At 44.4% G+C, this 144,179-nt stretch overlaps 2 protein-coding genes across 2 annotated transcripts; one reads left to right on the plus strand and one right to left on the minus strand.

The window, feature by feature from the left end:
- Positions 1-17,050: 17,050 nt before the first annotated feature.
- On the minus strand, positions 17,051-38,643 carry EEF1AKMT2 (EEF1A lysine methyltransferase 2). Its single transcript, XM_044659233.1, has 6 exons — positions 38,153-38,643; positions 29,397-29,462; positions 24,681-24,795; positions 22,504-22,611; positions 19,585-19,801; positions 17,051-17,535 (listed from the first exon to the last, which is right to left on the minus strand). Exons 1-6 carry the CDS (start codon positions 38,230-38,232, stop codon positions 17,441-17,443), a joined length of 681 nt encoding a protein of 226 aa, XP_044515168.1. The 5' UTR covers positions 38,233-38,643; the 3' UTR covers positions 17,051-17,440.
- A 217-nt stretch (positions 38,644-38,860) lies between these two features.
- ABRAXAS2 (abraxas 2, BRISC complex subunit) lies at positions 38,861-81,066 on the plus strand. Its single transcript, XM_044659234.1, has 9 exons — positions 38,861-38,953; positions 42,010-42,100; positions 51,882-51,918; positions 55,514-55,580; positions 65,448-65,638; positions 71,118-71,237; positions 71,802-71,886; positions 73,591-73,705; positions 79,507-81,066. The coding sequence occupies exons 1-9, from the start codon at positions 38,882-38,884 to the stop codon at positions 79,959-79,961; spliced, it is 1,233 nt and encodes a 410-aa protein (XP_044515169.1). The 5' UTR covers positions 38,861-38,881; the 3' UTR covers positions 79,962-81,066.
- The last annotated feature ends 63,113 nt before the right edge of the window (positions 81,067-144,179 follow it).

The following is a 144,179-nucleotide window of genomic DNA, read 5'->3' on the forward strand; positions in this document are numbered from 1 at the left end:
GGGGCAGCTAGGTGGGCTCAGTGGATAGAAAGCCAGATCTAGAGACAGAAGGTCTTGGGTTCAAATGTGGCTTCAGACACTTCCTAGCTGTGTGACCCTGGGTAAGTCACTGAACACCTAGTCCGTACCACTCTTCTGCCTTGGAACTAACACACAGTATTGACTCTAGGATGGAAGGCAAGGTTTTTTTTTTTTTTTTTTTTTTTTAATTTTATCTTAAACCCTTAACTTCTGTGTATTGACTTAGAGGTGGAAGAGTGGTAACAGTAGGCAATGGGGGTCAAGTGACCTGCCCAGGGTCACACAGCTGGGAAGTGTCTGAGGCCGGATTTGAACCTAGGACCTCCTGTCTCTAGGCCTGGCTCTCAATCCACTGAGCTACCCAGCTGCCCCCAAGGCAAGGGTTTTAAAAAAAAAAAAAAGAATATTAAAATTGCCTGCTTCTGAATGAAGCTCACATGGTCGCTGCACATCACATTCAATCTGAAAACCATAAAAAAGAATTCTTTCACACTAATGATCTCCCAGACTGGAGACTTGAAGATTTTTCTGAAATTTGTTTTTTTTTTGTTGTTGTTGTTGTTTTTTATGGATTCCAGATCAGATGTTTGCGAAATCCAGTTAAAAATAAAATCAGATTTCTTTGGCCTGGGCTGCCTTCCTTCCGTTTACGTCTGTATCCCTCAAAAATGTATTTTAGATTTGTTTCCACAGAGGCTCGGCGAGCCCCTGCTTTCTGCCTTCAGTGTCCTTAGAGAAGCGGCTCTCGTGTTCCATAGATCTCGAGGAAAATGAGAAACCTAATGATGGGCGTGACTTTCCACCGATGTGAATCTAAAACTATTTCACAATGAAGTCTCTGTCCTGACAGACGGACATTCCTGGAGAGTCCTCAGGAAGGTGATGGCGTGGGAAGGAGGGAGGCCCGGCTTTTCTCAAGGCTCCTTGTCAGTTTGGTTTGGTTTGGTTTAGCCTTTTCTCTACAAGATGTTTAACCCAAAGGGAAAACTGCTTGAATGCACCTGCTGGGGGAAGCAGCTGGTCCAAGCCTGGGCGCTTACCAGTTTTCCACAGATTGGCCATCACTGATCAAAGCCTGCTCTGTCTACACATCCCCTCCCACTGCAGTTTAACATTCTCTGAAAGAGAAAAGTCCATGGAGGAGTGAATCGATACAATGAGAACCCAGCCTGCTGCCTGAAATATTAGGGCCAACACATCGAGGCCCCATGCCTGGGCTGCTGCGGGAAGTGGACCCTCTCTAGGACATACGTGGACTCGGAACCTGGATGTCTGAGGCTCAGACACGTTTGCCACAGATTAAGTCTTCCTTTGGGGTGATCCGGGAGGAAAGAGTGAGGAAGAGCAGGAAAAGGCAGAGAGGGGGATGGAGAGACAGCAGGGAAGGGTAGCTACATGGCTGGGTCGCTGTGGGACCCTAGACAAGTCACTTCACTGCTCAGCACCCCAGGAAACAAAGATTAGGAGGGGCAATGCGGCTGTGGATTCCCTGGGGCCCAGGGAGTTTCTTCACCACAAGTTCCCTATATCAAAAGAGTAACCCGTGGAAAATATCGGCAGCAAATTTCTCTTATGAAAGTCTTATATCCAACCCAAATCAGTTTGCTTATTCAGTGCCAGACCTATCAAAATACCAAAAAAAACATTTTTACAGAATTAAAAAAATTGTAACAAAGTTCATTTGGAAGAACAAAAGACCAAGAATATCAAGGAAAATAATGAAAAAAAAACGTGAAGGAAAGTGGCTTAGCAGTACCAGATATTAAACTATAATAAAGCAGCGGCCATCAAAACAAGATGGTACTGGCTAAGAGACAGAAGGGAGGATCAGTGGAATAGACTTGGGGTAAGTGACGTCAACAAGACAGTCTATGATAAACCCAAAGAGCCCAACTTTTGGGACAAAAATCCACTATTTGACAAAAACTGCTGGGAAATTTGGAAAACAATATGGAGAGATTAGGTTTAGATCAACATCTCACACCCTACACCAAGATAAACTCAGAATGGGTGAATGACCTGAATATAAAGAGGGAAACTATAAGTAAATTAGGTGAACACAGAATAGTGTACTTGTCAGATCTCTGGGAAAGGAAAGATTTTTAAGAACAACCTAGCAGATTGGCTGATATAACAGCAAAGAAAAGTAGTAAATGTTGGAGGGGACGTGGCAAAATTGGGACGCTGATGCATTGCTGGTAGAGTTGTAAATTGATCCAACCATTCTGGAAGGCAATTTGGGCCTATGCCCAACGGGCTTTGAAGGCTGTCTGCCCTTTGATTTCAGTTTATATCCCAAAGAGATAATAAGAAAAAAAGACTTGTACAAAAATATCCATAGCCGAGCTCTTTGTGGTGGCAACAGATTGGAAAATGAGGGGGGGCCCTTGATTGGAGAATGGCTGAACAAGTTGTGGTATCTGTCGGTGATGGAATATTTTTGTGCTAAAAGGAATAATAAACTGGAAGAATTCTATGTGAGCTGAAACGACCTCCAGGAATGGATGCAGAGCGAGAGGAGTAAAACCGGGAGAACATTGTACACAGAGATGGATACATTGTAGCATAACTGAATGACTTTGCTACTAGCAAGAATGCAGTGACCCAGGTCAATCCAGAGGAATTTATGAGAAAGATCTTCCCCATCCTGAGAAAGAACCGTGGGAGCAGAAATGCTTGATCACATGGTTTGATGAGGATATGACTGGGGATGTAGACTCTACACGATCACCCTAGGGCAAATATCAATAATATGGAAATAGATCTTGATCAATGACAAACGTAAAACTAGGCAATTTTGATTAAGTGAATTGTCTAGGGTCATACACCTAGGAAGTGTCTAAGTCCAGATTTGAACCCAGATCTTCCCAACTCCATACCTGGTACTCTATCTACTGTGCAACTTAGTTGTCCCTTCTAGCTGTTCTTGAAAGCATTTTAGAGCTATGCCAAAAAAGTCACTAAACTGTGTCTACCCTTGGACCCACAGACTCCACTAATATTGATAAAAGAAATAAGGAGACTGGCAATATGTAAAAATGTGATTTAAGGCAACTCCTTTTGTTGTCGTAAAGAACTAAAAGCAAAAGGGATGGCTGAACAAATTATGGCACATGAGTTATTAGAATATTATTTCATCATGGGAAATTATGAAAGGGAGAGAATTAGTAAAAGCTCGAATGAACTGAGGCAAAACCAGGACAGCAATTTTTACAGGACCTGCACAGCTCAGAAAGATTGAAGAGTTCTGATCAATGCAGTGAGCAACCATGATTCCAGAGGACTGATAATGAAGCTGGGGGAGGGGAGGGACAAACACACGGCAAGACATTGGCTAGGTCTGGCTTGGCCATGCTTATTTGTTACAAGGATTGTGATAGTGCTATTTTATTTGGAGAAGAAAAAGGGAGAGAGGGAGAAAGGAAGGAAAGGAGGGAAGAAAAGAAGGAAGGGGGAGGGAGGGAGGAAGGAAAGGAAGGATTGTATTCCTTTTTTTTTTTTTTTTAAACTCTCACCTTTGGAAGGTCTTAGAATCAATACCGTGTATGGGTTCCAACTTGCCCAGGGTCACACAACTAGGAAGTGTCTGAAGCCAAATTTGAACCCAGGACCTCCCATCTCTAGGCCTGACTCTCAATCCACTGAGCCACCTCACTGCCCCCTATTAACCTATTTTTAAAATAATTTGTCATGAAGACAGGCATGATATTGATTGGTTGCTTTTCTGAGATGTAAACTCTTTGGCTTGTTTCCACAATACCTGGAATGCCATAGGTACTTAAAAAATGTTTACTGATTGATCCAGTTAACCTAAAAGGAAGCCAAGCCAGCCTTTTCATCACTTCATTAACTGACCCGTAGTCCCTTTTCTGAGGAATTCCCTGGAATGTCCCAACAGAAAAAAACCAAGTAGCACAGTGGATAGAGCACCAGGCCTGGAGACTGGAGGTCCTGGGTTCAAATCTGGCCATCTATGCTTCCTAGCTGTGTGATCCTGGGCAAGTCACTTAACCCTGATTGTCTCGCCCTCACTGCTCTTCTTAGTATCAATACTTAGATGGTAAGATCCTTTAAAACACTGGTTCCCAAACTTTTTTGGCCTCCCGGCCCCTTTCCAGAAAAAAATATTACTTGGCCCCCTGGAAATTAATTTTTTAAAATTTTAATACAATTAATAGGAAAGATAAATGCACCTGTGGCCATCACCGCTTCCCTGTATCGCCATAGCATCCACCAGGGGGCGGTGGCGCCCACTTTGGGAATCACTGCTTTAAAAGGTAAGGTTTAAAAAGACATCAGGAATTAGACAGTGTTGAACCAGAATCCTATCACCCTGCCCTCTCCAATGGAGCCTTGCTTCAGCTGCAGAGTTCCCTCTCTCCCCACTAGCTCACTGTTCTTACAAACATCATCAAATCTCCCCTTGTCCTGTTCCTGAAGCCTTGAGCTCCGAATCCTCCTCTTTCCTCCTTTTCACTGCCCCATTCTTAAAAAGTCGCCATTTGATGCCACCTTTGATAATCACTGTCCTCACCAACCCCTGCCCACTCCCTTGCTCTCCACCATTTTGCTGAAACTTTTCTCCTCTTTCCAAAGACACTAGTGACCTAATTTTCAAATCCCAGTGGCCTCTTTTCAGGTCTCCATCAGCTCCGAGTGGTACTTCCTTCCCCTGGTGACCTGACACCACCCTTGGATGGGTTTCTTTCAGGCTTCTTGACCACTCACAGAATCACCGATTTTCAGTTAGAGGGGAACTGAGAAGCCGCCTAGCCAACCCCCAAACAGAAAGGCTGTCCAGTCTTTGCTCGAGGACCTCCAAAAGAGGGGAAGCCAATGTTTCCTGAGATAACCCAGACCCCTGAAGGCCAGCTCCCTTTTTGTAGATTCTACCCATTATCCTGGTTTTGCCCTTTGGGCCCAAGCAGAGTAGCCCTTCAGATACTTGGAGAGAGCCCTCCTGGCCTCCCTAAATCTTCTCTTCCCCAGTTCCTTCCCCCCAAACCACAAACAACATGAACTCAAAGGCCTTCTCCAAGCTAGCCGCCATCTTGTGGACATTCTCTAGCTTACCAATGTCCTTCCTCAACTGTGGCAGCCAGGACTAAATGGGCTGCCCAACTGGGTGTGTTGCCCCGGGTAGAGAGCACTAGGACTACACACTAATGCAGCTGCCACTGACCGAGGGCGAGGCCATTCTGAAGGGAGTCTAAGAGTCCAGGGGTTTTGTGGCTGCTGACTCAGAGTGAGCTTGCAGTCCACTAAAACCCCCAGATTGTTTTCAGGAGGACTGTCTGCCTAGCCACGCCTTCCCCACTTGTACATGGGAAGGTCTCCTTGCGAACCTACCTATAACTATAACTATAACTATAACTATAACTCTACATATAACTATTTAGGTATAAGATACCCATTGAATGGCATCTTATCTGATTCAGTCCAATGTTCCAAGCAGTCAAGATCTCACGGGAGCCTGACTGTCATCCAGTGTGCTATCCTCTGAGCTTTGTGTCCTCTGCAAAGTGAGTGAGCATGCTATTTGTGCCTTTGTCCAAGTCACTGATAAAAAGAGTAAGCAGCAAAGGCAAGCCGAGATCCCTGGGGCCCCGCTCTTGAGACCTTCCAAGCTAACACAGAACCATCAATGCTACTCTTTGGGTCCGTTTCCAGATCCACATTTGTCCAACTTTTCCACAAAAACAACAAAAAGAGACCTCATAAAACACTTGGGGGAAACCTAAGAAAATAACCTCAGCCGCCTCCCCCAATGTCTCCCCGCAGCTGCCCTGTCAAAAAAGGAACTAAAGCTGGGACAGCCTGGCCCATTTTCCCGATAATTGTTTCCTTGTCTAACAGCTTGACTAACTAGCCCCCTCTTTCTTCCTTTTCTGTTTTACCAACCATTCCTTATTCATCGGATTCTGCCAAAAGGGAAGTCAAGGTCACTTCCCTTTCCAGCCCCAAACTCCATTTTCTTCCCTCCCTGAAAGATCACAAAGCCATCTGTCTGTGCTTGCTCCTTCAGTGCCTTGTCTCCTCTTCCTGCCCACTGATGGTGGGTGACTCAGAGGCCATCATAGCCCCCAGTTCCTTCTGGGCCCAAGGGCTCAAACTCATCAGGAACTAATAGGAGCCGCCTTCCTGTTTACTTCTCCCAGGGATAACCGCTCCTGGGTCCTATTTGTATTGTCCTTTTCCATCTAAAGAGAGCTGAATAAGTCTAGAACAGCTGGACCTCCATTGTTATTAGCCTGTCTACTTTGTGCAGGGGCCCTGGTCCCTTTTGGGGGTTCAAAGACCTTCAAACTGGGCTCACCAGTATCCACAGGAAGCTCAAGTCCCCCTTCTGGATTGGTTCTCTGTTAGGCCTTCCTCATCTAGCTTCTGGACAGGTCTTTTAAAAATATGTTGATCAGGGGCAGCTGGGTAGCTCAGTGGATGGAGAGTCAGGCCTAGAGACGGGAGGTCCTAGGTTCAAATCCAGCCTCAGACACTTCCCAGCTGTGTGACCCTGGGCAAGTCACTTGACCCCCATTGCCCACCCTTACCACTCTTCCACCAAGGAGCCAATACACAGAAGTTAAGGGATGTTATAGGTGAATTTGGCAAAGGTGTTATATTATAGGGGATTTGGAAGGGATGTTGTCAGGGACTTGTTAGGTAGGTAATATGGGTTGGAGGTAGGATGTAATAGTGAGATGCAGGACATAATATGAGGCTGAAGTCAGGGAGTATAACACTGAGGTAACAACGATTTCCAGGGAGAGGAGGAATTAATCTAAACAGGCAATCAGCAGCAACATACAGACTAGGACTTAGACTAAAGACAAACTGAAGGGAAATAGACTGAGTGAAATTAACTACAGGCTTTAGTTAATTTCACAGGAAGGGACTTGTTTTGCAGTTACACCTTCCTTCAAGATGGATCCCCGGCTTCCCTTCAAGCCCAGAGTATGTTGGTTCTATTCCTCTTCTTCCCTTTTCTTACTAATTAACTGACAAAGTAACTAACAGGCCTGTTGAAACACAAAAGGGGTTTATTGTCTTCTCAGGTTAAATTGTCAGGTAAAAGGGATTAAAGGAAGCCCTAAGAGTTGCTTAAAGAAACCTCAGGTGGGGGAAGGGAAGCAGGGATGGAGTTTGAGTAAGGTCCTGCCCTGACTCAGCTCTCAAGGTGATCTTGAAATCAGAAGGAATTCTGATGACGGCTACCTAACCTCTCTAGATAAAGTACTGCAAGAGTAGAGCTGAACTCTCACAGATTTGAAACTACTCTCAGATTTAATCTCCTTATTCACTCCTCACAGACATTTAGGTAAGGGAAAGGAAGGTAGGGAAATGAGGTAGAGTATGGAGATTCAAAGGGTTTATCTAAATTAACAAATCTCAAAAAACACTCCAAAACTAGGCTAAGTTTCCAATCTCGAGAAAGAGAATAAGCAGCTCAGCTGGCCCTGGCTCTCTCCACGAGGTCCCAGGTCCAACTCAAACTTTCTTCCAAGATTCTAAACTCCTAACTGACATCAGAACTCAGCCAAAGCCTGCAAAACTGCTCTGACCCCCTCTCTCTGTACTACAGGGTTTAAAAAAAAAAAGGAAACAAAGTTAAGGCCCACCTCTTATTTTTCTCATACTCATGTGGTCATAGGAGCAGATGATCAAAAAATGATTCCCAAGTTATTAAACCAACAGGAAAACAGAGTATTGTCTCAGTGTAAAGTCTAGTCTGCTGGGTTCAGAATTATTAAGGTAATTACATCTAGATTAAACACTCATTACCACAAGATCATAGCAAATGGTGGTCCTCCTCCGAATAACACCGGTTAGCAGTGATTGGCAGCTTCAAAGTCATTATCTTTGCTGAATTTGGCTTTTTATGGAACACAGGAGCAGCTCGAAGAGGCCTCCGTGCACCCAGCCCTTCAGTTTACAGTGGGAAAACAGTTTTTTCTTTGTGTGCCCTGGCGGCACGCAGCGCAGCACTTAGCAAAGGGCACATTTTCTTTTTTTAAATGATAATTCTTACTCCACCTTCTGGCTTTCCTGGTTTCCTTCAAGTCCCAGCTGAAATCCTGCCTTCTATAAAAAGCCTATTCTTTGTTAAAAATAGTTCACTATGTTCATCAATGCTTTCCCCCTTTTTAATCATGGAAAGCAGAAGTATCTGAGAGCTTTAAATCAGCATTGTTCTCCAAGCACATACTTTGAGGGCTTTCTTTTGTGCCTTACCTACTGTGGGTTGCTATTCTTCAACTTTTTTTAATTACACACAGGAACAATTTTTTTTTTTAACCTTTACCTTCCATCTTGGAGTCAATACTGTGTATTGGCTCCTAGATGGAAGAGTGGTTAAGGGTAGGCAATGGGAGTCAAGTGACTTGCCCAGGGTCACACAGCTGGGAAGTGTCTGAGGCCAGATTTGAACCCAGGATCTCCCGTCTCTAGGCCTGACTCTCCATCCACTGAGCTACCCAGCTGCCCCCAAGTTTCTTTTTTTTGAATTTTTTTAAACCCTTAACTTCTGTGTATTGGCTCCTAGGTGGAAGAGTGGTAAGGGTAGGCAATGGGGGTCAAGTGACTTGCCCAGGGTCACACAGCTGGGAAGTGTCTGAGGCCAGATTTGAACCTAGGACCTTCCCATCTCTAGGCCTGACTCAATCCACTGAGCTACCCAGTTGCCCCCCAGGAACAATTTTTGACAACTGTATGCTGACATTTTGCGACAGGAAGCCTTTTCTGATGCCCCACGCTCCCCTCGGCCCCCTAACACTACCTTGGACTGATCCTGGAACTGTCTTGTTTGTACAGTGTTGGCACATTGGCCCCTTACACAAGTAAGCAGCTTGAGAACAGGGATTGCCTTTCTTTTCTCTTTGTATCTCCCGAGTTTCTCCCAGTACCGAGCACATAGTATGCCCTTCACGTTTACTAATTAAATAAATGCTCATTGATTCATCGATCGATCCCCAGAGCAGAAATGTACTTTGTCTAAGAGAGGCGGGGATTAAAGCAGAGCCCAGGCTCGTGTGCAGATTCTGCCACGAATTAGCTGGGTACCGTTGGCCAAATCACTTCACATCATAAGTGAAAGAATATAAGAACGAAAAAAGGCATTTCTTAAGCATCTACTACATACAAAGCAATAGTCCAGACCCTGGCGGTACAAACAGATCAGTGAGGCAGTACTTACGCTCTAGGAGCTCACATACTCTTGGGATTGATGCCACATGGGGACGGTTTCAGCTGCAGGTCCCACGGGAATGTCCTCTGACCCTTAGCAAAGCAGATGGCCCAGGCCCTTCTTTTATGTCATCTCCACTGATAAAAATCTTATTGGCTTTTCACGCTGAACCATTTGATAGGCCAAGGACTCTGCCGGGGAGCCCTTTCTTTGCTGGAGCCCCTCCAGGAGTGGTCCCCAGGCTTGATGGCTTTTCCTGAGGCTCTGGAGTTCAATCGTGGCCTTCCTCCAGCACTAGGGTCTTTGGGGAGATCATGGTCAAGGTGGCAGTGGTTTCCCCTCTCCCCTTGGGGTGCCCTGCTGCCTCAGCTAGGCTGGTTGGCTTGCCTGGTGGATATACCCATTGTCTGGTATGTACCTAAAATGAGTGGCTCGTTCTTTGCCAGATCTAATTCGATGATTCTCTCTGGCCTCCGTGCCTCCCAAAGAGGCCCTAAATCTTGGAATTCCCAACCTTCAGTTCTTCTACTCTGGCCAGCCATCCGGCTGCCTCTGAGCTTAACTAAAGGCTGGAAAGCATTTCCTACATCTCCTGGAACAGGCCGCTTCTCTCCACTTAGGCCCTATTTACCTCTCACCTGGACCTTCCACCAGGCCTGAGAGTACTTTTCAGTCTGTTGCTCAACTCCTCTCGCTTTCATCGCGAGCCACAGTGTGCTCAGCTCTCACTTCAGCAACGTGAAATTCTTGACCCTTCATAAATGGATGGACTTGGGCAAAGTTTCATTTTTTCTGCAATGAAAAATTAGTAACATTTTTGCTTCTATTTTGAAAACAAAGTATGTCAAAGAGAAAATAAAATATGGAATTTGAACTTCTCTCGGGGCTTTCCCACCTTGAAATACTGTGATTGGCGTTTCCAGTGGCACAGGGCAAAGTGGGCGCAGCAGCCACCAGCCCTCACCCAGCCACTTTTTAGCTAAGATTACAGTCTACAAACTGAAAAGGTGCTTAAAGATCCCCTCCCCCATTTTACAGATGAGGACATCGAGGCCCAGAAAGAAGCGTCACAAAGAGGGTTACAGAGCAGGATTCGACTCCATAATCTGCCTACAAACACGTCTGAACCTTCCTTTCCAAATCTCTGCCTCTCCCCAGTGAGTGAAAGGTAACAAGAATTACCCATGTTGGCCCACGTTGTTATCATTCGGTTTCCTCATTACCAAATAGGAGGCGTCTTGCTGGCCTTGACGTCGGCCATCCTTTCACTAAGTAAAAAAATTCTGGCTAAGCCTCATTCATTAAAAATCTGGGGGGGGGGGGGGGAGGTTCTACTCAGTCTGCAGGTGGGGAACAGGCCTGTGATTCCATCAGTCTCAGTGAGGAACTTCTGGAGCTCCCCCGGATGGCTCAGGGGCCTTCTCTTGGCCTTCAGGACTTGCCCAGGGCCCCGAGAGCTATTCATGTGGCAACTGTCCAGGGTCACCCAACAGTAGGTATGAGGGGGGGTCCCTGAAGCTGGTCAGCTTTCTATCCCTGTGGGTGCTGCTTCTCCTATAGGAGTTCCTACCGTCATTTCAAAGTTTTCCTGCTCTGAGGCCCGGGCCCAGGGCCTCAGTGTGGGGTGTTGGTGACCCCCGGCCCATGGAGCACCAGTTCTGGTAGGTCCTGGCTGGTGGTGTTGTTCAGCCATGTCCAGCTCTCTTTGGGGTTGTCTTGGCAGACATCCTGGAGTAGTTTGCTATTTCCTTCTCCAGTTCATTTTCCAGAGGAGGAAACTGAGGCAAACAGGGGGAAGTGATGTGCCCAGGGTCCCACAGCAAATGTCTAAGTTTAGAATTGAACTTGGGTCTTCCTGACTCTGGTCCTGGCACTTTATCCACTGCACCCCCAAGGATGGAAAGCTTGTAGATGGCATAAGTCCGGAGATTCATCCCACAAAGCCGACCAACATTTCATTCATTTTTTTACTCTAGTTACATCAGCATCAGATGGGACGACTGAGCTGGAGAGCCCAAAGTCCTAGTAGCAGCACTCAGCATCTCTCCCCCTCCCCCCGACTCCCCAACAAGTCTTTCCATCCCCCTCTATCAAACCATCCTGTCTGTGAAGTCACATTCACACACAGCATGAAAAGCAACAAAGCCCTTTTGCCATAACCTGTTAAGTGAATCAACCAACATTTCTCAAGCCTACTATGTGCCAGGTCTATGAGCACTACCCCCATTTTACCTGTTGGGGAAACTGAGGCCAAGGCACTTGCCCTTCGTTGCCCAGCTCGAGTGCCCAAGGCAGTATTTGCACCCACGTCCCCTCTCTGCAGGGTCAGCACTCCTCCCCGGCTCTGAGCTACGTGCAGGTTCTAAGATTCAGAACTCACAGAAGTCTTACAACTCATCGGGCCCAACAGCATTATTTTAGAGGAAGAAAACCAAAACCCAGAGATGCTGATGGATGGGCCCCCTGGGGGTCAGGAGGGAATCAGGATCGGCACCCTCCCCCGCCCCCACCCCATTATTCACCTGGGAGCTCTTTGAACTTCCAAATCAGCAGGAAGCCAATTCTAGGAGGTAACTGTCTAAGGAGCCGAGAAAACAACCTCTTTATTATAGTCTCAGTGAGGCCTTTTTCTTGCATTCATAAAGATGCGAGAGGCGCTGGGCTGTTGGGCTCCCTGATGAGAAAACTCCCTCCAACACGGAAGGTGCCACCCTGGCTGCAACTTAGGAGTGAAGTGACTTTCTCAGGGTCCCACAGCCCATGGGTGCCAGGGAAGGCTTGAACTCAGGTCTTCCTGTTTTCCTATGTCCCATGCTACAACGGCCTCTTAAACACAATTTAAAAATAATTTCGGGGGCAGCTGGGTGGCTCAGTGGATAGAGAGCCAGGTCTAGGGACGGGAGATCCTGGGTTCCAATCTGGCCTCAGACATTTCCTACCTAGGCAAGTCACTTCACCACCATTGCCTAACCCAGTGATTCCCAAAGTGGGTGCCACCGCCCCCTGGTGGGTGCTACAGCGATCTAGGGAGCGGTGATGGCCACAGGTGCATTTATCTTTCCTATTAATTGCTATTAAAATTTAAAAAAATAATTTCCCAGGGGCTAAGGAATATTTTTTCTGGAAAGGGGACGGGAGGCCAAAAACGTTTGGGAACCCCTGGCCTCGCCCTTATCACTCTTCTGCCTTGGAACTAATATATAGTATCAATTCTAAGACACAAGGTAAGGGTTTCTTTAAATAATAAGAACTGACTAAGATGCTTATCACAACTGGTGGTAAAAAAAAACATTTTAAGAAACCCGATCTGTAGATCAGAAGCGTTTACTCCAACTTCCTCGAGTTGGCTGATCTCTAAAGAGAGATCTGTGCCTCGTCCCAAGCTACCGTTTGCAAGTGCCTAAAAGCATCGGAGGCCCCTTCCGTGCGCGGCTCCCAAGTCCTTCGAACAATGGTATCTTTCAGCATTCCCGCCTTTGAAGTTTCCCTCCTACCCCATCGCCATCTCTTCAAGTGGGGCTTCCTCCTGGCTGTCCTGGCCGCAGGGACACGAAGCCGCATGTACACACGCCGACACTCGCAGGTTCCCGCAGCGCAGCAATTTGAATGATCCGGCCTAATGTATTCCGGAGTCTGTGAGGCCCCGGTGGGTCCCGCTCCCTTCTTTTCTGGCCACGGGATCTCATCTTGACATCTAAGCTGGAATTGAATGATCTTTCAAGAACACGGCAGGGATTTTGCGAAGGTCCTCGGCGGAGTGTTCATTAGGCTTCTCATCCGCAGGTTTTCAGAGTTCTTTTGTGCGCCCGTTTTATTCAGCACTGACGAGCCTGTGGGCCTGCCTGCCTATTTGTCTCCTTGATGTGGAGTTTCATTTCTATGCCTGTAACAGAGGAATCCATCCATTGAAGAAGGAATTTCAAGCTATTCTTCCACCTTCCTAACAAATTGCATGGTGTATATGAAGAATAAATTAGCATTCATTTTCTTCGGTTAACTATTAATAAAACGTGCTCATGAGCTCCCTCTTCAATTAGGGCCACCTCAGCTTCCTCCCTCCGCAAATGAAATACTAAGGATTTCCTCATTTTTTCCCACTATGCAATTGTCCTGGAACCTTCCCTGCTCCTCACCTCCCACACACTAAAGCCCTAGGTCATGGGCACCATTCTTCTGGTGAAGTGTACTAGACAGGACTCCTTTCAGACCCCAACAACATCCCTCCTTAATTAGCCAGAGGGGTTGCTATTGTGGAACACAAGGCACTTGCTCTCCCTCTCCCTCTCCCTCTCTTCTCTCTCTGTCTCTGTCTCTTGTCTCTCTCTCTCTCTCTCTCTCTGTCTCTCTCCCTCTCTTCTCTCTCTGTCTCTGTCTCTGGTCTCTCTCTCTCCCTCTCTTCTCTCTCTGTCTCTCTCCCTCTCTTCTCTCTCTGTCTCTCTCCCTCTCTTCTCTCTCTTCTCTCTCTGTCTCTTGTCTCTCTCTCTCCCTCTCTTCTGTCTCTCTCTGTCTCTCTCCCTCTCTTCTCTCTCTGTCTCTGTCTCTCCCTCTCTTCTCTCTGTCTCTCTCCCTCTCTTCTCTGTCTCTCCCTCTCTTCTCTCTCTGTCTCTCTCTTCCTCTCTTCTCTCTCTCTTCCTCTCTTCTCTCTCTGTCTCTCTCCCTCTCTTCTCTCTCTGTCTCTGTCTCTCTCTCCCTCTCTTCTCTGTCTCTCTCTCTTCCTCTCTTCTCTCTCTCTTCCTCTCTTCTCTCTCTGTCTCTCTCTCTTCCTCTCTTCTCTCTCTGTCTCTCTCTCTTCCTCTCTTCCCTCTCCATCTCTGTCTCTCTTCTCTCTTACACATACACACAGAGCCAGAGGCAAGAAATCAAACCCAGGTTGGTCTTCTCATGGCGAGCCAGCGGTGGCCTGAAGACCGGCAGATTTTCCCCAGCTTTTGCATCTACTTTCATGGTGGGTCATTAAAGACATACGGATGGAAAGAAAGACAGACAGACAGCTGGATAGACAGCCACTAAAGTTCTTTAAGAGCACAGAAAACAAAGTTTCTATTCACTTGGGATGAAGTGGGCTCTTCACTTTGCATACCAATTGGAGGAAAGCAATTCGGATGCCAAAGAAAACATAATTATTGATATTGGTCCTTCGAAATTGGCAGTTTCTAGGGGGCTCTCTTTGCATGTGAATTTCCTTCAGTAGAGATTTGCATTATTATTCATTTTTTTAATCTAGGAATTCAACACGGTATATACAGAGAATGGTTTGTTTTTGTATTGAACTCCATATGATGCTAAGAGAGAAATAAATAGAAGATGCCATATCGCAGATGACAAAGAAAAGCGAATTCAAGTCTACAACAATGGGGGGAAATCATTCAAGAACAGTTTGTCTTTATTTAAAAATGGCTTCGGTGAAGCTGCCAAGGTCAGCGCCAGGTTGGGTTCTCAGCTGCTCAAATGCCCGTCTCTCAGAGCCGCGCTGGCGGGTGCACCTGGCTTAAAACAAAATGTTCTGACAAATTTCTGTTTGTTAATTGGTGGAGCTCAACCATTCAGGCCTCTGATCCCTTTGGACTTCTATATGCCCTTCCCGAACACAGAAGCGGCCTGTTAGGCAGCAAAAACCCCCTAATGAAAAGCAACAATTCTATCAAGTCCCAAGGAAGGGCCTCGTTTGCATTTCAAACAAGCTCCCCCCAAATGAGAGCCTCTTTTGATGAAATAAAATTACAATTCCAACTCCTTCTCCATAGAAAACTGCATTCACGCCACGAAAATTGCTGCCGCCCAGGAATACTCGGTCATTCCTTCCACGCAGTTACACACCCAGCTAGTTCATCTAATGACGTCCTTCATAACGAGGCGTCTTTCACAAAGCCTGCCATCTCGGAAGCCACGGGACGTTGACTGGCCGCGTTTTCAATGGCTTTTGGTGCAATTGGAAAGTATTAATTTCTGGATCGAATGTATAGCTTCCCTGTGCTCAGACCTGAACCCCTGGGGGTCTGCTTTGCAGCCGGATTCATCTGGTAGGAAGAGATGGGACCGCCTTTTCCTGGCTCTTTGTCTCATGCCACCAAGCGCGCCCAAGGGACACCGCGCCCACCGGGGGCAGCAGGAAGCCACGTCACCAGCACACACCGCGGACCAAAGGAGATACTTGAGTGCCAGGGCTTCGGACTGGTGTCTGACGACCCAATATAGGCGAGCGCCTGTAAAGAGCAAGATGGCCCGTTTCGCTGTCCCTCTGCGTCGGAAAGCAAGGGAAGCTCAGTGACGGACTCTCAGGAAAGATGCGAGTACATCGCTTCAGGCCCCAAACCGCCTATTTGTAGTTTGCCTTCCTGACCCTCGGCTCTGTCCCATGCAAAAGACCCTCAGACTTCCCCATCAAACCTTCCTCCCTCTAGAGCCTCATTTCCACAGTGTCATTCAAGTTTCTCAAACTTAATTTCTCTAAAATGAAATTCATTCTGTCCCCCCAAACCCAGCCTCCCTCCTCCTAACAGTCCCATTTGTCAAGGGCACCGTGATTTCTCCACTCTCCCAGGTTTGAAAACTCAGTCTAGTCCTTCATTCCTCTCTCCCTCCACCTCCCAAATCCCATTGCGTGTCAAGTTTTGCCAAGCCCACCTTCGCCATTTCCTTTGCATCTCTTCCCTTCTCTCCTCTCCCATGGCCACCTCTCTAATTCGGGCCCTCATCGCTTTTCACCTAACCCACCAGGCCCCTCCTGCTTCCAGATTCTCCTCTCCCCCATCCATCCTCCTGAAGCTATCCCTAGGCTCCCTTCCCTTTCCAAAATAATCCTCAAGCACAGATCTGACCTAGTCACTCCCTTGCTCAAGAAGACTCCCTGGCTGCCTCTTACCTCCAGGACACAAGGTCCTTCTTTGGCACTGCCAACCCTTCAGTCTGCTTTTGGCCCGCCTTGCCAAACTAATTCACATTCCTGCCCTTCACGCAAGGTGATTCCTCCCGAATGGGGTGGCCCTACCTGCCGTTCTCCAGACACTATTCTATCGCCCTCGGCCATGGCTTTGCCTAGGACGTGCCCTCATCCCTGGAGAGACTCCCTCTTCGTTCCAGCCTCTGATTCTCACTAGCTTCCTTCAAGGCTCATCAGCTCAAACGGCATCTACTCAGGACCCTCCCAGTCCAACCCCCAAGTTGTTAGGCTTCTCCATCCCTGCAATGGGCCAGAAGTAGCCCATGCCAAGGGGCATGGAGGGTCACAGTATACCTCTCTGAAGAGGTCAAAGACCCTCGTGGAGGGCCCCGAGTGTCCTCTACATTCCCTCTCTGCTGCCCACGAAGGAGAATGATGGCAGAGCAGGGGAAGATGAAGCCTTAAAGCCAGAAAATCCTGAGCTCACGTTCTGCTATTTCTAACACAGTCCAGCTCCCTAATCCAGCTATTGCTTCACCTCTCAGGGAATCCTCTGAGCAATTCTAGGCAACTCTCCAAGCCCCCAAGTATACCTTGAAAACTCTTGAGAACTGTATGATTTAGATAGCACACACTAATTAAGGTGGTTTATTGCAAGAAAAAAAAACAGAGATCCCAAATTAAAAATAAATGGCAGGGGCAGTTAGGTGGCGCTGTGCGTTTTGAGAGCAAAGCCCTGAATTAAGAGGTCCTGGGTTCAAATCTGACCTCAGACACTTCCTAGCTGGGTGACCCTGGATAAGCCACTTAACCCCCATGGCCTAACCCTTACTGCACTTTTGCCTTGGAACCGATACATAGTTTGGATTCTAATCCAGAAGGTGAGGGTTTTGGGGAAAAAAAAATTAAATTCAATGGCATTCCTCATTAGCTGTCATTCCAAAACAGCCCAATAAACAAAAACGACAACTTTTTAAAAATTCTGACTCTGGAATTTTGGGCAAGTCTCAGTAAAAAGCAACATTCAAAGAATTACGCCGAGATACAAAAGTAACACTATCGAATTCCTTTACTGCTTCACATTTTAAATGGTTCAGCAATTACAGATTTTTTTGTAATCAAAGAAGAAAATATTTACATTTCAAATAGAAAATATATTCAAAAGAATTCTGTCCAACTCTCCAAGCCAGCCCCCGTGAGGTCCGGGATTCCTCCTGCCCCAGATAAATGTTGGGCATGTGCAGCCCTCTGCCCTGCCGGGAACTCGGGAACGACTTGCTCACAGATTTCTCTCTACCAGAATGAAGCTGACGTTCAGGCTTTTCGAAAGGAAAACAGAATCTGTCCACGGAAAGACGTCACTTTTTTTGGAAAACCAACGCCGTGACGCTGTTTCCAGACCTCCCTCCAAAGGTAAATGTGGGTGTTGGCAGTTCTTCCACAATCTCGAAGCCTGCAGGACAGAATGAAAATGCTTCCATTAGGGATGGCTTTGAGGGGTGACTCCACGCCTGTGAGGGAGTCAGAGCCAAGGGGCCAAGGAGGAAGGGCAGAGAGCGAGCCTCTGGGCCGTCCCGCCGGAGCGCTCACGTTTACCCACCTTCAGTTCTTGGCATTCTCATTCTAAGGCGATTCCCCTAAGAAAAGAGGCGTCACTCAGCAGAAGAGGGGGGACGGGCCCAAACGGGAGGACGAGGTGAAGGAAAGGCTGGACACGGGCTGGTTACACGGCCAACTCTAAGGCCCACAACGGGTTTTGCACTCCTCCTTAGTCGCTTCCTGGAACCGGAAGGCATATACCGGCCAGGGCAAGCCAACAACCAACCTTTCATCACGCTCTCCACTATCCACAAATCACACAAGACTTTGCAATTTGTTTGTTTTTGTTTTTTTTTTAATTCAGATCTTCTGTCTTAGAATCTACAAGTATTAGTTTCAAAGAAGAAGAGCAGTCAGGGCTAGGCATTAAGTGACTTGCCCAGGGTCTTACTGCTGGGAAATTTCATCTGAGGCCATTTTTGAACCCAGGACCTCTGGTCTCCAGGCCTAACTCCCTATCCATTGAGCCACTGAGCTGGCCCTGACATTATAGTCTTTCCAACTCTATGACCCAATGGCCAAAAGATTATTCAATGTGGAGAAAGGCAAGCTCTGTTCCTTTTTGTGGACTATCCCACCACCAGGCCACGGCTTCTTTTTGTCTCCTAGAAGGGCCACCTTCCACGCTGTTAGCCATCCCTGAGACACGCAGTTCAAACTCATGAATGTAGTGAAAGACTCCATGTGGAGGCTGCACCCTCGAGGGACAGGGGAGAGGCAAACACACCCAGAAAAGCAAGACAATCAGGGAAAACTCCTTTCAGTAGCTTTGTGTAAGAGTTATAAACAAGAGAGAAACCACAGGCTCCCTCAGGCAGGAGGAACAAAAGCTGTTCTACATAAAAGTGAGCTTGTGACAAGGACCCGGAGCCTGCTGGGCTCGCTTCCTCTTTCAGCATCCTCCAGGGAACTCCAAAGTGTGTGTGTGTGTGTGTGTGTGTGTGTGTGTGTGCAGACACAGACAGACACAGAGAGCCGCACACAGCTGCCCGCAGGCCTGCTAACAGCTTCTGGAAGTCTCCTTTTCATTTCAGACTCCCGCTCTAACGCAGTGGATCCTGCTTCTCCAAGGCAGAGCCCCAGGGCTCAAGGGCAGACTCAACAGTGGATCTCCCGGTTCGGGCCCCGAGTTCATGAGCCAGAAAGAGAAGGAGGAAGCAGCATAGAAAACGGATCAAAACGAGCCATTTCGGGAAGGCCCTCGCCCCTTGGGAGCAAGAAAGGTTTGCTGAAGAGGGAGGAAGGCCTGGGGAGCGTTCATGAATGGAGGGGAGGAAGAGCAAGGGGGTCAGCCAGACGGGGGACACACCAGGAAAGGGAAGAGCCCGGGAGTCCCCTCAGCAGAGTCCAGGTGAAAGCTGATGGAGGCCTGAACTAAAGGGTTGGCCGTGTGAGGACAGAAAGGAGGACGCAGGGAAGAGAGAGACGCCAGTTAGCCCATCAACCGAGAATACAAACAATCCTTGTGCTAGCTAATGTCTATGGGGCAGCGGCCATGTGCCGGGCACTGGGCTTGCAAGTGGACCCCCCAATCGTCCCGTGGCCCGGAGGCTGTGATTATCCCACGTCACAGAGGGCTGGAGGCTCCTCCTCGCGAGCAGGGACTGTCCTTCGCTCGGCCTTTCTTCTATCCGCGCTTATGACGGTGCCCGGCAGGTTCTTAAGAGATGACGGACGCCACGACTCGGACTTACTCAGAACTCTACAGCCCTCCCGGCTCCAGACTAAATGCTGTCTCTGGACGAAGCCCTGGTCACCTTAACGAACAGATCCTGAGCACGAACCAGCACTGACCGCGCCGCACACCAAGAGCCACGTGGCAGCCCATTAGCACAGCAGCGGAACACTCCCAAGGCAGAAAGCCTAGCAAGACCCCATTTAGAACTGAATATGGGCCATTTACCTCCCCTGAACTCCTCCAGCAGCTCCTTCTTGGTCCAGTTACAGGAAGTGATGAGAAAGAAGCCGCGATCCTGCAGGGCCCTGCACAGAGACTTCACGTACTGCTGCTTCTTCTCAGATGCCCCGTCAGGACTCAGGCTGATGGCATCAAAGGTTCCTTTGTCAATGCAAATACGAAATCCAGAGAGCTCGCTGGAAGGGTTCAGAAAGTCTTCCACCTAAATTAAAAATAAACACTGAAGTCACGATCATTTACACGGATCTTTCCTTGGACGCAGAGGAATCAGCTCCACAGAATAACCGGTTTATCGTCATTCTATCTTACTTCTAGAAAACACTCTGTACCAAAGCGAGACTTCTTTGGAACACTCAAGTTTGGATTAGCGGCCGCTCGCCGGACCACTAAAGAAGATTCATATTGTTTCCACGGCGCTTCAAACCTCCATCAATTTGAGGAGATTCGGCCAGAAAAACCAAAGCCAGGCGTCCTGCCTAAGAGTAAAGAGAAGCACGTGGGTCCAGTCGTGAGCTACTAAAAACAAGTTGGGTGGAAATGAGAACTTGAGGCCTGACTTTCCAAAATGAAAAATAACAAGATTAGACCCCAAATCAGAGACTAAAACGAAAATCCCCAAAGCTTCTGGCTCACGAAACAGCAGATACAATGAACCAAAAGCAACCACTTAGAGGGATACTTCCTGGCTACAATGTTTAAAGAGGTAAAAAATTAAATATAAACTGGAAGTAATGAAAACATATTTATTGCTTGGACAATATATGTACAATCCAGACTGAATTGCTTGTCAACTCCAGGAAAGGGGAGGGAAGAAGGCAGGGAGACAACATGAATCATATAACTTTGGAAAACTTCTGTGGAAATGTGTTATTAAAATAAAGAAAAAAAAAAGAAAACACATTTAGAAACACTCAGCTTTTCAGAATGCAAATTAGGAAACCCATTTCTCCTTCATGTTCTGACATAATCATTTGCTTTTAGTCAGAGGATCTAAACCTCAACTTAGGATCCAAAGAAATGGGCTCAAATTCAGCTCTCCTTATCAATGCCTCATTTGTAAAATGGGAGGCACAACGGGATGCTAAAGGTTCCTTCTAGTTCTCAGCATCCCAAGATCGTAATATTGGTCTGGATGCTAAAAATAATTGTCTAATGTCCAATTTTCTAAAGTGCTTTAAAAGGTGGCGCTCTCGCTTTAGGACAGGGAGACGTCTTCATTTTGAAGTGCAACCCTTTAAAATCCCTCCTTTCTGTTATCTACATAAAATGCGTAAAGTCATTTTGCCTGGATAACTATTCAGACCATCTACGTTTGGCTGCAGAATGTGTTACTACTAATACATTTGGAAATCACATATTTGGAGCAGCTGGGCGAATGGAGACGGGAGGTCCTGGGTTCAAATGCGGCCTTAGACACTTACTCGCTGTGTGACCCTGGGCAAGTCATTTAATCCTCACTGCCTCAAATCAATACACAGTACTGATTCTAAGATGGAAGGTGAGGGTTTCAAAAAAAAGAAGAGAAACAAAAGAATGACATCAAAAAACTGCAACCAAAGTGGGTACACATCATCAGAGCAATAACTGAATGTACTTTGTGTACAAAGAAGAGAATCTTACTGTGCAGCAAAAAATGATGACTAAAGAATTTGGAAAAACAAGGAAAAGATGTCCGTGAACTGATACAAAGCGAAATCGTAGAACCAAGAAAACAACACATAAAACCACAACAATACAAAAACCAAACCAAACACTAAGGGGAGAGCTAACTCAGGTGAATCGTAGTAACCAATCTCAGGCCCAGAAAATAAATAATGAAACACACCCCACCCCCACCCCGACATGGACGCGGGACAAGATGCTGCATCTGCTCTGTGCTGGCTGGTTTTGCCTGTTTGGTTACATGGGTGCAGTCAGTGATTTCAGGGAAGGAAATGAGTCTAACAGGAAATGACAGATGTAACAACAAAAGGCTTTTTTGAGAAATGTGTCCAGTGCCTTGACAAAATCACAGACCGAGCAAGAAAAAGAAATGACTAATAAATGGCAGCAAAGATACTCAGCTTCCCCAGCCCAGAGGCAGAAAAATCGAGCCCATGGCCTCGGGAGTCTGTGAATTTTATTCTGTAGGTTTCTGACTTTCTCCTCTATCAGTCTTGTGCCAGAACTAAGTATAATTTAGTTTTTCCAAAAGGACACCTTCCTCTAACCCATGCCCTTACTATTTATTCTGTGTACATTCATTTCAAATCACATCATTTGTATCTGAGTCTAAAACTCCCACATATGCAGGGTGTAAGAGGTGTGCGGGGAAGGGGAAGACTCGCACCTCTGGTGGGAGGGCTTGCTGTGCCCTTCTCAGGGCTGTGCACCCACCTTCAGGGTCCTCCTGGCACCAAGCTCTCACCTGTGGCTCCAAGAAGCTGTGGCATGCACAGCACCCCCCAGCATAACAAACTTCAAACCCATCAGTGAGTCAGGGTTGTCTACCCATGGCACAGGAAGACTTGGGCAGATGGAGGAGAACAAGTTATTCCAACGGCCATGAAGGCAGATGAAGTGGGCGCTGTGGAGCATTTAGAGCTCGGTCAGATATGGAAGACGCCAAGGCCGTCCACTGCATCCTGGGCCTTCACCAGTCGTCCTGACTTTTGTCTTGCCACTGGACTTGGATGACTCTGGAAGAGAGAGTGAGGCTGAGAACTTTGTGCATCTCTGCCTCACTTCAATCCAATTCATGTGCAAGTCAGGACATCAGCCCACGCGGCCACTGGTCCTCTGTGAAGATGAAGGACGACCCCCCCCCCCAAATATGCACGAAAGGAAAGCGGTAAACTGACTCGTGTGAAAAGAGGCGCTGAGGAATATAAAAATGCTTTTTTTTACCTTTAATAATTAGATTACCTGTAACTTAATGTTAGAGAAACCTTCCTTTTCTATGATTCTTCCAGAAAGCTGTATTGCCAAAGGACAGTAATCAATTCCAGTAATATCAGAGTATCCCAATTTTGCCTAGAGAAAAAAAAAATAACAATTTTATTCTCTATGACAGATAGGATTCAGGCTATGTATTCAAACATTCCTTTAGGGATTGAAAAAAATTACAGCCAACAAGTGACATATAACCTATTGAAAATAACAGTATTTAAATATTTGCAAAGGAATGGGAAGAGCCCCAAAACTGAAATCCAAATACCATGCCAATTTATGCCATTTTACAGTATTTGGTTTCTTCTCCAAAAGAAATCCTATTTTCTCAAGCACTCTAAAATGGAGAAAAGGTGTTTCCTCAGAAAATGAGCCGCTCGTTGTAAATTCTGATACTGATGTTCATCTATCCACAATCAAAAACGTATTCCAAAATTAACTAATGGAATAATCTGGACAAATTTGGAGGAAGCTTCACATGTAACTGTTCTCAGCACTTCTTGGTCTTCAAAGGACTTTCACACAGAACAACAAGTGGTGGCCAAGTGGGACAAATGTTATTAGCCCCTTTGTACAGATGAGGAAACTGAGGCCACTGCTGAATGGCTGGGAGGTTGCTTAGGCACTCCAGGACTGGAGAGGAAATGGCAGAATGGACAGCAAAGCTGTCAGCATGGCAGGGCCAGATCTGGGCAGTCCAAGCTCAGGCACAAATCCAATTATCGCTTGGGGTCCTCTCCAGATCTGCCTCCTCCGTGATCCTTAGACAGTGCGTCGAGGTCAGGTATTCTTAACCTTCTGGGTGTCCAGGACATCTCTGGCAGCCACGCTTCTTCTTACATCCTTTCTCACAATGATTTTTTAAATGTATAAAAGACAGAGTCTGACAAAGAAAACTAATTTCATTGTGATATTATCAAAACATTTTTTTACATTAAGAATCCCTGGAAAAGAGGATCCGTGATGAGCAGAGAAATGATGAACTCTGAGGGCAAAGAGAAGTCGAATTTTTTAACTTTATCTTTCTTGTCCTGTCCTCACCCTACCGCACCCCCACTTTTTTTTGCAATGCAGCTAATGTGGAAATGTGTTTTGCATAACTTCACATGTATAACTGATTTACTGCTTACTTTCTCAATAGGTGGAGGAGAGAATGGAGGGAGAGAATACAGAATTCAAAAATGTTTAAAGAATGTTAAAAATAAACAAAATTTTAAAACGTAAAAATTAAATCAATAAATAGTTCGACTATTTTTAAAAAGTTCTTTACCTTCTATCTTAGAAGCAATGCTGTGTATTGGTTCCAAGGCAGAAAAGTGGTAAGGGCTAGGCAATGGGGAGCCACCTGCCCAGGGTCACACAGCTAGGAAGTATCTGAGGTAAAATTTGAACCCGAGACCTCATCTTTAGGCCTGGCTGTCAATTTACTGAGCTGCCCCAACTTTATATTTCTTGATTTCCAAATGTCTCATCTGATTCAAATATCAAATCTAAACCATGAGACTGGCCTGAGTCAGGTCCAGCCCAACATATAAGTGCAGGGACCGAGTCCTCCACTTTTTTGAGGGTGTCTAGCATGAGGTATTAAGAACACAATAGAAACTCAATAAATATCTGCTAATAGGAATAGACCTGAGGATAAAGAATGGGGGTTGAGAATGGCCACGATCTATTTGACCACAATCCCTTAAAGCAGTTTTGCTCTCAGGGAAGGCCCACCCATCATCCTCAGGGCACTGCCAGGATTACAGCCTTGCCAGCTGTTTGGGCTCCTTTAAGGAGGCAAGGCTCACATGGTAGGACTTGTGACTCAAGGTAAGTGTTTTCCTCACTCCTCAGACCCCAGCAGCCTCCTCAAAGGGCCCTTAGTTGTCAGGATAGATGGAGTAGCAGCTCCTTATTTTAAACTTTTCCTCCACCTCACCATTTTATCCCTCCTCCTTTCAGGCCAGCCCCTGGGTGACCTCAGGCCGGCCTGAATTGCCACTGGACCCAGTTTAAACCTGTATTTTGTCAACACTGATGAGATTAGGCAACAATAAAGTTTTCTCAAAACAAGATGTTATTGCTTTAGACACAGATGGTTAATGCTCCAGTTTTTTTAAAGAGCATTCAAAAGTCTGACTCTTACAAAGACACTAAAAAGTACCAACCAACTCAACCAGAAAGACCCCATTTCCGGTCCCAATGTCAAGCACCGAAGCATCCAGTGGGATATTGCATTTCTCCATCCACCTGATTAATCGGGTCATACTTTCTTCTCCAAACCTGTTAGGAAAAACAGAATTTGAGGCATAAAAAAATCAAGAGGGCCCGGGACAATGGCAACCACAAAAATCTACCCAATTGGCTAAAAACACACACTTGCAATGATGACTTCTTTTCATTCAACCCCAAAATGTGGAAGAAATAAGTTTTCTAGGCTGGCGTAATTGTTAGAACTCCAACCTCTTCCCTTTCTTTGTGACGCAGGAGCAAGCACTCAGAAAGAGACTCTACAAGGAGTGTTTTCTAGGTCACTGATATTAGTACAATTTGAGAGCTGCTTCCCATTGAAGAATAAATAACCACCAGATGGCAATAATTTAAAATCACTCAAGACCAAGTCAAACCTGAGATTTCAGAGCTTTTCAGTCAAATCACAGTCTATTATTCTTTCCGAATCCCCGAGGATGTCCGAAGCTTATTATTACTGTAAGTAATAATTAAAAGAATTCGAGAAGCACAAAGCTGGAAAAGACTCTGGGGACCATCTGGCCTAAGCCAAACCTAAAACCACCGTAAAGACAAACAACTCTGAAAGTCTTAGGAGCTCTGATCCACACGAGGACCCACTGCAATTTTAGAGGCAATATCATGAAACATGCCACCTCCCTCCCGAGACAGAGCTTAAAGACTGGACTCAAGAGGCAGTCAAGGGAGGATTTGCCTGACACATATGTTCATGGATGTGTGTGTGTGTGTGTGTAACAAAAGTTTTTTCTTCTGGAAAAAGAGGTAAGAAGAAGAGAGAGCAGATTTGTGTTGACTATGTAAATAAAAAAGTAGGGGAAGCTCAGGGGCCAGGGATAGATATCAAATGAGAGTATGTTTGCAAGTTCAATTTATAAACTTTAAAGTTCTATGTGTTAACTCTTATGATCCCGCTACCACATGTGCCTCGTTGGATCTGGTTAGTTACCATTGAAGGAACACAACAAGCTGTGTTATTTGGAATTTTGGGGGTTCTATTGAGAGGTATTTGGGGCTCTTTTGAGCCTTAAGATATTTAGACATATGACAAACTTCCTGTGGACGTTTAGGGGACTTTGAAACTACATTTTCCATGATTCAATGGGTTTCTGGTTTTGACATGAACAAATGTAAAAACATAGCTTAAATTGGGAGGTCGGGCTTGAGAGCTCACTCTTTTTGGTTTCCTGCGTCTTTGGTTCCTTGTGGCTCTTGGTTTACATAGGAGAGGTGAGAGAAGGAATGGTGGGCGATTTGAATTAGATCCTAGCAAGCGTTTGGCCATTTTTTATTTTACCAACATTGCCATAATTAAAATATTACTTCTCCTTTTAATATCAGCCTATATTTTTTACAATCATTACAAAGCTAATTGCAATAATGTTGAGATGGGAAAAGACAAGCTCACAAATGAGGTCTTCTAGCCTCTGCCTAAAGAGCTCCATTGAGTAGAACCCTTTATCTCCTGAGGCACCCACCCCATTCCTATCAGGACTGATTCCCTTTCATCAAGTCTGTACCTACCTTCTCTAGCATTTCTACATTTTTCTCCACTCTCTGGGAACAAGAGGAGTAATCCTAATCCTTCCAATACTTCAAGAACCATCATGTACATACTAAGTATTCCCTTCTTCAGGGAAAACAGCTCCAGTTCCTTCAAACAATTCCCTCCATGGCATGATCTGAAGGCCCTTCATCATGCGAGTCCCGCACCTGTGGGAATACTCCAAATCGTTCACACTGCATAGAATGAACTCTTTGAAAGTAGAAGTCCCACTCGTGTATTTGTATGCCAAGGTCCCAGTTAGCACAATGCCAGGCACATAGAAGGCACTAAATGTGTATGATTAAGCTTTGAGATGTGGGGCCCAGATTAAGCCCAACCTGAACCTAAGCTTTCACATATGGCCCAAACTGCTCAGTGGTCCTATCTATCAGTTGCCCAGTCCTGGTCTAAATCTTGCTGCCAAATTTTTCTGATGATAAATGTTTCTTACCCCATATGGCACTTGAGAAGCTATTTATTGAACCAAGAGCAAGATTTGACATTCATTCCCAGTGAACTTCAATGTATTCTATTCGACTCTGTATTCTAACCTATGGAGATATTTTGGGCTATTGGCTGTGTCATCCAAAGCATCAGATACCCCTTCTAGCTTTCTGTCAGCTGTCAATATGACAAGCACATCATCCTGTCTCTGCTGGGGATTCTTAACCTGGGCTCTAAGAAATGGTTTGTAAAAGGCATTATTTCATTACAATTGTTTTGTGAGAGGGAATCCCTAGCCTTCAACAGACAGCCAAGGAGGGGTCCAAGACACTGAAAAGGTTAGGAACTCCTGATAATTGATAAAGACTGATAAAAATGTTAATGGCACCAAGGCTAGATAGAGCCCTAAAACGTGGTATTACAAACTAACAGTGAATCCAATAATGGTTCCTCTGTGGGTTCAGTCAGTCTACCTGTTCTAAATCTATTGAAATGGGATACTGAAGAACATGTATATATGTATGTATGTATGTATGTGTAGCTATATATATTCACACAAATATATTTTAAGCTCAAGCTTCCCTGTGATTTTATTTTTTAATAATACAAAATATTTTTAAAAAGAAAGTTCCTGGACCCCAGATTAAGAGCTTCTGATTTAAATGAACTTTCTGACCTAAACTTTCTTCAACATGCCATCCACACAAAGCAGGAGTTATTATATCAAATGCTTTGCTAAAATCTAGGCAAACTACAGATAAAGCATTCCCCTAAACAACTATTCTAGGAACTATGAGGGAAATAAGGTTGGCCTGGAACGACCTCCTTGCCTGCAGTTCTATCATTGAGTAATAACGAGTTTCTCCATATCATAGGCAGCTGCTCCTGCCTCTTTATCCATATGGGTATGGCAGGTCAGTTCTTTGGGGGGCAGGTCCTTCAGCCCTAGACTTTTCTAACCGGGCATTTCAGTTAGATATGCATGTCCCCAGCCTGTCTGTTAGATTTCCAAGATTCTAGGCAAATATCATCTTCCCAATGAACTAATCAATTAAAAAAGCATTAAGTATCTGTGTTGGGACTAATCAAAGTGCTGAGAATTCAAAAGAAAAGCATTAAATAGTCCTCACCCTCAAGGAGCTTACAGTCTGTCTGGAAAGTAGATAAGTACATATCAAAGTCTATAACAAAATAAATATAAAGCCCTGGATGAAGGGAGATGCTGGGAGCTGAAAGATTAGGAAAGGCTACTGTGTAAATGGAATTAGCTTGAGCCCATTAATAGTCAAAAATCTACCCATCCTAGGCGTAGAAATGATGTAATCCTCACCTTCCTTAGTGGGGAGGGGAGACGAGTTACCCACATGTGACAATGAGTAGCAAATCTAGAACAAGGGACTGCCCTTTGGGCAGTCCAAATCAATGTAGAGACTGCCATTTGTCCATTTGAATTAGAGGTGGACCCACAGGAAGTGACGAAGGACACAATCTCTTTAAGTATGTTACTCACTTCCTGTGGAGGCAGTTCCAGTGCTGAAGGATCTCCTGAGACCACAGACAGCTTACACTCGGTATTGTCACGTGGGTAAGTTAGGCTGACTTCCTTGGCCTAGCTGGGCCGCTTCCAAACTCTGCCTATCTGGCTGTTAGGCCTTGTGGCTTACAGCTTCATTTATTTAGCTTTTTAACCTTCTCTCTCTGTCTAGGCCTTTGGCCTGGACTAGCCTCTCCCTTTTCTCTTTATTCTTATACTTTTACCTTCCTGATTGTAAATAAACTTGCCTCAACCCGATGCTGACTTGGGTCTGATTTAATTACGGAATCAACCTGAATTGTTGATTCCTGGCAGCCACACATTTTAATATATATCTATAAATACCTAAATTTTCCTTCTTACACTACACAGAGGATGAGAGCAGGGAGAGCATTCCAAGCCAGTGTGGAGACAAGAACTGGCATGTTGTCTGTGAGGCCCAGAAAGAAGGTCAGATTGTCATGAAAGTCAGTCCTGTCTAAAGAGTCTAGAAAGGTAGGCCTAGGGCCAGATCATAAACAATTTCAAATCTCAGAGGAGGATGTATTTGGTTCACAAGCATCTCTTAGGTGCCATGAACAAAGGTAGGTTTTGTCCAGGCAAAAATAAAAGTGAAACATCCTTGCTCTTGATAAGCTTCCACTCTTCCACTCTATCCAGGAAGACAACAAGGACGTGTGTAGGTGTTCACAAAATAGAATATGATACTGAAGAGGAGGATACTGACAGCTAAGCTGATGGGGAAAGATTTCATCAAGAAAAGGCACTGGAACAGAGAGACCCGAAGGAAACCAGGGTTTCTCCCAAGACAGTCTAAAAGGCCCACAGGTTCAAGTGGGTAATGAGACAGGAAGCCTGTGGCCAGGTAGTATCTAATAGGGACAACTGTCCTTTGGATGGGAAGACTTTGGCAGCTCAATACATGAACTATGGTGTACTCCACCATGTCTGGCCAAGAGCTCCATCATTCCTATATGTCGGTTAATCCAGAATCTAGAAATCTACATTCATTCACAGATACTACCTTCTGGAGCAAATGTTTATTTCCCACTTTAAAAAAACTTATTAAAAATATATTTTTAAAAACACACATCCCCCTTTAAAAAACCTTACCATATTTCTCCTGAGTCTCCAAATTCCTGAAAAGCTTGCAGTTCTCTTTCATATACAGCATCCCAACTATGTAAGAAAGAAAACATAAGACAAATTCTCGACTTAATCTCACATCCATTTGGGGCTGCTGTAGATTTAAAATAATAATGTTCCATAATATCCTGAAAATAAAAGAAAAAACTAAGGATAACAGAAACACAAAATGGAAAGTATATATGCCAAGACTCATTAAGGAGTTCAAAGAGTGAGTGTCTACCGCCTGGGAAGCATGACAAGAGAAAACGAGCCCCTGACTCTCACCTCCTCCAAACCACCATGTAGGTGTAATCCCGAAGGTTTGGCATTAGAAAGTAGAGGAGAAAAGGACAGAAGAATGAATCTAAGGCAGTGATGGTGAACCTTTTAGAAACAAGAGTGCCCAAACTGCAACCCTCGGCTGCCTCCAGTAGGCGTGCCATAGATTCACCAATACAGCTCTAAGGTCATAAACCTCAGCAGCTTTCAAAAGCAATAAGAGCAGATGGACAGATTTAGGGAAGGTGATGAGTTCTATTTCTCAGACTGTGGGACAGCAGCAGGATGTTCAGACGGAGATTTCCAGCAAGCAGCTGGCAGTGGGGGCCCAGAGTCCAATCAGTTGAAACCCAACTATGAAGCACCTACTAAGTGCCCAACACTGTGCGCTAAACCCTGGGGCTACAAAGAAAAGCAAAAAAGAATTCCTGCCCTCAGTGTTCTCAGTCTGTGTTCAGGAAAGTAATTCATTCTGATCCAGAGGTTGGGAATCATCTGAACAGCGACCAAGTTCGAGTAAAGAAAGGAGGGCCTGGAGTGAGTCTGAGCACCCCATTCCCCCACGCCCACGGGGCCCACGGTAAAGGAGGACCCTTCAGAGGAGGCACTGGCAGGGCCCTCCGCTGAGCAGCAGAGCTGGGAGAAGGGAGTCCTGGGCAGTCCAACGTTAGAAAGGTCAAAAGGAATGTTCTGAGAAGACTGCAATGGATGAAGTGTGCCTAAGGACCAGCCTCAGCACTTGCCCTTCCAGTGCCCCGTCTGCACCCCTCAAGTCTAACCTCATTCCTCCTCCTCCTCCATCCCCTTCCCAGGCTCCCCTAAAACCCTTCAGAAGGAAATAGGAGGAGGGGAGGGAGAGAAAAAGCGGAAAGAAGCTGTCTCTTACTGGGCTGAAATGAACTGGGGGACGTGAGAAAAGGGAGGGGGACATCGGGGAGTGGAAATGGGGGGAGAGGGGAGGGGAATTGGGAAGAAGAAAGACGAGAGGAAAAGTGGAAGGAAAGATGGGAACACAGAGGCTGGGGGAAAGAGAGGGCGGAGACGAAGAGGAAGGGGCAGGATCCCCCCCACCACCACCCAGGGGCACTGCACTCACTACTCTCGGGTTCCCAGGACCGAGGGCTCGAAGCCTCCTTCCGCCTCCTCCGCCTCCATGGTCCCCTCGCCACAGACCTACGGGTGCGAGCCGTGGGGGCCGCCATCGACCGGGCAGGACCAGCCGGGCGCGCCTGCGCTTTGGGCTGCCTTGAGCCGCTCTAGGCCGTTCTCCTCTAACATCCCACTACTCCGGTCCCACTCTGGGCCGAGAGGCCTCCCTCTCTACTGCTCCAGCCACCGGGCGGTGACGTCATCCAGAGGTCCCGCCCCAATCTCCTCTCCGACCAATCTCTCTCTTCTTGCCTTTCCGCCCGAGGCCTAAGGAGACCTTTCGGGCCGGCAATGTTTCCGGGCATCTCTCTGAGGGTAGGGAGGGGTGGTCGTGGGTCGGCCTGGTCTGGCCGGGCCGCCCTGAGACTTTCCGCCTGCTTGGCCCTGGGACCACCCCAGCCTGAGTACAACCTGGCCGCCCCATTCCCTTAGCTTCCTCCTCCCCAGCAGCCTCCAGATGGGGTGAACCAACGAGGAAGGGGGCACCCCACGTGCCAGGCTCACTGGCGGTCTCCTCTTGCCAAGTGACCCTCCTCACCTTGGTCCTCACCTGTAAGGCGGCCGAACTTCTTGTGCCCCTGCTTGGGGTTTCCTCATTTCTTAGGATTGATCTGTCTCTCTCCATGTATGTATTCTCCCACCCTACCCTCACTGAAATGTAACCTAAAGCGCAGGTGCTGTGAATACAAAATATCTCTTGGGCTCCAGGGAGTAGGAGAGAGAGATATCTGGCCCTGACTTGAGAAAGATCCGAGTTCGAATCTCCTCTCTGACTTCTGCTAGGAGTGTGGCACTGGTTGAGTTGCTGACCTCAAAGTTTCCCTCTCCCGGACACTTCCACACTTGGACCAGAGCTTTCCCCCTGGCCCTCCAGACTCCTTGATCCCAGTGCCTGGGGAAGGTAAGGCCTTTCTCTGCCCTGAAGCTTCCCTAGCTGATGCAAACTAGTCTACTTAGCTCCTCCTCTGACACAAACATCCACCCCAGCTTTCTACCCACTTTTTACCTCCCAGAACAAAAGCTTCCCTGGTCCTCACTCTTCAATTGGAATGGAAGCTCCTGGAGGGCAGGAACTCTCTCTTTCAAAAATCTGTATCCCCACTAAAGCACTAAAGTGCTTTCTATATGCAAAGTCCTGTTCTAAGTGCTCAGATTCAAATAGAAAAGTCCAGCAGCCTCCCTATGCCCAGAAGCTTCCAAGCTTCTACTTCCTAATGGGGAAGACAAGCGCTAGTGAAGAGGCTGGCTCTGGAAGTCAAAGGGAAGGATCTCTTGGTCCTTAGGGCACGGCAGCAAAGTAGATGGTTCTGTCACTTCTTTAATGTCACATCAGTTTGACCATGTCAAGTACTTTGGTGGCAAGAAGCTACTTTTTCTGGGTCTTTAATAGCTCTTTACCAGCTCTAACCTAGGCATCTTGACTTCAATTCCTGGAAAAGTTCTAGGAGGGAGCATTAAGAGATGGCTTGTACCCCCTGATGATAAAGAGCCAGCTTGACCAAGACCAGGTTGTGCCAGGATAAACTTCTTTCCCTTTTTAACAGTTTCATTAAACAAACGAGAATGCTGTTAATGGAGTTTATTTGTTGTTGTTCAGTCAAGTCTGACTTCATGATCTCACTTGGGATTTTCTGGGAAAAAATTCCTTCTCTAGCTCATTTTGCAGATGAGGAAACAGCCAAATAGGGTAAGGTGGCTTGTTCAGGCTCACACAGCAATTAAGTGTCTGAGGCCAGATTTGAACTCCTGTCCAGGCCTGGCACTCTATGCACTGTTCCACTTAGCTGTCTTGAGTGTATTTAGAGTTAAGCAAAGCATTTAATAAGATATCTCATGGTGAGGGAAAAGAAAAACCCACAACCCTTAATTGAATCAGGAGGAGGAAAAATGCTTCATACATTGAAGACAGATAAGCCAGAATGTGTCTGAAAATGTCTAGTGATGGGCTAAAAGAATCAGAAACACCTCTAGGTCAGCATGACATACTAATTCAGTTCAAAGGTAAGCAATGGCAAGGCCAGTGATAACGCAGTGGTGAAGGTCTTCTGAGAGAGAACCGAGTCTCTCTTTTACTCTTGGTCTGGCCCATAGGAGGTGCTTGATAAATAAATGTTTGCTGACTAACTTTGAAAAGTTGGAACACTGATGTGGACAGACACCGGCCAGACAGGTATGATCTTTGGGTTAAAACCAGTGGAAATGCACGTTGGATATGGGGGGGGTGGAGTTAAAGGGGGGATAAAGGGGAAAGTAAAAACAGGAATCATGTAACCATGGAAAATTTTTTCTAAAAAAATAAAATATTTAAATCATATAAAAAAACCCAATCACATGCCACAACTTGTTTAGCCATCCCCCAATTGATGGGCATTCCCTCAATTTCCAGTTCTTTGCCTCTACAAAAAGAGCTGCTAGAAATATTTTTGTACACATAGGCCCGTTCCCTGTCTTTGACTTCTTTGGGATACAGACCTAGAAGTGGTATTGCTGGGTCAAATTATGCTCTTTGGGCACGATTCCAAATTGTCCTCCAGAATGACTGGACCAATTCACCACTCCAACAGTGCATTCATGTACCTATTTTTTCGCTTCCCTTCCCAAATTTGTCATTTTCCTTTTCTGTCATGTCAGACGATCTGACCAATGTGAAGTAGTACCTTTTAAAATCTGCATTACATTCTCTAATTGATGGTGATGTAGATCATTTTTTTTTATGACTGATAGGATTTCTTCTTTTGAAAACTATCTGGTCATATTCTTTGACCACTTCTCAATTGGGGAATGGTTCTTACTTTTTAAAATTTGGCTCGGTTCTCAATATATTTGGGAAATGAGCCCTTTATCAGAGAAACCTGCTTCTAATTTTGGCTGTATTAGTTTTGTGTATGTAAATTTTAATTTTAATCAAAATTATCCCCATTTTATGTCCTATGATCCTCTCTTACTTGGTAATAAGATCTTCTTTTATTCATAGATCTTATAGGTAATTTTTTTCATGTTGACTTACTTGCTTATGATAGTGCCCTTTATGCCTAAATCAGGTTTCCATTTTGACCGTATCCTGGTATATAGTGTGAGATGTTGGTTTCTGCCTATCTGCTTTCTGGTTTTCCCAGCAGTTTTTGTTCAATAGTGAGCTCTTGCCACCCTATCCCATTCCTTGAGCATGGATCTTTGGCTTTATCCAACACTAGATGACTGTGGTCATTCCTGGCCATCCCTGGGAATCCTTTCTCCCCCCAAAGAATCTCTCCCAAGTTTACTTCCGAGTGTCTCATCACAGATGGATGAGCCAATCCCTTGTTCAGCTGGGTGAACCCCTTTCTGGATGTGACATCTCAGTTTTTTGATTAATCTGCTAGTGAAGCAATGAAAGTGCAAGTGAAGCTAAGTGAAACCCCTTGGGGCTGGTTCCTCATGGACTTCTGCTCCAGCTGCTACCAGTTCTGGTGATTTCTGCATGAACTCCATTTGCTGAGGAAATCTCCTATAGGTCCTCTAATCTTTGGATACTATCAGTCATAACCTAGTGCAGTGATGGGCACACTTTTTAAAGAGGAGGCCAAAGGAAATGCTCATCAGACTGTTTCTAAGGCAACTCTTTCAAAGTTTTGTTGTATTCGTTCAGATTAGGAATAATGTCATGTGGTGGGATGGAACATTTCAGGGGGCCACATCTGGCCTGCAGGACCTGGTTTGCCCATCACTGCCCTAAGAGAAAGAATAAACACAAAAGAAAGTTCATCACACATTAGGGACCTACAGTAGCTCAAGCTGCTGCTATTCCTCCCGCCTTACTGGAAAGGCACCATATACTCCTCCATCATCAGATTGGACTCTTCAGCCCAAAGAAAGATTCTTTCTCTTCATACACTCTTGCCCAGAAGAAAGGTCACCACACTTCAATGCCCTGGACTGGCGAAAGGCACAGAATACTGCCCAGCCTCTGAGCCACCCAATGGAAAGGGCACATCCACACATGCTCCAAGGACTGGGTTTCCTTTGGTAAAGCCTCCTCTCCCTCACCTTACCCCTAAGAGATTAGAGAATAAGTATGAAGAGAGCAAGCGGAGGATGTAGAAGGGTACCAGTTGTCATACGTTTTAGAAGTGAGGAGGGAGGGCAGTCTGAGCATGGGGGTTCTGGAGATGGAGATGCTGTGGGAGATAAACAGAGAAAGTCATTTTCGCTGACCTTAGAGTACTTGATGTGGAGTAATGTTCAGTGAGGCTAGGCTAGGGTCAGGTCGTAAGTGTCTTTAAAAGCCAAATAGAGGATTTTATATTGGATTCTTGAAACCTCAGTAAAAAGCCAGCAGAATTTACTGAAATAGGGAAGTGACTTGGTCTGGTCTATCCTTAAGGAAAACCATGCTGGCAGGAGTGAGTAAGATGGCCTGGACTGATGACAGTCTCAAGGCAGGGAAGCCTTGAGATCACTGAAATGAGAGGTGAAGGCCTGAACTAAGAGAACTGGGTGAGGGGGAAATGAGTCAGTGTGACAGAAAAGATAAAAAGGTCCTTAGTTTCCCCCATTAGCACTTTAGAAAACAAAATGGACTATATTTTGTTGTTGTCGAGTCACTTTTCAGTTGTGTCCTCCTCTTCCTGGCAAAGAAGGTAAAGTTGGTTGCCATTTCCTTCTCGGCTCATTTTTCAGATGAGGAAACTCAGGCAAACGGTTAAGTGACTTGCCCAGGATCACATTTGAACCCAAGAAGATGAATCTTTCTGACTTGAGACCTGGCACTCTCTAGACTGTGCCACCTGACTGTCCTGGGCTATATTTAATCCCCTCCAAAATATGAAAAGCAAAAAGGACTTGCACTCAAGGTCAGTAACATTTCTTCCCTCTCTTGTGGAGGTGAAGGTGCCTTATAGACTGAGGCAATTTTTCAGACTTATCTAGGATTAAAGATCTCCTCAAAGAGGAAGCACATGAGTCTCCAATCATTCTCCCTCCCCAGATCCACACCATCTGTGTCCCTCACAGTATTGGGGGCATGATGGGCCCAAGTTATGGGAGCCCCAAAAGGGCACTGGTTAGAATTATGGGAGCACCAGGACAGTAAAAACACAACATGACAGCAAAAGTGACTTCTCCTAAGTAGGGGAAAGTTCACATTATAGCAGGGAAGGAAAAGCCCCAGTGAAGACGCAAACATCCAAGAAGGATTCAATGAGCCAAGTAGGGCAGACCCTTCTCATTCAGATTGCCCTTGGGTAGGCATCCCAAAGGCCCTTAATTCAAACAGATTCATTCTCACCAAGTAGTGAGCTGAGAGCCTTCTCTTGGGAACCTCATGCAGCTATGGAGTAGCTGCCTGTCACCAGGAGGTGTCACCCTGGAACAAAGTTGGCTGGAAATTGGCTTTTTCTTCTTTACAAACTCCCTCCTCCCTTAGGAATGTAGGAAGGAGCAAAGTCCTCCAAGAGTACACATTCCTGCCCCCACCACCACCACTGCCTCCGCTGGGTGGCCCCAAAGGGCATGCCCTTCCCTTAGGTCCCCACCCCTTCCTCTTTGTTTGGAGCCTGGAGAATTGCCATCTGAAACTGGATATTCAGTGACTTCTTTTCTTAGCCAAAGAGAAAAAAGGTCTTGGTCCATAGGGAGCCCTTTCTTTGTTCTTTTAGGAAACTTATAAATAAATTTGAGCAGCTGGGTAGTCTAGGGGATATAGCATTGGGCTGGGAATCAGGAAGAGTTCAAATCTGGCCTCCTAGATGTGTGACCCTAGGCAACTCACTTTACCTCTCTGGTCTCAGTTTCTTCATCTATAAAATGAGCTGGAGAAGGAAATGGCAAACCACTTTGGTATCTCTGCCAAGAAAATCCTAAACCCTGCTTGCCTTGGTTTCCTCATTTGTAGAATGAGCTAGAGGAGGAAATGGCAAGGCACTTGAATACCTTCACCTAGAAAACCCCAAATGGGGTCACAAAGTCTTGAAAAGGCTAGAATAACAACAACAAATGTTAATTCATTTAAAAAATCACTTTAAGGCTCTTCTCTCCACCCCCTCTTGAGCTCTCAGGCCAGAGTTAAATTCTGATCAGGAGTCAACAAGTTAGTCACTAAGCGTCTATGAAACACCTACGGGATGCTGGGCACAGAGTTAAGCACTGGAGAAACCAGGAAAGGGAAGCACTACCCCTTGCACTCATAAACTTACTTTCTAATAGAGAAGTCAATATGAAAAGAAATGAGCAAGATGTATACTGAGGAAGTTGAATGTAAACTAAGAGGGACCCTGAAGGGGGCCCAGGAAAAGCTCCCTCCAGAAAGTGGGATTTTAGCCAAGACCTGAGAAGGGCAAGGAAGCCAAAATGAAGCTCTGATCCCCCACTGATTTCATTTAGCTCTGTGCAGCCTGGCTAGTGGGTAACATCCCCAACTTCTTCTGTCACTTCTGTCCCAACCTAGAATGAAAACACAGATATTCATGACTGACCACAGATTTTATGTAAAGCAAAGAATAAAGAATAAAGAAATGGCTTAAAGGCTTAGTGAGAACAATCGCAGGGAGTGTCTCCCTGTGGTATCCTTTCTAGCCTCTTACTAGTTCTGTCCATAGTGGTACAGACTTGCTTAAAATCTCCCATCAATCTCCTGCCCACACAGCAAATCCATGCCTGGATCAAAGATGATCACCACGATGCCCATCTTTCTCTGGGGCTACAGATGAAGAAACAGTGACCTGGTGAATAAATAAAACATTTAGTAAACATCTGTTATTATATGCCTGTTATTAGTAGGGGCAGTTGGATGGCACAGTGGATAGGATGCTAGGTCTGGAGTCAGGAAGACTTTCTGAGTTCAAATCTGGCCTCAGACTCTTAATAGCTGTGTGATCTTGGCAAGTCACTTCAACTTATTGGCCTCAGTTTCCTCATCTAAAATGATCTGGAGAAGGAAATTGCAAATCACTTTAGGATCTTTCCCAACACAACTGAAAACAAAAAACTTAACAGCAACAACTCTATTATTACTTGGCAAAGCATCTGGATTACAAATATAAGCAGCCAAGGCAATGCTTCCTTCCAGTCGAGGAGGTTTGGAACTGAAGTGAAGAGGATGGCTGGGGCAGAAGCAGCCTGGTCTGGAGATAATAATAGCTGGCCTCCACAACAGCTCTAGGAGGTGCTGCTGCTCTAATCTCCATTCTAATCTCCATCCAGGCAGACAGGCAGAGAGAGGGGAAGTGACTAGTCCAGGGACACAGTGTTTGAGGCTGGACTTGAATTCTTCTAGACTTTAGACCCGTACTTAGAACGCTGGGCGTGGTCCTGGACAAGAAACGGCAAAAACCTACCTGGCAGAGCCCAGGGACGAGGGCAGGGCCAGTACCTGTGGGAGGGAATTCCAACGAGGGCTCAGGACCCAGAACCTCATTCACAGGAATGGCTCCAGGTGGCCAGGCTTGCTTCTACATCTTCTCCGGCTCATTTCCTGACTCTCCAGCCTTAGCCAACAGGTGCCCAGGTGGTACCCGTTTCCTGCCTATCCCTTTTAGGGTCTGTGATTCTCCTTTCCGATCTAAACACCCCAAAGGCTGGTTTTTGTATCCCCAGAACTGCATCTGGGGCCTGGCGGCTGGCCTGCGCCCCGCCCCTCCATATTCCCGGGGGGGCGTCCAAAGGACGCTTCTTCCCGGGAGGTGGCCAGGCGGCTGCTCTATCGGACTCAGCGGGGCCGCGTGCAGGGGGGCCCAGCAACATGCCGATTTCCCTCCTAGGAAGCCAGGTCGCGGCTACCGCAAACCCGTCCCGAGGCCCGGAAGCGTCCAAATCTCGGGTTGAACCAGAACTACAAGCCTAGCGAGCGTCTAGAGGTGGGACCGACGAACCCAAACGGTTCGCTCAACCTCTCGGACTCAACTACCATTCGAGTCGGGGCCCGGAGTCTTCCCGGACTACGGTCCCAGGATACAGAGCGCGCCGGCAGCGGAAGAAGCGTGCGCGCGTGCGCCGCAGACCCGCCCCCGCCCCCGCCCCCGCCCCCGGTGGCGCTATGCATCGTGGGAGAGCTGGCGATCTCCATCATGGCGGCTTCCATTTCGGGCTACACCTTCAGTGCGGTGTGTTACCACAGCGCCAACAGCGACGCGGATCACGTAGGTACCCGCCCGGCCCGGAGAGTCGGGGAAGGGGGCGCGGGGCTCGAGGGGGCGCCCCTCAAGCCTCTCGGGTCCTGCTCAGACCCAGTCAGGCCTGTCCGAAGCGGTCGCGGGGGAGCGTCCGCCCCGCCCGGGCCTGGGGGTGATGAGTGGGGCCGCGCGAGGCGAAACGCCCGTGGGGCGGGCATATGTCAGCGACTATGAAGGGGGAGCGGGGGTTCGAGCGTCTGTGTCCACATCCGCGCGTGGGGGTGCTGCACTCCCGCCAGGGTGGGGTGGGGGGGCCGCAAGTCCTCTGCAAGAGGTAGTTTTCTTGTGGGAGTCCGTGGGCTCCCCATCTCCCGCTGTCCCCCTCCATGCCACGCCCACCCGATCCTGACCGGGGTGGCTGCAGGGAAGAGCATTCTTTCCCTGGGGGCATCTGTCAGAAGCTGGCACCCAACGGGGCTCCCTTAGCGCATCCCCATCCCTCCAGGGATTCTAGCCGGGGCCCAGTCTCGCTGGCGAACCTTGAGGAAACGAGGGGAGAGAACGTTTTAATGCGAGAGGGGGAACGACCCAGAGTGGGATTGCAACGCTCGCTCTAAGGAGGTTCAAATTCTGCTCTCTTCCCCGCCCCACTTCAGTATTGGGGTGTTCTCCGAGAAAGAAGAGCTTTGGGGAGTAAGCCCAGTGAGCCAGGGGCCCGACCAGGGGCTGCAGATGTCGCTCCCAACTCCCTCCACGGGACCTTTAGTGTTGGGGTGCCCTTCGAAAAGGAGAGCCCAGGAGGTGTCTATCTACTTCTACACTGAGAAGGGTCCATGGCGGGCACTGCCCAGGAGAGAGCCCTCCCTCTACCCGAGTTAAGACAGCAGAGCTTCTCCCTGAGCTTCTGCAGAGGGCTGGGAGAAAATCCACCTGAAAGCGGAGCAGAAGCTCTAGGTTTGTTGGGGGACACTGTGTAAGCCTTAAGCCTTAATGCTTTGGCTACAAGGGAGCAGAAAGATGTTGGAGCTCAGCAGGGAGGGCTCATAGGGGCAGCTTGTCTCCCCCCCTCTCCCGTCCAGCTTCTAGGCAGCCCCTTCCTGGACTGGTTTCCTCATTTGTCATGTAAAGGTCAGTCTGGGTTTGTCATCTGAAAGGTCCTATTAGCAGCAGATAGCAGAGAAAAGAAATGGGGGGGGGGGGGGTTGAGCCAGGTCAGCAGAAGGCAGAGCCAGAGAATATTGACTTTTGAAAGCCCCAAAGTTCTTCCTCTTTTGACAAGCAAGGGCAGTGGATGAAAATTATTCTTGAAATTTTAGTACCTACAACTTATGTTTAATAACTTTACAAGTTTAAAAAACAGCTGGTATAGTTTATAAAATACCCATTTTCCTTGTAAAATAAGTATTTCATTTTATCAGAATTTCAAAGCAAAAGAACTCTTCAAATAGAAACCGTTTTTTTGGTAGGTGTCTGCAATCTCAGTTGGCACCTGTGGGGAATTGGTTTAATTGGAGAGCTGAAATAGTAAAGGAGAGTGATAATTGTGGTAACTAATAAGGTGAAGAGCTGTTAGCTTAAGTTTTCCCATCTGTAAGAGGAAGATGATACTTTGATTTTCCACCTGCATGAATGATAGGGGTCAGGAGGGGACCTCAAAGGCAATCTAGTCTGCTTCCATTTTCCCACTGAAGAAATTGAGGCCCAGATTATAGTACATGGCCTGGGTCACCTAGCAAGTGAGAATCAGGAATGCAAATAAAACCCAGGCAGTTGTGATTCTGCTGCACCCATTCAGGGTGGTTGGGAGAAAAGAGCTGTAAGGTGTATCCTTCATATTGTGCCTTGGATGCTCATAAGCAGCTGTTAGGTACATCATCAGGAACCCAACAATTTGGTGGGGGAGGGGTAGAGTTCTAATTCTCATGAATCTCTGTGAGAGCATTAAATAGGATGTGAGGGATTGTTGGTAGACTTGGTATTTCTTGCAATAAGTGCTTGGTGATTGTACATCTTACAGAGATACAAAGCTGATCATCATATTAGAGAGAATTAATTTCCAGGTGGAAAAGAGAAGAGTTTAAACTACAATGCCCTTCTCAGGCTGGTAGGCAAAACTTCAGGGACATTTTCACCAGTGAAACAAGGTAAAGGTTACTTTATTTTCTAAGATAGCTATAGGTAAAAATGTAAATCCACTGAAGTTTGTCTTTTGGTTCAGATTCATTGAAAGGTTTATGCTATTTTTATAAATGGACAGCTTGAACTTTGAATCTACATTGTGAACCCTTAAATTTTTATACTCTAAATCAGATCATGAAACCACATTGTAAAAAATCTGTTCATTTGACTTCTCTTGTTCCCTGCTTCCTTTTGGGAATGGACTTTATGCTAGGCAACTTTTCAGGCATTTATAGGACCAGGTGGACGCTCAGGACATCTTGCTGGCTTGTTCTTTTTCTGCAGGGAAATAATTTTGGTTTTAATAGACTTTCAACTTTTGTTAGACTAGAACACAGTGGATGACCTATGCAAAGCATTCCAGAGTTTTCTGAAGTAGTAATGCTCTTCCTCTAAATATATTTTAAAAAGAGAAGCATTTTGTTCTTATGAAGTAAAAACTTTTGTTATAAGCACTGGGAAATTTTGAAGTTGATTTGCTGAGGTCCTGATTTTCTAAGGTAGGTCGAAACAGAAGTGTATTGTTTAGAACCTTGAGAGCCAGGCTGATATGGTGGGACCCATAGAGATTTGGAAGTCAGAGGACTCTGGTTTAAATTCTGACCCTGTTCCTTTGGTTGCCGGTATTGGTTTCTGCCTCTGAGTTTTGCAAGCATGTGTAGATAATGTGATCTTATTTGTGTTTTTCATTAAGTCATTTTCATTTTAACTGAAGAGTTAAAAAATTTCCTATTGCGGGATCACTTCTTGCAATGACATCAGGCTATCCACTAGTCAGTTTTTCAGAGAATATAGTGGACTTGCTTTGATTATTTTGATTCATTGTACAATGACAATGGACTAAGTTATGAGGAAAGTTTCATTCTTATTTTGAGTCTACAGCTTTTTTTTTAATCACTTTTTAGGAAGGATTCTTACTAGGAGAGGTAAGACAAGAGGAGACATTTAGCATCAGTGATTCACAAATCAGCAACACTGAATTTCTGCAAGTAATAGGTAAGTAAACTTAACTCTTACCTTATAAAGGTTGTTTCTTTTTCTTTTTTTTTTTTTAACCCTTAACTTCTGTCTTGGAATCAATACTAAGTATTCATGAGAACAGTAGGGGCTAGGCAATAGGGGTTAAGTGACTTGCCCTGGGTCACACAGCTAGGAAGCATCTGAGACCAGATTTGAGCCCAGGTCCTTCTGACTGTAGGCCTGGCTCTCTATCTGAGCCACCTAGCTGCCTCATTTTGGCTCATTTTTTATCTACCATCATATTCTTTTGAAGAAAGACTCCATGAAAATGAGCTTTGGATATTTCTTGTATTTTCCATTCCCTCAATAATTTGTGCCTTAATATTTCCGGGGTCTAAAAAGTGCCAACTGACCCATTCACCTGATGCATTAGAATGATGTAGTAGAGTTAGAACATGGGCTTCTGGAATAGATCCAGCGATACAGTGGCACAAGTTGGCCTCTTTGGACTTCTTTAAAGGAGGGGCCTCCAAAGGGATGCCTGAAGTCAAACATCAGCCCTCAGGTGATGATCCTATGGTCTGTGTAACTTGGTGTTGGGCCAGGCAGCTGCACAGTCCTGACAGTCTTGAGTTACACATGAATGCTGTAAGGGCCAGAATGTAAGGGGTAAAAATAAAAGGGTTAGACCAAATTTATAAGAGTATGGTTGTCAGGAACTATGACTCAATTCTAAATGACTTTTTATGGTAGTTTATTTACAAAAGGAGAAAGAATAAAAGTAAGAAAATCAGAGAGAGTAGATATTTACTCTCACCTGGTCTGAACCAGGCAGGGCTTAAGAGGCCCCAGCAAAGGAGGCCCAGAGGTAAATTAAACAAGGGTTTTAGCCATGAGGTCTCCTAAGATGAGGGGCCTCTCCCTCTCTGGAGGCTAGTACCTCCAGAACAAGCCAGGGAAAGGAGTCAGGCTTAAATAGAAAAGCAGTCCGAGGTCCTTAGCCTGAGCTTCTCCAGGGTCAAGTTGAAGGCGAAAGACCTGGTCACAGGGAGTTCTTGCCACTTTAAAGACCATTACTTTCATCATTTCCTGTGTCTTCCTTCTACTTTACGTGGACCAATCACAGCTAAAGCTTTGCTTAGGACTGCCCAGGGGGCAGTCTGTGGATTCTGATTCATCACCCACTGTCGCACACATGGGTCATAGACCTTCCCCCACTTAAGGATAAGTGGGCTGTATAGGCTTCTGGTGATTAAATCTAAAAATGGGCAGAGGAGAGTTAATCCCATCTTCACAATGCTTGTAGTTTGGATTTTTGTCTTGTTTTGTTTTTTGGTATCTGATAAGTTCAGAACAAAAAATTAAAATTTAAAAAAAAAAAGACTCTAAGAATGGGGCCTGTGAAGGGTCATCACTTTACAATTACTAGTTTCATGGGTTGTTAGAGCCAGAAGCACCCAAGAGACCCTTTAGTCAAAGCCCTCCTGTTCCAGGTGAGTTCTTTGGGGCCCACACTGCATTTATGTTGAGGAGGAAAGAGCCTGGAGACCAGGAGTCAGGAGGCTTGATCATCCGATGTTGGATTTTGTGCAAGACACTCCCCCACCCCCCATATAAGCTGATTTTGGACTAAGTGGTGTTTAAGAGTGCCTGCAGTTCTGTTAGTCTAATTTAAATTTCTGTTTAATTATGATAATAATAGCAAGCATCCATATGGTGCTTTTAGGCTTACATAGCACTTTACAAATATTCTCTTATTTCATCCTCATGACAACCTTGGGAGATAGATGCGGTTATTGGTTATTCTCCCCATTTTAGAGATGAGGAAGCTGAGGCAGAGAAGTGAAGTAAATGGTTTGCATGGGGGCATTTAGCCAGTAAGTGTCTGAGGCCGGATTTGCCATCCTCCTTCCTGCCTCCATGCTCAGCTCTTTGGGCATTGTGCCACCATACTACCTTTAATTAATGGTAGCACTTCTAGAACTGTTTACTAATTGTGGATAGGACTTAGTAAGTATCTTAAGAAGAAATAGGATTTAGTGGCCAGAGCACCAGCCTCAGAGCCCTTTAGGGTTAATGTGCTCAAAGTCCTCTTCCTGCTTCTGACCTAATGGGGCTTTGTGATCCTGGGGAGGGACCTTGGGCAGCTTTCTCATGTACATCTGCCTTGGTGAAGGAACCTTGCTGTACTGTGACATGAGATTCTGTATTACAATGATTTCTGAACAATCATTTCTGAACAATCTCTTCTAGAGGTCTTTGCTGATTGAGAGACAACAAACCCCAGTCTGAGTCCCAGTTCTGGCACCGTTCCCAGTGTCCTAGCTATATTATACCCACTTCCAATCCCCCAACTGTGGCTGGGCTATTTCTGCTTTCTGGTCTGGGCCCCAGTGTACTCACTTGGAACTGGGGGGCTTTGACTAAAGGGTCTCTCAGGTGCTTCTGGCTCTAACAACCCATGAAACTAGTAATTGCAAAGTGATGATCTTTGCAGGCCTCATTCTTAGAGTCTTTTTTTTTTTTTTTTTAAATTTTTTGTTCTGAACTTATTAGATACCAAACACAAAACAAGACAAAAACCCAAACTATAAGCATTTGAGTATGTAAAATGAAACACAAAAAAGAGAATTGACTATAATGGTGAGAATGCTTTTTTTCTCTACAGTTTGCTTCTTTTATTTTTTTTTAGTTTGCTTCTTTTAAAAAAGAGCATATGAGAAATTCATCGGGTCCTTTTAGACACATCCTGCTTGCTTGGGCTTCCTTCTGAATGTTTGCTGTCACTTTTAAACGTTTCCGCAGCCCTTCTCTTTTTCCTTTTGGCCATTGGCCTTTGGATCCTCCCTTTCCCTCCCTCCATTTAAAGCAACAGAAAACCAACCTTTGAAACAACTGTGTATGATTAAGCAAAATAAGTCTGCGTAGCCAGTGAGCTTCCTCAGAGATATCTATTGCCCTTCCTCAGAGGTCCTCTAGAGATATGCATAGCCATTGGTCAGTCCCTGCAGTGATCAGGGTCCCTAAGTCTCCTAGTTGTGTACCTTTACAGTTCTGGCATCCTTATAGAAATTCTTGTGGATCTTCTCCCTTCTCTCTGCAAGAGTTTACATAGCCTAGGGTTCATTTTCTCTTTGTTCATCTCATATAGCCCCCTCATACATTCAGATACTGCTTACTTTGGTTACTTCCCAAGTCTGTCTGTCTCCCTCCTCTCCCTTCCTCTTTCCCTTCTCTCTTCTCACCCTGCCATTTACAGACACACAGAGACAACCATTCCTACTTCTCCAAGTGTTAAGGCATCTCAGGATTTAGTTCTAGTCCCAGGCTTGTGAGACCTATCTCTTTGAAAAGGAGGAATAATAGCACTTTTATCTCTATTTAAATAGTACCAAACAGTGTGGATCATTTAGACTTGGGAGGAAAAAATGGATGGACAGAATTTTTTGGTTGAAGGAGTTATAAATGCCACTAGATAATTATTATAAGCCTCCTCTCAGAAAACAAGGAGAGCTGTGGGAACATGTGAGGAGAAGTGAGAGGAGGATATAAAACCTTTAATCAGCCATAAGATTAGTTTTTTTCTTTAATATTTTGTTTTTTTCCCAATTACATGCAAAAAATTTTTTGGTATTAATGTTCTAACATTTTGAGTTCCAAATTCTCTCCCTCCCTCTTTTACCTCCTCCCTGAAACAGTAGACAATTTGATATTGGTTATACATGTGCTATCATATGGAATATATTTCCACAAGATATTAACTTTTAAATAAAGACTTCCATTATGTGTAGTGTACTTGAAATATCTGTTCATTTAGGACAGTGATTCCCAAAGTGGGCTCTACCACCCCCTGGTGGGTGCTGCAGTGATCTAGCGGAGTGGTGATGGCCACAGTTGCATTTATCTTTCCTATTAATTGCTATTAAAATTTTTTAAAAAATTAATTTCCAGGGGGCTAAATAATATTGGATAGGCCAAAAAAGTTTGGGAACCACTGGAGGTTTCCAGATTATTTAGCTCCTGCAATTTTTACTTTGGAGCATTAGCCTTCTAGAAATAACCATCTATATATACCACATGCTCAGGAAAAATACCAACTGCAGTTGCAACTAGATGTCCAGGACCTCCCAGTGCTGTGGAAGGGAATGGGTATGCAATTAGAAGCCCTGGGCTTGAACCTTGGGATTGTCATTTACAACTTGTATATAACCTTGGCCAAGTTGATTTATCTCTCTTGTCCTCAGTTTTCTCATGTGTACTTGGAAAGACTTTGACTACATGACCTCTAAGACTCCTTGTAGTTCTGAATTGAGGATCCTCATCTTTGAGAGTAACACTGCACAGATTACATCGAATGACAGAACTTGACTTAACTTCCTGGACAAAGAGGGTCTTAATGACATGAAGGAGTTTGACTTAACGTTCTGCACAACCTCTTGTTGAGGCTGGTAAACAGCTGAATGAATGACTTAGACTAAAGTTTGTCCCTCAGGATGGCTGCTGCTGCTGCTGCAAATGGAAAATGAATCGAGCCCATCATTGAACAAGGGGATGATGCTATGTTACCTTTGAGAATTTGCTGTATTTTGTTGATGATCCCAAGCTCTTCTGGAAAGAAATGCTCATCTTCTTAGGACACATGTTCATTTGGTGATATGGGACTCTGAATCATGGAAAACCTTTATGTCTGAAGAAATAAAATTTAGAATTATCCAAAGGACATCGAGAGACCTGTCACCAGTGGAAGCAGATGTAGGAGAAGCATATCCTCAAGGAAATTTCATGACCTTAAAAAAAAAAAAAAGATAACTGGTCACAGAGAGAGAAGGGATAATTAATTGGTGGCCAGCCCATGTACTCCATTAGCATTTAATCCTTGTCAGGGGATCTAGAAGAAGTTCTCTGGCACTTTGGGAGGCTTATGGAAAGATGTGAACAAAAGTCAATAGGATGGCCAGGAAGTGAAAGGTTCTGATCCTTACTGTTTTTTGTTTGTTTTTTTTTTTTTTAAATTTTGAATATTTTCCCATGGTTACATGATTCATGTTCTTTCCCTCTCCCCCCAAACTACCCCACCCCCCCATAGCCGACACACAATTCCACTGGGTTTTACATGTATCATTGATTAAGACCCAATTCCATATTATTGATAGTTGGACTAGAGTAATTGCTTAGCGTCTACATCTCCAATAATATCCTTATCAACCCATGTGTTCAAGCAGTTGTTTTTCTTTGTTTCTCCTCCCACAGTTCTTCCTCTGAATGTGGCTAGTTTTCTTTCTCATAAGTCCCTCAGCATTGTTCTGGGTCCTTGCATTGCTGCTAGTAGAGCAGTTCATTATGTTCGATTGTACCACAGTGTATCAGTCTCTGTATATAATGTTCTCCTGGATCTCTTCCTTTCATTCTGCATCCATTCCTGGAGGTCTTTCCAGTTCACATGGAATTCCTCCAGTTCATCATTTCTTTTAGCACAGTAGTATTCCATCACCAGCATATACCACAATTTATTCTGCCATTCCCAATCAAAGGGCATCCCCTCATTTTCTAATTTTTTGCCACCACAAAAAGTACGGCTATAAATATTTTTGTACAAGTCTTTTTCCCTGTGATCTCTTTGGGGTACAAACCCAGCAATGGTATGGCTGTCTGATCCTTACTGTTGAAGAGAGAGCCCACATCTGATGGGCTCTTACATATCCCAGGAGACTCTTTGGAGTTAGCAGAAAGCATAATCAAGACTACTTAGGATCATTGGGATTGAATAGTTCTGGTAATATTTGGCTAACTTTGGCCAGTTTTCAGAGTATTAAAATAGTCAGCAAACATTTCATAGGTCTCTATGCCAGGCTAAAATGCTGGGGAAAAGAAGGCAAAAAATATAGTCAATTACAAATAACTATAGAAAATGTCATTTTTCTATGACAGTTGAATGAGTAGCCACTTCTCTCTCTTTCTCTCTTTCTTTCCCTCTCCCTCACTCCCCACAGAACTATAGAGGTGGAGAAAGACTAATTAAAAGAAATGTGATAGTAATAATCGTATTAGCTAGCTTTTGTATAGCACATTGAGGTTTATGAACCATTTTTTCTTCTGTTATCCCATTTGATCATCATAACAGTCCTGGGAGGTCAGTGTTGCTGTTATCCTTATTTCACAGATGAGGAAACTAAAGCAGATAGATTAAGTGACTTGTCATATAGCTAGGAAGTATCTGTGGAAGGATTTGCACTCAAGTCTTCCTAGCTCCCAGCTCATTTTTCTCTTGACTATGCCACTTATTTTTGTGTACACTGGTTAGAGACTGAAGGACAAAAAACCTGGTAGTTCTTAATTTATTAGGATCAATTTTAAATAAAATAAATCAACATAACTTGCAATTTGAATGAGCCCCAAGTCAATCCATTTGGAGAATGGTTCTGAGGGGACCAGAGGTTCTCAGATTTTTTTTTTAATACAGTGAGACCTTTGAGTGCCTGTGTGCAAGGCAATGGTACTAGGTTCTAAGGGTCTTCTAAAGATGACTAAGATAAGACTGTTCTCAAGAAATGTACCATCTAGGAGGAGATGTGAAACTAACTTGAAAATAAATATATACTATAAAAGTTGAAAACCTGGAAGAGGTACAAAGAAAATGTTAGGAAAGTTCAAGCGAGGGAAGGATCATTTCCAGATGTGGATTGGGGGAGGGGAAAAAGAGAGAGAGAGATGGTGTGTGTGTGTGTGTGTGTGTGTGTGTGTGTGTGTGTGTGTGTGTGTATGAATGTGTTTATTTTGGGGGAGAGTGGAAAATCAGAAAAAGCTTCAGATAGGGGAGGATTTTTAAGTTTTAAGATTTTAATTAATCCATCACTCAAGGATGGATTAGTTTCAGCTGGTACGGCTCTGAAGAGAGGGTATTCCAGACATAGCTAGCATGAACAAAAGCCTGAAGATGGGAAAATGGGCTCTTGTTAGGGAACAGTAATTTTTTTTTTTTTTAAACCCTTACCTTCCGTCTTGGAGTCAATACTGTGTATTGGCTCCAAGGCAGAAGAGTGGTAAGGGTAGGCAATGGGGGTCAAGTGACTTGCCCAGGGTCACACAGCTGGGAAGTGTCTGAGGCCAGATTTGAACCTAGGACCTCCCGTCTCTAGGCCTGGCTCTCAATCCACTGAGCTACCCAGCTGCCCCCGGGAACAGTAATTTTTGGGGGGAGGAAAGTATTAGATAGGACTGGAATATTAACTTAGAATCAGATTGTGGAGCGCAAATGCTAAGCAAAGGAGGTTAGACTTTTAGGAGAAAACATTTTGAGAGAGGGACAAAACTGAAGTGGAAAGAATAATGAAAATGTACCAGATGGAGGTAACTGAAGAGAACTTAGGAAAGTGAAGTATGCATCCACAGAAACCCCTGGCAGAATGGAAGGAATGCATCTGCCTAAGCTGGTGGGGCCAGTTCAGATGCACAGAAGATCCCTTGTGTAAATGAGCCAACAAAGGCATCAGTCCTTCCCATGGAATGAACTGTCCAAGTTCTCAATTGGGCAGGTAGATGGACAGACAAAGCAGTAATGTCTCTCAGTCCCTGTAGCTGCAATTCCATCAGCACAGGCAGCTTTGTCACACCTGAAACCACTCCTCTGGGGTTAGTGTCTATTTAGCATTGTGTTTTCCAGAATTGGAACTGAGCCTCTAGAGTCTTATCTTCTCAGAGGAAGTCTCTGGCCAAATGTTCTGTAGTTCTCTGCGTTTCCAGCGTATTTTTTATCCCAGTTGTCATTCGTAAAGAAACTTGGGGCAGCAAGGAGCTCAGTGGATAGAACATCAGGCTGGAGACAGGAAGTCTTGGATCTGATTTTTTTTTAGCTGTGAGACCCTGGACAAGTCATTTAACCTCCATTGCTTAGTCCTTACCTCTCTTCTGCCTTGGAACCAGTACAGAATATTGATTCTAAGACAGAAGGTGAGGAAGAAAGAAGGAACTAATGAATTAACTAATGGATCTATCTAGTTATGACAGAAATGTGCTTCAAGATCAGCACCAGCTTTGGGGAAATTGTGCTAAAGTGTACCTCCTATCCTTGGAGATGGAAGGTGTGTTGGGTGTGAAACAACACTACTGCAGCCTAAAATTGGCTAATTGGCTTTATTTTTCAAGTAATTTTTACACTGCTTACGGGGCAGCATGCTCCAGTGCTTCAGTGGGAAATGATGTCTTGGGCTTAAAAGAATTAACTGTTTCTTCATTAATTTGCACAGCTGCAACATTGCAGCCCTAGCCAAAGATGACAAAAACAATCGTTTCTGGATTAACAACACTTTTACACAGTCTTTTGGGGCACTTTCAAAGAAAGCAGAGAAGCTGAAGTAGAACCTGTTTTTCTTGGGACCTCAGCTTGATTTTGATTGAGCTGAAATTGCAGGCTTGAACACAAAGGGTTTGGCTCTGAAGAATGAGTAATGGGTCACTCTCCTGGAGAATGTTTGCAATGAATTGTGGTCATTTGGGCACACAACTTGAGCTTGTTGACAAGGTGCAAGTCAGTTCACTTTGAGTAATCAAGTGACTCTCTGAAGTCAGTAAAGATCTGTCTAGGAAATACATGTTTCCACAGGGCCCCAAGTTGTCTCTAAGATGGTTCATCAACATCCCTTCAGCATGAAGAATCCATTTTTTTTTCCTGTCATAACATCAGGCCCACTGTTTCAGATTTCCTAACAAATGCCTGCTTCCAAACTCCTGATTTCGGTTTAGTCTTAAATGACAGCCTTTGAGGCACAGTCCTGCTTGCAGTCCTCTTGAAAGTTTTTATCTGTTGAAGGAGGCCATTGACCACTGGACTATGACTTTAGGAAGGAGAAAGAAACTTTGACTTTGTCTGGTACTGTGCCTTCAAAATAGAGATGAGGTTAAGTGACTTCTCCAAGGTTACTGTCCTATAAAGCTGCAACTTAGACCCAGATGGTGGCACAATGGGTAGAGCACTATCTGTGGAGATGGGAAGACCAGAGATCAAGCCCAGTCTAGTTGGGTGACTGGGCAAATCATTTAACCTTCCTTTGCCTCAATTTCCTCATCTGAAAATGGGGGCCCTAACAGCTCCTACTTTTGGATTGTGTCATGAGGATCTAGTGAGATAATGTTTGAAAAGCACTTAGCATGTAGACGGTGTGACAGAAATGCTTACTCCCATTTCCATCTTCAAATGCATTGCTTCTGCCAGTATACCAGGCAGGGAAGGCTAAAGTAATGACAGTGTGTATTCATCTAGGACAAAAATGAATATTTGAACACCTTAGTTACTGGATTTTTAGAATCTCTTATCTTCTATCTTAGAATCAATGCTGTATACTGGTTCCAAGGCAGAAGAACAGTAAGGGCTAGGCAATGGGGGTGATGAGTGACTTACCCAGGGTCATATAGCTAGGAAGTATCTGAGACCAGATTTGAACCCAGGACCTCCCCCTCCAGGCTTAGTGGTCTAACCACTATGCCACCTAGCTGCTGTGCCCTTTCCCCTCCCCCCATTTACTTTTTGCAATGAAAATATGTTACCCAGTTCACATTGGCAAGGATATTACCTAATGTTATACATGGACTTGTCCTTGAATACGTTTGGAGGCTCTGAAGTCCTTATTGCCAATTCTTCCACCATTTCAGCTCAAAACCCCCATTTGCCTTGGTAGGCAACCTTTGTTAGTGCCTAGGAAACAGAATATGCTTCTTTTTATTTCCTGAGACTGGGATTCAAAAGGAATGTTGGGCTTTTCTTGGGGGCATTTTTTGAATTTTATGAATAATTGAAATGACTGTATCTTTTTTCTAATTCCAGAAATCCATAATCATGAGCCTTGTCCAAAGCTTTTTAGGTAAGTTGTCTTTTTTCTCTATTAGATAGCACAGAGCCCCCACTTAAACCCTGTTTGATTAGAGAGTCTGGGTGAGTTATTATGGGGTTTTAGGAGTTAGAGGTAGAAGGGTCCTTAGAAACCATCCCATCTAACCTCCTCTTCCAGATGAGGAAAATGAGGCCTCAAGGGCTCAGGGTTGTATTAAGTAACAGAACAAGGGTAGATGCGAGGTCTTCTATCACATCACATCATGTGGTCTTGATGAGTGGGGCTAGATCTCCTCCTAGGCCACCATTTTTATAGATAAGGTTGCCTCAAGTCTCCACTCAGAAGGAATGCTTATTGGAGGTGGAGGAAGGGGATCCTTCAGTCAGGGAAAGAGTCATCTTTGGAGGAGGTGAAGAAGTTTTATTTTGTCAGTACTATTGAGCCGTAGAGGGGGAAGCAATTCACTTTAGTGCCACAGAGAAGTAAAAATGTGGTGTAATTTTGTTTTGTTAAAAATAGGATTTTATTGACCCGTCCTTTTAAAATGAATAGGAAGGAACATAACACTTTTTTGTCTTATCTATTACATATATTTCAGTTCCATATTATGGTCAGCTAAAGGAGAGACAGATGGGGAAAGAGAAGGGAGGAGACCTAGAGACATTTGAAGGGAGAGAGAAGCAGATGGAAGAGAATGTGAGAAACACCCAGAGGGAAGAGGGTGAGAGATGAAAAGGTCCCTGCCTCCTCCCCATGAAGATTCCCCTTGCCACCATGCCAGCCCAACCTCTGCTCCAGTGCCTCTTTCTTGATTTTCCCACCTGCCCCCTAACTAATAGCTATCTATGGTAGTTTCCTTCCAGGCCTCTTGCTCTGCCTTGAGACACCCCCTAGACCCATTAGCCATGTCAATATCTCCTCTAGCCTTGACCCACTTTAGGTAAGCAGTTTTGAGCAGCTGTTTCCTTCCCCAGCTTCCCCAGCCTACATATTTGCCCACACCTTGACCTATGCATAACTCCTAGCTCTAAGGGTTGACCTGGACACCAGGCTAACCTTGCACTCCCTAACTGACGATATTGTCAGTGTAGCTTCCTCCCAGCCTCCCCAGATGTTCTGGGACCTGTCAGAGCTCTTGCCTGTTTTACCTTTTATCCTTGGCTGGAGACTTGTCCCTGATAAGGGATGAGCAAGGGGACACCCCTGCAGATGCCCGTGGTGCTCCTTTGGACCCAAAGGTTATATTAGCCCTTTGACTATAAATTCCTTACCTCATGTTGTGAGATCACAGACTTTAGAGTTGAAAAGACCCTCTAGATCGTTTAGTTCAATGAATGGGCTTCTTGTCTCATAGATGAGGAAGCTGAGGCCCAGGGAGGAAGGTAACTGGCCTAAAGGGTGCAGGTGCCAAGTAGGGGCACTAGGCTGTGGAGGAGAGCTCCCAATGGAGAATCCTTGGCATGTCTGTGTAAGGGTGAAAAAGGGGTTTTATGGGTTCAATATATTAAAGATGGTCGCCAGAGGATTGAACTATTATCAGTCCTCAATTAAGAATAATCTCGGGGGCAGCTGGGTAGCTCAGTGGAGTGAGAGTCAGGCCTAGAGACAGGAGGTCCTAGGTTCAAACCCGGCCTCAGCCACTTCCCAGCTGTGTGACCCTGGGCAAGTCACTTGACCCCCATTGCCCACCCTTACCAATCTTCCACCTATGAGACAATACACCGAAGTACAAGGGTTTAAAAAAAAAAAAAAGAATAATCTCAAATCAAAATTGACTTTTATGGAAGTTTATTTACATGAGAAGAGAGAGAGGAAGTAAGGAAATAAGAATCTATCCCACTAATTAATCCAGGTATATCTTAGCCCTCAGCCGAGGGTTAAAGGGCCTGAGGCCTGGAGGTGAATTGAGCAAACTTCATTCACAGAGTCTATAAAAGGAAGTTTCCCAATAGAAGTTCAGGAAGATTCAGTCTTTAAACTCACCATGTGGAACAGTCTTGATCACGAACCAGCAAAGCTCCCTCAGGTCCCCTTCACCAAACCAGAAGCAGCCTCACTCACTCAACTCCCTCTTTTTAAAGGGGTCACATATGCGTCACTTCCAGTGCCTTCCCCTGTCCAATCATAATAGATGCTTTCTCATAGAAAGCAGGGCCGTGCATTGATTCTGATTCATTTGGTGATTAAATCTAAAGATGGGCAGTGTAGACTTAATTTAATTATCACAGCTGCCTGTCCCTGGGTAGGAGGCTCTTGGAGCTTTTCTTTCCCAGCATCCATGGTTTCCTCTTATTTTGCCTAGGAGCTCCCCTCTGGCATGGGGATGGGCACTCCTGGTCGAGCAGGTTCTTTGTGGAGCTGCCCATTGTTCTTTCCATTCAGGAGCTCCTGAAAGTTGGCAGGAAGGTGTTCCTGGAGGAGCTCAGGAATCCATGGCCACTTTCTGGACTTGAACCTGAGCTGAGCTCAATAGCTGGGACACTGTTCCACATGTTGGGTTTTTGTTTTTTAAAGCCAGCAGCAGATACATCGTTCGTTATAGTCTATTTTGTAACTATTGGTTGTCCAAGTGATAGATGTGTGAGCTGTAGCAATTTCCTTCTAAGAGTTCTTCAAGTTAAAATATGCTCTTCATTATTAGAATGTTTCAGATAATTTGTATCTTAAGATAATGCATGAAAGGTGCATAAGTTCTTTCTCACTGACTTTGAAGGTTGAGGTCAAGAAGGCAAAAACTGCCTCTTTCCCACTGAGCTGACCATTTCCCATGTGCCAGTTTGGTTTAGTGCCACCCTGCTGGTGGAAACCCATGTACATAGACAAGTCAATTCAAAATACCTCCAGAGACATTGGGGGAGCAGGGGAGCCAGACTGGAATTTAGCAGGAGGGAAACTTCTGGGGAAAGAGCTACCCTGTGTCCTACAGTCCAGCCCATGCAACAGAGATCCATTTTTATTGCCAGAGTCCAATTCAGGCCAGCCTGTCTCAATGGACTGGTGATCACAAGCATGGATACAAAGGGCTTTCGATTGGTAACAGTTAGTAACTGAGTAGGAACCCTTCCCTCCATTTGTTGTCCCTTCGGGGATTGCCACCCCTAATGCTAAGCACACCATAGAAGGATTCTCCAAATTGCTTTCTTGCCAACATGCCAGACCAGTATGAATGGTTTGACCCCAACTTCATGTTAGAGTGAAACAGGGCATTTATTCAGGCACACAACCCTGACAGTTGTCTAGTAAAATGGCAGTGACACAGACCCTTTCTGGTTTTAGCTCACTGCTGTCCTTTTGACACCTCCCCCTCCCCGCCAATGCTAACTTTAGTAAGTTTCAATTCAACAGTCATTTAATTAACACAATATGGGCAAACAATGGGCTTCATTTTTCAGAAATGGAAAATGTCACTGGAGGTGAAGCAGTGAGGAGTGGGTGGGTGCCAGATAGTTGGCACTTGGTGTGGTCATACTCTGTAGTTGAACCACCCTTTGATTTGAATGTCACCAGATTTTGAAAGTTAGCATTTCAATGGTTTTGTTCATGGGCATAGCTACTTGATGAGGTGTGTTCATTTGAGAAGTAAATTGTAAACGATGTCTCACTTTTTCTTTCTTAAACTTAAAAGCTTTTATGATTATGCGGGGAAAGTTAATGAAGAGAGTTTGGACAGGCTTCTCAAAGATCGAAGAAAGGTAAGTTTGATTCTTTGTGCTGTTATCATCTAAGAGCACTGAATTAAACCTCTAATGTTCCTTTTAGCTCTAAAACAGTCCCCTTCTCCTTGAACACCACTTTTCTCTGATCATTATAAACTCCATGAGAAAGGAGTTGAGTAGTGAAATCACTAGTTAATTGCTTGTGTTTCTCTTAAGAGTTTAAAAAGTGAATTCCAATAATAGTCTAATGCTCAACCGAAGTTGGTCTCAGGGTCTTTGAGGTCACCCTTTTCTGCTTATGTCACTGAGTGAATGACATAGTTATCCTGTTACTCTCAATTAAATGGAAGGTAAACTATAACTCTTGCAATAGTCTTTATCTAATAATCTCATTTACAATATGCTTTCCCCTTCCCCCTCACAGATCCTAATACTAAGTATTCCATGGCAGAAGAGTGGTAAGGGATAGGCATTTGGGGTTAAACGGCTTGCCCAAAGTCATACAACTAGAAAGTATTCAAGGCCTAATTTAAACACAGGACCTCTCCTCTCCAGGCCTGGTGCTCTGTCTAGTGAGCCACTTAGCTGACCCATGATATGCTCTGATGTGAATACTAACTTAGGATATTAACTATTAATTTTGCATATATAAATTGGTTCATGTACAATGACCATACCAGAGATTTTGGGCATGTACCAAGAGTCTATGACTTCAGCAGTTGGGGAACCTGTCTCCTCTACCAGTGGAGCTTCAAACCTATGGATGACTTAGCACATAAGCCCTAGTAGTGGCCTACAGCTTAGATAGCTGAAGCCCAGGGTCACACAGCTACTAAAGGTTAGGGCTTCAAAAGCCCTAGGAAATTGGCTCATTTTAGCCCCTTAGGTTAGAGGTGAGGTTCTGAGGGGAAAAAAAAGCTGACCCATTGAGGGCTTTTGATTATTTCATTTGAACCCCATTTCAACAGCCCTAGGAGGGAGTTGCTATTAGTCTTGTCCCCATTTCACCTATGAGAAAACTGACCTAGAAATACCAAGTGTAGTGAATAATGGGACACTAAAGTTGGTGTGCTCTCTTTTCCTTGCTGAACGAGGAGGGGTAAAAGGTGATTGAGGTAATAGGAGAGGAATGAAAGGGATGGCTAAGTTTAGGGAGGAATGGACAAGGCGGTATTTGGATGGTAAGGGTACGGGTGAGATATTCAGGAGAGGCAGCTAACACAGGCTAGACACTCAGGCTAGAGACAGAGGATACTGGGGAAAATAGGCTGAACCCTTCCAGGCAGGAAAGGTATCTCTATAGACATAAGGAGGGCTTTCTTGTCAGTTTCTCAAGTCCCTCAAAGGAGAAGTTGAAAGGCTCCTACCTAACACTGAAACTGAAGGGATTCAGGAGGAAGTGTCAGGCAACTACTTCCTCCAAAGATGGATGCCTCTAGTTCCCTCAAGAAATAAAAGAGAATAATCCTTCCCTCTTCGACCCTTGGCTAATTCTTCAACACAATGATTCACCAGAGGGTTTGATTAGGTAACAAAGGGATTTATTAATGTTCAGGGTTGGGCAGGAAGGAGAGAGGGGTTTGGGTTTTCTGACAGCTGTTAGGGAGAAACTCAAGATGGGGGAGAGTCACAGGAATGGGTTATACTGAGAGAGAACTTGCTCTCTCAGCCAGGGAAGATTTGGCTGCTTTTAAAGTTGAGAGTATGCTAAATCAATAAAATAAGGGATAGTTTGATGCAGGGATGTCCTACTTGCCTATAGGGAAACTAAACCCACAAAGTCTATTCACTAAAAACCCAAAAGCCACCCTTCCTCCCAGAGCCCACAGGAAATCAGGAAAAGTAACAGGGGAATAATATGGAGAAGGTCAGGGAGAGGTCCAGAGAAATTAGCTAGGTTCAAATTGTCCAGAGACAAAGCACAGGCCAAAAGCAAAACTGAAAGCCAAAGGCAGAGTTTCAGTTGGACCTTCCGCTCTCCTCAAGCCTCAGGTGCCAACTGCTCTTCTCTCAGGATTCTAAGGCTTCTAACTGCCAGAAGTTTTCAGTTAACTTTTGCAAGGGCAAAAGCTTCTGGTGTATCTTTGCATTACACAAGTGACTTGCCTAGGGTTATCCTCCTAGCAAATGTCTGAGGCAAGATTCCAATTCTCATCTACTTCCCTCTCCATGTGCCACCTACTTCCTCATGGTCACAGTAGCATGAGAGCTAGAACCAACTCCAATGTTCTTTCTGCCACATTTGCCTTTCCTTCTGTTTATGCGTCCGAGGGATGATGATGGCTAAGTCTTTATGGGCTCAGAGACTGGCACTGTCTCCTTGGGACTTTGCCACAGGGCTATTGTGAGAAAGAGTAACAAAAAGAAAAGAAGGAAGAAATAGATGGGAGAAGGAAAGAGAGAAAAGAAATGAAAGATACCTCTGCTCTGCTTATTCTTAGTAGATGAGGAAGAAAGCACTCCTTTCACAAGATAAATATGCTTATAATACCTAAATGGTGGAGAGAAAGAGAATTAGAACCCAATATCACTAGCTGCTATTGATAGAAACATTTAAAAAATCCTAGTAAAAAGGTCATACTAATAAATCTACAAAATTATTCGTTATAACTAAATTGGACTTATGTCCGGGATAGTTCAGCATTAGGAAGACAATATAATCACACTAAAACAAATCAGCAAAGACCATGTTAGTTAGTGCAGAAGAAGCCTTTGACAAAATATAACCTTTATTTATGCTAAAAATCCATAGACATAGGAAGACCTTTTTTTTAGCATGAGAAAAAGTATACATCTAAAACCAAACTTAGTATCCTTTGTTGTGGAGAAATACTAGAAATGTTTCCAGTAAGCACAAGAGTAAAGCAATGATGTCCTCTCTTCTTATTTTTATTTAAATTGTTCTAAGAAATGTTAGTAAAAGTATGAAAAGAAATTAAAGACGTAAACCAATGATTGTGAACCTTTTAGAAACAGAGTGACACCCCCCACCAAGGATTGTACCTATCCCCTCAGAGACCAGCCCCACCTCATGCTGTGACCCTCCCCCTCCCATGTACATGCTGGGTACACCTTACCCCCCCACCCCACACAGGGGAGGGAGGAAGTGCTCCCATTGGGCTGCTGGATGAAAAGATGGATGAATTGAGCAATGTCCTCATCAAGTGTAGAGAGGAGGGGAGTTGCCCAGATGCTTTGTTCCCCTCCAGCTCTCAGGCACAGTGGATGGGGAGGGGAGCAGCTCTGCCCAAGTCTCTCTGCCAGAACTTTGGCAGGGGGTGGGGTGGTAGTGGTAGTGGCCAAGAGCTCAGAGAGAGTGCTCTGTGTGCCATTTTGGGCACCCGAACCATAGGTTCAACACCATGGCATAAATATTGTTGAAGAGGTGAGATGATTCCCTATTTACAGATGGCATAATGGTTTACTCAGAAGGTCCCACAAAATGAGCACACTAATGAATATAAACGGGAGCTTTGGGTAAAGAAATGATTCCATAAAAAACAACATTTCTGTAGATCTGTAACAAAATCCAAGAGGAACTGATAGAGAGACCCCATTCAGAGTCACTTTGAAATGCAGAATATTTGAGAGGCATCCTATCAAGACACTTTAGATCTGTGTAAAGGATATTACAAAGTGATCTCTGCTAAATTGAAGAACATTACAATTACTGAAGCCCCTGCTTTTGGTCAAACTAACACGGTAAGAACAACTGCACTGGCCAAAATGGCTTAAAGATTTGGGCTTCTGGCTAAACTACCATGGCTTCCTATAAAGACAGGGATGGGGACTGGACATGTGATCACAATGATGAGGAAATTGCCACTGCAGGGTGGCCCCTTTCTTGTAGCTGATAGTTCTCATTGCCTAGAACCTGGAGAGATTAAGGAATTTTCTATCTCACACAGTCAGTATGTGTTAGTGGTGGGGCTTGAATCCAGGTCTTCTGTGCTTGAGACTCATTCTCTACCACTGATTCTAGCCAACTGGTTCTAACCTCTCCTAAGGTTTAGTCCCTCATCACTGTCTTTTGGATGTCTCAAACTGGATGTTCCATGAGCATTTCAGATTCAACATGGTGAAACCAGCCCCTTATCTTTCTCTAAAACCTTCCTTTCTTCCAGGCTTCCCTGTTCGTATTGAAGGTGCCATTATCCTCCCAAGTCACCCAGGCTCTAAACCTTAGATCACTCAAACTTCTTCAAATTCATCCCACATATCCAGTGCATGGCCAAGTCTTGTTGTGTCTACTATCATGACATCTCTTCTGTCTATCCCTTTTTTTTTTTTTTTTTTAAACCCTTACCTTCCACCTTAGAATCAATACTATGTGTTGATTCCAAGGCAGAAGAATGTTAAGGGCTAGGCAATGGGGGTTAAGGAACTTGCCCATGGTCACACAGCTAGGAAGTGTCTGAGGCCAGATTTGAACCCAGAACCTCCCATCTCTAGGCCTGGCTCTCAATCCACTGAGCTATCCAGTTACCTCCTATCTGTCCTTCTTGCCACTCAAGTAACCACTCATCTGGTATAGGCCCTCCTCACTTTGCAGTGAGGCTACAATACAATAACTTACCCTATTCTACTTCTTCCTCCTTCTCCAAGTGAATTCTTTCTCATCCCATAATTTTGTTGGTTTTTTTAAAATATCAACTCATACCTGTGCCTTCTATTTATGTATATTCCTTCTAACTGCCCTAATCATGATAAAGTTCTTAGAGGTTATAAGTATCATCTTCTTAAGTAGGAATGTAAACAGTTTAACCTTATAGATTCCTTTTTTATTTCTCTTTCTTGTTTGCCTTTTTATGCTTCTCTTGGGTCTGGTGTTTGAAAAATCAGAATTTCTGTTCATCTCTGGTCTTTTCATCAAGAATCCTTGAAAATCCTCTATTTCATTAAATATATATATTTTTTTTACCCTAAAGGATAATATTCATTTTTGCTGAGTGATTCTTGATTGTAATCCTAGCTCCTTTGCCCTCAGGAATATATTCTATGTCCTCTGATCCTTTGATGTAGAAGCTGCTATAAGTCCTGTGTTAATCCTGACTGTGGCTCCACATTTGAATTGTTTCTTTCTAGTTGCTTGCAATAATTTCTCCTTGACCTGGGAGCCCTGGGATTTGGCTATAATATTCACTTCAGTTTTCATTTTGGGATCTCTTTCAGCAGGTGATTGATGAATTCTTTCAGTTTCTATTTTACCTTCTAGTTTTGGGATATCAGGGTAGTTTTACTAGTAATTTTTTGAAATATGATTTCTAGGCTCTTTTAGGGTGGGGGGGTAATGGGTTCTTCTTATTCTTATATTCTTATATTCTTAAATAACCTGCCCTTGCCATTTGTAACCTGGAAGCTCCAGAAGTTGCCACAGCTCACCCTGAGGTCTGGGCAGGCTTATAGGGTGTTACATAACTTTTCTGTCTACTTTCTAAGTTGTCTTGGGAAAGCAAATTGTTTCATCCCCATTCTTTGATTGGTTCTGCCATTCCAGAATTTGTTTTGAGTTTTTAGAAGTTGTTTGGAAGGGAATTTGGGAGAACTCAGGTGAATCCCTACCTTTACTTTGCCATCTTCAGTTTTTAAAAAATTCTTCAAGTTTATTCCTCATTTATTTTTAACACTTTTTATTTATGTGTGTGTGTGTGTGTGTGTGTGTGTGTGTGTGTGTGTGTGTATTTATTGTTGTTACGTTTTGCATTCCAAATTGTTTCCTCCCTTTTCTCCCTCCCAACCTCTTACTAGAGAAGGCCAACATTTGACACAACTATATATGTATAGTTATACAATATATACTTCCGTATATCGGTTCTTTCTGTGGAGGTGGAAATCATCTTCCCTCACAGGCTCTTTGTCATTGATTTGAATATTCATATAACTTAGTATAGCTTAGTCATTCATAGTTATACTCTCTTTGAAGAGTATTGCTGTTATTGTATACAGTGATCTCTTGGTGCTTCTCATTTCAGTCTTCATTATTTTGTTCAAGGCTTTACACATTTTTCTAAAATTAATCTGCTCATCATTTCTTACAGAATAATACTATTCTAATGCAGTCATATATCACAACTTATTCAGCTAGTTGATGGACATCTCAGTGACCACAAAGAGAGTTACTATAAATGTTATAGAACATATATAGATTTGTTTCCTTTCTCTCTGATCACCTTGGGAAACAGACCTGATAGGTCTGCGTCAGAAGGTATATAGTTTATAACTCTTTGGGCATCATTCCAGATTGCTTCCCAAAATGGTTGGATCAGTTCACAGTTCTACCAGCACTGTATTAGTGACCTAGTTTTTCCACATCTCCTCCAACATTTGTATGAGGTAGTATCTTAAAAGTTATTTTAATTTACATTTCTCTAGTTATCAGCGATTTAAAGCATTTTTTCATATGACTGTAGACAGCTTTGATTTCTTCTTCTGAAAACTTCCTTTTCTTATCCTTTAACCACTTACCATTTAGGAAGTAACTCTTCTTTTTATAAAATTGACTCAGATTCCCCATATATTTGAGAAGTGAGGCCTTTATCAGAGAGATTTGTTGTAAAAAAATTGATATTACTTTATTGTTTGTGGTCAGCATCACCTGAGACATGTACATGAAGAAGCCCCTTCTGATCCCTCCAGTTGCTCATGTTCCTGGACTTGACCTTGTACACATACATGTTATGTAGATTCTTGATCTGCTTCTGTATGTACATGTTCTCTCCAAAGAGAGAATGTAGGAGACATCTAGGTAGTAGATAGTGCACCAGGTTTGGAGGTGGGAGGTCCTGGGTTCAAATCTTGCTTCAGACACTTCCTAGCTGTGAGACTTTGGGCAAATCATTTAACCTCCAATGCCTGTTCCTTACCCCTATTCCACCTTGGAACCAATACACTATATTGATTCTAAGAAAGAAGGTAAAAGTTTTAGAAGAATTAAAAAAAAATAGAATGGAAACTCCTCAAAGGCAAGGATAGTATGACTGGTCTTAGCAGTCTCTAGCACAGGGCAGTTCTTTAGTAAATGCTTATTGATGGGTTGGTGCCTCTTCTTTTTAATATCCATGTAACCTTGACTTTGGGCAAGATGACTTTTAAGGTTTCTTTCAGCTCCAAATTCTATAAATTTCTAATTAGTATAGCCTTGGATTTTGTCTCATGATTTTACAGGAAGAAAAATACAAATAACCTCAAATGTAATTCCCCTTAACGTATATATTGGACTTAGAGCAAAACATAATTGTTTCTGAAGGAACCAGCACCAGGAGGTGCATCAGTGACCTTTCTACCGTGTGGCCAGTCACTGTACTTGGGCCTAGGGGTAGATGGAGACAAAAAGGATACATTCTTGTCCTCATGTGACTGATAGTTCATCAAAGGATATAGCCAGCACAGAGAGAAACAAATATAGACCAATTCAAAAACACTTATTGGGGAGAACCTTATTTGCTGGGGGGATCAGGGAATGCCTCCTGAAGGAGCTTGCCTTTGAATTAAGCTTTGAAGGAAGCTAAGGATTCCAGAAAGATGGTAATGAGGAGGGAGAATATTCCAGGCATGGCAGGAGTGTTATGGGGGTATTGGAAAGTGGAACGTTCTATAGAAGGAACAGTAAATGGGCTCATTGTGCATGAAGTGGAGATGTAATGTATGAGAAGCCTGGAAATATAGACTGTAGCTAGATTGTGAAAGATGTGAAGTGCCCAAAGTGGAGTTTCTATTTTATTTTAGGGGCAGTAGGAACTTTTTGAGCAAATGGGAGGCCATTCAGCTATTAGAATAGGACCAGGACAGACTTTTCCTTTCTGTCATTCATCCTTTGGTGGTCTTCAATCTTATTTCAGCTTGGACCCAGCAGTGGGATTTCTGCATCTAAGGGTTCTAGAAATTTTGAAGTAGCTCATCTCTCATAATTATAGCTTCCTGTTGCCCCAAGAGCAATGACTTTTCAGTTTTGGGTTTTGGCTTTGACAATTTAATGGGTTTGAAGGTTGATAGCTCAGAATCGTTTTAATTTGCTATTCTTTTAGTGATTTGGAGCATCATTTTACATATTTGAAAACAGGTTGTACTTCTTTGAAAATTGTCTCTATCCAGTGGTCTCTTATCTATTGAGAAATATCTTTTAGCCTTATTAATTTGTGTTAGTTCTTTATATATTTTGGATGTCAGTTTTTTGTAAAGTTTTCCTTCTTTTGCTAGCTTTTCTTTTAACTGCTGATTTTTTTTTGTACAAAAATCTTAAACATTTTATATAGTAAAAATTATCTTGCTTTTGTCTTTTGAATTTTCCTCTTTCTTTTGTCTGGTTATAAATCCTCTTTACTTGGTATCTTCTTCCATTTTACTCTAATTACTTGCCCTTTCATAATTTATCCATTTTGGAGCTTGCTGTGGCATATGGTGTCAAATTCTAGAAGCACCCCCTTTAAATGTCAAATTTCTACCTGCCACTATGTGATAGTAGTTCTAGTGGTTCTCTAACTGAAAGCCACTGTGAATTCAGTATCACATTTAAATGAATATTGTAGTACTCACACCAACATCCATGTATATTTGAAAAATAGCAATACTGCTTCAGACACATTCAGGCTGTAGATGAGGGCTTGCTTACTTACAGATTCCTGGATCCTATATGGTATTTTCTAAGGCTCCCCCTAACCCCTACCCCAGAGTTAGCAACCATTGCACTGGGCCACTGAGTGGCTTGTTGTGCCTGGCTTTGTAGAAGGTGTCCTTGGCCTGCCTGAGATAGGTCACAAGGATGGGAGGTTATCATGTGACTTTGGTAGTTGTGAAAGTTTACCTGTGGAACTTCATGGGAAATGAGGTTTCCAGAAGAGGAATGCATTCCATTTCCCATACTGTATGCAAGAAATAGATGTTAAAGTGTCTTCTTCACTTTAAATATCCTAAAATGATCATTCAAAATAGCCTTGAGTTTCAATGACTCAAAAGTAAATTAATTTGGATGCCTTGATCTTTAATTCATCTGCTTGATAGTGACGTCCTGTTATAGTTCAAATCAGCAGACTTTGTTCCTGGAAGAAAGCAGGTGGAGAATATGAAATCAAAATGTTTATGTTTCAGTTTTCATGGGTACTTTTTAAAGGTTTATGTTTCCTTTCTGCCACCGCTGGTTATGAAGGAGCAGTGAAGAGGAATTATGGATTGTCACAGGGATAACTCCAGCAAGGGGAAAACTTTTATTAGTCTATTGGAGATATTTCAGCTATTTCTTAACTGAGTGATTTTCAGATTCCACCTACTAATGATTCATTATTGAAGAAGTAAGGATGAAGTGGTGTGGGCATCGATTGGTGAATGTTATTAGTTTTAACCCAGCCCTCCTTAAAAATTTTGCTTTTTTAGGTTTCTCATTAGGTTTCTAAGCTTCTATATGAAAGTATCAAAATATTATATGAGTTTAGTTGCTCATTTTAATCTAATGACTTAAAAACACATTTAGCTTTTTAAAAATTTGTTTTTAGGAGGCGGCTGGGTAGCTCAGTGGATTGAGAGCAAGGCCTAGAGACGGGAGGTCCTGGGTTCAAATCTAGCCTCAGACACTGCTTAGCTGTGTGACCCTGGGCAAGTCACTTAACCTACATTGCCTAGCCCCTACGAATCCTCTGCCTTGGAGCCAATGCACAGTATTGACTCCAAGACAGAAGGTAAGAGTTTTTTTTAAAAATTGTTTTTATTTAAAAAACATTTTCAAAGACATTCTTCGTCAAAAAAGCAGTGTCTTGCCATACTTCTGAATTCAGACCAGTGCTAATTAAAGCTGCTTTCAAGAAGGTTGTGCTCTAAAGTTGCTGACTTAACAAATTCAGTGATTTAGGAGTTCTAGATGACAGGTGCTAATAAGTATTCTTTCTCTCTTCCCTCCTTATGTTTTTGTTGCAGAATGTTATTGGATGGTACCGGTTTAGGAGAAACACTCAACAGCAGATGTCCTACAGAGAGCAGATCATCCACAAACAGCTGACACACATTCTTGGAGCTCCTGACCTCGTTTTTCTCCTTGTCAGCTTCATCTCCACTGCAAATAATTCCACTCATGCTTTAGAATACGTACTTTTTAGACCAAACAGAAGGTAAAGAAGGAAGGTTTTCCTCCCAGTAATTTGTGCCCCCTGGTGACATCCATTGTGAGAATGTGTACTATTATGCATTTTAGAGGTTCTGATATTTAGATGGGTTGATATTGTGCCAGCAGTTATTAAAATTTGAGTGTTAGAAATTTTTTATTTTTTACTGTTTGGATTTTGAAGGGAAAAAATGTTTCCCTGTTTAAAAACAGGTAGAAATTAGGTCTTTTGCATTATCATCGGTTAATATGTATCTTATTGTGTGGTGCCTGATTAACTATTAAAAACATGAATTTAAGAAACAGGATCCACCTGCTGGCTAATGAGGATTTGACATGATAACATGTTAAAGCAGAACTTCTTTAACATTTTAAGGATCTCTGATTTCAGTGGTATTGATATTTCCTCCTGGACAGAAGTACCATTTGTGTTATTTCCTCCACTTTCCTGGCAATTTAGCAGGCACTGTGGCCACCCTGGAAATGAGCCTGTCTACATGTAACTAGGCTGGTTTTTGGATGACACACAGTCCATCACTGGTGCCACATACAAACTCTTTCTGGTTTAATGAAGGCTCTACTAGAGACTGGGTTCTGCTGGTGTAGCCCTAGAGAATCCAGGGAAGAGGAATGAGATCTCACTAAATCTGATAAGGCAGGAAAACAATCACAAGATCTCCCTGTCTTCAGGAAATCCACATGTAATAAGATAAATTTACATTGTCCAGGGATGTGATTATGCTGAAATGAGATAAAATATGTAAAGTTTTTTGTAAATGTTAATGTGCTCCATAAATGATAATTGTTATTAAATAAGCATCGATTGGTATGAGTCCCAACCAGATAAAGCCTTAACTATTATAGATATGATATAGATCAAATTTTCAGATTGTAGAGGAAAGTGATAGTTCTTCCCCACTAGGAGCTTACAGTTCTTGGCTTATCTTGAATGGGTTTGGGATCTCTTTAGCCCAGGTACTCTTTACAGTGATGCAAATTACAACCCTTTTCAACTTTTTTCATCCCTTACATTTCTCTTGTTCTTGTTTGAATCTTCTATAAGAGATACCCCAAGGAAACTGGGAAGATCGGTGTATCTGTTAACACGATGTAGCTACCAATGGAAAATGTGACTCTGTTGATTATCTCTTGCTTCCATTACCATGACTGGTCCACCTCCTTTCTGGTCATAACCTGTTGCTGATGATATCTGTTATGGTCCAGTTCTATACTGGTAATGGGATATAGTACACTGTCCTCTGGGTGACTCACGGCTCCAATTCTTTGGTGACTAATATACCATCACTGGAAAAATACTGATGTTAAACAGACCTTTGTTTCGGGTCATTTAAAGCCCTGTATAGTTTCCCAAAGCAGTTCCACTTTCTCTGTCCCTCCAATTCTTTTCCCATTTCATTGTCTACGAGATAGTAGTTGATGGGTTATCTATCCAACTGTATGTCATACTCTGGACATAGGCATTCTTCAGCCACTTTGTTTTTCCTATGTAAATAGGTAAGCCATATTCTTTTGAATAATTATAGGTCTCATTGGGGGCTGGGATTAGGGTTAGGAGGGAGCAGGGGAATCTTAAAATATGCTAGGGCTTTATGCATTCATATCAGCGTCATCAGCAAAGGAGCATCTCCAGGACCTGTCTATTAGGAATATTGTGCTTTCGTTTGGATTTTGCCCTTGACTCTTGCCCCATATCATTGGTGAATATCTTTAGCAAGCATATGTTGCCTCAATGTTAATAGAGTGTCATTGAATAATCTTTTGTTATATCTTTCAAAGAGTCTTATAATGGATTTGACCTTCAAGGAGCATTTCTGCTACTTTCTACTTGTGTGATATTGGTCAAGTTACTTAATTTCTTTAGTTCTCGATTTCTTCATCTGTAAAATAGGATTGACAAGGTATCCTTTCAGGGCCTTTTCTTATCTAAACCTGTGATCCTAAGATCCTGTCATTTTGACCCATGCATAGGAGACACTTGCTTGGACAGGAAGCCTTAAAGGGAAAGAGGCAATTAGGCCTGGCTACATTTAGGAGTCTAGAGAAAACTTTGAAGCAAGAATGGGCTGCCCTGGGAGAGAGAAGGCTTGATGACCAGTGAACAGCTACCTCGGAGAGCAGATTTCTTTAGGATTTGTTTGACCTAGATGGTTTTAGGTTCCTTCTGTTTTCGAGACTTCTCTAAGAGACATACGTTTTTATAACCAACAAATAGGAAGCCAGTGGGATGTTATGTTCTCTACCTTTCAGACCATTGTGTGATTTTAGAGGCTTGGTTTACTGTGGCCTTTGGAAAAGCCTGTCTCCCTCCTTTCATGGCTTCATAGAGGGTACCTTTGAAGCATGTCTATATTCTCAATGAGAATTTGGCAGAGATGGGTATTGACAGTTATGAATATTTTCTTGATTGCCCTTTTTTGTCCATGATTTTTTCCAAGTCTTTGGTCCCCTCTTCATTCCAAGATGTCTTGGGAATTAGTCCCTCACCTCATTGCCCTAAAAGTTATTTCCACCACAGATCTCCCCATCTTTATTATCTTTAGTGCCAGTTGTAGTTCCCCATGAAGCACATATGTCTATAATATTAGAATCCCAGAGTGATGATTCCATTGGCATGAGTAAAGAAATGAATTGATTGTAGAAATATGGACTAATTGTTCCCACTTTTTTGGTCCATTTGTTTTTTGTCCACGTTCAACCTTTATGATCCGATTTTGTCAGATCTTTTGCCAAGATTTCTGCAAACTTTATTCTTCCTCTTTTTCTTCTCACTTTTATGAAACTACACTGTCCTAAATAGCCTACTGTGATAATAAATAAATGGGCCTATGACCTTGAGTTAGGGTGGCTAGATCTTTCTGCTTGGCTGAGGTGAATTTTTTGGTCTCTTTATTTTGCACCTTTACATCACCTTAAGAAAGGATGCTGGTCTGTGTCAATGTCTTTTTTATCCATTTCCTATTTTGGGGTATCAGTAGTTTTTAAAAACGTGTCAGGGTAGTGTTGCCTTAATTGTATTCTTTTATTTCGTTTTAATTTTTCTTGTTTGATTTTGATTTTAGTCTGCTCTAACAGTCCAGCTTTTTGCAGAAACCTAATTTGGAAATGACTCATTGGAAAAACTCATTGTTTCCTTTTTGTTGATGTAGAGTCATTGGACTTTTTGTGCTCTTGTTTGGTGTTTACCAGGTCCAGGATCATCTGATTGATTCTTTTGAAGGAAACGTTCTTGGTCTTTATGAGGTTCCTGTTTCACTGTGAGCCTTTGACCTCTCATTTCTTCCTCCCCAGCTTTATTTTCCAAAGATTTTTTGCCATCCTTCTTCATGCCCACCAAGGATTAAAGTCAGTCTGAGACCATTTCTTTGTTTCTTATCCTTTTGCAACAGTATTGGTTCTTACATTGTCCTTTTTTGGTGGTGATCTTTTTGCATAGACTAATTTTTAATACTATATAAATATCCTATGAGATATTAAATCTAGGTGCTTTGAGATATAAGATAAAGCAAAATTGTCCTCCCTCTCATTTCTTCATCTAAGGAGGGAGAGCCTATGAACCATTCTTCACTTAGCTGCAACTTTCATTTATCTTTAAAATAAATATTTTACTAAGATACTTTTTGACACAATGGTCACTTTCCAATTCTATCCACATAGGAACTTCCCTTAAAAACATTTAAACTTAAAACCATCTTAACTAGTGACAGCAACTGACTGAACATGTAATATTTGGAACAAGTACGTTTTTCTAATGCACTTATTTTTATTCTGAATTTGAACACCAAATAAAATGGGCATTTCCACATATAAAGTAGAACTGTAAAAGAAGATTGTACATGAAACTGCAGTATCTATTATGTATGACTTGCTCTTCTTTTTAAGTATATAATAAATTCGACCTATAGCTTTCAAAGCTTCCTGCTTGTTTGTGTTTCTTTCTGGCTTTCTATTTTCTGTATTTTTTAAAAAGTTGCCTTGATGGCCTTCCTTCCTTCTTTCCTCCCTCTCTTTATCTCCCTCCTTTCTGCCCCTCCCTTCCTATTTCCTCCCTCCCTCCTTCCCTTCCTTTCCCTTGTTTTTTTCTTTGTCTCTTTCTGTTTTTGCTGCCCTTGCCTTTTCTGCTTCTATTTGTCCTCCACACCCTACCCATTGGAAAAGCCCTTGGAGCAATTAAGTACAGTCAAGCTAGAGCGACTCTCACTCTCTTACTCTGCATCTGACAGCAGATGGGTCAGTGGGCAGCAGTGGCATCACCATCAGCCCTCTGAGGTCCTGGTTCCTGAATTCATAGTTTCTCGAAGGAGAGGAAGTATGTGTTAGCATCAGTCTTATCTGGAAACATCATTTGTATTCCATCCTCCTATCTTTTTTCATGTTCTCATTGTCATTATCAGTTGGGTTCTCCTGGTCCTACTTTCTTCATTCTGCTCAGTTTGTACATATTCTGTTTCTCTGCCTTTTCCAAAATTCATAATTTCTTAGAATATAATAATATCAGATTTGTACATCACAATTTGTTCAGCCATTCCATAATCAGTGGATTTATATGGTCTTGCCAGCTTTAAAAAAATTTTTTTTTGGTTGTTGCTAATAAAAATCTAGCTTTGAATAGTTTGGTATAGAGGGGACCTTTCCTTAATTTACCTCCTCCTAGTATATACTCATTTAGGAGCTAACTAATTAACTCATATCACTTAATTTCTAGTTCCTTTTTTCACCCCCTGGTTCCACTGATAGCAAAAATGTCAGCATGGATGAGATTCTGTTGGTCTGGGAGTATGTGTACGCACTGGCCAGTGGACAAGGAGTTTATGTTTAAAGGACCAAGAATTAAACTAAGATTTCAGATCAGATGGTCTTAACCTGGGGTCGATTAACTTGCATTTTGAATATTTTGATTCTGTATTTCAATAGAATTAATTTTCTTTCTCATCCTTTGTTTTTTCTGCATTTTAAATATTTGACTCTGAGAAGGGCTGCATGACACAAAGGTTGCCTGTTTGGAGTACCATTTGCCTTGCCTGCCAGTGTTGATGCAGAAATTCTGGCTGTTTAGAACATGTTTTTCTTTGTTTTATGAGTTACCCTACCCAGAGTCCCATCACCACAGGGCCAACCTGCTGGTGAAAATTCTCTCTTGGTGCTCAGTGAGGCCAGTCATTGGAAATCTTGCAACATGGTAAAACTTTTAGAGCTTCCCTTCCAGGGGCTCAGCCTTTGAGCACCCAGAGTCAGGCTGTGAGGAGGCCTTGGGGCAGGATTTTTTTGGAAGAGAACTCTAAGAGAAGAAAAAAATGACTTAGAAGTATAAGGATGATTGGGTTGTCTGAAGAAGTGGATGAGAGAGCTCCTCTCTTGGTTCTCTTGGGTCTCTCTTACAGCTCTCCCACATACCCCAAAAACAAAACTTTAATTGCTAAACTCAGACCTACCTTTTACGTGTCAACCTTTCTAAAATTTCCCTACAGGTATAATCAAAGGGTATCGCTTACTATCCCCAACCTAGGCAATACCAGCCAGCAAGAATACAAAGTTTCTTCAGTGCCAAACACCTCTCAGAGTTATGCCAAAGTCATTAAAGAACATGGGTAAGTTTAAAGCCAGAGTGAGATATTTCATCTCACATAACAAGGTACAGTTAATTGAGAAACTTGAAATAAAGTTTGTTTCTGTTACAATTTAGGTATACTTTTTTCTTATTAACCAGTAATTAAGGCAGTTCTCTGGCCTGCTGTGATTTTTAAAATTTTAATACTCTCATATTGAAAGTATAGTGCATATATATGTGTGTATATATATGTATATAGCAATCACCAACATTTGTGTCATTTACAACAAAACTATTTAGAAATTCTATAAAGCATATGAGTAGAATGACTATTTCATAAGGACTATGCAATAGAAAATTCTCTAAAAAAATTGGATGGTTTTTCTTTCCATTTTTTACCCTAAAATTGGACCTTTCACTTTCCCCTCATTTTTTACCAGTGGATTCAATAGCTCTATCATTGTTACTGTGATAAGTCACCTTAGGTTCCCTGCCTTTGGCAGTGAAGGAGCATGGGAGGGCAAGACTGTCCTTTTGGAGAGGCTAAAGAGAGCATTGGAGTGATAGCTTTCTAACAATATTTTTTTCTTTGCATCTATCCTAGTACTGATTTTTTCGATAAGGATGGAGTAATGAAGGACATCAGGGCTATTTATCAGGTGTATAATGCGCTTCAGGAAAAAGTTCAGGTAACTCATAACTGTTGGGAAATGAGTTAACTTTTGGGCTGGTTTCAGCTCGGCTTGATTTTAAATAATCCTTTCCTGTAGATGAATGTGCCCTTTGATTTTGAACTTAAGAGTACAGAGAGAAAGTAGGATTAAAAATAGTTTTTGAAAATACAAACAAACAGTGCCTTTGAATTTTAACCTCTAACTTACTGCGTGCTTCTTACAGCATAGTCACAATATACTCAACAAGCAAAAGCAAGCCCCACCCAGTCCCAGATGGGGTGACACTAGGCCAATTTTACAGGCTTACAATATGAACTGAAATTTCAAGGTTAAAAATCTTCCTTCTCCATTCCCAAGTGGACTTGACTTGTCTGTTAGATATATTTCTGACCTCAGTTTCCTAATCTATAAACTGCTGTTTGGTGGCTCCTAAGGTCCCCTCCAGGTCTAAATCTGTGAACCTCGACTCCTACTATCCTTCAGCTGGAAACAGGCCTAGAAGGAGCACTGATGCCTAGCTGATTCTGCTTTGAGTAACAATGCTGGAGATAGGCTGGGCCTGAGATGGCGTCTGCATGGCAGCAACATTTTATATTGGGGGCTGGAAAATCACTGCTTCCTATTAGTTATTCTGCAACCACCAGAAAATTAGCTACTCATGCAGTGAGGCTCCGGCACAATCCTTGTTTTTATATGTAAACAGTTGACTTCAGATCAGCAGTGGGCTGTACTAAGAAAGACTTTAAAGTTGGTTGTCAGGAATTTGCACCATCCTTTCCCATGGATATATATAAACGGTGGTGACATACTCCTGCTATATGTGGCCAAAGTTATGAGTCACTCTGAAAAGAAGAACTAAAGGAAGATTCTAGAATAGCAGATTGATGCTGGAAGAGTATGAAAAAAAGAATACAGGAGGGCCTGGATCAGGAACTGGCAGCACAGCTGTGGTCACTTCTGTTCTCCTGGGACAGAGGGCTCAGAGCATTATTAGCTTCCTCTTCTCTTCCATCCCTATTGTCCCCCAGGGACAGGGCTGAGGTCAGTCTTTGGGTCTTGGTGTCATTCTCTGTAGGAAGGGGACATCAGGAAGACAGCAGCAGCTTGTCCCAAGTCCACAGTGAAATGTGCAGCCCTTTCTACTCTGAAATCGAGATTTCCTTTTGTCTTTATCACAAACTGAATCCAAAAGGGTGCAAAAACAGATATTAGGAAATGGGGCCTGTAATCATTTAATGCTGAATTTGTTAATGGGTGGAGTTGTCTAGCTCCTAAATCTCAAATAGCTCTTAATCTAGCTTTCTGCTAGCTTAAAAACTTTCCATTTTTCAACATGGCATAGACTGTCCATAAATGTTGACAAATTTGTTTTGATCATTTAGGATTAAGTGGAATTGAAACCACATTATTCATTTTAGAGACTTTAAGGTACAGCACATTGTAGGCTAACCTGAAAAAGTTCCCCATGATATTTATTTCTTGTTCATTGTGTAAGGAAAAAAATAAAACATGATTAAGCAGATGAACAAAAGTCAGACTGCCTCCATTAAGGAAGTAATACCACTTCCATGGTTGACACTTTGCCTACTTTGCACATTTGTCCTTTGGCCTGGTGAGGTTTCTGTGCGCTTGCCTTTTTGACCATGACTGTTGAGAGATGGAGATGGGGGGCCCCCCTGGGGTCTGAGGCCTCATTTTTCTTGTTTTTCTTTTCCCTAGGCAGTGTGCATAGATGTAGAGAAGAGCGAGCGAATGGTCGAATCTTTTCAGGCAGAGGTGAACAAACTAAAAAGACAAATCACTCAGAGGAAAAATGAAAAGGAGCAAGAAATAAGTAAGTTTCTTCCCAATTTACCTTGCATCTATCAGGAAAGTCAGTTCTAAAGCTGCCACATTGTAGGGGAATAGATGTTGGGGCAAAGCTAGCTTCATTATCCACGGAGGAACAGGAAGTCCTTTTCCTTCTCATAGTCTTTATTTTGTGAATCTTTTCAATGAGGGGTAAAAAAAAAAAAAAAAAAACCTGACAGGTGAAAGCCAAAATGAACACAAAGGAGTTGGCAGGAGTCTGTGTTCCATGTAGGATATCTTCTCCCAAAGTGGGCATTCTTTTCTGGGAGACTCTGTGCTGGGTTCAAGGCCCTAAGGAGGGCATGTAGAAGATAGCCTAGGCATCACTGTCATCAGATTTACACTCTAGTAGGAGATATAACCAGGAGAAGAAGTTGTTGGGGTTAAGGAATGGAGGGAAACATACAGTGTTGATGCCTAATCTCAGTATATCTTAATTGTTCAGATTTAGAAGAGAAGGTAGGATCCAGGGGAAATGGTGTGAAACGGATATTAGTTGGGGGCTTGAATAAACATTGCTGACTCTTTGAACCCCCCTGGCCTCCCAGGTCCTCAGTGTCCTCAGGCCCATGACTTCTCTTTGTTCTCCATTCCTCCTATACCTAAGAAAGGTCCAACTTCTGGTCTCAGTGCTATCCATGACCATCCTAATTCAAATCCCTCCATTTCCCTTTTCTGGTCTTTATCACCAGCCTTTTCTCCTTTTTCCTACCCCTCCCTACCTTGATCCCTGTTCATCCCTTCCATCTGCTTTTCTCTACACTTAATCCTGTGCCCTAAAACAACTGGTGGAAGACATCTGGACCCAATGGAGTGGGGTTCCTACAAATCCATGATAGTTAATCTGATCTCTTTCCCCTCAGTGGCTGTTTTAAGCATTCTATCTTTTTTTAAGTGAGTTTTTATTGATCTCTTCTCTTTTTTTTTTTTGTATCATCATAGTTTCCCCCTGTCTCTCTCCTCCTTCCACTTCCAGAGGATCTTCTCATCCAACAGAAAAGGGAAAATATATATACATAACCTATCAGACCATTGGGAAAGTCTGACCACATGAGCAGCACTAAAAAAATCAAGAGTGAATGGAATGAAAATTAATGAAATTATAAAATGCCAGCAGATCTCCAATGAAGAGAGATAAGAGAACTATTGTTCCCTTTCTCTCTTCTTTAATTTCACCTTATCTATCAATTCCTTTCCCACTACCTGCAAACATGCCCCGAGGTATCCCATCCTTAAAAAACCTTTATTTGACCCTGTTAGACTCCTGGGTTAAGGTCCTAGACCTTTCTTCCCATTCACTGCCAGATTCTTCAAAAGAATAGTCCTCCTCTTTCCTGCTCACTTCCAACTCTACTCTTTAATTAAATGACTTTCCCAAGGTGATTAGGGATCTCTTAACTGCTTAATCTAATAGCCAGTTCTCATTTCTCAGTCTTCTTGGAGAATAAGCAGAATTTGATGTTGTTCCCACTGCCAAATACTCTCCCTTTCTTGTGCTTGCAGATCACTCTCCTGGTTCTACTTTTCCCCTGTCTGCCTGCTCCTTCTCAGTTTTCTTTGGTCATCATCTGTCTTCTGGCTCCTTAGGTGTGGTACCCTGCCTCCCTTACTCCCCCCTTTGCTCTGTCCTTGGCTTACTTTTCTCTTGAAATTCTTTTCCCTGATGATCTCATCTGTTCCTGTGGGATCAACTGTCATTTCTTTGCAGATGACTTCTAAATCTGTGTAACCAGCCAGCAGCTAAAACTCATCCTGTCAAAACCAAAATTCCCGATTTCCCCCAAAGCCTACCCTCTCTCTTGGCTTCCCTTCCTGTCAAGAGAACCCCATGTAAACCATTCCCCATAATCATCCTTGACTTTTCCCTTTTCCTTACTCCGTGGCTAATCGGTTGCCAAGTTCATCTTGGCACAAACTTTCCTAGCTGTTTTCATTTCTCTGTCCAGAATGACATTACTCTGATATAGACTCTCCTCTCTGAGCTACAAGAGTTTGCTGTGAAGCTTTCCCTCACCTCTTGGGCTCATGATGAGACCAACTTGGGCCCACTTTAGATTTCACCTAGTACTTGGCACTTCTGTGCACTTGTTGTATGTTACCATTTTTTTTTATGCTTCTGCCATCTTCTTCTATTAGATTTTAAGTTTCCTGAAGGCAGGAACTGTATTTAATCCAAAGTTTGTATTCATCCCAGTGCTTGGAACAGTTCTGGTTGCCCCATGAGTATGGAATAAATGGTGAAGAAAATTTCTAAGAAGTCAAAAAAAGACAACTCAGTTCAGATAATTTATTTGATTAGGTTGGAGTAGAATTTTCATTCGTTTGATGTGGCCATTTTATTGTCTCTGTCATTCCGAATATGCAAGTTGATAACATTTGGAAAAGCAGCAGGAAGAGGAATAACAATGAATATCAGTCTGAACTCTATGAGAAAGTTAGCTCAGTGCTCTATAACTGGCAGTTGTGATTAGTTTTTTAGGTGGCGTGGCATGTATTAATGTAATACTCGGTTCAAGTTCTTTGGAATCAAAAGTCTCATTTACTAATTATTGCCAGAAGTAAATGAAAACAACATTCCAAAAGACAAAGACTTGGCATTCAATGACATCTTTTAGTCCCAATATACCACATCTCAGAATTGCTATGGTGTAGTCACTATCCTCAGTAGCAAACCTCTACGTTAGGAAGAGGGGGAAAATTAAATGAGTTAATCCTGCATTTAAAGAGGCTAGAAAAAGGAGCAGGCCATCAGCTAGAGGTGAAAGGAGGAGGATGGTTAACACAGTTGAAAAGAAAAGGATAATTGAAGAGCTGGTGAGGTCGTTTGGCTCTTTTTGAAAGACTGAGTGATATTGATAAATAATTAGCAAATTAGTCAAATACATGAGGAAAACAGATTTCCAAAATTAGGAGTAAAAAAATCTTAGGAATGCAGAAGCAATTGGAGAGATGATCAGGGAAGACTGCCTCTGGTCACTGTTCTTAAAAATGTGTACTAGAATGCCAAATGCCTAGATTGACTGAGTTCCTCCTCCTCCTTTTTATAGCACCTCCTATGGGCCAATGCACTGCTAAGTGCTTCACAAACATTATTTCATTTGATCTGCACAACAAACCTTCAGGGGTATGCTTTTATTCTTATTTTACACATGAGAAAGCTGAGACAGCCCAAGGTCAAGTGCCTTGCCCAGGGTTACACAACTAGCAGGTATCTGATGCTAGCTTTGAACTTGGGTCTTCTGATTCCAGGACCAATGCCCTATTCACAGAATCACTAAGCATCACATAACCAACATACTGGGCTGTCACAGCAAGACCTGACCACACTGAAGAAAGCAGTCTCAGGAGGAAGGGTTGGGAAAACCACTAAGGATCTGCCCTGTCAAAAGTCACAAATAATTTTTTTTCAAACTGAAGAGATCTCTGTATTGTAGTAGTTCATCAACAAAGTAAGGTATGCTATTCAACTATTATTATGAAGAAAATGGAATTTTTTTAAATTTATTTTTTTTAAACTCTTACCTTCTGCCTTAGAATCAGTACTATGTATTTGGTTCCAAGGCCAAAGAGTGGTAAGGGGTAGGCAATAGGGGTTAAGTGACTTGCCCTAGATCACACAGCTGGGAAATGTCTGAGGACCAGATTTGAACCCAGGACCTCCTGGCTCTCAATCTACTGAACTACCCAGCTGCCCTAAGAAAATATAATTTTAATATTATAATTTGGAGAAAATGCTGAAAAAGAAAATTGTAGACCATTCTTCTTGGGTAATATAAAAATTATGATCTCAATAGATGTAGAAAAGGCCTTTGGGAAATCTTAGCATCTCTTTATGAAGAAAAACATCAAAAAGAAAAGGATCCCCCAAAATCAGACTATTGGCAACCCAAAGAGCCCACACAATTGGTTTATAATAGATTAGAAGGATAACTCAGTATTAGGAAAATAATCGATGTGGCAGATTATATTGACAAGGCAAGTCATAAAAAGATCAAAAATGTCTATTTCAAACCAAGAGCCTTTGGAACATTCCTGTTTAAGTCCAGTAGGAGACCAGTCTGTTCACAGTACACATTTCTCTACATCCTTATATTAAGGCCCTGGAAGTAGCTCCCCTTCCCCATCTAGACTCCCTCTGAGGGACAGTGGCTTGGGCATCCTTCATCTTTGGTGTCTGAGAAGGGCTTTGAACCTGGGCCTTCCTGACCGAGGCTTTTAGATAACATGGCTATCTTGATACGGTGCAAAGAAGAAACGAATCAGTGAGACACTGGTGATGGAGAGACTCTTTGGGGCAGGAGATCTAGGACATCCAGAATCCTGGCTTGATTGAAGTAGCTGTATTAACCACCCCCATCCCTAAATCGACCACATTTAAAATCTGAATCAGTACTTTAGGTTCTGTAACTTCGTTGGTATGAAGGTTGTTCCCTATGCTTGACCTCAGCTTTGAGGCCTTTGGAGAACAGAGTTAGCAACAACGAGGGAGAGCTGCCATAGTCCAGTTTAGGCCCCATGCACGGGAGAATGACTCATCACGAGAGCTGCCCCAACATTTTCAGGCTAAAGGCTGTTGGGTGTTTAAATAGAGACTGACTCTAGCCCCTGCTACTTGGAGAGTCTCTTTCACACACCATGTCTTTTCCCTGTGTTTTCTCCCCTCATTCAAGCACCGGCAGTGACTCTGATTCTCCACAGGTCAATAGCAAGGGCCTTTACTGGGCTAGGCCCTGAGAGAACAAGAAGGGCGGAAAACAGGCCCTGCTCTCCAGGTACTTCCAGTCTAAAAGAAAAGTCAAGGTGCAGACAGCCAAGAATAAACCAAATATAAGCAGGAGAGACTGGAAGGGATCAGCTCAGAGGATAGACTAGATTGAGAAAGGCTTCTTAAAGAAGGCAGGATTTAAGAGGAAGCCTAGGAAGCCAGGAGAGAGATGGACTGTCTGGTTCAAGGAACAAAAAGGATTAGAGAGTATATGTGGAGAAGGCAAGTTTTAAAAACTGGGAAGGCAGGAGGGGCCAGCAGGGAAGTAGCTTTGGATGCCACCAGACTTTAGGTTGGATTTTAGAGGCCCTTGGAAACCCTTAGAGTTTATGGACTGGAGTAGGGAATGGAGTGACACTGAGGAAAATGAGATTTGACAGCTGAATAGGGACTCTCTTCATGTGGGCAGAGCCTTGAGGTGGGAAGACCTATCAGAAGATGATTGCAGCCGTCCACCTAGGAGGTGGTAAGAGCCTGCCCCAAGAGATGGCAGCGTCAGAAAAAAAGGTGACCTCAAAGAGAGAAGTTGGCCAAGTAGAATTGCTAGGACTCAGCAGGTGGTTGGATATGTAGGGGTTAAGGGCTTGTGGTTGGGGAGGAATTCAGTTTGAACATGAGGAGTATGAGATAAGGCAGCTGGACATGCCAGACTGGAGGATGGCAGAAAGGTTAGAATGAGACAGATGGATTTGGCAGTTGGGCACAGAGATGATCGCTAAATCCATTAGCTAAGGAGATGGCCAAGGGAAACAGGAGGAATTAAAAAGAGGGCCCAGATTATTGCCTCAGATGGAAAAGACCAAGAAATACTTGATTCGGGTATGAAATGACAGACCTAAGGACTTCTCTACTTGTGTCATAAATGCTACCAAAGACGTTCAAGTCCCACACAGGTTACTGGTTAGCAAAGAACACGGCTGGCTGGTTCATGACATTTCGCACAGCTGTTCCCTGGGGCTTTCCCTGGGCCCAGGGATGATGAGCAGATAGACGATGACGTTCTTTCTGTTTGCACGCAGGACTGCAGCAGGCCGTACTACACAGACAGCTGTCTGCAGAAAGTTCGGAAGCAGCATTGAGTGCACGGCTGCCATATTCTGGCTTTGAGGTGGAAGGCAGCACCCTTGGAGATGCGGAACCCTCTGACCCACCCCCTCCTTATTCAGACTTCAGCCCAGCCTGTGAAGAGAGTACTTTGAGCCATTCTGTCCTGGAGACGAGTGTCTTTATGCCTCGACCCCAAGCGGTAGGCTCTTCCAGTTTTGTTTCCACAAATGCAGGATTGAAGTATTCTGGAAACGGAGCGGCCCTGCCTCTGTCCCAGAGAGCAGCGGGAGACAATGCAGATGACTCAGAAGACAGTGATTACGGCCCTGCAGGGCCTTCTCCTAGTGAGTACTCACACACCCGGGGGCCCCGGCCAACAACACATCCTGACGGAGACTCCAGGAACACTCAGGCCTCTCAGATATGATGGGACAGAAGGAACTCTCAGTGTAGCACTGTTTTTCCTGACTGTTGTCACAAGTCTTCTTGCAGACTTAATTTCAGAGGAAAAAACTGCTTTGCAGAAATGGAGGCACCCCAAGGAGGCTTCTTATGCCCAGAAGTGGTGTGTAGACTTGCCCTGGCCGGCTTACCCACCTTGTGATTCAGTTTGCAAGTTCATAATGGAATCATTAGGATAATCAGGTTGTACTAACACTGATGAGATCCGTGGATGTCCTGGTCAATTAGGCAAAGTGAAATTTATAGAAATCTTTTCGTTTTGGTTGCCGTATTTTCATTAAAATAAATTGGGAGTTGGAGACTAAGCACAATTAGTCTATAAATGTCCTATCAAAATCAAAAACTTACCTCTTGCACTATCATGCCTTGAAATTGAGTTTTTTGAAAGGGAAGCAGGTTCAGCAGTAGCCTTCACAGAAACTTTCTACGATGAGCCAAATTATTCTTTGCCAGAAAAGAAATTTTGATAATTCTAAGAAGCCTGATTGGAACACATCGGACAGACCTTCTTCAAGCTGCATGCCCTTTTGAGATCAAAAGGGAAGGGTTTTGGTTCAACTTTTTTAACTATCCTGATGTGTGTATCACTTAAAATGGTTGCCTTTTCATGTAGGAATACTAATTCCCAGTAAACAATCACCCACGAAAATAGGTCCTAAAGTTCTTGGTGTGTTTGGGTATGGGCTCCAGTGGTGATGCCACTGTCTCCCAAAGCTCAGAACGGCTTCAGTCCTTGGCCTGAAGGTGAAGGGCACAGAATACAGGAAAGAGCCTTGGGCATCTTACCTAGGTTTGTAATGAACAGATTCCAAATGTGATTTCTTTCAGAGATTATGTGTAAAGGAGGTAATCAATTTATGCCTTCAGATGAAATTATTAATGAGGTTTTATGTAAGAATTCTAGAAGGGCCTATAATGGAAACAAATCTGTTTGGTTATCTTGATGATTAAAGATTTGTTTTAAATTTGAAGAATAGTATTTATAAGGAAAAAAGTCACCATTTTGGAGACAAAATGGTGTGTGTGTGCAGCGTGTGGGGAAAGAGAGAGGGAGAAAGGGAGAGAGGACAGAGAGAGAGAGAGAGAGAGAGTGTGAGTGTGAGAGTGAGAGTGTGTATGTGTGTGTGTGTGTGTGTGTGTGTAAGTAAATTTTTATATCGGGATGCACTTAGACTATTATTTAATTACTGCTTATCTTCTCATTTTTGCCCAAAAGATGTGAAACCAGGCCCCTGAAATCTCAGGGATTTCTGGTTCTGAGCTTGCAAATGACAGGAGCTGCCATTAATTTACCTTGAGGTAGTTCTCACCATATCGAATGCTTTGTAACTGCCTTTCCTTTGACCTCCCCCAAACTCCCAAGAGCAAAGCTGCCACTAGAGAGACTGTTAGAAGAGGAAGTTCTCCAGATGAGCAGACTGTTCGGCCCCTGCTTCTCTGCTCACATAGACAGCAAGGCCTGAAAAGCCACTTGCTCAGACTCCTCCCTTAGGCCACTTTCAGACAGACCTGTTTGATTTCACTGGCTGCTCTCCACACACAGCTCTGTGCGCCTGTCCTGCCCTTGGGGCAGTTCTTCCCCATAGGAAAATATTTTTCTTTTGATGCCGCACGCACAACAGTCTGCAATGTACGTCTGACAAAGCCGTGAATGTGACAATAAAAGCCTATTTAATCCTGGATCTCTCGTCTCGCTCTCTCTTCTCAGCAGCCAGCCCAGTCCTCCCTTCCCTGCCAGCTTGCTCACTTTCCAACCATTAAAGTGAAGCCCTAGGAGGACCCTTCCACTGATCTGGAAATGTATGTGCTGGGCAGCAAGATGCAGAGAGGATTTAGTGGTCAGCCACGGAAATGTAGGATTTAACTTGAAAACGGAAAGCAGCGACCTGTTTCTTCAAAGGAACTCGTCTCGTTTAAAGTGACTCTGCAGTGTGGATGTTCAAGGCCTTTGAGGTTTTTGGCATAGCATGGGAATTCAGCTTTATGTGTCAGTGACAGGGCACACGTTAGTGCTATCTGTGGGCCCTGGGTTGGCATCCCAGCTCAGCCGCTTACTACCTGTGTGACCTGAAGGAAGTCGCTTCTCCCTTATCTGTAAAAAAGGAGCTGGGAGGGAACTCTGCAGTGTTGGGGGGCTTTACTTGCCACCTGGAATATCTAGAAGATCTTACCATCTACAGAGAATCCCTCTTTCATTTGGATTCCGTAGTGGATGTGGTCCACTGCCAGAATCAACACCTTGGGCAAGTGTATGTCTTGATTTGGCCAGCTTAGAAGCCCACAGACAGGTGCCAGGCAAATGTGCTGTCGAGAAATAGAAATGTTTATCCTACTGTTTAAGCTGGTAATTGTAACAAACAGGTTGGAGAAAGTGTGGGGACTAAATGAAACCTTGTGGGCGTCGGGCACTTCAGCGATGCCCCCAGAAGAGGCAGAACAATTCCCCCGGCCTCGTAACTGGCCAGCCAGCCTCACGCCAAGTCCAGTACACTCTGGATGATGAGCGGGAGCTGTTTTCAGCCCCTCTGAAATCAGCTGCTGTGATCTAGTTTTTGCCTCTGTGCAATAGGCATAGTCATAGTAATTCAAATGCAGCGAATGGGTCATCTTTTTTGAATGTGGGTGAGTTTTGACATTCCCCTTTCTTCTGGCTGAGAATTAAGGTAATTCATTTCTATTCAGTTACCACTGCAAGACTGAGCATTTAGCTAGCCATTGGGGATACAAGACAGTAAGCTAAGGCTTGCTTGGTTGCTGCGAAAGGTTTTCCACTGAGGAAAAGATTCTGGAAGTGTTTGGGGGTTTGCTTATGTAGTCCACATCTCCATGCAATAACTTTATTGGTGGCTGCTAGAGTGATTTTTTTAGCACTATTCTCATTCTTCATCTCATTGTTTCCACATGAAAAACTACCTTTTGTTTTGAGGTTCCTGGACATTTTTTTTATAATCCTGAAAACAGTTCAACTTGTATTCAGTTCCCAGCAATCACTTAAAACTTGCTTTCAGAGAATTAAGGATGCCAAATTTCAAAGCAATCATTGATACTGTTTGTCCAAGCTAGAATGGAGAGCCTTTTTAGGTTAGCATGAAGGGTGTTTGGCCCTGTGTTTTGGAGTGGAAAGAGAGAAGGCTGACTCCTTTTTCACATATGCTTTTTTCCAAAGTCACCTTTTTCCTTGGCCATTTGTTTCCAGATAGCAGACTCTTCCTGAATGTGGAAGGATCATTCAGCTTTGGACTGAAGCTATTTGATTGCTACCTCAGGATTTCTTTGGTTATGGGATAGCCTCGAATTCGGTGCTCTCCTCCCTGGGACCGATGGTGGTCTCTCACCCCGTATGATTCTTACTCGATGGTTTTTATGGAGCTGACAGAGAAGACTGAACCCCAGCGTTCAGGAGCCCTTCTCAGCACCCAGGTGCTCTTGCTCTTACCCCACCTCTTCCAGCCATGCATTTCCATGCTGTTGTCTCTTCCTTTGCTTCTGTAATGCAAGTTATTGTTGGTAACGGGCTGTGGTCCCTTTGGGTCACCTGCGCTCTCAGTTCTTCGGAGCCGAAGATACACGAATACAAGGAAGGTCTGGCTTTGTCAGGCCAGGGGGTTCCCTCCATCAACCTAAAATGAACAGTGCGATCCGACGTCAAGGCTGCCCAAGATTCAGGCCCCGCCCTGTCCTTTCGCCAGGTCTGGCGCTCTCCACCATGCCGTGCTAAGCTGCCCCGTTGCTGTGAAGTACGGCTTTAAGAAAACAAGTCTCCCACGTCGGAGCGGCGGGCAGCGCCGTGCTCTCCATGCTGTCTGGCTCCCTTCCTTTCTCCCGGGGGATTCTGGGACCAGCTCTTGGCCGTGCGCGCTGTCACTGGGGGAGGACGCGTTTTCTTGGGAGTAACTGAATCTGAGGATTCCCCGGAGCCTTCTGGGTTGAAAGCAATCAATAAGATTTTCTCGGCCGAAGGAGCACCTCGGACTGTGCAGGACGCCTACAACAGTAATGACAGATCAGGGAGTTTGAGCTCGGAGGAGCCTCAGAGCCCATCTAGGCCGCCCTGTGCTCGCCGATTGGTGATCCGGCGGCCCCCGGTCTCGGGGGTGAGCGCAGCGCACCCCACACTTGGAGAGCTCTAGTTCTTGTTCGATCTTCCTGCTTCCTATTGTTTCTAGTCTAGTTCTCTTTGGCAGAAATCATTATCTGGCAAGTTGGAGTCAGTTTTGTTTTGGGAGTTGTTGCTTCCACGCCCAGCACCATTTCTGACTTGTTCCTTCAAGCCATGTTCATGGGTCAGCCAGCTGGCTCCGTGGGGAGAGAGCCAGGACTAGAGATGGGAGGTCCTGGGTTCAGATCTAGTCTTAGACACTGCCTCGCTACGTGACCCTGGACAAGTCACTTACCCCCCCCTTAGCACTTTTCTATCTTGGAACCAGATACAGAACATTGATTCTAAGACAGAAGCTAAGAGCTAAAGGAGAGAGAGAGATTCGTGGTGCCTGAGGGGGAAGCTTCTAAGGGGGCTCCCAGGCCCTGCTGGGGCTGTATTTCCAAATGTCTGCAGCCATCTTTGCATTAATGTTGCTGAATGTCAGACCTGTTGGCTTGGCCCGGGCAGTCTTGCAGAGTTCTTCCTTGGCTTCTCCGTCTCCTCCACGTACGGCCCGTTTGGGAACGCGTTTGGAAGTCAGCCTGGGCCGTCTTTCTGTCCGGCTGCCACTTCTGGACATCCGTCAGCGATTCGGTCTCCGTGAACGATTCTCTGGTCCCTGGACAAAGAGCCCACGCCGAGGACGTCGACGGTTACGTCAAGGTTTATGGAGGGCCTCCCATCTCCCCCCCTTCCCCCCACCCAACTCCCCTGGTCTCTGTGGAGGCAAAAGAGGCCGAGCCGGACCGAGGCCTTCTGTGCTTGTTGCTTTTGGCTTGCCGTGGCCAGAGAAGCCGCCTCACCCAGAGCTCAGCCTGCCCAGCGGAGCAGACTCTGCCCCGGGGAGTCCTGGGTGTGGCCTCTGAGATCCCCCCTGAACTTGCATGAAGTGGTGGTAGCGGGAGCCACGAGGGGGCGCCACTGGGCCTGGGTCAGGAAGACCCGAGTTCAAATCCAGCCTCAGACAGTCAGGGGTGTGACCGGACGGACCCTCACCCGTAAAACGGGATGGCGATGGCCCCTGCCACCCGGGGTGGTCGCTCAGAAGTGCTCATGGCTCCCCTCCCTGGGGCATCGGCCAGCCGTGCCGGGCAGGGGGTGTGGAGGGGCCTGGCTCAGCCTGCAGACACAGGATGGAGCAGCCGCTGCCCTGAGGACGGGCACAGGAAGTCAGGCGGCACAGGTGCAAAACGCATGTGCGGTAGCTTTGGAACAGGGTTTGGTAGCCTTCAGGAGGGCCTGGGTTCAAATCCTGCCTCGGACTCCTACTCGTTTTGTGTGTGTGTGGGGGTGGCGTTACTTAACTTTCTTGTGCCTCAGTTTCCTTATCTACAGAATGGGGAGGGAATTCTACTGTGTGGCCTTCACGGGCCCTTCTAGCGCCCAGGAGAGACGGGAGCCAAGTGAACCCCGGTGAGAGCTGGTGAGCGCCGAGGGAGGCCCAGAAAGCTAGCCGGGAAGCCAAAGATTCTGCTCCCTGCGGTGTCGCCGGCAGGCAGACGTTCAGGGTTTCATTACACTTTTGAAAAAGAATTGTAGAGGAATTCACCTTAATAAAACGAATAAACAAACTTCCTAAGTCTTAGTGGAGTCATTTTTGGTCCCTGCAGATCCCCTGTGGCTCATTCGGCTCACTGAATGTCTGTTCAGCACCTGCTGTGTGCCGGGGCCTGGCCTGGGCCCTGCCGGCGCTGCCCTCGGGGGCTTCCATTCTATCTGGAGTGACCGCCTGGAGGCAGACGGAGAAGCACCCCCGGGGGCGCCTCGCCTCCCAGCTCCCAGAACAGATTCCTCCAGCCGGGGCTCCCTTGGGTGCCAGAGGACTCGAAACCGTGGCACGGAGGCTCCTCACTCATGTTATGGGTCTGCCAAGGGGCAAAGCAGAGGCATTTAGGGAAGCGACCATTGAAGAAGGACCTCAATAAAGCGCTTCCGTGCAGGGAAGAAGGAGGCGGAGAGAAAGGAGGGTGACTGCCCAGAGGGAGACGCTCTCCCTAGGAAGGTGGCCCAAGATGCCAGGACACGCGGAGTCTCAGCATCAGGAAGACTGTATGTCCATTAAGTGGCTTTAGTCTCATTTTGTGAGTTTGCTGATGTTTCTCAAAGCTTACGGTTATAGCCAAACAAAAACAAATTACCCCAAAAAATCCTAAATCGAAAAATGTCTGACTAATGATAAAACAGTTTAAATACATGACTCTTCTGTCGGGGTGGGTGTCCTGCTTTTTCTGTCCTATAGGATAGTGTTTGGTTCTAGCATCCATCAGGGTGAATCTTCCAAGGCTGGTCATCTTTACAGTGTTACTGTTATACTAAAAATTGTTCTCTTGGTTCTGTTTACTTCACTTTGCATCAGATCATGCAAATCTCTTTGAAATTTCTTGGAAACATTCCCTTTTTCATTTTCACTGGACAGTAACATTCTCTGACATCCATTTCTCATCAGAACTTCTCCAGCTGGAAGGGACACTTCTCTTTGGTTCCAGTTATTTGCTTCAACAGGAAGCTTCTATAATTTTTTTTATACATGTATCTCCTCTTTTATTTCTTTGAGAGAGATGACTAGTAACACTTGTGACTTTTGGCACATTATTCTGAAATGCTTTCCAGAACTTCCAGACCAGTTTACAGCTCTACCAGTAGTGAATTTTTTTTTAAACCTTACCTTCTGTCTTAGTATCAATTCTAAGACAGAAGAGTGGCAAAGGCTAGGCAATTGGGGTTAAGTGACTTACCCTGGGCCACACAGGAAGTGTCTGAAGCCAGATTTGAACCCATGCTCCTCTTGACTCCAGGTTTGACTCTACTATGCTACCCAGCTGCCTCTCAATAGTCATTAATGTGCTAGTTTTTCTCCAGGTCACCCAATATTAGTCATTTCCCTTTTTGTCAACTTCTCCAATCTGACGAATGTGAGATGAAACTTCAGGGTTACTTTAATTTGCATTTCTCTAATTATGAGGGATTTGGATCACCTTTTCATGTGGCTATTGATAGTTTGGATTTCTTCTTTAGAAAACTACCTATTCGTATCCTTTAAAGATTACTCTTGATAATAACTCATATTCTCATATATTTAAACCACTTCTTTATGTCTCTTAGAAATGAGAGTTTTTACCAGTAAAATTTGCTACAAAGATCCCCCTGCCCCATTTCCCTTTCTGATTTTAGCTGCATTGGTTTTGGATGTGCGAAAACTTTATGTTTTTGTTTAATCAAAACTATTTGTTTTCTGTCATTTTCTGTATGGGGCAGTGGATCTCTAGAGGGCCAAGCCTGAAGTCAGAAAGACTCCTTTCCCTGCGTCGAAATCTGACCTCAGACACTTACCAACTGTGTGACCCTGGGCAAATCAGGGAACCCTTTTTGCCTCAGTTTCCTCCTCTGTAAAATGAGTTGAAGAAGGAAATGGCCAACCAAGCCAGCATCTCTGCCAAGAGAACCTCAGATGAGGCAGGGAACACATGAAGAGTCAACACGACTGAAATGACTGAACAATAATGATGTTCTCTATTTCTTATTTGCTTATAAGCTCTTTCCCTATCCACAGCTCCCCAAAGTACTTTATTCCTTATTCCTCCGATGCTGCGACCTTTTACGACTTAAGTCAGAGACTCATTTGGAGCCTATCATGGTATATGGTGTAAAATACTGATCTACACTTAATTCTGCCAGAATGCTTGCCAGTTTTCCCAGCAGATTTGTCAAATAGTGAGTCCTCACTCCAGGAGCTGGAGTCTTTGGCTTTCGTAAGTATTGGGCTTCTATTTTTACTGTTTCTATGTATATATTATTCCTCATCCGTTCCATTATTTTTAACCACTACTAACTTGTTTTGATGATTGCTGCTTTGTAGTCTCATTTATGATCTTCTTCGATTTGTAGGATAATTTGAGATCTTTGGCATGAGGGATCTTCTAGTTTCTGCGTACTGTGGTAACTTTGAATAGAATTTTTCTTACAATCTCTTCCTATGGGATTATGTAGCAAGCTAATGATTTGTATGGGTTTATTTTATATTCAACAACTTTGCTGAAGTTGTTGTTTAAAAAAACCCTTACCTTCTGTTTTAGGATCCATACTTTGTATTGGTTCCAAGGCAGAAGAGCCATAAGTGGCTGGGCAATAGAGGTTAAGTGACTTGCCCAGGGTCACATAGCTAAGAAGTGTCTGAGGCCACATTTGAACCCAAGATCTCTTGTCTTGAGGCCCAACTCTCCATCCACTGAGCCACCCAGCTGCCCCCTCTCCCCAGTAAATTTTTTAGTTGAGAATGCTCTATGAAGGCCATTGTGTCATCTGCAAAAGTTGGTTTCTCTGTTGCTTTTTCTTCTTATTACCCCAGCTACCCTTTCTAGCACTAGATTAAATAATAGTGGTGATGATAGACTTCTCTGTAAAAATACAATACTGTATAGATAATGCTAATTTGTGGTGCTCTACCTGAATAAGCTGTCCCATCATTTCTATTCTAGTTTGATCAGTTTAGGTCTTCATCAGATTCCAGGCTCTTTAGAACAAAGAATCTGACATTGAAAATAGAATCAGGAAGATTGGAAGATGGAAATGCCAGGAATGTGATCGGATACCTTCTAAGACTGTGTTGTTGTAGTAACCTACGTCCTAATCATCTCCCTTTTGGTTTGCCCTCCTCTGTCCCGTTGTCGGCACCCTGAGGAGCATCTCTGTGAAAGGGACCAATTCTCAGATCTTTCTCCCCAGCCCGAGGCTCTGTCCTGAGATATAATCCTACATTTCCTCAGGTTTGATAGGTCAGGAACAGAAAGCCTTTCCCCTTAAACCATCCCTTCTTCAGAAGTGCTCAAGGACTAGGAGCAAGGGAGCCATCGCTCTCCCAGGTCCCTTGGCTCAGTCTTCTTTGTCTTCCAGTATCTCTTGTTTCTGCCTTCACGGGCTCTTTTGTGGCTCCTTTCTCCTCTCTTACAGTCACTGCTCTTGTTCAGGCTTTCATCACTTCTTGTCTGGCCTTTACGGGTCTCCCTGCCCCAGTCTGTCCCCCACTTGGCAGCCAGTGGAATTTTTCTAAAGTTCGGGTCTGACCATGTAATCCTCCTCAGGGAGTCCCTATTGCCTCCAGGAGCCAGTACTGAGTCCTCTGGCATTTGAAGCTCTTTCTGGTCTTACACTTGACTCCCCTCTGCCTCCTTCATCCTACAGCTACACTGGCCTCCTGACTCTCCACCTCCTGTATCCAGGCCTTTGCACAGGCTGTGCCCAGTCCTTCCTCACTCATGTCTCTTGATTGCTCTGACTCCTTTTATGACTTGGCTCAAATCCCTCTTTGTGCAGGCACTTTCTCCCATGTACCAGTGTCTGCCTCTGTTCACCTTCCCTCTCTCCTTCTCTCCCTCCCTCTTCCCCTCCCTCCTTTCTCTTTCTGCCTCTCCCCCTCTCTCTGTCTCTGTGTGGGGGCCTCTCTGTCCCTCTCCATACACGCGCGCATCTAGATCTGTGTCTTGTATGCACTAGAATGTAAGCTCCTCGAGGGTAGGGGACTCTTTTTGCCCCTTTGTGGCTCAAAGGCTTGGCACAGTGCCTGGCCCACAGTGAGTACTCAGTGGTTTGTCGCCTGACTCTCAAAGCACAGGGAGGGACCCTCCTGCCCAGAGCCTTTATGAAGGATGAAAAACAAACTCTTCTCAGGCTTTGTCACACCCGGCCACAGTCACCAGCTTGCTTTAAGCCTAAATGGTAAGATGGTTTGGAAGCCAGAATCTCACTCCGGGTGGTTTACAAGAGACCCACTCGGAACAGAAAGACAAATTCCACATTAAAGTTCGGGGCCAGAGCAGAATCTCTGAGGCTTCAGGGCTGGGGGAGCAAAAGCAAAAACAGCCCCGACCGAAAGAGAGAATCAGGGAAGGAACACCAAAAAGGCTTTGAGCGAGTTTCTCTGCTGATGGCCTCATTTCTCAGCTGTGTTGGGAGTGGCGTCAGATTTATTTAAAAGAGAGCCATGCCTCCCTTGATAAGTGGCCAAATGATTCGAGCAGGCAGCTTGCGGAAGAAGTCAACCCTATCTGTGGCCCTGTGGAAAAAATGCTCGAAATCACTATTCTTTGGAGAAATGCAAATTATAACCACCTGGAGGTTTCACGTCCTACCTCCCAGAAATGACGAACCCTGGAAGGAATGGAACAGCTACACTAATGGACTGTTGGTGGAGACGTAAACTGGTCCAGCCATTCCGGAGAGCAATTTGGAACTAGAGCCGAAGGCTTACAAAAGTGTGCGTGACTAGGTCTGAACCCCTAAAGAGATGAAAGGAAGAAGAAGGGGGCCCAAAAGCACAAAAATAGAGCAACTCCGTGTGGCAGCCAGGATTGGAAATGGAGGGGATGCTCATCAATCGGAGAATGGCTGAACAAGCTGTGGCCCGTGACTGTGACAGAGCACTGTTGTGCTGTGAGAAGTGATGAGCGGGTGGTTTCGGGGGAAAACCTGGTGATTTGCTTTCTGAACTGACACAAAATTAAGCGAGGAGGATCAAGAGCTCATTGTGCACAGTCAGTGTGGCTACTCTGGTCAGTGCAGGGACCCAAGACAATCCTGAAGGAGTCATCAGGAAAGTCTTCTCTCCGCTTCCAGAGGGAACTGAGGAACGCAGGGCAAATTGAAGTAAAATTTTCTGTTTTATTTTTTATTTTTTGCAAAATGACTAATATGGAAATGTTTTTCATGTGGAGAGAGAAAGGAGCTTAAGAGGTGATGTGTAACGGCCCCAATGTTTGCGCTATTCCCTTCTTTTCAGTTTTATGGAGTTTCTTTTATGCGAGAAGTTCTGAGGCCAGCTGCTCTGAGCCCCCCGCCAGGAAAACTGCCAATATTCAGGCAGAGGCTGGACTCTGTGCTTAACTTTCTTTCGATGGCCGCTCTTAGGTAACCCCTGCTTGTTTACAATTGTAGCAGAATTGAGTTTCTTAGAAACATTTGGAAAACAGCAACTTAGAGTACCTGTGAGCAGACAGGCACCGAGAGGGCAATGGGAGAAAGCAGACCTTTTTGTATCGCTACTCTCAGCCCTCGGCTTCTGCTTTGGTGTGCCTGGGAGGCAGCTGGGTGGCACAGAGGGTAGACTGCTTAGCCCGGGGTCAGGAAGTTTAATTTAAGTCCAGCCTCAGACACTCACTGTTACTGTAAAGTGGGAACAATAATAGCCCCCATCTCACAGGGTTGTTGTGAAGACAAATGAGACACCCTTGGCACAGAGTCTGGCACAGAGGAAGATGCTGTATAAATGCTTACTCCCATCCCCTTCTCCATCCTTCCCATATTGGTGATGGCCTTACCTTCCTCATCATCTCCCCTCTCTGCCTTTCCTCTGGACTGCCTTTGCTCCTCAGCAGTGGGCTGGAAGGCCATGTGTCCTCCAGCCTTCCAAAATCTTCATTTCTGCTCCTAACAAAACTTTCCTCTCCTACTAATTCCTTCAGGGGTTGCCAAATCTCTCCCTCAAAGGTTTTGGGTGATTCTGGGAAATGTTTATGTCCTCTTCACAGTTGGGTGTGATTGGTTCAATTAAGGAGAGTTTTTAATTAACAAATGTAATAAGTGGATAGGATAGTCCACGGGGCTGCATTCTTACATGTGGCCTTCAAGGCTACCCGTCCAGTTCTAGTTCATATTATTTCCCTTCTCGTGGTCTGTGTGCCGCAAAGAAAATGTGCCTGAAATGAAGTCCCTCCTTACCTCAGCCTCTTAGACCCTCCAGCATCCTCCAAGGTTCCATTCTGGTGCCATCTTAGAGTTCAAAGCAGTGGGGAAACCCTCCTGGGAGGATGCGGAGCAGGGGCCAAAGGGGGGTCTGCTTTCAAGCCCAGCACCCACCTGGCGAATGGTTCTTCCTCAAAGTTCAAAGGATAGTTAACAAAAGCAGTTCTTCACTTGACAATATTGCAGTGATTCAATTTGGTCTATACAAGCAAGGCCAGCTTTGGTGGAGCCAGAACCGCTGCTGGTGTCATTCGTAGAGGCTCGGGACTCAGAGGAGCTGTGCTGTGCCTCGCTGCTTGTTGAGTTTGAATGTGAAGAGTGTGAACTCGAAGCCCAACATTTTGTGTGTGTGCACAAGCTAAAAGTGCCATCATCTCCGTTATGTTTCTCCAGCTGGCTCGGACGGTCTGATAGTCGGCTTTCTCCCCAAACCGCAACACGTGGAAATTTAAACGACTCCAGAAGAGCCATGGCTGAAATTGGCAACAATTAAACTTGTCTGACATTTTTGTTATCTCTGATAGTTAAAAAGTGAAATAATGTCCTTTCACAATGGATACGGTTGTAACCGGTTTGAAGAGAAAAGCAACCAAGAGAGACACTGAGAAAGTGGAAGCCCAAATCTAGGAAACAGGCTTTCCTCTTTTCATGGAAGGGATTTAAAAAGCCTTTTATTGACTGAGGGGAAAAACCGCAGGAAATTTCAGAAAAGACGGTAACAGCAGTAAGAGGGATACCAAAACTCTGGGTACAATGAAAATGAGTCTTTGGAGAGAAAATATCACTAAGGACTTCCATCAACCAAAGGGGAAAAGATCATTGAAAAGAGGCCCCTAACTAAAGCCAGGAAAGCACCAAATTAAAATAGAAAGACTATTCTTCAAAACAAAACAAAACTCTTACCTTCTTAGTATCAAGTTTAAGACAGAAGAATGGAAAGCAATTGGGGTTAAGTGACTTGCCCAGAGTCACCCAACTAGGAAGTGTCTGAGGCCACATTGGAACCCAGGACCTCCTGTCTCGAGGCCTGGCTCAACCTAGCTCCTTATTGTTTGGGTTTTTTTTTGGGGGGGGGGGAAGGAATAAACTAGAGAAACTATTAGCTAATTTCACTTGAGAGAAAGACAAATTTCTGATTATTAAAAATGAATATGAGTTCAAATGAAATAAATTATTAGAAACTATTTCATCTAATAGCAATCACACGATGATATGAATAAATATCTAATTTTTAATCGTTTTGGTTAAAAAAAGCATTACAAAGTCTAGAAGCAAATGGAATTTTCAGACGAAGCTAAATACTCGTAGCTAAGACTAAGAGCCGGGCTTCCAGGGATAGATAAACCAGAGAGCTCTTTCTGATCAGATCAGGTGGAAAGCCAGGGTGCCCGCCATCTCCACTAGCATTCCACGAAGTCCCCAAAGTGCTACCAGTTGCAGTAAAGGAAGCCCCAGGGCAGCAGGTCTCATCGGGCAGCTAGAAACTTCCTGCCACCCAGGTTCGTTTTTCCCAACAAAGGCAACGAAATTGTCCTTCAGGTTTCGTTGGCACAGGAATAGTATTGTTGAGAAAGAAAAAGTAAAGACAAAGGAAGGGAGGGAAGAAGGAGAGGGAGGGAGGGAGGGAAGGGAGGGAAGGGAGGCTCATTGGAAAAACTGGAATGTGCAGAAAAGAACAAAGGAATCAGGAACGGGACAGCTTTGAGAGGAACATGGAGAGAATAGATTTATACGCAAAAGAGACGCTCGGTTTCACGTACAGCCTTCTCTTTCTGTCCTGTTATGTCGACGAAAGAGCCCATTTTAGGTGATGTTTAAGTTTGGAAAAATGTTAAACTTGGGAAGAAAAGCAGCCCTCAGCCTGGATGGGCTTGACCCTTTCCGCAAAGGCATTTCCTAAACTGGTATATATAGTAAGTTGGTCCAAATCCGGGCCGCTCTCCCACAATACGCCCAGCCGCCGTGAGGAGAGGAGCTCCGGCCTCACGTCCAGTGGTGGTGACACACGCGAAGGATGTGCATGTGGTGAAGGATGCTCCCCGCTCCTGGCGGCGTTTGTCCTCGTGCAGCCTTGCTGGGGTGCTGGGTGGACAGCCTAGCCGGGCACCCAGAGTCTGCTCTTTTTCCAAGGATCCCCTGCCCTCGCCTCTGTTCTTCTGTCTCTGGGCCTCCCTGCTCTCAGTGCATGTCTGTGCCCAGCCGGAGGCACTGCTTCTTTCTGATGAGATGGCCAATGGCAGGGAGGAGGAAAAGCCACATTCTCTGCCTGGGTGCCCCCAAGCACCCCTGCGCCCAGACTCCTCTGACTCCCAAGATTCCTCCAGCTCTGTAAAGCCCTTGGGGGAGGGGGGGGGGTTTGGCTACCTCGTTTGCTCAGTCTCGGATAATCAAATGGGCTTGACTCTCATAAAGGAGCCTAAAGGTCTTTTTTTTCCTTTCCTTTTTTTTTTTAAACCCTTAACTTCTGTGTATTGGCTCCTTGGTGGAAGAGTGGTAAGGGTGGGCAATGGGGGTCAAGTGACTTGCCCAGGGTCACCCAGCTGGGAAGTGGCTGAGGCCGGATTTGAACCCAGGACCTCCCATCTCTAGGCCTGACTCTCAATCCACTGAGCTACCCAGCTCCCCCGGGCCTAAAGGTCTTATTGAATCTGCTGACATTCAAACTCCATTAAATGTGTACATTCTGCGATTACTGGGGAGCAGGGATGACCCCCCCCCACTAGCCGCCCAAATTTCATCACGTTATGTGCCCACTATGTGCCAGGCACATGAAGAAAAGCAAAAAACTGGTCTTGGCTCTTGAAGTATTAGAAGGTGAGGATATTTGTTTTTAGAGCCAGTAAAAGAGAAGGCAGGAAAGGAGGAGGGCTTGAGGGCGAAGACATTGGTCTGGGACATGTTGGATGGAACACTTCTACGGGATTTCCATTTGAATGTCCAGTAGGCAGCTGAGATGCATGACTGGAGGTCAGCAGAGAGGAGAAGGTTGGTCTACACATGTTTCTTTACATTCCCAGCCCCAGGCTAACCCCTCCCTGGTCCGAGGCAGGCTGTGCTGTTCAGGCTTTTATCGCCTCTTGCCCTGACTATTGCTATCACTTCCAAGTCAGATTTTCTGCCTCCAGCTTCTCCCTGCTCCAGTCTCCCTTCCATACAGCTTCCAAGGGGAGGCACCCCCTGCTGGCCCTAGAACAAAGCACAAACTCCTTTGGCTTTGAAAGCTTTTCCCAATTATGACTTTAGCCTCTTTCCAGGCTCATCACAGCTTCTTACGTATCTCCTGTCTGGCAAAAGCGGCCTTCTTGCTCCTCCTTGTGCATCTCCCATCTCTGTGCCTTTGCCCAGGCATTCACTCCTCCTTCACTTCTTTTTTTTTTCTTTTTTTTTTAAACCCTCACCTTTCATCTTGGAGTTAATACTGTGTATTGGCTCCAAGGCAGAAGAGTGGTAAGGATGGGCAATGGGGGTCAAGTGACTTGCCCAGGGTCACACAGCTGGGAAGTGTCTGAGGTCAGATTTGAACCCGGGACCTGGCTGTCAATCCACTGAGCCCTCCCAGCTGCCCCCCCTTCTTCACTTCTGCCCCCCTGTAAGTCCCTGATTACACCAGTCATTAGTTTCCCACCCAAAATGATAACATATCTTTATACATTTGCATCCATGTTATATTCTCCCCTTCCTCTAGTAGAATAGCAATTTCTCGAGGGCACAAATGGTTTCATTTTTGTCTTTTTATCCTGGCAACTAGCCCAGTACTTGGCACTCATTGCCTCTTCTCTATCTGTGCTTGTTGAATTGCTCAAGATCACAAAAGTGGTCCCTTTGAGAGGCAGCTTTGAACCCAGGGCTTTGAGCTTTAAAACTAGTACATGCTGAGGGAGCAGGCAAGAGACTATTTCTAAGGCAAATATAGTCACATGCTCCAGGATGTCGGTAAGAGCCATATGCCAAAGGATAACTGGCACACTTTTCTGCCCATCCGTCCTGAACTAAATGAAATTTGGGTATGTTCTGCCCCAGCAGACACTGGGAAATCATCTTCCAACCCCATTGTAGAACAGGTGGAAGCAATTGTCTGGTGCTGGTATCTGCTTTGCCTTCGCTGGAGGGATGTTACTCCCTTTCCCTTGAAGAGCTTATTAATCTGAGTTTTGCTCACAGTGAAGCATAGTGAAGAGATGTGAATGCAAAGAAAAGGTGTCATTTCCAATCTGCCAAATGTGTTCATTTGGCCACTAAAATATGTCCCAGTCAGGCAGCCTGGTACCAGCCCTGAGCCAGGAAAGAAAAGGAAGCTTTGGGCTCAAGAGAAGCCTTGGACGATGCTCTAAGTAACTGACTAGTCTGCCATCAAGAACTCTTTGCTGAGATCTTCCATCTGGGAATGACCCCCACCTTTCCAAGGTCTAGATATAGGCCTGAGGGAGTAGATTCTGGGGAAGCTGACTTTGGGGGCTCCATGAAACAGCCAGAACCCATTACCAATATCCCCTTATGATCCCAAGTAATCCTATTTCCTCTGGAAAGTACCTTCAAGGGCAACATATAAGCCATGAAGACAGTCCATTGATCTCTCAAAAAGGAATCGACAAGAATAGCCAGCATTTACATAGCAAATACTATCTCCTTTGATCTTCACAACAACCTTGGGAGGCACTATTATTTCCACTTTATAGATGAGGACATGGCAACAGAAAGAAATCGAGTCTTCCCAATTTCAGGCCAATCACTCTACCCACTAGGCCACCTAGCTGCCCTAAGAACGTGTGGCTAGTCCCTTTGATTCTAACTTGCCTCACACACAGTAAACCTGGAGTGACAGACAGAGCTTAGAGGAGAAAGGACAGAGCACTTCTAGAGTAGGACGTGACCTTGGAATTCATCTACTACCATGGAAATCTCTGTGACAAAGGGGACGCTCCTGCTCCATCCTGCTATCAGGTTCATGATAGGAGATGAAGAGTTTACTCACCTAAACTAAGTGTCTGGTAGGCTTGGAGGAGTTGGTTCTGAGACATGGAGTAGTTCAAAAGACAGATTTACCCCAGAGACTCTTAACGTGCTAGATGAGTGTGGCTGTGGGTCTGACTCACAAAAGAACTAAAATAGCCCTGTACTGTGAACTAGGTTCACAAAAGTAGCACCAACATTCCCCATGCAGAAAGGAGGCTGCAGATCCCTGTATGTAAGCAGAAAACCAGAAGATGGCAGTAGCAGCTCAGTAGAGAACCAGAGGCACCCTGGAGAAAGCCTCTCAAGCAATGACATTGGAAGCTGAAGCAATAAACGGTGGCTTTGGAGGCATCAAGGTACCGGCTGGGATACAAGTCTCTGGAGCATTAAGTGCTCTTCCTGCCAATAGCTTGGGAATCTTCTGGAGAGTTTGCCCTTATGGGTTTTGGCAGGTGTGGTGGGTATTCCTTGTTATTTGCCTTGCTGTTCTACTTAATTAAATGCCTTTGCTTTGAGTTAATGTATGCTCTGATTTAGTCTGGGTAAAAAGAATACAAACCATCGGACACGAGCTCACAGGCTGAGATTTCGAATGGAAGCCAAGTAAAATCGACATCGGGAACGTAGGTAGAGTTTTTAAGGTCTCCGTTTGGGAGGGGCCAGCTTTAGATGGGAATGTCCCCACAAGAAAGCCCAGGACATATATTCACTGTCAACGGAGCAGAGGATCTCACCACTTCACAGGACAGAGGAGACCACTTGCTTCCACTGCTGCTTCCAGACTCTCCCTCTTCCACCGACACTCAGCAACCTGTCTTCCTTTGAGGTCCGCACTTCGAAAGAACACGGCCCAATCCTGATCCTTGTGGCCCTTGTCTCCTGACCCTTAAGGCAGTCTCCTTACTGTCTCAAGTTGTTTTCTTCAGACAAATACTCTGGAATTTGGGCATGCTAATGTCCCCCCAAACCCTCTGACCTCCCACTTCCTCATTCAGCTCAATTCTGAAGACTTCCTTCGCCTCAGTTCTACACAGATTTAGTCCTCCTTTTGCTCACCATCTCCTGTAAATGTTCCCTTTCCATGTCCATGAATCCTGGAATCCCTGTCTGTGTGATCAGAGCCTTTCGTTATTCGCCCCCTCACTCAGCCCTTCCTTCAGCCTCACCATGAATCTCTGGTCCTTCCCCCCTCAGTTCTTTCCCAGGCAGTCCCCCCCCTGCTGGCCACCCTGAGCCCCCTTCCCTACCTCCACCCCTAGGTGAATCGGCTGGACTCCGCATTCTCCTCTCTGCTTGAACCCTTTGTTCCTTCTCACTCAGTCATACTTTAGCAAAGCCCGACCTTGGATTACTTCCACCATCTACCTCTTTCTCTCGTATCGAGCTGCTGAAGAGAGCTAAAGAATAATCCCCAAAGCCTGCCACTCACGGGGTCCACCGCACATTTGTGCTACATAGTCTCAGCAGTAGCGAGGCAATCCTTTTCCATCTCCCTAAGCAATTTGCTCTTTGCCTGTGGACTATAAACCCATCCATGTCACACCCATTCTTTAAAAAAAAAGAAACCCTCGGGGCAGCTGGGTAGCTCAGTGGATGGAGAGCTAGGCCTAGAGACAGGAGGTCCTGGGTTCAAATCTGGCCTTAGACACTTCCCAGCTGTGTGACCCTGGGCAAGTCACTTCACCCCCATTACCTAGCTCTTACCACTCCAAGATGGAAGGTAAAGGGAAGGAACGAAGGAACAAAGGAACGAAGGGGGAGAGAGAGAGAGAGAGAGAGAGAGAGAGAGAGAGAGAGAGAGAAAGAAACCCACCCTCTCCCTAGAGTCTACCATCCCCATCAGCCACCTCTTCTCTTCTTAGCTAAACTCCCAAGAAAGCTTTCTTTCCTCTGCCTCCGATTCCTTTCTTCTCTCTTTTCTGCTGCTTTCCGGGCTGCCCTTTCCAAAGTTACGATGATCTCTTAATTGCCCAAACAAATGGCCTTTTCCCAGAGCTCCTCCTTCCTGATGTCTCGGTAGCCTCTGACACTGCCAACCACCCTTTTCTCCCGGATATTCTTCCTTCTCTCTAGGTTTCTCAGGCTTCTCTGCTGGACCATCATTCCCACTCATGCTGGACCCATGAGTATCTCCCAAGGGTCTCCCCCAACCTTTCTCTCTATTAAACCAGTCACCTGAACACAGTTGGTTCAGGATTGGCATCCACACGGGCAACTGATCATTCCGTGTCAAATTGCTCTTAAAAGAATGTGATTGGGCCCTTCCAGTAACGGGGATCTCCTGATCCTCTCAGAGAAGAATGTTCACGATCTCTGCTTTGAGGGAAGACTTCAGGTCTTCTCACCCAGGCTTCGCCCTCCTCAGGCTCTACCCTGGAGCTCTATTTCCCAAGTTGTCTTCATCCTTCTTAGTGCCTCCTTTTGCACTGAAATCGCTGAGATGTTGACTTAATTTCTAACGTCTTTCCGAGTGGGTGGAGGACCTTGTTTGCCTCTTCATCTTTGTAACAGATGCTGGCAAATACGTCGCACTTCTTTTATGGTATCCCTTTTGCGAATATGTGTCATGAGCACTTCAATCCCAGCTGACCAAACATCCCGTGAAATGATGTTTCTTCTTGCCATCGGATACAAAGTAAATCCAACCTCCTCCATGTTTTCATTTGCCTTTCTGAAGCGAATTTAGGCCAGCGAAGTGGATAGAGTGCTGGGCCTGGAGCCAGGGAGCCCCGAGTTCAAATCCAGATGGGGGAGGGGCTTACTTACTCTCCATGTGACCCCAGACAAATCTACCCTGTTCTCTGTTTTCTCAACTGTAAAATGAGATGGAGAAGGAAATGGGGAAGCATTCCAGTATCTCTGCCAAGAAAGCTCCAAATGGTCACAAAGAGTTGGACACAACTGAAAATGACTAAACAACAATGAAGAGAGCCCATGAACCATCCTGGCATTGAGCTCCAACTTCCTTCTGTCTTTCGGTTTTATTTCTGGGAGAAATGTTTGTTTCTGGCATTAAGAAGGGATTCGAGGAAGAACTGACAATTCCTCCAGCAGAATCCCCATTGTTAGTGACTGGAGGAGGGACTCACCTTGAGAATACCAACAGCTGGGCTAACGTTTATAGATGCTCTAAAAGCTGGGGGATTCCCAGCAGCCTCTGTCCCCCCCTTTTTTATTTTTTATTTTTTTTATTTTTTGGAAACACAAGCAGATGGTCACTTCTGGGCCATGAGATGCCCCTATCTTTTTTTTAAACCCTCACCTTCTGTCTTGGAGTCAATACTGTGTATTGGCTCCAAGGCAGAAGAGTGGTAAGAGTAGGCAATGGGGGTCAAGTGACTTGCCCAGGGTCACACATCTGGGAAGTGTCTGAGGCCAGATTTGAACCCAGGACCTCCCGTCTCTAGGCCTGGCTCTCAATCCACTGAGCTACCCAGCTGCTCCCTGTCCCCCCTTTCCACTCATCTCCCACCATAGGAGAAAAAGCCACATAGGACCACCCATTTTTCTTTCTTTCCTGGGTTGCTCTGCCCAAGTAATTCCCAAGTAACCTTCAAAGCCCCAAACTCATCTCTATGCCATGAAAAGACACTAACATGGGATTTTGTGGAGAGAGCACTGTTCAAAAATATTACCAAGAAGGAGAAATAACATTCTAAGTGCACCTGCAGGAAAATAAGAGTAAGCCAGATGGAACAAAGGCAGTGGAGTTAGCGGGAAGTACCCTGAGTTGGGAATTTGGAGATTCTGGAAAAACCTCTTACCATCTCTGCCTCAGTTTGCTCATCCATAAAATGAAGGGGTTGGACTCACTGATCCCTGATTTCCCCTTCAGCTCTGAACTGCACGATCCAAAGAAATAGTTCTTCCTTGAAAAAAATGAGCCCTGGGAAAAGACCAGAAGTAGAATAGGTGCCCACTCATTGGAAAACTGTCAAGCAAATGGTAGAATGTGATTGTGTTCACATATTATGGTCCTGGAAGAAATCATGAATATGAGGAATTCAGAGACGTGAGAAGACTTCTCTGACCTGATCCAGAAAGAAGTAAGCAGAACCAGGAGAGTGGGGTGACGATCCTCAGTCCTGGAATCCTAGATTTAGAGCTGGGAAGGATCTTTGGGTTCCTCTAATCTAACCTCTTCATTTTACAAAAGAAGAAGCTGAAGGGGCAGCTGGGTAGCTCAGTGGATTGAGAACCAGGCCTACAGATGGGAAGTCCTAGGTTCAAATGTGACCTCAGACATTTCCCAGCCGTGTGACCCTGGGTAAGTCACTTGACCCCCATTGCCTAGCCCTTACCACTCTTCTGCCTTGGAGCCAATACAGAGTATTGATTCCAAGATGGAAGGTGAGGATTTTTATAAAAAGAAAAAGAAGAAGAAGGAGGAAGAAGATAAGAAGCATCTGAGGCCTAGATAGGGGAATTGAGTTGTCCAAGGTTACCAAATTAGTTTTTTTAATTCAAAATTTAACAATTACATGTAATAATTTTCAACATGCTTTCCAAAATTATAAGATCTACATTGTCTCCCTCTCTCCCTTCCCTCCTCCTTCCTGGAGATGGTAAGCAATTTGATCTGGGTTATACGTGTATTATCATGTGAAACATTTCCATATCTGTCATTGTTGTAAGAGAATACTTATATAAAGCCAAAACCCCCAAAGAAAAACCAAAAGAAAAATTATATCCTTTGATCTACATTCCAGCTTCAACAGTTCTTTCTCTAGAGGTGGGTAGCATTCTCCATTTTTTTTTTCTAGAATTGCCCTAGATCATAGTATTGCTGAGAGTAGCTAAGTCTGTCACATTTAATTGTTCCACAATATTGTAGTTACTGTATACCATGTTCTCCTGGTTCTGCTGATTTCACTCTTCATCAGTTCATGTGGGTCTTTCCAGCTCTTTCTGAGATCATCTTATTCATCATTTCTTACAGCACCATATACCACAATTTGTTTAGCCACTCCCCAATTGATGGACATCCCCTCAATTTTCAATTCTTCACCACCACAAAAAGAGCTGCTAGAAATATTTTTGTACGAGTCCTTCCCCCTCCCCCCTTTTTAAAATTATCTCTTTGAGTTACAGCCCTAGTAGTGCTTTTACAGGATCAAAGGGTATGCACAGCTTTATAGCCCTTTGGGATAGTTCCTAATTGTCTTCCAGAATGCTTGAATAAGTTTGCAATACCACCAACAATGCATTAGTATCCCAATTTTGCCACATCTCCATTTATCACTTTCCTTTACTGTCATATTGACCAACCTGATAGATATGAAGTGGTACCTCAGAGTTGTTTTAATTTACATTTTCCTATTCAAGAGGGATTTAGAACATTTTTTCATATGATTATTAATAGCTTTGACTTCTTCAGCTAAAAATTGCATATACTTTGACCATTTGTCAATTGGGAAATGACTTGTATTCTTATACATTTGATTTAGTTCTCTATAAATTTTAGAAATGAGACCTTCGTCAGAGAAATTTGTAATACCCCCCTAGTTTGATGTTTGCCTTCTAATCTTGATTTTATTGGTTTTGTTTGTACAAACATTTTTTAATTTAGTATAATCAAAATGATTCATTTTATATCTTACAATGCTCTCTATCTCTTGTTTGGTCATAAATTCTTCCCTTCTCCATAGATCTGCCAGGTAAACTATTCTGTGTTCCCATAATTTACTTATGGAATCATCCCTTATAACTAAGGGTTATCCAGTTAGTAAGAGTCAGAGACAAGATCTCAATCCAGGTCTTCTGATTCCAGAACAATACTTTCCCCACTGGTCACTAGGTTGCTCAGTGGATGGAGCGCCAGACCTGGAGTCAAGACCTGAAGCATTTACTAGCTGTATGACCCTGGACAAGTCCCTTGCCCCTATTTACCTCATTCTCCTCAGCTGTAAAATGATCCGGAGAAGGAAATGGCAAGCCATCCTAGGATCTTTGCCAAGAATACCCTGTTTGCCTCAGTTTCTTCATCTGTAAAGTGAGTCGGAGAAGGAAGTGGCGAACCACTCCAGCATCTTTGCTTAGAAAACCCCAGATGGGGTCATGAAGAGTCAGACGTGATTGAAATGACTGAGTAACAAATAACGTCTCCCACGACTCTCCAGTAATGGAAAGAAGAAGAACATTGAAAGGTATCAGAACTCAGACTAACGACAAAATGCGTCGTTAGTGAAGAAGCAACAGGCTAGAGTTGCAGAAAGAGATAGATGCTCTCAGAGGTGGTCAGTGTGTTGATTTGTCTTACTTAATTATTCTTTATTATAAGGAGGTTCTTATTGGGAAATTATTTGGAAAGTGTCAGTGATAGAAAAAAATTTTTTTAATGCCAGCTCTAAGATATAGAGAATAGTCCCAAAGGAGGCTCATCCACATAGAATTCAGGACATCTTGGCCTCAGTTTCCTTCTCTGTAAAATGAAGATGTTGGACTAGATCTAGAGTCTAAGATAGGATTTTAGGATCCTAGGCCCTCGGAGGTCCTAGAAGGGACCTGTGAAATCCCACAATCCTCTGGGAGAGGAGAGATGGTGAGCTGGGGCATTTTGTTGCTCCACAGCTCCCTGTTTCTTCCAACATTGGAAACACCATCTGTCTCCTTAGTGGAAACAATACTCCAAGCCGAAGCAATCCTAACCAACATTGGCCAATATTTTTCCGCCTCCCACCATCCCCCCAGACACTTAAATATTCATCAACAAATGTCTGCAATTGAAAAAAAAAAAAGAAAGAAAAAGATAATTGTTATTCGATAGCAATATGTTCCCTGACCAAATGAAGGGCTGCTGTTTACTCCTCTTCTGAAAACATGGAATTGTTGGACGGGGTCAAGCTGAAGATGAAGCTCACTGGGCTGCTTGAGACAATCCTTAGCTTTAGAATTGGAAGGCTGTAACCTAGTGCAGGGAGTCCCACAAGCTCTGGCCTTGGTCCTGCTCTTCTCTCTTCAGACTACCTCACTTGGTGATCTCATGAGCTCGTTAGGGCCTTTAATGATCGTCTCTATGTGAGTGAGTGATTCTCAAATCTCCCTTTCCAGCTCCAAACTCTGTGGTGAACTCCATTCTCTCATCTCCATCTGCCTTTCAGACATCTCACACTGGATGTCCAGGAGACACTGGAAACTCAGCATGTTCAATACCGACAACTTTAGGGGGGAAATAACTTTCTATTTTGGGACCTCAGTTTACCCATTTGTAAAACAAAGTGGTTAGACTAGATGACCTTTAAGGCAGCTGGATACAATGGGTCCCAGATGGCCTTTGCTCATCCTTTGATCTTGGAGAAGGTTCCAGATGATTGCCCCTCTTGTGCAGAAGAGTAACCTGAGCTTGGTCAAGGCTGTTGATGGAGCTAGAGCAGAGCTAGGAGAGCTGGGAGGAACAGAACCCAAAGGTCCAGGGCCTTTGACTGTGACTCCCCCCCCAACCCCCTGTCCCCACCTGGGAGTCCCAGAGGGGGACAAGGCGATAAATATCAGGGCGTGTGCACAGTTCCCATCCCCAGACCTCAGGAAAGCTATTGGCCATTGGACCAGAGCCTCCAGGCAGATGGCTCACAGAAAGGTTCTTGCTGCATGTGAGAGACTGGGCTTTGCCTTCCTCCCAGACTAAGATGTCAAACATCAGGGCAAAGTCAGGCAAAAGGTCACTGTAAACAGAATGGAGGGGAGCAGGTTTGGATGCAACAAGTAGACAGGCCGAAAGGCAAAGAGATCTAAGGCCAGGCCCTTCCCGAGGGAGGCAAGATGAAGAATGAGCTACTGCCAAATCCTGACCCCCCACCCCCACCCCACAATCAGACTTGTGAGCATCTACCCAACTGGGCTGAGGAACAACATACTCAGAGGATTTCTCATCAAGTCAATTTAATAAGCAAGTCAAGGGCCTTCCTCTGGGCTCATTCTCTCCAGTTTCTCTTGTCTCTATCTTATTTGCAGGCTGTCTTCCCACTTAGACTGGGAGCTCCTTGAGGACAGGGACTATTTTGTGCCTTTCTTTGTACCTCCAGTGCCCAGCACAGAGCCTGGCACATAGTAGGTACTTCATAAGTACTTGTTGACTTGAGTTTGGATACAAACCGTATATGGAGCACTGGCTTTGGGGTAAAAGAGATTTGTGCTTAGATTCCATCTCTGGTACTACTTGTATAACCTTGGGCAAGTCCCCTCTGTGGGCCTCAGTTTCCTCATCTGTAGCATGGATGAGTTTGACTATATGGCTTCTGAGGACCCTTTCAGCTTCAGGTCTATGACCCTATGATCAGGGAAGGGGAGGGAATCAGGGAAGATTTTGAGGAGGACGTCATATGAGCAAGGTTTTGAAGGATGGGTAAGAACTCATTAGGAAAAGAGGAAGAAGCAGCACATTGCAGTAGGGAGCATCCAAACAAAGTCCCATATTTGGGACTTATAGGTTCCCTGAGGACAGAGAATGGATCTTCTCTGCTGTGTCTCCCTCAGCATCTGCCATGGCACACGGTTAGGCGCTGGGCACTTACCATTTGTTTGTCTCAATATGTCAGTGTCTACAAATCTGTTTTTATGGGAGTTTAAGGTGGTCTGTTTCCCTTTTGCTCAGCTCTGAGAAAGGAAGAGCATATTTATTCCCAAAATATCCCTAGCAAAGTCTGTCACTTCGATCTTCCACAGTGTTTCAGTTATTATGTACAATGTTCTCCTGGTTCTGCTTATTTCAGTCTGCATCAGTTCACATAGGTCTTTCCAGCTCTTCCTAAAATCATCCTGTTCATGATTCCTTATAGCACAATAGTATTCCATCCCCATCATATACCATAATTTGTTCATCCATTTCCCAATGGATGGGCATCCCCTCAGTTTCCAATTCTTTGGCACCACAAAGAGAGCTGCTATAAATATTTTTGTACAGGTAGGTCCTTTCCCCACCCCCCTTCTTTTATCTCTTTGGGAGACAGACTTAGTAGTGTATGACTGGATCAAAGGATATGCATTGTTTTATAGCCCTTTGGGTGTAATTCCAAATTACCCTCCAGAATGGTTGGATCAATTCACAATTCCACCAACAATGCATTAGTATTTATATATGGGGTTTTTCAAAGGAAATCATCATAAACCACTTTGGACAATGTCTTAGCCCATAGGAGGTGTCTATGAAATGCTTATTCCCTTCCCTTCCCTCCTTAACTACAAGGATTTGCCATGATCCTGAGTTGATGGGTCTCTTCTCTGCTAGGGCCCGCACCCCTCTCTTTATAGCTCAGAGAGTTTTCCAGGATCATCCTGGAGTTGAGACTTGTCAACTAAAATCTTGGACAGTGGGCAGTCCATGCCTGCACCCTCCTGCCTTCAAAGGCTTTTCAGCTTAATAGGGCCTGCCAGAAATGATCCTCCCCAGGCTGAGAGTTCCATGCCTGAAGAAGCATCAGGAGAAAGCACCTCCTATTTGTCATTTCTATAATGATCTTGCACAGCATCTCAGAGTTGGAAGTGGAAAGCGTCAGTGGAAAGAACGAAATGAGCATTTATTGGGCACCTATTATGTGCTTTACTACTTTACACATTTTATCTCATTTGATCCTTACAACAACCCTGGAAAGTAGCTGTTTTTATCATCCCCATTTTAGAGTTGAAGAAAAGAAGGCAGACAGGTTAGATGGCTTGCTCAGAGTCACACAGCTAGTATGTATCCGTGGCTGGATTTCAATCCAAGTCTTCCAGACTCCAGGCTCAGTATTCTGTCCATTCAGGGGCCTCTGGTCCAGCCCATACACCAAAGGAATCACCACTGTAACATACCCCAACTCTCACCAAAGATCTCCAAGAAAGGGGAGCCCATTCATTGCCTCTTTGCCTCAGCTGATTCACTTTGGGGCAGCTCCCATTCTTAGGAAGTTCTTCCTGACATTAGGTTGGAATCGACCTCTTTGCATCACAGACTTTGGTCACCAGAGTGCTAAAACTGCTGGTTTCTGCTTCCTGCTTCCTCTCCTGGCAGAAATGCAAGTCTCCCTTGGAGAAGGGGAGGGGAAGAAGAAGCTAGGCCAGTGATGGGCAAACTATGGCCCGTGGGCCAGATGTGGCCCCCTGAAATGTTCTATCCAGCAGTATGACATTATTCCTAATCTGACGAATACAACGAGTAGGGTACAATACAACGAAACTTCGAAAGAGTTGCCTTAGAAACAGACTGACAGATGAGCATTTCCTTTCCTTTGACCCCCTCTTTAAAAAGTTTGTCCATGGGAATGGCTGAACAAATTGTGGTATCTGCTGGTGATGGAAGTGCTCAAAGGAGTAAAGAACTGGAGGAATTCCATGTGAACTGGAAAGATCTCCAGGAAGTGATACAGAGTGAAAGGAGCAGAACCAGGAGAACATTGTACACAGAGACTGATACACTGTGGTACAATTGAACATCACAGACTTCTCCACTAGCAGCAATGCAAGGATCCAGAGCAAGGCTGAGGGACTTATAAGAAAGAAAGCTAGTCACACTCAGAGGAAGAACTGTGGGGGGAGAAACACAGAAGTAAAACAAGTGCTTGAACACATGGGCTGATGGGGATGTTATTGGGGATGTAGACACTAAACGATAACTCTAGTCCAACTATCAATAATATGGAATTAGGTCTTGATCAATGATACATGTAAAACCCAGCGAAATTGTGCATTGGCTAAGGGGGGGGGTGGGGAGGTTTGGGGGAGAGAGAAAGAACATGAGACATGGAACTATGGGAAAATATTCAAAATAAAAATGAAAAAAATTTTTAAAAAGTTTGCCCATCGCTGAGCTAGTCCCATCCAGTCATGTGACAGCAATACCCCCAAGCTGTATGCTGGGTATAGCTCTGGCCACACGTGGGAACTCTCTCCATGGGAATCTAATGGCGGGTCCCTTCCTGCCAGAAAGGGCGGCAGAGAAGGAGGACTAGAAGTTTAGCCAGGGAGCCGGGAGAGGATGCCAGACTACAATTCCGGCTCTCTGCTTCCTTCGATATTCTTTGTTGAGGGAATGAGATTTTCAAGTTGTTTCATTAATGTTGGTAACAGAACCCTGAGCTGTACAGCCACGGCTCGCCTTCTTCCCCTCTGAATGCTGGCCACAATGAACACGTAGCAGAGAGCCAAGAAGACTCTCCATCACCGTTAATGAGTAACTGGAATCAGAGAAAGTACGTAGAGGAGAGCCTCGCCTACGGGACAAGACAGCTCGATCAGGAGAGTCTGAGATCTTGCTCTGGGGGAGTCCCCAAAGCCTCTCGTGGAGTGATGGAGATTCCCTTTTCCCCAGACTCTTTTCTTTCATTGGCCTGAAGCTGGCCTGGTTGACCTTGATCTCTCCCCATGAGGAGAACATCCTCTACCAATGGGCTTTGGGACTGAGCTTCCATTGTCATCATAGTCTTAGAGCTTGAAGGGGCTTTGGGGGGGCATCCCTCACTTTGTAGAGTTATGAACGAACTGAGGCATGGAGAGGCGTTCAGGTCACCCAGGTTGTAAGTGGCTCTCCTCTACGTACCTTCTCTGATTCCAGTTTGACTCTTTAACAGTGATGGAGAGTCTTCTTAGCTCTCTGCTACGTGTGTGTTCATTGTGGCCAGTATTCATTGGGGAAGAAGGCGAGCCATGGCTGTACAGCTCAGGGTTCTGCTGCCGACATTAATGAAACAACTTGAAAACCACGTTCCCTCGACAAAGAATATAGTGGCATAACATAACTAGGACCCGTGGCTAAGCTTTCATCCACTTTTCTTCCTCTGTATTTCCTCTTTGGGCCTCAGTTTTAAAACGAGGAAGTTATATCAGATGACTCTTGGGTCGTCCCTGATCAGGCTGCCTAAAAGGAGGAGTGAGTTATCTGGTGCGGGGACCGTGTGGCTGCTCTGAAGAATTCTGGGGAGAAAAAACCCCCAAGTCTTCTTGTGAATTTCCAAAGAGGGCCAGATGTTGGGGGTCCAAGGCAGGAAGTCATTTTGCCATGATTCATCCCATGATTGAGTGGCTAGCATACTTGGCTTGGAGTCGGGAGGTTCTGGGATCAAATCCTGCCTCACATACTTCCCAGTTGTGCATATTGGAAGGATCATCAGAGGTCACCTATTTTAGAGATGAGAAAACTGAGGCCCAGAAGGGTCGGTGATTCTTTTCTCCAAGTCACATCCCTTACTGAGCCTTAGTCTCTTCATCTCTAAAATGGAGATAATAATCGCTCCTTGCTCATAGGATCAAAAGAGATGATGTAGCTAAAGTTCTCACAACCAAAAACAACATGGCAGTGTGGGCTATTATATTTTCTTTAATTTAAAAAGCAATTTTAAAAGGGGATGATGGTGGGAGAGCAGAAATAGTGCCGATCTTAAGGTTGGAAATTCATTCATTTCAGTCGTGTTCAACTCTTTGTGATCCCATTTGGGAATATTTGGGGGGGGGAGGTAAAGGTAATGGAGTAGTTTGCCAGTTTCTTCTCCAACTCATTTTCCATGTGAGGAAACTCTAGGCAAACAGGGTTTAAGTGACTTGCTCAGGGTCATACAGCTAGTAAATATGTATGACCAGATTTGAACTCATGAAGTCTTCCTGACTTTAGGCCTAGTTTCCAATCTCATGTCTGCTTCACAAGACCCTTTGACCTTGGCTAAGTCACTCATCTTTGGGCCTCAGTTTTCACATCTATAAAAGGAACTAGATCAAATGGTCTTCACCTGAGGTCCATGAACTTATTAAAAGAAAAAGTGAATAACTGTATTTGAATATACTTATTTCCTGTATCATCTGTAAGATTAAAATTAATCTCCAATAACTCTAAGTATTATATTTTATAAGATTTATTAATAGTCACATGAAGGGGAGGAAATAGAACCTGAGTAAAGAGAAGTTTTCCCCACCACTATTCGTGGGAGAAGAGAAAAGAGGGGGCGGGGCTGCAGAAATTTTATCTCCAAAATGTAAGGATACAAGTGGGATTCTGGGAAATGGAGTCCTGGGGTTCAAAATTCTAATTACACACATCCTGTGCCTTTGAAAACATGATTCTGCCAGAGGGACCCAGGACACAAACAGAGTGACGAGGGCTGGAATTTAGTGCTCTCTGATTCCTTTCTGTGACCCTCAAGTCTAGAGAGGCCCCTGCCTTCCCCCACATTGATGAAAATACACATTTCTGAAGACCTGAAGTAAGGAGGAAAAAAGTCGCTCTGTGAGTGTGACCCAAGCGGGTCTTCTCACCTTCATGGATCTCTATTTACCCATCTGTAAAATGAATGTTAGACTACCCATGATTTCTCAGGGTTCCTAAGACCTAGGCCCCCAGACTATGGAACAGACTACCAAGTTCCCACCTCACTTCCAACCCCCTTAAATGAAAAAAACTCTTTAAGGTGTTTCAGCATGAGGCATTGAAGGACATCATAAATGAAATGATGAGCTGTCTATTCATTCTCAGCCCTTTATGCCCTCACACTTCCTGGAATGAACAGAGTAAGCTCCTGACACCTTTGCCCAAGCACTCAGTAGGGTCTCTGAGGGATAAGCTAATTTGATGTCCTCCCCTCCACTAGATGTAAAGGGATGGAGTAAAAAGCTACAAATCCAGCCATCCCTGAGGCATAGAATCATGGCGACTGGACCTAGATGGGTCTTAGGGAAAGTTCCAGGTTCAGTTCCTCACTGGGCTGCTCACTGCCCATGGGGCTTGGAGTCAGTTACCCTTCCAGATTGTCCTCCCTGGGAACATTGGAACATGGCGGGCCGCTGAACTCCGCCATCTCTCTTACCTCTAACCCTATGCATCTGCCTCTCCACATTCATGGCTTCAGGCCAATTTGCTTGGGACATAGAGTGAGTGAAGGGGGGAATAAGAAAGAAGCCTGGAAAAGTAGGTAGAAGCCATATTGTGGGAGGGAGGCTTTAAATGCCAAGGTGAGGAATCTGTCTTTTTTCCTAGATGCAATGGAAAGCTATTGAAGATGCTTGAGTAGGCGAGTAGCAACATGATCAGACTCTGCTTTGGGAGTATGAGCTTAAGAGCAAAGTGGAGGATGAATTGGAGAGGTAGAGAATCCAATGAGGAGGCTGCTTGCAAAGTCCAGGCAGAGGCAGTCACGAGGACTTGTACTGGAGGTGTTGGCCCTAGCGTAAGGAGAGGGAAGGGAACAAATGGGAGAGGTTTTGTGGACTTAGGAACTAATCATCTCTAGGGGAGAGGAAAAGGATGGAGTCAAGGTTTGGATCTGGTGGATTGCTGCCACCCTCCCTGGGAGCCCCAGATTCCAGGAGACTCTTCTGGTAGAGCTAAAGAGGGGTCTCACTAAGCAGAGGAGCGAGGACCATGAGTCCCAGCCTTGCTCTCCTGGTGCCAGCAGAGCAGCAGCAGCAGCAACAGTATCTCCCAAGACGAAGGACTAAAATGCACGGACATGGATACGGAGTTAAATTCTAATCTCCTGTTTTTCAGCCAATAATCTTTGATTACCACCCCCCACCCCACCCCCACATGCAAATGGCAGTCCTTACAACAGAAACACAGAGATTGAGGCAGAGTTGAATCTTGGGATTATCCATTTAGAGCTGGAGGGGACCGTAAGGGCATTGGTCATGGGGAGGTCACCAAAGACCAGGGGATGGCCCCTCCAGGGTGCTGATTATGAGGCAGCTCCCTGGCTCCAGGGAGGGAGTCATTCTAGTCAAGAATTCAAGTCAACATTCAAGTGACACCCAGCTCTGAGAATACCCGAGTGCCAATCCTGCCTTAGACACATGACTGTGGACAAGTCATTAAGCCTCTCACTGACTCAGTCTGTCAACAAGCTTTATTTATTAAGCTTCCTTGTCTGTAAAATGGGGCTAATAGCAATTACCTTCCTGGGCTTCTTCTAAGGATAAAGTGGCATAATAGAGGTGAAGCCATCTGTAAACTGCAAAATGCTAGAAAACTGCTAGCCATTATTTTCCTTGTCATTGTCATTCTCCAAAGTGGAGGCCAGTGGAGGCCCTTGACTATGTTCTCCTTCCAGGGAAGGATCAGGCTGCCATGGGGACCTCATGAGCATTCAGGGAAGCCCTGGAGAGAGGAGCTCTGAGCAGAACGATGGGAGTAGAGAGAATGGCCAGGAAGCAGCCGATAGGAAGGATGTCAGAGGGCTGAGAAAGGCTAAACCAGGAAGTCATGTGCCTGGGCAGAGTACACCAGGGTTAAGGCAGAGGCAAAGAAGCCCAGCTTAGCCCATTTTCTGGGGGTTTCCAGACAGATCCCCAGAAACTTTATGTTCCTTTTCTCCCCACAAAATCTGAAGGCGTCCAACCCCTCAGTCCCTATTCTATTGCAGAGATTTAAATTAAAATCCATCAAACAAGTACATCCTTAGAAAGGTCCTGGAGATTTCCATCCAAGATGGCTGCCCAATGAGAAGCACACACTCGCCTCCCACCTAACTGCTCCAAAGAAGGCCGATGGCCTTTAAAACACGACTGGGTAGGGGCAGCTGGGTAGCTCAGTGGATGGAGAGCCAGGCCTAGAGACGGGAGGTCCTGGGTTCAAATCTGGCCTCAGACACTTCCCAGCTGTGTGACCCTGGGCAAGTCACTTGACCCCCATTGCCTACCCTTACCACTCTTCTGCCTTGGAAATAATACACAGTATTGACTCCAAGACAGAAGGTGAGGGTTTAAAAAAAATAACACAACTGGGTGACATTTGAGACAGTTCAAGGCCCAGCTGAAGGAAATTTGACTTCGACTTTCTTTTTTTTTTTTTTTTTTAAACCTTTACCTTCTGCCTTAGAATCAATACTATGCATTGGTTCCAAGGCAGAAGAGTGTTAAGGGGTAGGCGATGGAGGTTAAGGGACTTGCCCAGGGTCACCGATCAGAGAGGTGTCTGAGGCCAGATTGGAACCCAAGACCTTCTGTCTCTAGGCCTGACCCTGAATCCACTGAGCCACCCAGCTGCCACCGCCCCCACCCCCAACATGGACTTTCCAATCAGACAAGGACACAGAAAGGCAGTGTCAGGGAGTGTGTGTGATTCATGGTATCAGAGAAAAGGGCTAAGGATGCATTCAAGGGAAAACTAGCCCTGGAAAGCCAGAGGGCTGTGGAGGAGGGGACTCCAGGAGGTAAAACCCAGCATCGATGGCTTGTGGTGCCAGAGGCAGGAGGTGCTTCAGGTGTTCCTTACACACACTTTCCACAGACTCCATTTGTGGGACAGGCCTGCCAGGTTTTGGGAGGGGGATGGAGAAGGAGAAGGATGATTTATCACTACTGTTCTTGCCGTGCCATTTTATTCAATGCATTTTCCTTGAGTTCACTGTGGCTACTGTTTGACCATTAAGGAGGATCTCACTAATGGGGGCTCATGAGCTATCCTAGCAAGAGCTGAGATCCATGGACTGCATTTGTAAGAATGAAATGTGGTATTTGTAAAGCTCTTAGCACAGTGCTTGGCACATGGTAGGTGCTATGTAAATGTTTATTCCCTTCCCCTAACTGCACCACAGTGCCCATGAGATAAAGATTAAATTGAACCCCCAATTTCCTGCGCCTTCTAGAGGAAGCATCTTTTCTGATGGGGCTTTGACCAGGGGGTGGTCTTTGGAGCTTCCATGTCTCTGCTGCCTGGAGAGCTGCCCCTTCTGAGCTGACCTTCTCAGCATGGTCGATGGCACCTGGCACGCAGCCCAAGGAAGAATGGGGATTTGTAGATTCGAGAAGAATCCTGGTGTGTCATCAGACTTGGGCTAAACTGAGTCAACATACCTGGGATGCCAGCCAGAGAAAACAGTCCTGGCCAGGCGAGCCAGCTGCTGAGACTCTAACAATGGCGGCACGGTGCCCTCCCTCAGATAAACAGGCACCCGCTGCTGCCAGACTGGTTCATGGAGGAAGAGAAGATGATTCAAGGTGATCTGGAAGAACTGGAGAAACTGGCTTCCTTGGATGTCTTTGTGTGTGTGTGTGTGTGTGTGTGTGTGTGTGTGTGTGTGTGTGTGTGAGACCAGCAGACACTTATGAGAGCAGGTGGCCTTCACAGGGCTTCTAGTATCACCAAACGCTCCTCACAAGATTTTCTGGTCTTGGATCAAATCCTGCCCCTCGTGTTCTCGATCTCTCTGGCCTGGCAGTGCCCCCCTTGCCCCCAGCCACATGGCATTCTTTCTTTACTTTGGGGACTTCCCAGGGAGGGCTGATCATCCCTCAGATGTCTTCCCTCCTCCCTGTGGCTCCCTTTCAAGCACAGTCACATGGAAGCCCCAGCCAGACCTGTGGCATTGTCTGTTCCTCTCCAGTCATGAATGTTCTCTTCCTCTTGAAATGTCCTCCTATAGACCGTACCTACCTTTGCTCATCAACAGTGGGGGACGTGCCTCCGCCTTCACTTCCCAGGGAGGGAGCATGCATGGGGCTAGCAAGTCCCTGCTGCTGCTGTTGCATGTGCTCTGGCCCCTGATGGCGAAGCCAGCCAGAGGCTCCTGATCCGTCCTTGGTCCGGAGGGGCTCTTTCCTCAATTATTGAGCAGACTTCCATGGCATGACACTCCCAAGGCCAGCCCCCATCCCGACGCCCCAGGGATCATATTCTTCAGCAAGGGCCCAGGCCACATACACTGCCAGAAGTGCCCAGAGGCAGGCCCAGCCCAGCACACGCCACAACCCAGGCTTCAATCAGGCAGATCTCGGGGCTCTCTTGATTACTCTGACCTCTAGATTCCCCCAGTAAAATGCAGAACTCATGTAAAACTCATGGAGAGCACTCACTGTTTTGTTTTCATTTCTCTAGCCCGGGTGCTTTGCACATGATAGGTGCTTAATAAGTGTTTGTTGAATTCACACATAGTAGGAGCCTATCCTAATCCTCTCCAGCTATACCTTGTATTGACTTATCTGGGTACTACCAATCAATAAACAGCTCAGCTCCTCGAAAGAAGGGATTGCTCAGATTTTGACTGTATCCTCAGCATCTGACAGAGCCCCTAACACTTAGTAGGTTTTTTAAAATTCTTACCTTGTCTTAGAATCAATACTGTGTATTGGTTCCAAGGTAAAAGAGTGCTAAGGGCTAGGCAATGGGGGTTAAGTGCCCAGGGTCACATAGCTAGGACATGTATGAAGCCAGATTGGAACCCAGGACCTCCTGTCTCTGTGTCTGGCACTATCCATTGAGCCACCTAGCTGCCCTAACTAGTAAATATTTTTTTAATTATAAAGATATTCTATTTTACCAAATACATTCAATAACAAATTTCCACATATATTTTCCAAAGTTATGTGACCTATATGACCACTTTTCCCTCCCCTTCTCAGAGAGGGCAAGCAATTTGATCTGGATTATACATGAATTATCATGCAAAACAAATAATCATATAAATATAAATATTATATTTTATATAAATATAACCATACAAATATAAATATGTATATAACCGTGTATAACCATATAAATATAACCATATAAAACCAACACTCCCCCCCAAACCCAAATAAACTACAGTGAAAAATAGTACTCTTGGATCTGCATTCCAACTCCAACCACTCTTTCTCTGGAGGGGGAGAGCAGTCTTTGTCCTCAGTCCCTCAGAGTTGTCCTGGATCCTTGCATTGCTGAAAGTAGCCAAGTCTATCACAGTCGATTATTCCGCTGTGCGTACAGTGTTCTCCCGGTTCTACTTATTTCTCTCTGCATCAGTTCACAGAGGTCTTTCCAACTCCTTCTCAGATCATTCTGTTTTTTATTCCTTACAGGCCAATAGTATTCCATCACTATCCTTTACCACGACTTGTTCAGCCATTCCCCTCTTGATGACTTTCCCTCACGTTCTAGTTCTTTGCCATTTTTGCACAAGTAGGTCCTTTCCTGCCTGGTAAGTTTTGAAGAAATCCTTGTTGACACTGTTGGCGGAGTCATCCTTTTGGAATGTAGTTTGGAACTCTGCCCAAAGGACTATAAAATTGATCTAGTGATCACTCTACTGGGTCCGTCTCCCAAAGAAATCAAAGGAAATTGGAAAGTAGCCCTCAGCACAACATTATGGATCACAGCTCTTTTTGTGGTGGCAAAGAATTGGAAATTGAGAGGATGCCCATCACTTGGGCTGAATGGCTGAACAAGTCTCTGCCATGTGATTGGGATGGAGCACTATTGCACTGTAAGAAATAGTGAGTAGGATGGCTTCAGAAAAACTTGGAAAGACTCACATGAACTGATGCAGTGATGTGAGCAGAACCAAGACACAGTAACAGCAACTTGTACAATGATCCACTGTGAATGACTCAGCTACTCCCAGCAATATAATGATCCAGAACAGTCCCAAAAGCCTCAGGAGGAAAAATATTATCCACCTACAGAGAGAGAACTGATGGGAGTTTGAATGCGTATTGCAACAGATTTTCTTTAAACCCTCCCCTTCCATCTTAGAATTAATTCTGTGTGTTGGTTCCAAGGAAGAAGAGCAGTAAGGGCTAGCAATGGGGGTCGAGTGACTTGCCCAGGGTCACACAGCTAGGAAGTATCTAAGGCCAGATTTGAACCAGGATCTCCTATCTCTAGGCCTGGCTCTCATCCACTGAACCACCCACCTGCCCTCTGACATATACTTTTTTTTTTAAACCCTTAACTTCTGTGTATTGGCTCCTAGGTGGAAGAGTGGTAAGGGTAGGCAATGGGGGTCAAGTGACTTGCCCAGGGTCACACAGCTGGGAAGTGTCTGAGGTCAGATTTGAACCCAAGACCTCTCGTCTCTAGGCCTGACTCTCAATCTACTGAGCTACCCAGCTGCCCCCTGAAGTATACTTTTTAAGTTTTATTTTTATTTAGTTTCTTGGGGGGTGAGGAAGTCTGTGTTCTCTTTTGCAACATGGCTAATATGGAAATATGTTGTACATGACTACGCATCTATAAACTATATCAAAGTGCTTGCCTTTGTGAAAAGAATTTATTTTTCCTATACTGTATTAATTCCTATTAGAGGGAATTACTATGTGTTCCTGTGTCAGGGATCTGGGTCAGAGATACCATCCAGTCTGCTGCTGCTGTTTGCATTTTCTTTGTCCTTGGATATCCCAAAGACATTTTCCTTTTTAACAGAATTTCTTTAATCTTTTTTCTGTGGACGTGACTGGTCCACCTATCAGTTTGAGGAAGGACTGAGGGTCTGATGAACCGCCTCTTAACTGGCTATCTCCAGTTAAAGACATCTTGGGAAGGTCAAGGAAAGAGCTTAATAATGAGCTCCTCAAAAATCTATGTATCAGACTGCCTGGACCCAGCTCAGGTTGTCTCCTGGTCATGAGAGACAACCATAGAGACCCAGATTGCTTTATTAGTTCTGATGTCCGTCCAACCAATAAACCTGATACGATCAACAAGGGAATATTCTTAGCCCCAAATCAGTCTCTCGAGATCATTTTAATTGTAATACCTTCTTGAGGAGGGGGAGGGAATTTGGAACTCAAGAATTATTTTTTTTAATGTTAAAAATTGTTTTTTACACATAATGAAGAAAAAATAAAATGAGAGCATTCTTGAAAAAACAAAAGAAATCCTTGGTTTGCGAGTGCCTAAATTAACGGTCCTGGGTTAGAATCTCAGTTCAGCAACCGTGAATGACCTGGTTATTCTCAGGAATACAGTGATCCAAATCACTCCCAGAGACTCAGGATGAAAAATGCCATCTGCCCTCTGAGAAAGAACTGATGGAGTCTGAATGCGGCCTAAAACAGACTCTGCTTCGCTTTCTTCTCCTCTTTCTTTTCCTCCCTTCCTCCCCCATTTAAGAGCTCTTCTACAAAATGATGAATAAGGAAAAATATTTTACATGATCACACATATAAAAACTATAGCAGATTGCTTTCTGTTTCCAGGGAGGGGGCAGGGGGCAGGAAGGAGGGAAGGACAGAGACAATCTGGAGCTCAAATTTTAATAAAAAGAATATTTAAAATGGTGTTTAAATGTAATTGGGAAAAATAAAATATTACATGCATGTACACACATGTGTTATATGTACAGACATGTGTGTATATATCATGTGTAAACATGTACGTGTGTGTATACTTTATATGTGTGTGTATATAGACATAGACATAGACATAGACATAGACATAGACATAGACATAGACATAGACATAGACATAGACATAGATATAGAGTTGTCATTCAGATAATTGATTCTTCTGGGGAAATTGCTTGTCTTCTCTGTGACTCAGTTTTCTCATCTGTAAAATAAACAGGATTGGACCAGCTAATTTCCACAGTTTCTTCCAGCTCTGACCCTGGCGATCCTGTGATCAAGGACAGAGTGGCCTCCTCCCCCGGGATGCTCCTTGTTTCTCATCCATATTGGACATGATGCTCTGGGAGGTCCCTTCCATGGATGGATTCTCTAATTCCCGGTGTGTGTCTGGCTTCTCTCAGAGTATCACTCTGCTCTCTAGAAGGCGATACTCTTTGAGGGAAGCCAGACACACACCGGGAAGAACTAGATAGATTCCAGAGAAAAAGAGGCCTTGAAGGCTTCCCTTCCTCCAGTGGCTTCTTCCCACACACACAGGGAGGCTTTCATGATAGAGCCAAAGGGATCATGCCTCAGTTTCCTCATCTGTTGGACTTGATGGCCTCTGAGGTCCCTTCCAGCCAGGATCTAGGGCCATAGGTAGGAGTATTTATGCCCAGGGCAAGTACCGTCAACCCTGGGACAGACACTTGGTAGGGCAGGACTGCTCTGTGCAGAGAGACAACACGCAGCATGGAGACAAAGTGCTCACCAAGCTCCTGTCTTCCCGTTTTCACTAATTTTACTTTATTGCTGTTATTCGGTTATTTCAATTGTGTCTGACTCTTCATAGCCCGTTTGAGATTTTCTCGGCAGAGGTACTGGAGAGGCTTGCCATTTCCTTCTCCAGTCCATTTTCCAGATGAGGAAGTGGAGGCAAACAGGGTGAAGTGACTTATCCAGGATCACACAGCTAATAAGTGTCTGAGGCTGGATTTGAACTCAGGTCTTCTAGCCTCCAGGCCTGGTGCTTTATCTACTGCACCATCTAGCTAGTAAACCAGGCTCTGTTGTTTCTACACTGTTGAAGGATTTGAAGGGTTTTCAGTACCTTCTGATTTGGCACCCTGGAACCTGCGTTCAAATCTGCTTGCTTGAAAAAAGGGAATCAGCCTGAAATAACAAAAAGAGTCCAAATCTTGGAGTCAAGAGACTCCAATCTGGCCTTGGTCAAGTACTTCGCTGCTATATGACCCTGCTCAGATCTTTTCATGTTTGCCTCAGTTTCCTTAACGGTCAAATAGAGATAATAAAAGGACCTCCCTCGCACGGTTGTTGTGAGAATCAAAGGAGCCCCATCTGCAGGGCATTTAGCACGATGCCTGGCACGTAGGAGGTGCTTCAGAAGTTCTTATTTCCTTCCTTGGCCCCAGGCTGAGCTCTGCTCCTCCCAGCTCTCTGGAGAGGACAGGGCTGAGCAGGAGGCCGTAATTAAAGGGGCCCCAGCTTTCGCTCTGCCTCGTCCATTCCCAAGCCAGGTATCTGCTGAGGCTTCATTATGGCGGCAGGGGCGGCTGCCCCAAACGTGGAGCAATCACTGAGTCAGCTGGTGACAGCTTTAGCCCGGCGTGTTTCGAGTGGATACACTGAGAGCTCGGATGACTGAGGTGCCCAGAAGGGGTGTGGTGGGTGCAACTAGCCCAGCCAGGGTGCTGACGAGTCTATAGTACTCTGCAGGGCTAAAGACTTTACAATCGCCCCATGAGGGGAGGCCCTCCAGAGCCTCGTCCCATTTTAAAGTGGAGGAAACTGAGTTTCTTTTCTTCTTTAAAAATAAATATAAATCCTGGCCTTCCATCTTAGAACCAATACTGTGTTTTGGCTCCAAGGCAGAACAGCGGTAACAGTTGGGCAATGGAGATTAAGTGACTTGCCCAGGGTCACACAGCTAGGAAGTGGCCTCTGTTAAGATTAAAAATGATAGACATATAGTATAAGAGAAATTATTAGTTTAATTAAAGCCATGGCCATGATGGTAAAATATATATGACCCGCCTGACTACCGCCGGAGCTCATCCTCACTTTGTATGCCAGCCAGCTAACCAGGAAACCAAGAGGCCTCCTCTAGGCCCTCCTCTGAATTTAAGCTGCCCCATACGTGGGGATGTCGGACGTCCCCAGGCCCCAAGACCAGAAACCCATCGGAATCATGGGAAATGTAGTCTCAAAGCCCCCGCGTGTCCACAGGGAGTCTGCTAGACACTTCCAAATAGCACTTCCCTGAATTCGAAACAAACACCTCGAGGCCAGATTGGAACCCAGGACCTTCCATCTCCAGGCCTGGCTCTCGAGTCGCCGAGCCAGCTGCCCCTACATACAGTTGGTTATTCATAAATAAATGACTTGCTTTCGTGCTTACTTGACTTTCTAGTCCAACCCTCTCCTTTCACACAGGAAGGTCTTGACGTCCAATGACTCGCCCAAGGGAATACGCCCATTTGTGACGGAGTGGGTACGAGCGCTCCGTCTCCTTCTGGGTCGAGCCCAAGGAGGGCAGAGGCTCTGGGTGGCTGCTCTGGCACCGAAGGCTCCTGGCGGGCTTCCCTGTGCCCTGAGCTCTTGCTTAACGACGGTTCCCGGACGGCTGTGGTAGAAGGAGCCCAGAGAGCCGCTCATTCTATGGGTCTGACCTCCCCCGTGTTTGACGAGGGTTTGACGAGGGTTTGGTGAACTGGGCTGCAGGGGGGTCAGTCTTGCGAGGTCAGCAGTGGGGCCCGAGAGAAGCACGGAACTGGAATTGGGAAGGGACCTGGCGTTGGCCGGAGAACACCAATACGAGCAATTAGAGGCCATTTTGTCCGGCCTCCTCATCTGACCTGGGGGTTAACTAGAGCCAGTCAGCCAATAATGTCGGTCAACAAGCTCTTATCAGGTGCCTGATATGTGGCAGGTGCATTGTGGGCACTTAATAAAGCCTGTGGAATGAATGAGTGAATATACAAGACGGCTGTCTCATCAGACTCGTGGAATTCATGGAAAAGCTCTAGTCCAGCTTCCTCGATTTTATAAAAGGGAAAACAGATGCAACGACATCAAGTAATGAGCCCAAGACCATACAGATAGAGTCTAGCATAACCTGCCCCCCAAGGCAAAACCAAGAGCCCCCCCTTCCTATAATGCTTCACGCTCTACAAAGCGTTTTCCTTACGACTCTGGGAGGGAGACAGAACACATGTTATTCTTCCCATTTTACAGATGAAGAAACAGAGGCTTGTTGAAGTGTTCAGGCTGCCTCTGATCAGCTCATCAATGGCCCTGGTAGGATTCAAACCCGGGTCCTTTGACACCAAAGCCAGTACTCTTAGGAAAAGGTACCAGTTTTCCCCAAATGCAGGCATGCGTGGGTCATGTTTCCAAGGGAGGTGTGTTCAGAACCCTTCTAGGCCATTCAGAGATTGACTTTATCCACTGGCCTTTGTCCTTCTCATTAGACGGCCCGTTCTGGACAAATTCAAGCCCCACCTGGGCTCCACGTTCCTCACTGAGTCTCCTGGCCAAGACCCTTTTTAATCAGGTCAGAAAGACTTTGGGAGGAGGCCAGTTCCAAATGGCCCCCACTGTTTCGATTCTACTCTCGGGGCTGGTTCCATCTGAAACCGTCTTTGGCTCGTTTCTTAGACTTCTGCCGACGAGGTGCCCGAATTTTCAATATCAACAGCTTTTATTCCTTCTGCTTAAAAATCCAGGGAAGAGACCCGAGCGGTAGAGATCGTAGCTCCAGAGGTTTAGAGGGGGCAGAGCCCTCACAGCCACTGAGTCTAATCCCTTCATTTTACAGAAGAGATGACTGAGGCCCAGGGAGCAAGGACTTGCCAGAGTTCAGACAGAGAGGTAGTAAATGATGGAGTGGGATTCAAACCCAGATCCTCTGACTCCAGAACCTCTTAGAAGGTCCCCAGAGCCTACAAAGCTCTTTCCTTGATAATAAAATGACCTATTAGAGGACTTTTTAAATTAGATAAGAACACACCTAGGGGCAGCTGGGTAGCCCAGTGGAGTGAGAGTCAGGCCTAGAGACAGGAGGTCCTAGGTTCAAATCCGGCCTCAGACACTTCCCAGCTGTGTGACCCTGGGCAAGTCACTTGACCCCCATGGCCCACCCTTACCAATCTTCCACCTATGAGACAATACACCAAAGTACAAGGGTTTAAAAAAACAAAACAAAACAAACAAACGAAAAAAAAAGAACACACCTCTTCCATTTCTGTGAGTGCCCAGGAGGCTTGTCTCTGAGACTTAAAGGGAAATTCCATCTTTTGACCATCTTCAGATTGGTTCTCTTGTCTCTGTGTTGCAATGCCTCTGTCTGAAACTGGTGTATCCCAGCAGATACAAGGTCTGGAAGCTCCCCAGATCCTCCCCTTGGTCTGATCTCACATCCTCCTCAGCCAGTTACAGAGCCCCACAGAGGCAGAACCCCAAACCTGTCTATCACCTGAAACAAGACGGAGGGAGCGTCTCCTGTGCCAGCCTTGACAGATGTGTGTCTTTGAGGGGGAGCCTCACCCCCAATCCCACCCCAGATACCCTTCCTATGAAAAGCCCTCGAAACCATAGGAATCAATGGAGCTTTCTTAAAATGAAAAGCAGTGGCTGTCTAAAGCCATTGTCTGTAATGAGATAAACTAGAAACCTTCCCAATAAGTTCGGGGTGAAGCAAGGGCTTCCATTATCACCGCCGTTGTTCAATATTGTATTGGAAATGCTCAATACGGCGCTCGGACAAGAAAAAGAAATAGGAGAGATAAAAACAGGCAATGAGGAACCCACACTGTCGCTCTTTGCCACCAATATGATGGTTTACTTAGAGAATCAACCAAAAACAACAAGTTGAAACAACAATTTACCAAGTTGCAGGACCTAAAATCAACCTATCAAAATCATCAGCATGTCTATATATTACCCACAAACCCCATAAGAGAAAGAGAGAGAAATGCCACTTAAAATCACTCTAGACAACATAAAATACTTGGGAGTCCATCTGTCAAGACAAACCCAGAGACTATATGATCACAATTCTAAAACCTTCTTTACACAAGCAAAGACAGATCTAAACAACTGTAGGAATAGCAATTGCTCATGGGTAGGCTGAGCCAATGTAATAAAAATGGCAATTCTACCTAAGTTAATTTGCTTATTCAGTGCTTATTCAGACCAGTCAAATTACTGAAGAATGATTTTATAGAGCTTGAAAAAATAATTATAAATTTATTTGAAAAAGAAAAGGTCAAGAATTTTAAAACAATCAATGAAACATAAATGTGAAGGTAAACAGCCTAACGGTACGAGATTTCAAACTATATTACACAGTGGTCACCATGAAAATCACCTGGAACTGGTTATGAAATAGAGTGGTGGACCAGTGGAATACTCTAGGTGCACAGTACACAAATAGTGAATGGCCACAGTAATCTAGTGTTTGATAAACCCAAAGATCCAAGTTTTGGGGGCAAGAATTCATCATCTGGCAAAAATTTCTGGGAAACTTGGAAAGTAGTTTGGAAGAAATTAGGCATAGGTCAACATTTCACATTGCATACAATTACAAGGTCAAAATGGATAAATGATCTAGAAACAAAGAGTGATATCATAATTAGAGGAGAATGGAAAAATGTACCTATCAGATCTATGGATAAGGATCAAACTAAGAGATAGAGGGGATTATGGGAAATAAGTGAAGATAATTTTGATTACATGAAATTAAAAAGTTCTTGCATAAACAAAATGAATGCAGCCAAATTAGAGGGAAAATAGGAAACTAGGGCAAAATTTGCAGCAAATTTCTCTGATACAGGCCTCAGATAGGGAACTGAGTCAAATTTATAAAAATAAGAGCCAATTTCCAAGCAAAAAATGATCAAAGGATAGTAATAGGCCCTTTTCAAGAGAAGAAATCAAAGCTACCAAAAATCACAGGAGAAAATGTTCTAAATCGCTATTGATTAGAGCAAAGCAAATTAAAACGACTCTGAGGTACCACCCAGTACCTATTAGATTGGCTAACGTAACAGAAAAGGAGAATGACAAATGCTGGAGCGGATGTGGAAACCTAGGTGTATTAATGCACTGTTGGTGGAGTTGTGAATTAGTCCAACTATTCTGGAGAACAATTTGGAACTATGTCGAAAGGGTTATCTAACTGGACATACCTTTTGACCCAGGAATACCACTACTAATTCTGTATCCCAAGGAGATTCTAGATAAGGGAAAAGGATCTGTATGGACAGACATACTGAGAGCAGCAATTTTTGTGGTAGCAAACAATTGGAAAGTGAAGGGTTGCCCATCAATTGGAGAATGGCTGAATGAGATACAGTATATGATTGCGATGGAGTGCTATTGGACTATGGGAAATGACAAGGTGGGGTGGCTTCAGAGAAACATGGCAAGATCTGAGTGAACTGATGCAAAGTGAAGTGAGAACAACTGGGAGGTCATCGCGCACAGTAACAGCAATGTTGTAAGGACGGTCCGTCGTGAGCACCTTGGCTATTCTTAGCAGTCCAGTGATCCAAAACAATTCCAGAGGACTCATGGTGAAAAAATGCCGTCCATCTCCAGAGAGAGAACTAATGAACTCTGAGGGCTCTGAGATTGAAGCTGACTTTAGAACTTTATTCTTCCTCTGTGTGTGTGTGTGTGTGTGTGTGTGTGTGTGTGTGTGTGTGTGTGTGTGTGTTTTCTTTTGGAAAATGGCTAGTGGGGAAATGTGTTTTGCATGACTTTGCATGTATATAATCAATATCATATTTCTTGCCTTCTCAGAGGATGGGAGAGGGGCAGGAAGGATGAAGAGAAGTTGGAACTCAAAATTCCAAAAACCAAATGTTAAAAAATGCTTTTACATGTAATTGTGGAATATTTAATGAAATAAATAATTTAAAAAAAAGAGAGAGAGACTTACCAGCATCTAGGTGGTGCAGTAGATGGAGTGTGGTGCCTGGAACCAGGAAGACTCATCTTCCTGAGTTCCAATCTGACCTCAAACACTTTCTGGCTGTGTGACTCTGGGCAAGCCAATTAACCCTGTTTGCCTCAGTTTCCTCATCTATAAAATGAACTGGAGAAGGAAATGATCAACCCCTCCAGTATCTTTGCCAAGAAGACCCCAAAAAGAGTCCTGAAGGGTCAGACATGACTGAAACAACTGAACGACAATGTAAATGACTTGCCCAGAGTTGTACAGCTAATAAGTATAAAGGGGGAGATTCAAATCCAGGTCGTTTTGATGCTAAGTGCAATAGTTTACTGACACACCACACTGTCTCATGTTCCTTCAGCTGGGGCACAGAACCCCAACCTGCAGTTTTGCCCCTGGAGAAAAAAAAATCCAGTCTCAACAGGAATTAAGGGCCCAGAGACTCATCACTCAGGATCTTCAACATTCCTGATTGTTGCATATGACTTTTGCACCTGGGTCATAATAATTGGATGTTTGCATTCTCTCTGAGGACAAGGCCTGGTATTTGTTTTTGTTTTTGTCTGTGTGTCCCAAGCACCCAGAACAGTGCCTACCTAGATTTTTTAATAATTGCCTACCTGGAGAAATAGCTTTAGTGAGTAGGTTTCTGGACTTGGAGTCAAGAACATATGAATTCAAATCCTACCTCAGACACTTCCTGTGTGATCCTCAGTAAGTTACTTAACCACAATCTGCCTCAGTTTCCTCATCTGTAAAATGGGTATAATAACAGAGTCTCTCTCTCAAGTTGTTTTGAGAATCAAATGAGATTCTAAAATGATTTTTACACCTTAATGTACTATATAAATATGAGCATTATTATTATTCTTAGCACAGTACCTTTAAACACTTAACTTTAAGGTCTTTCATGACCTGACCCCTTCCTATTTCTCTGGTCTTACACTTTACTTCCCATTCCACATACTCTTGGATCCAGGGACTCTGGCCTCTTGGCTGGTCCACAAACAAGACACTCTACCTTTGGGTTCTGGGCATTTTCTTTGGCTGTCCCCCATACCTGGAATGCTCTCCCTCCTCTGCTCTGACTACTGACTCCCTTGGTTTCCTTTAAGTCCCAACTAAAAGTCCCCATTCTGAGGAGAGTGAGGTTCAAGTGTTGCCTACCAACATCCCTTCACTCCCCCCCATCCACTATAGAACCCATCTATGCTTGCCTCCTTTATGTCAGATACTTTCCCCCATTCTTCTTCCTTCCTCCTTCTTCCAGGGTATCCCTCTTTCTCACCAGTTCATTTTTTTAAAGGTCACCTCAATACAACCGACTCACATTCATGCCTTTTGTCTATGTAGACTCCTTCTAACTACTCTAATAATGATAAAATTCTTTGGAATTACATGGATTCTCTTCCGCTACAGGAATATGAATTGCTTGACCTTATTGAGTCTCTTGTGATTTCTTTTTCATGTTTACCTTTTTATGCTTCACTTGAGTCTTATGTTTGAGTGTCAGGTTTGCTATTCATCTTTAGTTTTTTCATCAGGAATGCTTGAAAGGCTTCCATTTCACTAAATATCTATTTTCCCCCAGAAGAATTATTCTCCATTTTGCTGAATAGGTTATTTTTGGTTGTAAGCCTAGGTCCTTTGCCTTTCAGGACATCACATTTCAAGCTTTCTGCCCTTTACAGTGAAAGCTGCTAAATCTTGTCTGATCTAAACTATGGCTCTATGGTATATGAATGATTTCTTTCTGACTGTTTGCAATATTTCCTCTTTGAAATTTGGCTATAATATTCCTGGTAGTTTTCATTTTGGGATTTCTTTCAGGAAGCGATTGGAGGAATCGTTCCACTTCTAGCTTATTCTCTGCTTCTAAGATATTGGACAGAGCAGTGAAGTGGCTCAGTGGATTGAGAAGTAGGCCTGGAGACAGATGGTTCTGGGTTCAAATCTAGCCTCAGACACTTTCTAGCTGTGTGACTCTCAGCAAGTCAATTAACCCCTATTGCTTAGCCATTACTACTCTTCTACCTTAGAATGGATACTTATTGATTCTAAGATGAAAAGTAAGTGTATATTTTTTTTAAAAAAGATATTGAGGCAGTTTTCCTCTGTAATTTCTCAAAATATGATGTCTAGACCTTTTTTTGATCATGGCTTTCAGGTACTGCAATAATTCTTATGCTATTTCTCCTCAGTCTATTTTCTAGATCATTTGATTTTTTGATAAGATATTTCACATTTTCTTCTATTTTTTCATTCTTTTGACTTTTTTCTAATTATTTTATGGAGTCATTAGCTTTAACTTGTCTAATTCTAATTTTTAAGAAATTATCTTCTTCAGTTAATTTTTGTACCTCTTTTTCCATTTGGTCAACTTTTTAAAAATATTTCTCTTCTATGAATTTTTGTGCCTCCCTTACCATTTCGTCAGTTCTGGGTTTTAAAAATGTTATTTTCTTCTGTATTTTTATGCCTCTTACCAAAATGTTAATTCCCTTTTCATAATTTTCTTGCATGACACATTTCTTTCTCCAATTTTTCCTCTAATTCTTTAATCTCTTCCTTTAGCTCTTCTAGGAATTCTTGTTGGGCTTCTGTCCAACCTGCATTTTCCCCTCAAGACAAGATTTGAGGTTTTTCTTGTTGCTATTTTGGTATCATTGTTTTCTTCTGAGTTTATGTCTTGATACTACCTGCTACCATCGAACCTTTTTATGCTCAGTTGTTGTTTACTCATTTTTCTAGTCTTTTTTTTAACTTTGCATTTTATATTAAAGTTGGGCTCTTTTCACCTACGAGTGAGATATCACTCTCCCAAGTATCAGTATTTTTTGTGCTACTGTTTTTAGAGCTAGTTGTATAGTCATATAAAAAGTTCTCTAAATCACTATTGACTAGAGAAATGCAAATTAAAACAACTTTGAGGGACCACCTCACACCTATCAGATTGACATGACATGACTGAAAAGGAAAATGACAAATGCTAAAGGGGATATGGAAAAATAGGGACACCAGCGCATTATTGGTGGAATTGTGAACTGGACCAACTATTCTTGTGAACAATTAGGAACTATTCCAAAAGGGCTATCAGATTGGGCATGTCCATTGACCCAGCAATACCACTAACTACTATGTCTGTATGCCAAAGAGAGCCAAGAAAAGGGGAAGAGACATCTATATACAGAAAATATTTATAGCAGCAGTTTTTGTGTTGGCAAAGCATTGGAAAATGAGGGGATATCCATCAACTGGGAAAAGGTTGAACAAGTTGTGACATATGATTGTGATGGGATACCACTGTGCTATATGAAATGATAAAGGAGATGCTTTTAGAAAAACCTGGGAAGAACTTCATGAACTAATACAGAGTGAAATGAGCAGAACCAAAAGAGCAGCATACATAGTAACAGCAATATTGTAGTGATAATCAACTGTGAAAGACTTAGTTATTCTTAGTAATAAAAAAAATCAAGACAATTCCAAAGGACTCACAATGAACAATGCCTTTTCCCTCCAGAGAAAGAACTGATGGATTCAAGTATAGTTTTTTCACTCTTTTTTCTGATATGACTAATATGAAAATATATATTTGCCTGGCTTCACATGCATAATTGATATCATACTGCTTGCCTTCCCAATGAGTGGGGGAGGTCTTGGATGCAGAGAAAGAATTTGGAAATCAAAAAATTTTTTAAATGTTAAAAATAAACAAAATCTTATCTTCTAAAGGAAGCCTTTCTCAACTCTTTTTTTTAAAACCCTTACCTTTTGTATTGGAATCAATACTGTGTATTGGTTCCAAGGCAGAAGAGCGGTAAGGGCTAGGCAATGGGGGTTAAGTGACTTGTCCAGGGTCACACAGCTAGGAAGTGTCTGAGGCCGGATTTGAACCCAGGACCTCCCATCTCTAGGCCTGACTCTCAGTTCACTGAGCTACCCAGCTGCCCCTCTCCTTTCTCAACTCTTCTTAATTCTAGTGCCTTCCTTTCCCTCTCTTTAGCATATATATAAATACATACATATATTCTTTATATATCTTTCATATAATGTCTTCCTCATTAGAATATGAGTTCTTTGAGGTCAGGGACTGTGTCTTTTACCCCTTTTTGTAGCCCCAGCTCTTAGCACAGTGCCTGGCACATAATATTTATTGACTAACTGATTTAATAAATATATAGAAGGAGCATGGCTTGGTAGATAGGATGCCATACTCAGAGTCAGAAAGGGACTCTGGGTTTAAATCTCACCTCAGATATATAATAGCTATATGACCTTGGGCAAGTCACTGAGCTTCAGTTCCCTCTTCTATTGTTGTTCAGTTACCTCAGCCGTGACTGAGTCTGTCACCCTAGTTGTAGTTTTCTTGGCAAAGATACTGGAGGGGTTTGGCATTTCCCTCTCCAGCTCATTTTCCTGATGAGGAAACTGAGGCAAACAGGAATAAGTGACTTACCCTAGTTCACATAGCTAGTATCTGAGGCTGGTTTTGAACTTGAGGACTTCAGACCTGGCACTCTCTCCACTGTGCCCCCTAGCTACACTTCCCCCATCTATAAAATGAGAGTAATAAGAGCTTCTATTCCAGAGTTGATGTGAGAATCAAATAAGATCCTGTATGTAAAGTAGTTTGCAAATCTTCAAATGATATGGATATTTGAGGTGCTGGTTTTATATCTTGGAAACTGAAGCCCGGCTCACTGGCCTGTCACGTATAGACTCTGTTCTCTTGCCTTTTATGGAAGTCTGGACAACACTGATTCCCCTCCAGCCCCGTGGGATTCTCCCCTCCCCTTGTCTCCATGATCTTTGGAGTATCCCATCTGCCAGTTCATCCAGGACCCAGAGATGCAATTCATTCGGGCTGATGGCTTGAACTCATCCCCAACGGCCAGGTGTTCATTTACAAGCTCCTTACTTCCCTTGGGTGTCAAGTCTCTATAAACCATGTTTGTTCTGCCCTTTCTAGTCCAATGATCACCCTCTTGGGCAGAGATACAGAAGCAAATTAAACACGGAGTAGCTCAACCTCCTCTAGGCCCTCAGTTGTCACTCTTATCCTCTCCTCTCTGAGTAGCAGTTCTGTTCCTTCTTCGAGTCTCCTTTTTTCTAATGGAGCTTTAAAAACTTTTCCCAATCTGAGTTCAGACACTTCCCAGCTGTGTGACCCTGGGCAAGTCACTTGACCCCCATTGCCCACCCTTACCACTCTTCCCCCTAGAAACCAATACACAGAAGTTAAGGGTTAAAAAAAAACAACTCTTCCCAATTTGCTACTATTATCTGCTCCAGCCTCAGTTCATTATGAGTTTTCAATAGTTCTGATGTTATTCTAGAGCATGGGGTCTGGGGTCAGGAAGACCTGAGTTCAAATGCAGCCTCAGTCATTTACTGCTTGCATAATGTTCCTCAAGTCCTTTCTGAGCCTCAGTTTCCTCGCCTGTAAAATGAGGAGGATAATAATAGCACCTGCTATACAGGGTGGTTGTGAGAATCCATTGAGATGCCAGGTGTGTATAAAGTGCTTTGCAAACCTTAAATAATATACATTGCATGAATTTAATATAGAATGTACCCCCTTATTCCATTTGATAGTCCCACCCTTTGACTGGCAGATCATATGTGCTGTGGCTTCCTGGAAGAGGTCGGCTCAAGTGCATGTGTGGCTCTGTAGCATCCTGAAGGGCTGGCAGAAGTCCCCGTGTGATGGATGATATGTCTGGAAGTCAGGACTCAGGACTCAGACTGAGGTTTTAGCCTGTCCAATCAGAGGGTCTTAGGAGGAATGGCAAAAACAGGCTATAAAAGGGGATGGAGAGGAAGCACTGGACCTCTCTCTTCCTGGACAGCACCAGCTCTCTCCCTTCTCTAGAGTGTTTGATCTCACTGGATCATCTCATGGCCAAGGCTACTTGAGCCTCTTCTGGGAGCTGGATCCGGGGAAGTGTGGCGTGGCTTGGAGCTCAGCCGGGGCAATGTGAAAGAGATCTTTAAAGTTTTGTTGATGCCTTTTGCTGTCATCTCACATTCTCTGGAGGCCCCTCGCCTCCAGAGAGAGCCTTTTCAGAAAGCAAACAGCAAAAACAGCCGACATGGGAACCACATCTGAGGGCATGTGCAGCATTCCGTACCATACAAGGTTTTTTCACATCCCTTGCCTCCCTAGCGAAAGAAAGGGAAAAAATAGGCATTTATTAAGCTCCTACTATGTGCTGGGCACTTTACTAGACTCTTTACAAATAGGATTTCATTTGACCCTCACAATGCCCCTAGGAGAAAGGTGCTTTTATCACCTCTATTTATTCAGATGAAGAAACTGAGACAAAACCAGGTTAACTGACTTGCTCGGGACCAGACAGTTAGAATTTGAAGTCCAGTTTGACCTCAGATCTTCCTGACTCCAGGCCCAGCGCTCTGTCCCAGGTGGGGCCCCTTAGCTGCCTCTCCTTTCCTAGAGGGACCTTTTTGCATCTTTTCTGCAAGGCTGGGCTTGCTCATTATCATTCCACATTTTTCGTTTTTTTTCATAATCTTTGTTTACTCTGGTGCTGCTTCATTCACTCTGCATCAGTTCATAGAAGTCTTTTCATAGTTCCCTCAATTCCTTAGAATCAGAAAGAAAAAATAGGAATACTGTCCTTCGCTTTGAGGTCCAAGTTTCCCAGAAACAATTTTGCTTCATTTAACGTTATTCTAAATTCAAGTGTTTCTAGGCCAGAGGGAGAAATGTCCAAATTGTCACGGCCTCTCTGGGCCCTCAGACAGCTTTCTTCATTCCCAGATGATTTATAGGAATCTGGAGGAAGAAAGATCACAATATGTTAAAACAGAGTCTGAGATGACCATCCCAGAATAATAGAGATCTCCTCCTCAAGGAGTTAAGGGGTTGCCTTCCCTTGTTAATATGGAGACCCTTCCTGGATCACAGAAGATGGCATTTCCCTTAGCTGGATCTCAGGCCAATCACTTCAAGGGATAGGAAAGGCAAGAGGTGCCCTTTGTTCAAAGATTGGTTTTGCCCCTTATCCATTCCCCCAATGAAGGCTTCTTGTTCTTGACTTTCGAAATAAAAAGAGAAATGCCTGGAAAGGGCTTTGAGATTAAAGAAGTATTTCTGCCTTGCTGTATGTAACACTGACCTTCTCGGGATCCGTCACCTGAAGCCCAGGTATGTTACGTTTCCGTCCCTCTCCCAGGTGCCCTTAAAGGGCTTGGGTTGTTTATCTTTCTGCCATTGGCTCAACCCCCACCAATTGTGTCCCTCAATTCTAGCACACACACACACACACACACACACACACACACACACACACACACAGAGTTCAATTCCATTTGCCCATTGATCAGTCAGGTTAGCTTTTATAAAAGAATCATTATTTCGGAAGAATAGCAAGAACAAGCCTACATTCTCCCCCCTGCCTAATCCCCCCTTAGAACACCGCAGTGTCTGGGGAAGTGAGAGGGATCGGCTTCACGGCTTACCTCAGTTACTACACAGCAGGATCGCGCCAAGTTCCAAATCCAAGTCTTCCCTGGATTCCATTCCTGGCACGGGCTTCTCAGGGCTTCCCTGCTGGGGTGACAGCAACATCTGCCCTGGAATTGTGCCTCCGAGGTCGGGTGGCTCAAGTGCCTGCGTCCAGGGAACGTCAGCTCCCCGTACCTAGAACTGAAAAGGAAAAATGAAACAGCCCCAAACCACAAATCCTATCTTTGGGGTACTGGAGCTGAAAGGGGGGGGGCTTCAGAAGGGTTTCATAGGATAAAGCCCTTCACCCACCCTGGACACTGCTGGAAGAGACTGCTGAAGTTTGAGGTTTATTACTATCTTTAGACCTTTTTTGATAATCCCCCCCCACCCTGCTTTTTTTAAACTTTCTGTCTTCGAATTAATGTTGTGGATTGGTTCCAAGACAGAAGAGCAGGAAGGGCTAGGCCAAGGAGGTTAAGTGACTTGCCCAAGGTCACCCAGCTGAGAACTGTCTGAGGTCAGATTTGAACCTAAGACCTCCTGTTTCTAGGCCTGTTTCTCAATACATTGAGACACCTACCTAGCTGCCACCTAGTTGGAGAGTTTTTAAAACACAGCCCATTCCTGCCAATGGAAGAAGGCTGCTTCTGTCTCCCTAGTAAGGGAACGGAGAAGGTCTGCCATCTCCCAAGTGGGTGCCTCCATCTCTACATATGGAACATAAGGAGCCATTACATGAATATTTCCAGAGTAACTGAAAAAGGAAGCTTTGCTTTGCTTCCACAATTGTTCCTCCTGGTAGAATGATGTTCCTTTATGTTTGCGTCCCAGCTTTTTTTTGGCATTTCCCATTTGATGGATACCTACTTTACTGCCCTTTCCTGGCCCCCACGGACACGGCTCCTAATGGTCTAAGCTGGTTGATGAGTTTCCCAAGCTTCCACATTGATCTCTTGACCCAATTCCCCCTTTTTTTCCTTCTCAGTTGGAATTTTCAGGTTGGGTCTTTGGAACTTCCTTCCTGACAGTTTCCCGTCCCTCCTGTGATACTGGAAATTTGGGAGTCCTTGAACTAATTTTGAGGTCCCTGATCTCGACTTCTAACCCGAACCCTAAATTTTACTTCTTACACTCCTTGAAAGCCGTCCTGTACAGAATCTTGGGCTCCGGCTTCACAGCAACTCTTTATTTGAATCTCTGCAATCTGCTCTCCCCTCATCTAGGGGACATTTTTGACTCTGCCTGGATTTCTGCTCCTTCTCTCCAGAAACTTGAAGATGGAGTCATCACTTCCTCTTTTTTGGGGGAAGCTTGAACTTCTGTCTTAGAGTCAATACTGTGTCTTGATTCCAAGACAGAAGAGTGCTGATGACTCGTAGGCAATGGGGGTTAAGTGACTTGCCCAGGGTCACACAGCTAGGAAGTGTCTGAGGCTATATTTGAACCCAGGACCTCCTGTCTCTAGGCCTGGCTTTCCATTGGCTCTCTAGCTTCCTTGTAAGGTTGACATAATTTCCACCCCCAGGAAGTGGTTCCTTCCTATTGATAAGATTCAAATTCAGAAGAGAATTTCCTCATTTGGGGTCTTTTACCTTTTGAAGGATGAACTTAGCACTCTACCAAGGGAAGGCCACAAGCGTTTGGGTCCTACGTGTTGGGCAACGTGCTGAGTGCTGAGGATACATATGCGAGAAAAGTGGAAGATGACACCTGCTCTCTGAGAGTTTACATACTAAGGGGAATACCCCAAAGAAGCTGCGAAGCCGGTGGGGGTGTGCTGCCCACTTGAGCATGATGCTGACATTTGGAAAGTCAGGAGGGAATGAAGGCTGGACAGTCTGGTCCCCTTTTCAAAGTGGAGAGGAATTCACCCAGGAGAGAAGAGGGCCAGCATGGAGGAGGGACATTCCAGGGTGAGAAAACCACAGGAGCCAATAGATGTTCCAGGCTGAGGAGGCTCCCAGGTGCTGTCAACTCAAGAAGTTATCAGTGGAGGCAGCGAGGTGGCTCAGTGGATAGAGAGCCAGGCCTGGAGTCGGGAGGGCCTGGGCTCAAATCTGGCCTCAGATCCTTCCTCGCTGTGTGACCCTGGGCAAGTCACTCGACCCCCATTGCCATTCCCACTCTTGTGCCTTGAAACCACTACATAATATTAATTCTAATGTGGAAGATAAGAATTTTTTAAAAAAAGGTTATTAGCTAGGGATAGCTAGGTAGCCCCGTGGATAGAATGCCAGGCCTGGAGTCAGGAGCACCTGGGTTCAAATCTGGCCTCGGAAGCTTCCTAACTATGTGACCCTGGACAAGTCACTCAACCCCATTCGCCTAGCCCTTACTGCTCTCTCTGCCTTGGAACTGATGCTAAGACAGAAGGTGAGGGTTTGGAGAAGAACGAGAAGTTATTAGCTTCTCTGCTTTGGGTGAGAGAGAGAACTCTACTGCCTGTCTGCATAATTGACCTCCTTCCCGGCCCTGCACTCCCAGAGTATGTGTGTGCAACAAGCTTTGGGCTTGAACTCCTCTTATGTTTCTCCTTCCTGCCTCCTTGGTCTCTGACGTCAGTATTGGTTGTTTTTGCCTCCATTTGCCTCATCCAAGTCTCATCCAAGGGCTCTCCACTGTTCCTTCCCTCTCTAGTCCCTCCACTTCCCCACCTGAGGAGAGCCTCCTTGTACCCAATACGACTGCATCTTCTCACATCCACCTTGGGTCCACCCTGCTTCTTTTCAGAAAGGCCTCGATCCCCTTTTCGAGAGACGCGGTCAGGAGCCTCCATCTCAGTGATGCTTCAGATGTCCAAGTGGCCTTGTTGCATTTGGACTTCTAGTAAACTTGCTTATTAAGAGACAGATTGTGCGTTTTTGTATGGAAATCTCAGGCCATGCACTGTGTTGTTGGCCCATTTCTCAGATTTTTGCTCTGTGGGAAATTCTGGGGGTCTCAGCAGTTGACCTGACCTTGTAGCTGTTTGATGAGTCTACAGAGGTAACTTGCTCCATTCTTCCTTTTATTCTGAAAGCTCTGTTGATTATATTTACCAGACATCAGGTAGTTACACTTGTAGGAAGATCTAAGTTTTATACTGGCCAATCACTCAAGCAGAACCCGTATTAAATGCCTACTCTGTGCCATTAGTAAAGCCAACAGGCGTTGTGGTGCTGTCAAAGGTGGATAATAAAGAAAGGAATACCAGCCAGGTTGGTGAGTGGGGAATGGAGACATCGCCCCATTAGCTTACCTCTTGTTCTGGCTGAAACTCACTTGCAGTTAAACCAGAGAGGATCATGGGAATATCTAATCGTACCAGAACCTGACAGTTATGCGAAATAGACTATTTCATTACAGCCATGTCTCAGGGGTCTGCTTTTTTTTTAGCTCGGCAGGGTGGCTATAACCCTTCTGGGGAAAGCCTCTAAATCACTATACCCTAGCCGACTGAAGATGAGGGGAGTTGGTTGTCCTGGCAAGATGCGCTTCTGGGAAATCATACCCAGAGGAGACCAGGACCAGAGAGGCTGCACGGTGAGACCAACAGAGCCCAGTGAAGCCATGTGCCCCAGTGAGAGACCAGCAGAGCAGTTCATCAGTTGGGGTGATGTGCTGGAACCAGCGGAGACTGATGAGCAGCATCTCCAGCCCGATGGTGGTGGAGGACGATGCCTTCAGAAGCAAGCAGGGCCTCTGGAACACTGGAGGTGTGAGTTCCTTTCCCCTTCTCATTGATCCCTCATGTGTGATCCCTATGATGGCTCTTCCTCCATTTGTCGGGGCATATTTCTAAAAGATTATGTACGGCACAGGCTGATGGAAAGAACAGTTTCTCAAATCTTCTTACTGAGTTATTACATTAATGCATTTGATTGGCTGGGCACTAAGTGTGCCCTCTGATTGACTAGGGGAAAAGCCAACAAAGAGAGGGATTCATAAGCAACAGAATACTTTAAGCCAGGAGCAGCTCTTTGGGGGCCTAACATGGAAGGTGGCCATTCCCTAAGAGCTCCCAGGCTGACCAGGCCTTGACCAAAGTGCTGAAATCCTGGCCAGAGCCTGTCATTCTTATATTTTAAACTATGGTCCAAAAAGCCAAGACTCATCTTGAGACACCATTTTCTTATCTGGCTGGTATCTCCTTTCTCAATCTGCTTTTCCTTTTGGACTCCTTTACCTTCTATCAATAGCAGCAGTGAATGTGTTACCCAAAGGTCTGTTAAAGTCTTCCATTTCTCATCAAACATCTTTTCATCTTTTGCATTCTTTTTCTTTAACCCTTATTTTCCATCCTTGAATCAATACTAATTATTGGTTCCAAGGCAAAAGAATGGTAAGGGTAGGCAGTTGGGTTAAGTGACTTGCCCAGGGTCACACAGCTAGGAAGTGTCTGATGTCAGATTTGACCCCAGACCTCCCATCTCTGGTTTGGCTCTCAACCCATTGAACCACCTAGCTGTCCCCTTTGATTTAATTTTGAATAAAATTCTGACTTCAACAACAAAAATAATATGAACATTTCCATATTTAAGAAAAAGAGGATTGTATAGGCAACCATGAAATCTCTCTTACATGCTGCTGGGTTTTAAGTATATAATAAATTCAACATGTAAACTTTCTAAATCTCTTACTTTCTGCCTTAGTACCAACTCTAGAATAAAGGGCAAGGGAGAGGCAAATGGGGTTAAGTGGCTTACCCAGGTTCATATGGCTAGGAAGTGTTTGAGGTCAGATCTGAACCCAGGTCCTCCCAATTCCACGTTGGGCACTCTTTCTGATGAGCCACCTAGCTGCCCCTTAACATGTAACTTTCTTTTTTTATGTTTTCTTTTTTTAATTTTTGTTTTGAATACTTTCCCCTAGTTGCATGTTTCATGTTTTTTCCCTCTCCCCCAAACCTCCCTAACCCCACCTTAGCCAATGCACAATTCCACTGGGTTTAACATCAACATGTAACTTTCAAAGCCATTTGGCTTGCTTGTATTTCTTTTTAATCTTCGTTCTGTTCTCTTTCATGAATTTTAAATAAATAATTCAATGACCTTTTCTTTTTTGGATAATCCTATCACTAGTTCCTCTTCCCACCCCCTCAAAGTAAAAAAGAAAAATCCTTCTGAGAAGTATGCATAGTCGTATATGATAAATTCCTATATTGTCTGTGCCTAGACATGCATGTCTTAGGCTTGAGTGTATCACTTCAGTCAGTAGAAGTCATTGCAGCTCTTCCAGGATCATGGTTGGTCATTCCATTGATCAGAATTTTGAAATCTTTAAAAAAATATTTTTTACAATGTTGTTACTGTACAAATTGCTTTCTGGGTTCTGCATCAGTTCATATAAGTCTTCGCAGTTGTTTCTAAAACCAGCTTTTTAGTCATTTTATCCGTAACCATAATATCCCGCTACATTCCTCTACTACAATTTATCTATACTCCAAATGGTGGGCACTCAGTTTCCAGTTCTTTGCCACAATCAGAGTAATAATAGTCACCATTTGCATAGTGCTCTAAGATTTGCGGGGTGCTCTAAATGTGATCTCATTTTGATCCTCACAAAACCCTTTGACCTAGATGCTTTATTATTTCCATCTTACTATATGAGAATACTGAGGCTTAGTGAAGTTAACAGACTTGCTCAGGGTCACATAGCTAGAAATCATCTGATGCCCAATTGGAACCCAGGTCTTCCTGAGTCCACATCCAACACTATCCACTATGCCAAGTGACTGCTTCAAAAAAAAGAGCTGTCATGGACATCTCTGCTGCTGTCACAGACATTTTTGCTTTATTCTTGATCTTATTGGAAAGGCCTCTAGTAAAGCCATACTTGTTAGGTTCCTTCTGGCACCATCTTTGGTGCTGACTTGACTCTCTAGGATTGGGAAGTAGGTACACATTGTACCAAGTCTTAGAAGTTTTATATCTTAGATCCATGCCCAGGGAGGACAACATACCACTCTCTGATTGTATCAGGAAAATACTGACCTCAGGAATCCTCAGCAAGGAGGTAACTACCACCCTTTTTCCTTTCTTCTCCTGACCTTTACTGAATGGGCTCGTGCCAGACAACAGCTATATGGTTCTAGTTTATCATTCCCAGGACAAATAGCCACTCCCTCCACTGGTTACTCAGATTGGCCTCCTCTTTGAACAGCTCCAAATATTGACTTTCTTCTTCTCTTCCTTCTCTGTGGGATGTTCTTCCCCTGGGACTCCTCGACACACAACGGGACTCACTTTTCCCTCTTAAAATTCCCTTTCATGTGGCTTTTCAGATAGAAGCTTTTTCTTTATTTTTAAAATTCATTTATTTATTTTTAAGGAGCATTTGATAACTGAGAAAGTGAAGAGGTGTGTCCTCATTCCATTAGGCCCGTCTTATCTCTGGGTCCCAGCTGTCCCTGTTTCAATCCATCTTTCTAAACACAGAGCTCGAGTAGTGACAGGAAGTAAACAAAAAAGGTGCCTGAGCTGCCACGATGGATGCCATGGAGTCTGTAAATAAAGGTTCATTCGCTTTACTCACAGAAGAGACTTTTGGGCTTACACCAAGAACCAAATCTAATGATAATAACAACTCCCCAGCCCAGATTAGATTATACTTTCAAGCAGAGCCTGGATGACTTCTTTGCAGATGGCTCCATTTTTGTCTATGATATATATGAATCCATCGCCATGTTGATCAAATATGCAGATAATTCCAAACGATGAAGGAAGAATATACTAATACATTGGTTGACTGAAACATGGTGGGTAATCTTTTAATTGGTCAGAATATGAAGCCTTAAAATACCCGTAGAGGAATCTCCTTCCAAGTTGACATCGATTCATGAATTGATACTTTTTGGGTGCAGTTTCTTAACTGGCTACAAATATCAATAACTGCATTTTTAAAAGATTCCAGAGTATTTTTAAAATCAAGCTTTTGTCACACAAACATCCACTTTCTCTTCCTTCCATCTCTCCTTTCCCGCATTGGAAAAGCAAGAAAAACAAAATCACCTATTACAAACATGTATAACCAAGTTAGGAGAATGCTCGGATTGGCCATGTCCACAAATGAAGAAGTAAATAAATAAAAAAGCCTCAGTCTTCCCTCTGAGTCTATCAGAAGGGAAAGTAGTCCGTTTCATCACGAATCTTCTGGCATCACGACTAGTCACTCACTGACCTAAGATCTTCATTGATTGTCTTTATGATATTTTTGTTGTTGTATATACATTGCTCTCCTGGTTCTGCTCTCTCTCTTCTTTGTTTCAGTTTATACATAATTGTATTCTTGCTCAGCCCACATTCCCCCATCTTGTATACAAGGCTATCAGGGCTTCCCCAAAATCCAGATACACTATCTCTATCGCATTCCCCTTAATCTTTCAGTCTTGAAACAAGCAGAAGTGAGCTTAGTTGGGCATTTGTTCCCAACGAACCAATCGTAGCTTCTGGTGATCACTGCTTTCTTTCTTAAGTACTCATAAACCATCTAGTCTAAAAATTTGGCAGGCACAATATCAAGCTTATGTGTACATAGTTTCTAGAACCATTTCCCCCCTACCTTTGAAAACCAGGACAGTGTTTTGGAGTCTCTCTTGTTCTCCATCATTCCTTGAAGGATTCTCAGTGGTCTGGGAAGCTTTGGACAAATTGAATTGACTTAATCTGAAGGATCACATTCAAAGACTTGAAGAAAGGCCTGTCTCTCCTTTTTATCCAGAAATTCCATTGGGCCCTTTCCACATCCCCTGGGTTCTTTCTACCAATGAGGTTTCCCTGTGGCAGCCAAGCTCAGATGACATTTTTTCAGTTCTCATTATGAAGATCTCGCTCCTCTCTGAAACAATTTGCTGAGCAACATTAGTGGACAATTTGATCCTTTTGTAACAAAGGAAGGAGAAATCAGCTTAGGCTTTTAATAAGGGGGCCTTGTTTGTGTTCTAGGATGGTTAAATCTGATCTCATTGGGGCTGTAAAGTCAATTGGGCTGATTGGGGTCCCTCCCCACTTTCACTCTCTGGTCATGACAACTCCCTACCCCTCAAGATCATCAGAAAAGTTCTAGAGCATTGCTAGAAGTTAGAAAGATCGCTCCTTTCTAAGCCCTGGTCCCAAAGAGCCACTGAGGTCCTTCCTGCTTTCATATTCTTTGAATTGGTTAGTATTCTATTCCTTCTCACTGGAGGCTTCTAGCCAAAGTGGGATCTCTCTTTTTTTGGGGGGGGGGGATGGGCATGGACCAGACAGGCTTGGGGCTGGATCAAGGGTGAAAGGGGGTGAGCAAGGAAAAAGGCCACCTGTGCTCTGAGGATGGAAAAAGGGAGACAAAAACAGTTGGAGGCAAAAAGGGGCTCAGAGCAGGGAAATGAGGTGGTACAGTAGGAATAGGGCCTGGCCTGGATTTTCACTGATGGAAAACTTCCAGGTGAGGAAACTCTTTGCCAATATGGATCAGAACTCTATATGCAGAAATGCTTTAAAAGAAGGTTTGCCCTTTGATCCAGCCATACCACTGCTGGGTTTGTACCCCAAAGAGATCATAAGGAAAAAGACTTGTACAAAAATATTTATAGCCATGGCTCTTTGTGGTAGCAAAAAATTGGAAAATGAGGGTGTGTCCCTCAATTGGGGAATAGCTAAACAAATTGTGGTATCTGATGGTGATGGAATACTATTGTGCTAAAAGAAATGATGAACTGGAGGAATTCCACGTGAACTGGAAAGACCTGCAGGAACTGATGCAGAGTGAAAGGAGCAGAACCAGGAGAACATTATACACAGAGACTGATACATTGCAGCACAAGCAAATATAATTGACTTTGCTACTAGTAACAATGCAGTGATCCAGGACAGTTCAAGGGACTTATGAGAAAGAAGCTATTCCCACCCAGAGAAAGAACTGTGGGAGCAGAAATACAGAAGAAAAACATATGATTGATCACATGGTTCAGTGGGGATATGATTGGGGTTTTGGCATTAAAAGATCACTCTATTGCAAATATGAATAACATGGAAGTAGGTTTTGAACAATGATACATGGATAACCCAGTGGAACTGCTTGTCAGCTCTGGGTGGGGGGAGGGAGAAGAGGTGGGAAAAATCATGAATCATGTAACCATGGAAAAATATTCTAAATAATAAAAAGAAAAGAAAAGAAAAAAAGAACTCTATCTGCAGGTTAACTGCAGAGAGCTTCCTAGAGTACAGTCCTTATTAAGTGTTCAACCTCACACAGTCAGTGTAAAGAGGTGAGACTTGAACCTTGGTCTTCTGGATTCAAGCCTTCTAAAACAGTATGTCATGCTACTTAGCCAGATGTCCAAGCCCCATTGTTCTTCACAGGATACCCCAGCTCCTCATGGGCTGAGAGTTCTTCAGCTCTCTCCCAGATCTTTCCTCTGTTCAGGTTTAAGACCATGGAGGTGGTCCTTAATTTTCACTCACACTTTTCCTGGCTGAAGGATTTGATAAAAGTATTACCATCACCCGAAGGGCCTCCATCCCGCAAGAGCCTCCTGTTTTGGTCTCCCATGGGAACCAGCCCCCCTGCTACAGAGGTCAGGCTCTTTCTGGTTGTTATTCACCACCCCCATCCCTGGGCAAAATTATATAAAAATAAAAGCCAAGCCCACCCTTACCACTCTTCCACCTAGGAGCCAATACACAGAAGTTAAGGGTTAAAATAAAAATAAAAATAAAAATAAAGCCAAGGCATTCAAAGCTCTGCTAGGGGAAAAAGGAAGATCAAAGTGGGAGACAGAGGGCTCCAGCTAGGAGGGATGGGATGATAGCAGACAACCGAGAGCAGACTGAGCCCATTTCTTTCTTCTATCAAGGAGAATGACTCAAGCAAAGTTAATGGGCTGCTGATACCTGAAATACATAGAGGGGCGGGGAGGGAGAAGCTCACTGCCCTGGATGAGCTCATGTGACCTGCCCCAGATGAATTGGACCCTCAGGGTGTGTAGGAGCTGGCAGATGGGATCATGGAGCTGCTATCAGGGATGGCCAAAAGGCTGGGAAACAGGGGAGCTGTTGCCAGACTGCAAATGGCACGCCAGTTGTCTGAAAGGGAAGTGAGGGGAATGGACAAACAAATGAACTTGACGCGGGCTCATCACAAACTCTTGGACATATTAGGAAAGGGATGGTTAATGAGCAGCCCACTAAGGGCTTGCCTCATTTTTCCAAGAACAGGCCTTATAACCATACTGGTCTTCTTCCTTCCCTGACAATGGGGGAAGTGGCCCATATGTAATTGTTCCAGATGTGTGCTCTCAGATTTCTTTCATTTTTTTAATCCTTACCTACTGTCTTAGAGTCAATACCAAGTATTGATTCCAAGGCAGAAGAGCGGTAAGGGCTAGGCAATGGGGGTTGAGTGACTTGCCCAGGGTCACACAGCTAGGAAGTGTCTGAGGCCAGATTTTGAACTCAGAACCTCCTGTCTTTAGGCCTGATTCTCGATCCACTGAGCCACTCAGCTACTCCTCCCCCCACCCCCTACCAGGTGATGCTATTTCAAAAGAAGGCATTGAGAGGTCTTGGAAACAAAATACAAAACAGGTGAAGCTTTCCCTCTTTAGCAATACACACTCCTGGATATGGCCCGTGGACACGAGAAATAAGAATCTTGGATTTTTCCTGGGCTGCCCGCCACGGTCCTAGGGGAATCTCTTAAGGTAACGACGTCTACTCCATCCATCAGCATAAAAGGGGACTTGGAAGCTCAGCGGAACCCTAATTGCATATCTCCAAGAGGATATTTGCCCTATTGCTTAAGAGTGAGATGTAATTAGGAGATGGCAGTGGATGTCACTGGCCGAGGACAGTGATCTCCTGCTGCTTCACCCAGGTCCGGGCTCGGCTCTCACATTTATTTTCAGAGTAACAGACTTTAATCCTGGAAGAACATTCCCATCTAATCACTCAGCTCCAGTTTTGCCATCGCCCAGATGAAAGCTTTGGGCTAATGGAAACAGGTGCTGGGGTTGGGGGGGGGGGGATGGCTGCTGACAAAGCCTCCGTGAGAAGTGAATGATATCCTTCCTGGTCTCTGAAATGGGCATCACCAGAATCCAGAGACCCCCCTTTCTTTCGCCCTTTTCTCCTATCTCTCCCCACTGATCATGCCTTAACATCTCATCAGTTGTTAATGGAAACGTCTCAAGCCAGCTCAGTGGGTGCCCCTAACAGATGCCATCTTGGGAAATTCTATGCCATGTGGAGAAATCAGGAAGGAAAACAAAGCCACTGTGAGAGGGCCGAGCACGATGCTGCATTGTGGACTTTTTCAGCGTATCCTTGAAAACCAAACTTAGAATAAGAGCAAAGAAGCGTCCATTAAGCAGGTCTCGTGTGCCAGGCGCTGTCCTCATTCTGGGGATACAAGAAAGGCCTGAGGCAGTGCCTGTCCTCAAGGAGCTCCTGCTCTAAGGACAACTAGGTACAGGCGAGCTAGCAACACGATCAGGAGGCGATAATCCACTAGGGTTAAGGAAGAGGGGAAAAGGCTTCTTGGAGGAGGTGACACTTGAAGGAAGCCGGGGAGGCAGAGATGAGGAGGGAGAGAATTCCAGGCAGGGAGCACAGCCAGGACAAGTGCTCAGTAATGGGAGATGAAAGCTCTTACTGATGAACAGCCAGGAGGTCAGGATCACTGACTGTGTCAGAGAATATACATGGTGGGGAGGGGGGGCTGTAAGGTATAAGAAAACTGGAAAGTAGGGGCAGGTGCAGTCAGGTGGCTCAGCGTATTGAAAGCCTAGGCTCAAATCTGGCCTCAACTACATCCTAGCTGTGTGACCCTGGGCAAGTCACTTAACCCCCATTGCCCAGCCCTTACTGCTCTTCTATCTTGGAGTCGATAGAGTATTGATTCTAAGATGGAAGGTGAGGGGTTGAGAAAACTGGAAACATAGGAAGGGGTCATGTTGACAGAAGGGCTT

Source organism: Gracilinanus agilis, chromosome 2 (assembly GCF_016433145.1).
Source record: "Gracilinanus agilis isolate LMUSP501 chromosome 2, AgileGrace, whole genome shotgun sequence".
Classification (NCBI taxonomy): Eukaryota; Metazoa; Chordata; class Mammalia; order Didelphimorphia; family Didelphidae; genus Gracilinanus; species Gracilinanus agilis.

Coding starts and splice junctions, on each gene's coding strand:
- EEF1AKMT2 (XM_044659233.1), bottom strand. CDS start 38,232: ATGAGGTTCTGGGTCCTGAGCCCTCGTTGGAATTCCCTCCCACAGGTA. Junction 22,612..24,680: donor GGGTCTTTCTGGTTGAGTTG/GTTGGTACTTTT, acceptor TTTTTTCTCTAG/GCAAAATTGGGATACTCTGA. Junction 17,536..19,584: donor GCTGGAGGAGTTCAGGGGAG/GTAAATGGCCCA, acceptor TCTGTCCTGCAG/GCTTCGAGATTGTGGAAGAA.
- ABRAXAS2 (XM_044659234.1), top strand. CDS start 38,882: ATGGCGGCTTCCATTTCGGGCTACACCTTCAGTGCGGTGTGTTACCAC. Junction 42,101..51,881: donor TGAATTTCTGCAAGTAATAG/GTAAGTAAACTT, acceptor TTCTAATTCCAG/AAATCCATAATCATGAGCCT. Junction 71,238..71,801: donor AAAGTCATTAAAGAACATGG/GTAAGTTTAAAG, acceptor CATCTATCCTAG/TACTGATTTTTTCGATAAGG.